The sequence below is a fragment of the Lytechinus pictus genome, chromosome 2 (assembly GCF_037042905.1).
Source record: "Lytechinus pictus isolate F3 Inbred chromosome 2, Lp3.0, whole genome shotgun sequence".
NCBI lineage: Eukaryota > Metazoa > Echinodermata > Echinoidea > Temnopleuroida > Toxopneustidae > Lytechinus > Lytechinus pictus.
The window spans coordinates 51289858-51434036 of record NC_087246.1 but is presented as its reverse complement, the minus strand read 5'-3'; the positions used below and the strand labels follow the sequence as shown (position 1 = coordinate 51434036).

General features: G+C 34.9%; 6 protein-coding genes across 9 annotated transcripts in view; 4 read left to right on the top strand and 2 right to left on the bottom strand.

Annotated features, from left to right (window-relative positions):
* Window positions 1–1901: 1901 nt before the first annotated feature.
* LOC129254028 (rho family-interacting cell polarization regulator 2-like) lies at window positions 1902–35779 on the top strand. Of its 2 annotated transcripts, none has more exons than XM_064095099.1 (19): window positions 1902–2164; window positions 11503–11666; window positions 14394–14502; window positions 16272–16300; window positions 17824–17897; window positions 18617–18778; window positions 19216–19259; window positions 19917–20042; window positions 20433–20681; window positions 21210–21431; window positions 22861–22991; window positions 23593–23956; window positions 25057–25189; window positions 26856–27014; window positions 27948–28097; window positions 28619–28815; window positions 29181–29264; window positions 30197–30287; window positions 30822–35779. In XM_064095099.1, the coding sequence occupies exons 2-19, from the start codon at window positions 11572–11574 to the stop codon at window positions 30926–30928; spliced, it is 2526 nt and encodes an 841-aa protein (XP_063951169.1). In that variant the 5' UTR covers window positions 1902–2164; window positions 11503–11571; the 3' UTR covers window positions 30929–35779. The 2 variants fall into 2 exon arrangements, with proteins under 2 accessions (XP_063951169.1, XP_063951168.1); XM_064095098.1 differs by having other exon boundaries at window positions 1906–2164; window positions 25057–25225.
* A 23667-nt stretch (window positions 35780–59446) lies between these two features.
* LOC129254035 (alpha-(1,3)-fucosyltransferase 7-like) lies at window positions 59447–65447 on the top strand. The gene has a single exon (XM_064095097.1). It carries the CDS (start codon window positions 63292–63294, stop codon window positions 64546–64548), a length of 1257 nt encoding a protein of 418 aa, XP_063951167.1. The 5' UTR covers window positions 59447–63291; the 3' UTR covers window positions 64549–65447.
* Window positions 65448–82445: 16998 nt separating this feature from the next.
* On the bottom strand, window positions 82446–91751 carry LOC129254034 (sialate O-acetylesterase-like). The gene is made up of 10 exons (XM_054892481.2): window positions 91292–91751; window positions 89174–89323; window positions 88049–88233; window positions 87537–87675; window positions 86523–86706; window positions 85700–85842; window positions 85178–85308; window positions 84670–84830; window positions 83615–83810; window positions 82446–83273 (listed from the first exon to the last, which is right to left on the bottom strand). The coding sequence occupies exons 1-10, from the start codon at window positions 91359–91361 to the stop codon at window positions 82983–82985; spliced, it is 1650 nt and encodes a 549-aa protein (XP_054748456.2). The 5' UTR covers window positions 91362–91751; the 3' UTR covers window positions 82446–82982.
* Window positions 91462–103553, top strand: LOC129254033 (sialate O-acetylesterase-like). 2 transcript variants are annotated; one of them, XM_064095094.1, is made up of 11 exons: window positions 91462–91573; window positions 91637–92131; window positions 92885–93031; window positions 94856–95040; window positions 95442–95580; window positions 96025–96232; window positions 96898–97073; window positions 98490–98623; window positions 99212–99363; window positions 100844–101039; window positions 102066–103553. In XM_064095094.1, exons 2-11 carry the CDS (start codon window positions 92029–92031, stop codon window positions 102339–102341), a joined length of 1716 nt encoding a protein of 571 aa, XP_063951164.1. In that variant the 5' UTR covers window positions 91462–91573; window positions 91637–92028; the 3' UTR covers window positions 102342–103553. The 2 variants fall into 2 exon arrangements, with proteins under 2 accessions (XP_063951164.1, XP_063951165.1); XM_064095095.1 differs by lacking the exon at window positions 96025–96232 and adding an exon at window positions 96363–96570 and having other exon boundaries at window positions 91475–92131.
* Window positions 103554–108502: 4949 nt separating this feature from the next.
* On the top strand, window positions 108503–127102 carry LOC129270872 (type 1 phosphatidylinositol 4,5-bisphosphate 4-phosphatase-like). The gene is made up of 8 exons (XM_064095093.1): window positions 108503–108673; window positions 114869–115071; window positions 115790–115896; window positions 122247–122364; window positions 122943–122989; window positions 123134–123224; window positions 123543–123597; window positions 126410–127102. The coding sequence occupies exons 1-8, from the start codon at window positions 108547–108549 to the stop codon at window positions 126490–126492; spliced, it is 831 nt and encodes a 276-aa protein (XP_063951163.1). The 5' UTR covers window positions 108503–108546; the 3' UTR covers window positions 126493–127102.
* A 6422-nt stretch (window positions 127103–133524) lies between these two features.
* Window positions 133525–144179, bottom strand: part of LOC129254038 (glucose-6-phosphate isomerase-like) — a 20718-nt gene continuing 10063 nt past the window's right edge. The window contains exons 9-14 of one of the 2 annotated variants that reach the window (XM_064095092.1): window positions 141339–141501; window positions 139346–139422; window positions 138219–138347; window positions 137538–137680; window positions 136490–136618; window positions 133525–135592 (exon numbers count right to left, since the gene is read on the bottom strand). In XM_064095092.1, the coding sequence (XP_063951162.1) occupies window positions 136495–136618; window positions 137538–137680; window positions 138219–138347; window positions 139346–139422; window positions 141339–141501 (636 nt within the window). In that variant the 3' untranslated portion in view covers window positions 133525–135592; window positions 136490–136494. The remainder of the gene's footprint in view (window positions 135593–136489; window positions 136619–137537; window positions 137681–138218; window positions 138348–139345; window positions 139423–141338; window positions 141502–144179) is intronic. The other variant, XM_064095091.1, reaches the window with a different exon arrangement.

The following is a 144179-nucleotide window of genomic DNA, read 5'->3' as shown; positions in this document are numbered from 1 at the left end:
CAATAAATTCTGTATCAGTCCATCTGTCAATCAATGTGGGGATTTGCTTACACTTTGAATGGATCTAAATGTTCTTGTCGATTTGGAAAGAGTTGAACTGGTTTGATAATATTAATAAGGCAAGATAAGATGTTTATAAAGCTCCTAGTAATTGAGAATAAGAAATGGCTCCTTCTCTTTGACGTCTAGATGTCTGAACTTTGAAAATGTATTAAAAAGAAGAATGAAATAAAACTTTATATAAAGTAAACATCAATCAATAGAAAAGTAAACAGAGATGTACGTGTTGTAGAATTTTATTTCATATCTTCCAATTTGCATGTGAAATTGCAAGGAGAGTTTGAAGATAGTGATCACCATCTTTTGTGCATACTCAGTCACCGAAACCTGCTCTGTATTGATTTGGGATGGGCGTAGATTATCTATAATGGAATTATTTGACAAATGGATGTCACACAAACTGTTACAAATCCCCTTCTTTCTGAAGTTTTCAGCTACTTCATGTTGTTAGAAAATTGAAGCGATGTCTAAAGCTGGGAATCCTATTTTGTTAAATATTGTCGTGCGTGGAGGTTACGTGTTAGTAAGATTCGTATTGCATTCACACACTAGAAAAGGAGAGAAGGGTACCTTTTCAGAATGTAACCATAATCATTCATGAGGGGGATTAAAAAAGAGCAAAGATTTCAATAAAGGGTCTATAGTCAATTCATGGAACAAAATCCCTCAGAAATTAATGTGATAAAAATAAGTTTCTTGTCCTGAACCTCCCCTCGCTGTGCAGAAAATGAGCAATGCACAATTCCTATTTGGGGTGATTTTATAATGGATCCTATTTGTGTATCATTGGTTTCACTGCCCCTGCCAAGCATCATCATACAAGTTATTATTTCATTTCAGTCGAAAGTAGAAAGGGGGAGGGGTAGTGAACTTGCATTTTACAGTATGTAATTTGTGATTATGTGCTATTGATTGCAAACTTTGAAGATTCATAATTTCATTTTGTATCAAAAATTTGCTCAAATATTTACACTTTATTCAATCCATTGTCTACTGTTGCTAAAAGAAAAAAAAAAAAATTTCATTAATAGATGAACTATGAAGGGTTTATCTCTATGCATGTAGTTAAGCAATGTGAAATAAGAGGGAAATATAATTTACAGATGCCACTCACTGGGAGCAGTTTGCCTTGTTACAAATGAACTGTTGAGAAGTTCAAGTCCAAATTTGCATTGAAACAACTTTTTTTTTCAAGAAATCATTGAAACCATGGTCTTGCATTGTGACATTTTTCATTGGACATCAGAGATTGTTAATGTCAAATCTACAAGTCTTGTTATAGTAACAAATGCACAATTTTTTCTTAACAAGTTTCCATCAGCCAATCAAATCACCTGATTTCAGTAGCTTTAAACTGTTATTGCAAATTTATTATTATAACAAGTTTTATGAAACAGGGGATCCATATCTTATCTCAAAATTACTCAGAAGGACTTCTGGAGAGGAAGGTGTGAGGATCATTTCTCATATATTAAAAATTCATTTGGTTAAAAAATCTGAAAGTGATTTTCACCATAGTCTGTGAACGCCCCAAGCCCAGCCAAAAGAAAAACCTTACCATTTGCCGACATTCGGGTTTTTCATTATCATTTGTGTTCCTGTGCTGTCTAGGTTCAGACTTATTCATCCCTTGCACAGACCTAATATGATTGGGGATCTTTTCAATAAAATGAAGTGTATATAAGGATTTAGAGGTCTGATACATAGACTATAACAGTCCTATTGTAAACAGGATCTTCTGTAGAAAGAAAAGAATAGAAAGTGTCTGTAAGGGTAGACTAATGTTGACCAGTCTTTGTATTGGTGGTATTGAGCGCACACAAGAGTGCTCAGCGTGTTGTATGCATAGATGGCTGTGCTATAGGACTGATCAGAGTGGGAGGAAGGAACAGTAGGACATTTCTACATGGCTACACATAGATTAGAGATCGAATAATACTAATAGTACTCCTCGTTACCGAGTATTCATCGTTTATAACAACTGAATAGGGCCAGGGGGAGAGAACCACATCATACCAGGCCAGCATCAGACTCTAGGACCATACTGGATATAATGGAATTATCGTAATGTAATGTTAATCAAGCAGTGGTGTACTGAAATAGAGTAAGTGAAAACACAGTCTGTAGGTTTATATGGTCATGATGATGATGATGGTGGTGAAAGTGTGTTATGAATAAGAGTGCACGCATGTCTGTGTCCAGTGCAGTGACCTAGGGCTACAGGTTGTTTTTATACATATTGGGCCTACATGTCTTTCAAGATATTAATGAATATAATATAAGTCACTAGCTGTCATCACAGTGATTGATGCAAGTTTATATATTGTATTCTAATATGTTTCATCAACGATGTCATTTATTGTTTACCTTGTTTTTTTTCAAAATAATACATGCGCAAAGGCTTATATTAGCATAAGCTATATTCAATGCACTGGCCTACCCAGTTGCACACCATAGATCTGTATGTGTATTTAAAATAATATTACTTCGATTTACGTATTATTGGTAGGCCTTCATAGATATCTTGATTCTTGATTTGCATGACAGTGTAAAATATTTGGCCTACATTTGCAAGAAAGAAAGTTGAGGATTATTAGAAATTAGATAAGAAATTAGATGTGATTAAAATTAAAAAGCAATGTTATTATAGCACACATTCCTGTATCTGCATACATGTATGTTTCAGACTCCAATTTGTTAAATTTCACCCCTAGCTTGGAAAGAAAGTGGGGTTATTATTACAAAGATTTAAATTCATTCATCAATTGACCATCAATTTTAATTGATTCTTCCTTTTTTAAACCAATATTATAATTCAAAGTAAGTGGGAGATCTGCTTGCATAATAAACTTGCAATATTACACCAGTGGCATTGACCACAGGATGAATCATACTAATAAGGACCATAGAATGGTATTTTTAAGAATTCATCATTCCTCATTAGTGGAATAGTTGCCAATTAAACCAACAAAAAGAGGAAGGGACTATATAGATTCGTTTACAATATGCCTTTGATATCATACTTTTGATATAAATGCATATAACATTACAGCTGAATACGACACGATGGAAAAAGAAAAGAACTAAGTATGAAATGTTGAACATAATTCACTCTTAAGAGAAAATTCTCATGATTTACAAAGGGGAATTATTTAATGCGTGTGGAAATCCTTTTGTTTTTGTGTTTTACTGTACTCGGTTGTTTACAAGCCATAGCACAGGGAAGCATACCAGTAGTAGGCCTTTCTCAATATTGACTTATTTTAGGTCAAAGTTACTAGCAAGGGCAAGGTGATATTGATATAATACTACAGCTTGAGATATCGATATCAAATGTGCATTCAAGGCTAGGGTTCTGCAACCCTTCTGTGTCTGGTGCCGTAACCTTTAAGTAAATTATACCAAGTGATAAGTTCATAGATCGGTCTACTTGTATAAGTCAATAATGAATATATAGCCAGTTTTTATAAAAAAAGACATCTAATAAGCATACAATAATAAATCAGTTGTAATTTAGGTGCTGGTAGCATCACAGCATGTGTCCTGATACTGATACTTTGGATGTTTATCTCTCTGCTAATATCTGAAAAGGAATTCTTTAGCATGGCTGGTTTTGTATACATTATTTTGTGACATATCATCACACATTATGTGCAAGTGTTGCCTAATGTACTTAATTGCTTTGCCATGAGTGGACTCTTTCTATGAATTTTTCAGGATAGTTTCCTACAAATTGATTTGTTACAATTTTCTTGTTTAAAAGTCCTTGTGCCATATTTACAAAGTGACATCATTCACTGGATGATCATCTTTCTGCTGTTCCTTGTAACTGTATAATCCTGTGGACTTCTGAAGAGGTGTGTATCAATTCTGTGACGTAGGCCATACATATATTCAGGTTTCATAATTACAAAGGGAAATCCATGAAGTACATAATCACAGTTTAGCGACCCCCCCTCTCAAATAGATGCAAACTCTTATTATTTTCTTAGATCAGACCTTCTTCAATACATAAACCCTTAGAAGTGTTGAAGTGGATTATGGCATCTGCATGGTCAACAGGCATGGGTCTGAAGTAATAGTCTCCCAGCTCTACATGTAGCGGACATGGGTGGAATGATATCGCAAGACACCATAGAACGGTGTACGTTGGTCAGGGTATATTACAAGGCATGTAAAGAACTCTCATCAGGGCTGGACTGTAAGGGGAGACAGGAAACCTGGCTACCACGCTGACAGCTTTATTAGTTCAGTGTGTCACCTACACCCCTCAATCTATCACCATCTCATTAAGACCCCCTCCCCACCCCCATCCTGGATTTGACATTCATTCCATTTGTGTAGATTATAATAAATGAATTTAAAAAATTGTAACAACGCTTAATTATATCAAATCAATACTCCACAGGCCCACCCCATCCTGGAATTGATATCAATCCTATTAGTTTTGATGACAGTTGATAAAGTTTTAACGAAACTTGATTAGATCAAATAAAGACCCCCCCCCCTTGTTCCAGAAATCAAGATCAATCCTATTTAATAAGATCAATATTACCACCTTTTACTTTTCACCTCAGTAACAGCCCACCCTTCCCCCATAAAATTCTATTCGCACTCTGCAGTGTCTCTCAACCTGGTCGAATGCACCTGTCCGTCTACATCTATTTTACCCTTTCCCCTTCTCCACCCTGAAATTTAATACCCAGTCATTGTAGTTACTGAAGACTCAAGTCAAGATCCTATCCCATTAATAGTTCAACTTGTTTCAGACATTCACCTGATATCATGCATAACAGCCCCACCCCCCCTTCAATAAATGATACTGTTTCAAAAATATACTCCCCCCAAAAAAATATACATGTATACAGATCCAGGGATGGAGCTATCTCAGATACAGAACATGTTTTTTACCCAAACTTGTATACACATACTGTATATTAGTCTCCTGTGGTATGTGTGCCACCTCCCCCCTCCCCATTTTCAAAATTATACATACATATAGGTCTTTTCTTTATAGCTGAGATTTATTTCTTTTCTTTTACTTTGCTTGTTAACTTTTATACACCTGCTGATACCCTACATGACCTCTCACAATTTCTTCTCAGGTTTTTCTATAAGTAGTCCTGTTTATTGTAATAAACATATATTTTCCATTGAGCTATAGATAAACATACATTTTTTTCTGTATTACCAAGCACAATATCAAATGCCTCAATAGAGTATGAAGTCTGTCATGGGATAATGACTTTGAATAACAAACCGTGAGTCATGCTTGCTAGCTCTATAAATCAATATTGATTATTTGATTTGCCACTTTGAAAAGGGAACTTCCGTTTGATGCAAACCAACTGTTTCTCTTCTGTTCCTTTTCATAAAAACACATTAGATCATGAATGTTTATGATTTTCTTAAACTGACTTCTGTCAAGAATTGAAAAGGAAGCTTTCCTAACCACTTCATTGATTATGCATTGAGACTTGAGGGAATCTTTTGATTTTTACCTTTGAAATATACTTGAAACTCTTATTTTTACTCATTGTTTTTCAATAGAATAAGTAGCCAATTGGGGAAGGAAACTTCTTCCTCATTAAATCCCCATATTAATGTAAGGATTTGTACTTATAGGAGTAGCCTACCAAGTATCTTTCATTAAAAATCTTGAATGAGTTCATGAAGCCCTACACTGGAAAAAAGCTGTTTAAAATTGTAAGCATGTTGTTTAAGCCAGTCACTCCAACAACTTTTTAAAAAACTTTTAAAACAATTGTTTAAGCTTTTTAAACAACTGTTTAAACTTTTCATACAAGTTGTTTAAAAAGTTTAAACAATTACAAAAAAGTTTAATCAACTTGTAGTTGAGTGACAGGCTTAAACAATGTGCTATTTTTTTTAAACTGAAGATATAATCAATATCATATTCTGCTCTATATTGAATGGAATGCATCTGTTATGTCTCCAATTGGCAAACATGAATGTAATTCGAGAAAAAGATAATCAATCATGAAGCAATGCAGTCTTGAAGAAAATAATTTTCAAGCTTGATACCCCGAACAACAAAAAAAGAATAGATTGCTGGAGTTGGGGAAAAAATAAGAAAGTTAACCACATTCAAGATCTAAAATTTTCATTTTTTCTGGAGAGAAATCATCCCTATCATTCTTGCAAGTTTGTTGGCAATGCCAAATTGGCAATGAAAATCTGTTACAATTGTTTTTGAGATTGTCTGACTCCTGTTTGGGACAAGGCTGTTCTATCACCTGAACTACTAATACATTCATGATAATGTCCAGTTATGCAATTTTCACAGAAACATGCATACTATGATCAGCATGGACTATCATGGCAGAAGTTGTGTTTGTATTTAAGCTTTTATCAATTCAAGGATTTTCATATTCAGGACTATCTATTTGATTGTTTCTAGTATAAGTTGTGATGTGATTGTCTTTCTCACATTGAAATGCCCAAATATATCATCGCTGTCACCACTAACTGGCATATGCTTTAGCATAAAGAAGTCGATTTCGAATAAGTGGCATGAAAAGTTTCATATTTTTCAACTTTATATTTGGATGTGTTAGTAAACAGAAATTACACTGAATTTGATAAGTAATGAAACTACATGACTCTGGCTTTTTATCTGAGTGTCTTTTTTTTTTCTTCAGAATTAGCTTCCAAAGCCAAGGGAAAGATCACCCAGACAGCATCTTGGTTTAATTTAGGGTAGAAAAATGATGGCAAAGATCTATTAAAAGAATTATAGACATTTATTTGCGATTCCAAAAATGTCATTTTCTTTGACAAATGGGACAGCTGTTCACATGTGACATCACAAACTGAAAAATTGAAAAAAAAATCATAACTGAGAAGTTCTTTGATGGATTTTTGTCAAACATTCTTTGATGTTTCTTCCATCATCCTGTACTTATACAAATCAACTTGGGTGATCTTACCCTTTAAGTTCATGGCGAAACATCTTCATTTCACTCAACAGTAAGGAAGATCCCTGATCTGGACATTGAATGGAGGTTGGTCACTCAGATCTAATCAAACATTGAGATGGTATGCTTGGTAAACATGACCATGTTTGATGTGCCCTTCTTTAATGCCTAGCGATAGGGTCAGTCTGCTTTACAGCTTTATTTTCAGCTTGCGATTATCATTTATCGGTATAGAAAGGTGGTGAAAATGAAAGAATGATTGCAATACCTGAAAGGTATCAAATTGTTCATCATATTTACACTTTACATGATAATTTTTAGTCGGGTATCTTACAGGATGCGTATAGGTTTTAGCGTAAGTGAGGACACAACCGTTCTTGGGGAAGCGATCTTCGCACATTTAGAGCGCGCTACTCCACACACTGTGTGTAGAATGTCTACACTGCGGTTTCCAATGGGAACGCTAGCAAAGCGATCTTCCAAACTGGTTTCTTGAACCAGTTTCCAGTAAACTACATGTAGTTTTAGAAAGTGTAATGAGAACAGTGTCATATGGAACATAGATGCTATAAGTGGACTACAAACAATCTCACTAAATTCAAATTCAAATTTATTTATTTCACTTCCATCAATTGTACATACATGAATTGTATACCATATATAATAATGTATACCATATACTAATAATCCCCCCCAAAAAAAAAAAAAAACTGAACGAGTAAATTTCACTACTTTTAATGAGACTTATGATCCTAAAGCATCGTATGCTTCCTATGATTAGAAGTGGGATAACTTCTGCTAAAGTACCAAATGCTGTGATCATGTTTATTGTGAAATGGTGATGCGATTGGCTCTTTTTTGTATTGTAGTGTAATCATATACTATTCTTGTACATGTATTTTGATAAATAAATATGTGATCAAATACAAAATACACCATTTTGTATCTCTTGATGATTCATCAAAATATATCATGGAAAAAAGTCAAAGGCCATGAAATGATTTCTCAATGGTGGTGAAATGATACAACTGAATGGTATTTCTATTCCCAATGAGAATTTTTTTTCCAACTTGGTTGATTTAATTAAAGAAGCATGAAAACCAATCATGCTTGTAACCTGACTAAAAATATTGATATTGATACGGCTGACGGATTTTGGTTTCTTGTTTTGCACCTGTATTCTAATATTCAGACATATTTGCATTTGTTATTACAAAAAAATTATGTATAATACATGTGCATTAAATGCACGGTACTCGTGTTGTTACATGGTTCTCGACTTCAATGCTCAGGACTATTAATTTATGAATGTTTCATTAATCTCCAAGGATGCAATCGCTTACAACTTGTCAAGATGAAGATCTTATTTTAGGGCCATTCTGAAAAAAGTAAAAATTCATGAAAAATCTACAGTTTTGATTAGGTTTGATCTACAGCCTCACACCCATTTATAAATGAACACAGACATACAACGTACATGGTACACTTGTAAGTTTCATCTTCGCCCAATGGTCGGGAACTACCTGATCTGAATAAAAGCGGAATGCAATTTCAAATGATTATGTTACAGATGTAATTTGGTTGTGGATGATGCTACAGTAAAATATTTGAGGATAGAATATATTTGTTGTTTTGTATAGTCTAGGAATTTGAGAGTTTAATATGATTAGGTTCTCATCATCAACATACAGTAGATGGATAATACATCAGTGATCATGTAGGCCTACTGTGCAACAGTTAAAAACATAAACAGGCTTCCCGGTCAAGTTTGTTAAAGGGGAAATTCACCCAGACAAAAAGTTCATTGTAAAAAATAGCAGAATAGATAATGATAAATATTGGCAAAGGTTTGAGGAAAATCCATCAAAGAATAAAAAAGTTATTAGAATTTTCATTATTTGATTTGTGACATCATACAGTATATGCGAGCAGCTCTCCTACATGTACATATTGTATAGTAAAAAAATCAATGAAATGTCATTTTCTCACAAAATTGAAAATGTTTTTTATTGTACCTTCAGTATATCAATTAACAAATTATTTCAAACCTGCGCCTAAAATGAAAATAAGAAATAAGTCATCATGAACCATTCAAAAATGAAATTTATGTATTTTTATTACATAACATATGGGGCTGCTCATTTATGTTTCAAATCCAAAACTTAAAATTCTGATAACTTTTTTATCTTTAAGGGATTTTCCTCAAACTTTCACCCTTTTTAAAATTATTTTTCCAAGTATTTTAAAACAAACTTTTTTTAGGGTGAACTTGACCTTTAAGCCATCCAAACCAAAATACATCATGATGGTAGCTTTATATCAGAAAAAATGACCTGATGATATACTGTAAAAAGAAACCCTGACTGAGCATTGACCTGCTTTTTGGCCATCGTGTTTTAGTGGTCATAATTTATATTCCCTGGTAGGCCAGCGGAAGAACAAGGACAAATGGAGTTCATCGACTTGTAGGCTTTGCATGATTTTGTCGATCTATTCGATAATTATCTGAAGTTCATTCTGGATCATGTCTGCTCATATGGATGGAGGACTCTTTATGTAAATTGTAATGTCTAGCTTTTTCTGAAAGTGATATGAATGGTGGTAAAAATTTTAAGATGAAAATACTTGATAACCTTGATAGAATTTCACATTTTTACGGAAATAAATTTTTGATACAAAAACTCTCACAATAGTCAAATGGAGTTGTTGATGTCGAATTAATGGCAATAGATTTCTTTTTCATTTCCATAGAAGAATAGTGTGCTTATAAGCATCATTGGGTATCTGTTTATTAATTTCTTTTACCAGTGAATATATAAACTTGTATCACAAATATGGCTGAACACAAGGCATGTACATGTAGGTTGCACACAAAATATTGCCTTTTAAACTCTATTCCCTTGTCATTTACAACATCTTGCCCATTTTACTGGATCAAAATCAGTAGCTGTCAAGCCAAACCTCAGAAAGATTGTTTCTAAAGAGATGAATTATATATTTCTCTTCAGAGGAAATTCCAGACATGAAACATATCTTACCGTTGCCATGGTAACTGTCCCATGATACTCCCATGGCTCTCTATGATTCATAATCCCATTTTTAGAGCCCTGTTGATATGCAGCAGTGATTCCCCACGTCTCAAAGTGCAAACAGTCCAGACACATTATGTACTTCCTAGTTTGTTGGAATGTCACTAGCATTTCAACAGAAAATATATTTTTCTTATTTTATGTTTTTTTTCTTCTCATCCTCTTGATTGATTCATGTATTTTCCATCCTTTTATTCACTCATTTGTTTATTTATTCATTCAGTGTTATTCTAATTACATTTCATCAATTCTTATAATTGAATGAATGAATTATGAACTTGCTATAAAGCATTATAAAATAAAGTTGTTGCAATATTCAGGTACAACAAATCAAAACACAAACTTGATCAACTTAAGACAGAATAATATTTCATAGCAATTCAAGGCCTTCAAAACCCCATTTTAATTATGAAAATTAGCCAGGCCCACGTGTAGCAATATCACTCATAGATTAAAAGAGAATTAAGAGAGCATGAATCCTTGCTATAGCCCATAACATGGAATGGCTTCAGTGGATTTTATATTGATATATGTATTGATATTATGCAGACATATACATGTATTCATGGCGCTAATAGCTCCATGATGTATAACCATCATATCTTAACAAAGTTCTGCCAATCATGCAGACATGCATCATGCTCAATATTGGTTTTCATTTTTACATTTTTTACATTTTCTGAAGTTATTTGTAGAATACCAGTAATTTTATTGTCCATTACTTGGTTAGAAGTATATATTTTTGTCGTTAATGTCTATGTGTAGTGCATGTAGCCGTTCAATATACCAGTAGTCATGTTGGCCTCCGAAGCACGTCTGAATTTTCCCTGCAATATCAAGCCATGCTAGATGATAAATGATCACCACTGACTTGATAATAAATTAACAGCACAGGCTCAGGTGGCTTTTGCACCAGGAGAAAGCCAGTCTACCCCATCTCGAGTCTAAGCTCATACCCATTCCCTTATGAATTCTATTGATTAGCAGTTGGTATCTTCAGCATCACCAGATGATATAATAATCGGGTTTCTTCTTCCAATCATCAGGGGTTTCGTCTCAGTTTGAAAAAAAAAATCTTCTGTCGGTGATAGACCCTACTAGTTGGTAACCCCAGAGTATTATTATCATCCCCCTTTCCAATGATGTGATAGAATGTGAGCCCTTTTGTTTTTAGGCCTCTTTGGCCAAATTATGGGCAAAATATGGAGAAATTATTTCTTTGCAGGCGAGATTTTTTCTCCTTCAGAAGGAAAAATCACCTGCCGTTTACCTGGAAAGCTCTTGAAATGACTTTCACTCAATGAGATTCACTATTCATACTATGATTGCATTCACAACATTATAAACAAGAATCTAAAATGTGTATTTCATACAAAATACTCAATTGACGTATACATATTTATTATATTTTTCAGGGCCTTCGAGGGTTCACCAGCCCGGTGACGCAGCGTAAGCTGCGCGATCGTCGTCGTACTCAGCAAAGGATGCTACCGCCCCCTAGCAACACTTTGAGAATGCCTCGACAACCAAGACCAGGCCGTATGGCCGTCATTGTTGAATCGTTGAAGAATGGACTCCTGTAAGTATTCAAAGTTATTGAAGGGTTTTTTTAAAAGTGAAATCTTGGATCTGTGTCATTTGCAATAATGTGATCAATTTTAATCAAACTTAACTATGGAAAGCGAGTAAACTGTAACATCAATTCTTTATAGATCTCAAACATTTAGTCTGATCAATGTGGTCATAATGATTAAAATTTAACCTATCATCCCAGGCCGGGAGCTTGAATTTTTTTATGGGGGGGGGGGGCGTTCTGAATCATAAAAAGTGATCTTTTGTAGTTTTAGATCCGGTTTTCGCCGATATTGCTATAGGAGGGCCGGAAAAATATTTTCATCCATATTTTCCCTGATTCGCTGGTAAAACCGAACCAAAGACTGAAGGTGAAGTACATAACTCCCCCAGGCTACCTGCTTATAGACTGCCAAAAATCATCCAATGACCAGTACTACATGTAGGGCCCTACCTTATCACTGGCTTTCAATAGTTGATTTTGATTTGTTTCTTTGTTTTTAATCAGTACCTTTTTTTATAGATGAGGCCCGAGGGAGGATGATATGAAGATTGTTGTTGGTGTGATTTTTACAGACAAACTGGGTATCAACTGGTCAGATGCAAGGATTTTAGTAGGGTGTAGCAGTTATCGGTAGAAGTCACCGTCAAGAAGTTTCATGAATAGCTCCTGTGGCCATGTAAACTCTGTTTTGAGTTGGTTATCAATCCTAACCATTTGATAAACTACTTTGAAATTTGAAAGTACTTTAACTACCTTAATGTTCATCCCTTTTCCCCTCTTCCACAGGTTAAAGTCTTTAAGGGACATGAGGGAAACATTAATACCCATTTCATGAATTCTTGAATACGCTATTTCAATTCATGATAAGTCGAGGACTAGAATATAAAGCCATATTATTTAAGTCGTCATTTTAGGAGGACTGGAGCTGCGCTCGATCCGGATCCAGTCGTCTTTCTTGAAAGTCATGAACAGGAATCTCAAATGCTGTAATGGGGCTTACTCTGCAGTCTTGTTTCCCATGTGCATACAGTGCACTGACTTTTCATGTTGATAAAGTACACTTTTTCCTCACTGCACTTGTAAAAAATAATACGGACTCCTTTTCAATTCATGAACGCAATTTTTATTGCCAAGCTGCATCCAGTAGTCCGGATTATTTGAGGGTGAATTAATCAAACATTGGTATAAGTTACTAATAGACAGCTCAATACTGAAGGAAGAACAACTTACGTCCCTTCTAGTGTTGATTAAGATTAAAATTAGGCGGTTTCAAACCGCCTCGATCACAAGAATCCCTGTTAAATTACGAGAACATTTTTAGGCTAAAAAATACCCATTAATTATTCCTGCATTCACACCGCCCCGAAACATAACCTTCGGGATAAATTCCTGAAGTTAGGAGCATGCGCAGTATGGTCTGTTAAGCAGGCAAGGCGCGAGATTCAAAACCACTAGCCCAGCAGCCACCAACGGCACCCGCACCCAACAACACGCTGGGCTAAAAGTTCCCGTAAATTGCTTTCATATTGCCAAAATACCTGCAACCTTGGAAAAATCCCCGCGAAAGTTCTCGTAATTTCGCCAAGTACCTACTATTTAGCGGGTATTTTCTTTCGGGGAAATTTCGCGTTGTTTGCTTTCACATTACCAAAATACCTGGTATTTTCTGATCGGGGTAAATTTCCCGATCAGAGAATACCTGGAACTGACGAACTTCGAGGCGGTCTGAAACCACCTATTGAAATACACCTGTTTCACTTTCCATACAATTTAGGGTCATCAGGGATCAAATGGCAGGATTCATAACAAATGGGCAGAGATTAATTGACCAAGTTCTAGACAAGATGATAAGCCATGATTAATTGATATACTCTTATTGTTAATTGATAGGTAATAGTTATACATGTACAGTATATACAATGGTGCTGAAATGTTGGTGAACCCCACCAGAAAATCAACTCTTTCATGCCAAGTGTTGAACATAGACGACAACGCTACAATGTCCAGTATCCCAGAGAAATCAACCATATTACATGTAATATTTTATCACCTGACTTCACAATTAAATATTTAAAAGGTGGCAGAATTTGAACACTTTTGAATAATTATGCTCATTTTCTGGTGGGTTCACTTATTTAGCACCACTGCATACTCCATGGTATAATGCCATCATGTCTTAGTTTTAGGTCAACAATTTTTTTAAATTTCATGCTTAGATTCCAAAGACAATATTTCTGATAGACTAATGAACTTAAGTCTGATTGCACCACCAATCTGCATTGTATAATTACTTTCACTTCTGTTCACAATGATAATGAATACTTTGTTGCTCCTTTATGTTGACCAGGAGCCCGTAACGCAAAACTTGGCAATGATCGTAGAACATTTTTCTGCAATTGATTGCATTGACTACAATGTACAATCAATCGTGAAAATCAAGCACACGATCAATCGCTAACCTTTGTGTTACAGAACTCAGTATTCATTTTAACCAGGACTAAACATTCATTTTTTTCTAATAAATTTTATTTTACATTTATTGAAATTCAAATGTATTGAAATCAAACTTAACTTCATGTGTGTTAACACTGATTACCTGTCTTTCTTTCTTTCTTCAACAGAGATCTGTTATATACATGTAATTATGCAGCTTTCTGGTTTATAATTGATTGTCTTCTTTGTTATTTATGACATTAACTATTATCTATTTGATTTTCTTTGGATTAACAGTGACTCGATACGGACCAGCAATGAGAAGCTAGAGATGATGAAAGAACATCAAGAAGAGACAAAGACTACAGATAAATCAAGACAGGGATTCCATTACAATTTGGACAAGGTAGGTTCTATATCCACTCCAAGAGCTCCCCCTTTTTAAGATATATTTATTTTTTATTTTACAGAGCTACATGAAAAAAAAATGCATGAAAAACCAGTAGCCTCGATTCTAGCATTCAGTAGGTCAAGAGGGGAATCCATTTCCCGGTTGGAGCTGTCTGTGAGCATGGGTATCTTTTTTTTTTACTACTACACATGGAAACAGGAATTCCTGTTCCCTTTCCTCTGCAAATTTATATTGTGGGACTTTTTTCCTTTTAACAGAATGCCTTTCCAGGTATGAATACATGTAGTTGTAACCAAAAAGACCCAACATATTTGAAATTGATTACCAAAGAATAAAACCTCATAAAAATGTCATCCACAGAAAAGTAACAATGGAAAAAGTTTGCTTTATTGAATATGTAATTCAACCTTGATAGATGTGCAAACTCGCAGTGTAAACAAATGAATTGTGTTTACACTCTACATGTGTGTCATCCCATTGTTGCCATAGACTTTGCACCACGTCTGCGTATTGATTAATTGTTATGGTTCCACCGTAATGTTTCTGTTTCCAAAGATAGGTTTGTTATCTTGTGTAATGATAAAGTGTGTGTTATTTTACTTTTTTCATTGCGAGGGGGTATTGCCAGAATAATCTGCTTCAATATTGCTGCATAATGTGTCTATTGAACATATGAAATTATCAGTACCTGGTGTCCTCTTTGTTGACCTTTTTTTAACACAAAGTTTACCTTTTAGTATGGGACTGTCACTTATATGTTTATAAATAATACAAATGATAATTGTGATTATTTAATATTTGATATGAATCTTTAACTGAATTTCGTGTAGTATTATCATACTCTTCAGTCAGATATGTATTGTGATATCAAAGGCTCCTTGGAGGCTTGCAAAGACACAGTGCAACACGGCTTTGCAATTCATAGCTCAGTATGGTTTTGTGTACAAAGGCAATGGTGTATGATGTCAGACCATGTGACCAGACATTATTGTAGAGGCAGAAGATATTAAGATGATTTTATTGCCTACATACATCAAGCTATGGACCAATCAAATTCTTAATGAGATTGCGGATTTGTCAGTTTATCCGGGCAATGACCTATGACATTGATTTACAGATGAATAGGGCCCTTTAATTTATTCACCATGTGTGAAGTATGAACACTTTCGATGATTTGCCTGAGATTTTGCTGTGTCATATGTCTGACCAAGTACCTGTAGGTCCATGGTCTGACTGACAGTCCTCTATCATGGCTACATTTCTGAAGCTGATAGGCCCCGTCTTACAAAGAGTTACAATTGATCCAATCAATCGTAACTCTATGAATATCCATCAGTGTCATAATTTTTCTACTGGAAATTTGCAAAATGTCCTTTGTAAACAAAGGAGAACACACCAAATTGTCAAGAAATCAATAAATTATGGATATACATTCATATCTATAAATTTTTTTTGGAACAAACATGCATTTTATATGTTGACTTTGCTGGCTTTCCATAGTTGCGATTGATCAGATCAATCGCAACTCTTTGTAAGACGGGCCCCAGATCATTCATAGCTGTCATACACTCTTCTGCTTACTCATAATCGGTGAAAAATTATTTCAGCCAAGATAGGTTGACCTACAGATGATGCATACATTCCAACTTTGTTTTTTATTTTCATTTGTATGTAAATAATTTAGTGATGGTTCTATATGGTGATTTTTCAAGGATTTTGTTTGATGCCAGTGTTTTGTTTGTCTTTTGTCCTCCACAATACAGCAAACTAAAGCAGCTGAACGGTTTATAAGGTAAACTCAATTCTTAATTTTCCTTTTATTCTGATTTCATTTTGATTTTAAGTGCTTATTCCAGGAAGTGACCTTTGTCCAGTTGATCTGCGTATGTTATATCTTATTATTGTTATATAGTCTTGTCGATCTTACTTCAAGATAAATTGCCCTTTCACTTTCAGTAGCTCCCGTGATATGGAGTTACATTTGAAGAAAAGAGGAAATGAGTAGATTGATCAGGGGACATTTTATTAGCAAAATTAGTTACTAAATCATGGTGTGGTCATGGTCTTGAAAGGAGTTTCAGGCAAGATTTGAAATTACTTTTCCGAAATTTTAGTTACAATCGCATGATTTGATCATGGTCTTTAAAGGTGTTTCAGTCAAGATTTGAAATTACTCTTCCCACATTTTAGTTAAAATGGTTTGATCATGGTCTTAAAAGGAGTTTCAGGCAAGATTTGAAATTACTTTTCCCAAATGTTCATGAATCGTTCTTGCTGTGTGCACGAAGAAGAGAAAGTGCTGCAGTCATTTTCAAAATCCTTATCCCTCATTGTTCTTTTACCTTATAACTATAGAATACCGTGCAGATAATACTGTAATATCAATTATATTAAGAAAAGGATGTTTAATCTTCTCGGTGATAAAATTAATGTAGTACATGTATGTTAAATCTAGATGAACTCTTATTTAAAGATTTAAAGGGATGGTCTGGGCTGAAAATATTTATATCTTAATACATAGAGTAGAATTCACTGAGCAAAATGCCGAAAATTTCATCAAAATCGGATAACAAATAATAAAGTTATTGAAGTCTAAAGTTAAGCAATATTTTGTGAAAACAGTTGTCTTGAATATTCATTAGGTGGGCTGATGATGTCACATCCCCACTTTCCGTTTTCTTATGTTATTACATAAATCATAATTTTTTCATTATTTCATACTTGTGTGAATAATATGTCTCCCTTATAATGAAATAAGTTGCAGCAATAATATCTAATGCACTAAATCAGTTGTCAATCCAATTTTTCTAGTTCTTGGAGGAAAACAATTGAATAAACCTAATTTCATATAATAAAATACAAAAGAACAAGTGGGTATGTGATATCATCAGCCCACCTTATGAATATTCATGACGATTTTTTTTCACAAAATATTGCTAAACTTTAAAATTCAATAACTTTGTTATTTGTTATCCAATTTTGATGAAATTTTCGGCATTTTGCTCAGTGAATTCTACTCTATTTATTAAGCTATAAATACTTTCAGCCCGGACCATCCCTTTAACTAAGAATGTGTGAAATATGAAATGGTGTTCAGTCACATTCTGTGGTGGCATTATTATTATGAGTTAGTTATAGATGCGTGATATTGATTTTATTTGAGTGTATTTATGTCTTTTTCCTCAATTGATTGCATATTTATTACATTCCTGGTAATAATTAATAATCAGAAAATTGAGCGCTTAAGAACATCTGTATTAAGCGCCTTATAAACCAATTATCATTGTTATTTTTTTTTTCTGTTCATTTTTTAAGGAAACTCCAATTTCATCTTGCCAAAGTAGAAGAGCTTCAGGAGTTGTATGAGAAGGAGCTTAAAGTCAGAGAAGGTAAAGCAATGAATAAAGGAAATTACGTGATTATTTGTTTTATTTGGGCAATTCCAGAAAGTATGTACATCAGACTCCCGATATATGTGGAACCTTCGTGAAATGGTTTGTCTTAGTTTTCAAGTTCATGTGAAATGTTGTAATGCTCTCAAATTATCAGGATTCCAGCAGTTCATGAAGTAAAAAAAGAATGCATGGATGAACACTGGAATCAGAAAGACAGTACAGTTATTATTCAATTGAATTGCCAATTTGAACCCCCCCCCCAAAAAAAAAAATGATTAGTTCCAGCATGTATGAAAAAGGGAATAAGAAACATTGATAGAAATGAGCATAACTGGATTAATTTTCAGTTAATTTGATAGTTGATACCAAGCTAGGATTAGGGGAGAAATAGGGGTAAATGTGATTATGAATGCATTCTGTACTATTTATCTAAGAATAAATAACTTCTGTTTTGCATCATCAGAGCTCCCCTCCACAATGCTTTACAGTAATGCATATAATTGGGAGATCATTTATATAATTGAGTGATTAAAATTCAGTAACCAAATATCATTGTGGTATCAGTTGAGTTGCCTAGTAATATATTTGAGCCAAGAATCACATTATAATATCAGTTTGCTGAAAATTTTGCATTTATTCTATATTCATTGTCTAGCCTAATATGAATTTGTAAACATTAATTGCTTTTTTTTACATCCCATGTTGTGTTATAGGTGCGGTCAACATGGTTAAAGCATATCACGATGCCCATTCACCTAAAGCCAAGGAGCCTGTGAGTGAGGCTAAGGTTGGGGTTCGAGACTGCACGCAAGCATTGTGCCATATGGAGGCTGAATTGGAGGCTAATCTTGGTGCCTTTGTATTAAAGATTGAGGGTGAGGTTTGGTTTTATCAGTATTGGATGATTGAAGTTCTTTTTCATTTCATTGAGACTTATATTTTTATATAGAACATTCAAGATCATTGAAAAAAAAAGTGTGATATAAAGGAGCAGATATGAACAAAAAAATGAACAAAATAATTTTGGCATACTAAACTAAGAGTTTAAAAGTGAAGGTTTCATTTAAAGGCATATATGTGCAGTGCCCCTTCAATACAGAAACTTTGTAATGCGATTTATTTCACAGACTGAAGTAGAAGTAAAGTGTTTCAAAATAAACACAGTCCATTCTCTAATCATATTAGAAGTTCACCATTAACAATGTCAATTTTATTTGCTGTTCATTATGTAACATGTAACCTCTAAGATCTTTGCTAAAATATTATCTTACCTTTATGAGTGTTCTATGATTTATATATTTTTCAATTGTAGGTATTGCTGGGTTTGCACGAGTGACAAGAGGCGATGTCTTTGAAGTAAGTATCTTATCCTAACTTCAGGGACCCATTTCATAAAACTTGTTACAATGAAAATTGTAATAACAGATAAAAGCTACTGAAATCCTTCAATCTGATTGGCTGATAGTAAATTTGTTATATAAATCGTGCCTTTGTTATTATAACAAGTCTTTATGAAACGGGACCTTGATCCTAACTTCAGGGGTCCATTTCATAAAACGTGTTAGAATAAAAATTTGAAATAATGGATAAAAGCTACTGAAATCCTTTAATCTGATTGGCTAATAGTAAATTTGGTATTGAAACTGTGCATGCAAGTCTTTATGAAACAGGACACTGAACCGAACAGAACTTTGCAGACTTGACATAACAGATTTGGCCATTCATCATTGATACGTTGAGTGACATTTAGTTTAGTTGTTATTCCCAGAAATTGTATTGTCTCTAGATCAAGGAATGTTTTATTTTCCTTGTCAGTGGGTATTTTTAATATACCTTTAAATGCTTCAGTCAGACAATGTCATAGCTACTCCTAATGAAGAAGGGTGGAATCATATAAATTCATTTTCAGTTCATAGAATTAAGTCAGTGTAAAAACAATGATTTTTTCCAATTCTCATAGCATTTTTGTAACTTTCTTTTCATCCTTTCTGATACTTTGTCTTTAATCCGCAGATCACTTTCAAGTATGGCTTTCAGAAGTGGAAGACGAAATGTAAGGTAGAGAAGGATCTAAGTCAGACGTGGGAAGGTGATGAGATTGTGCTTTATCCTATGGTTGGAGACTTCCTCACGATAAAGGTATGAAAGTTCCATACCTCCCAACATCAATTAGCATGATTTGGCACATCATTATTCATCATCTACTTCCTCTCCTATAATTCATATTTGGAGTGCTTTACAGATTAAAAGTAATACATAAAGTATATACATACGAAATAGGTGTGCATTCCATTCATAGAATCATTGCAATTCAGTTCATATAGCTGTGGAAAGTAAGCAACAAATGTATAATTTTACCTTTATGTAATATGATGCAACTGGGAGGGTCTCAATATGAGTTCATGTGTATGAAATTTCTGGCCACTCCTGTTTATCTAATAAGGCATTATATCATCATTTTGTATGACATTTAACCCATCGGTCACAGAGATAATTATAGCATTGTCTTTTATGACCTTTGACCTATAGGTCACAGAGATCAGGGGTATTGCAAGAGCCAACGTCACCATTGGAAACCTGGAGTTTGATACGTCAGATTTCTATGGAGCAGAACCGCAAAACTTGACTATAGATGTGAATGAAACTGGAACAATTAAACTGAACATTATTGTTACATGGAGCCCCTTCCATGTGGATGAAGAAGATCTCAAACAGCTCAACAAGAACTCGTATCACCGGAGAGAAAGGACACTAACAGATTCTATGATCAATGTTCATGTAAGCTAGGCTCATTTACTCTGCGCCTTTAATATAAACACAACCTTGTTGCATATCGAAGTAGAACATTTCAGCCTCAATTCCGATCCCCATTTTCTTTGCTAGATTTTTTTCAAAGATAAGAAGTGCAGTAGCTTTGTAGCATTACAACACAGCTCATGTGTTCCAATTTTGGTATAGGTACTTTTGGGTAAGTATTGGAGCACCGTTGAGCTTGACAACCTTGATAAATGAAAGTTGCCCAATATCAATTCCCAAGCAAAAGATCAAATGTCATTTTCTTAGTGTGAATTAGTAAAATTCAGTGGGTTATACCTGTGTATATGATAGTGGTGAAAAGCTATTCTCTATTTTACTCTATAGGATTATTTCATGCAAACAGCGGATGAGGGAAAACCTTTTTTTTAGCATAGAATATTAAATAGGGAACATGTACGACTGAAAGCTTCGTCTGTTTTGTTTATCATATCTGCAATAAGAGATGTAAATGGAGATATATTGTAATTTTTGTCTCCAATTTTCTTGCAGCAAAAGAGATTAAGTACAGCATCAACATCCTCTTCCTCCGACACTCCACACTCACCGATGCGTCCAAAACAAAATAAGCCAGTAGAGATCTCATCGTCACCAACCTTAACATTAGAGGAAGCATTACACAACGTTGTTCGCTTATTGGAGATCTTAACGGGACAGTATAGTGAACTGAGACCATTAGAACAACAGATAACTCATCTAGACTCATTCCTCAAGGTAAATTACTACTAAAACTACTACTACTACTACTACTACAAGTACCATCTACCATCAACCACTACATAGGGAAGAACAATGCTCTAGGGAGTCGTCAGTGCCTTCTAGGTCACCATGAACTTCCCCCTCCAAACCAATCTATCCAGTGGATATTGGAAACTTTTTTTTTCTTCCACATATTGAGTAAAAAACATACAATGTCAGTACAATCGAATACATACATAAATAATAACAATACAAGTATAAATAGTTGCTTTCAATCACTATTAGACTCATGTCATTTTTTCTCATATTGGATCACCACTCACTACATATTCAGGTACATTATTATATTCCCATTCTGCTGTGAGATGGCTTCAATATAATATGATGGCTAGCAGGAAATCCATGATATGCCCAATAATGATCAAGCCTCTATTGAAGCAAACATTAGTCACTAAATGATCAGAGACCATTTTGGTTTCACCCAAAATCACTTGAATGGTGCCTGCTGATATCCCACTGCGGCCACCATAAAATGAACAGACTGTTCTGGTTTCGTCCAAAGTCACTTGAATGGTGCAGGCTTATATCTCACCACTGCCACATAAATGAACAGACACTAGTTTGGTTTCACCCAAAGTCATTTGAATGGTACCAGCTTATATCCCCCACTGCCATCATACCATTAAATGAACCAAGACCAGTATGGTTTCACCCAAAATCACTTGAATGGTGCCGGCTTATATCCCACCGCTGCCACCATAAATGAACAGACACTAGTCTGGTTTCACCTAAAGTCATTTGAAGGGTGAGGGCTGCCTTATATCCCACTGCTGCCATCATGTCATTCAATGAACAGAGACCAGTATGGTTTCATCCAAAGTCAATTGAATGATGCCTGCATATATCCCACTGCTGCCACCATTTCATTAAATGAACAGAGAGCTGTTGGGTTTCACTCAAAGTCACTTGAATGGTGCAGGCTTACATCCCACCACTGCCACCATAAAATGAATAGACTGATCATTTTGTAGCCAGAGTAATTCATTTAGATTACCTTGGTATTTTTCTTACCCAATAGATAACAATTACAATTGTCTGAGGCTTCACTTTTCGATTTATATTACATTGTAATCCAGACTATAGCTGACTTAGGGGGTGTTGCTAGAAAATATTTGCGATCAATTGCAAATTTCAGTTGCAAATTTATGAGTGATGGGTCAATTTTAACTAAAGCAAATCCATTTATACTTGTTGATACAAGAAGGAGACCACCAATCAATTGCAAATTTGCAATGAAATGCATGACTCTCAATCGATTTTGAGAGCTAAAATTGATTTGCGATCAATTGCATGTTCTTGCAACGCCCCATTAGACAATCTCATGTCTAGTGTAATTAGTGCTTTTTCACAGATCTACCCTTGTTCTTCTCTTTTTTTTTTGTAGAAGAATCTTGATAAGAAGCGTCGTGAGTCAACCATCAGTCTTTCAGTCAAGAACGCTTTAGATAGTTTTGACTTCCTGAATGAGATAGATGAAGGTCTGAGTGAAACAGTTGATTCGTCTAGCATGGAAGAGTGAGTAGATGTGTAGTGATACCCTGTTCATCATACTTGTCATCAGTAATGAAAGCTGAGCATTCTTTGCGGATATTCAAATGCCTCAATTTCAGTAGCCTATAACAAGAGCTCTTACTGTTCTTTGATTTATGAAATAGCGCACACAGATGTTTTTTCTTTTATCGAGTGTTCTATAGACTAGGGATACCACTTTGTAGACTTTTAAAACTTGTTTTCAGCAATAGAAAACACACTTTTTGTGTAGGAAATGGCTAATTCTAGATGATTTTCAGATCTTTTTTATGAATTCTAAGTGGTATCCCTGCACATAACAAGTCTAATTGCAATATTTCTGTGCACATTTATGAAAACCGAATTTTGTTGACATATATTATAAAGTTCTGGGTAATTCATTAGTCCAAAATAATGGCGGAATGAGAAAATCGATTTACACAAAAATAATAAATGCATGTATCAATAAATATATTTTAGGTGTTGGAATAATCTTTGACTGATGTCATCTTCTGACCAAAACAATTTATACCTTCCTTACCTTGGATGATATTGTGTATATTACTCTTATATATGCAAATGTTTTCAACATTTCTGTAACTTTCAGAACAAATCGCAAGAATGCCTTTGATAATGTTGACGGTGTAGCCGTGTCGTCAGACCGTCTTAGTGACTCGACATGTATAGAAGAGGACCTCCCATCACAGGTGGAGCTTCGTGGCATCAGGTCACCATCCAGCAACTCATCTGTCAAGAGAAGCAGCAGGTTTCTGGACCTTAGTGAGAAGAGGGAGAGTCGTATGCTGGAGCTGAACGAGCAGCGGGGGAACCGTCTCCTAGAGTCTCCAGCAGATAGTTCGTTCGGGAGCATGAAGCGTCTTCCTGGTTCAGAAGAGAACTTGACGACAGGAAGTGAATCCATTGATGTGACTCTTACTCATCATCTCATGTTTACGGAATACCTGTTGAGTGTAAGTAGTTCACAAAGATACTAATCATATGTTAGAACAGTTAAACTTTACAGCATGACATCTAGTCTTAAGATTAAATTTAGCATCATTTAATCCTTTGTGGTATTGTTCAACCTACATTGCAGTCAAAACTGTCTGTGTTGATCACGGACCAGTAGCAGTTATTGTGAATCTTTTTGCTATTTGATGTTTCAATGTATATGACCAAGTTCGGATGTATTTTGAATATTCATTGAGTCAGATTCCTCAAATCGGTTGCAGTTTCGTACCAAGCATCATTTACATGATCCTAAATTCAGTTTAAACGTAAATTGGTACACTTTTTCTCTGTTTTTTTTATTTTTTCATTTCACTTATTGTAAAGTAGTCAGTGTTTGGTCATTCATGGTCACTTATTAACAAGTATCCTACTAAATTTAGAGCTCACTTGATTTCTATGGCTCATGTTGGGATGTCTGGTTTGTCATAAAACTCAATCTAAGACCGCACATGGTGATATTATGGGAAACAAAAATCGATGTGCTCTGGACTTTGTTCCCTTGCTTTAATAGCAAAAATTTTGTTTTGAATATTTTTTTTGATATAAAAAAAACTTAAGAAAAAATTAATACTTACAGAACAAAATGTGCTCATAGTTTGGACCTATACAATTGGGAGATACATGTCACATCTGGCTCCCCATAGTTAAACTGCAAATTAAGCCCCAGTTTAAGATAAACTGTTTATGTTTATGTCTATGTTTTTGGTTTGTTCTTTATTTTTGTTGTTGTTTATTCAAATGTTTTATGTTTCTTGCAATCTAAACAAGTTGATTGCATGATTTTCAGTAATGAATGTTAGCCAGGGAGTTGCCTAGATAGGCCTACTGGCTTTTTGATACTCCCTCACGTCTCATTCATTACCTTATGTATTTTGTTATTTAGTCCAAATTGTGCAATTTTCATTGTTATTTTACTCTATCATCATTTGACTTTTTTTCCCCAATGTACTGTATCTTGTTTTTTATTGAAGTGAAGAAAAGAAAATTTGAATTTGAATTTGAAAATATGGGCCTATGACTTTACATATCTATATAATAATCATTCTTGTCTTCTCTGCAGCATCTTGGTGCATTTGGTCCCCTCAAACTGAAGGAGACGATAGCATTGAACAAGCTCCAGCAGCAAGCGGCAATCATCGAGCAGCTGATTGTGCTAGCAGTCAGCGGCGTCCATGTCAGCTCGGCGGACGAAGGTATTAGCAGTCGTACCCATCGTATACTAGGGCTGGGTGAGCAAGGATACTACATGGTCATTCACATATAACCACATCTATTTATCTTTCAACCCCATATTTAAAGCCATCAAAATAATTATTGCAATGATTACTAAGAAACGTATATTCCATTTGCCATTCCTAACTACTGGGTTCCCTATGGACATTCACATAATATCATATTCTCATCTATAAACCTTTTCACCCATTGCTTAAAACAAATTTGAACAAAAATATTTGCAGCAAAATTTGATAATGAATCACATTGTACAGTTTTCAATAAAAAAAAACCCCTCAGATTTTTCAGAGGTCTTACACTTTGAAATATTACATCCATAATCATGCTTATGACCAAATATGTATATAATAACAGCACTGAAATTCCTTTGCATGTAGATTTTACAATTAATTTTTATTAACATGCAAAGGTTGATGTGCAATAATACTTTGTCCACCCCCCCCCCCCCCCCCCGGCCTGACCTACTCTTCTTCTTTCTATTTCATTCTATATCTCTTCCTTTGCTTTCTTAAAAAGTGAGTGACCTTGTAATGCCTAGCTTGCCCAGCTTATTGACCTACCTTTAACTTTTAAGTTGAATTGTCCATTTTGCAAACTCCATTATACTTGGCAAGTGACAAGGATTTGAAGTAAATCCTTGAATTTTCAGAGTGTGTGAATGTCTCTAAGACCGCATCACATGTATATCTTAGCGATCGGTCTGTCAGTTGATGTATACATCTAAATAAACATAATCAACAATTTAAATAACTGTCAAAATCAGCCTTATGATCTATTGCTACTTGTTTGTTACAGACTCCAGACATGAGTTTCATACCCCCTTTTATTGTAAAGAATGAATCTGCCACACTGTAATTCTCATGTGGCTTTTCTCAAATTGACACCTCTTTAATCAAGTGATCAGGGCCATGTTTCATATAAAAAGTGGCAAGTTACGGATAATTTTTATAAGCCACTGAAACAATGCAGTTTTATTGGCTGAAAGCTAAATTGTCACAGATTTCTAAAATTAGTTAGTGAAAATAGTTTCATGAAATGAAGCCAATGTTTTTACACCTGCAAAATGGGACATCCCTCTTTAATGAACTTAATTTTCATAGGTGGTAACAGTGTAGAGGATTGTATCTTATTTCTCAAAGTTTTTCTATGAGGATTACAGCCTGAAAGAAATCATATGCTTATTGCTCTACTTATTTCATAATAACACATTATAATCATTCAGTTTGGTCGCAATCATCTGCTTAAAGAGTATGTTGCATAATCACTTGGTTCATGGTTTCTACAAGTCTTACTTGTCCTAATTTTAAAATTTCCACATCATTTTAGAAGTATCATTGAATTCAAAAGTAACTTTTAAAAACTTGCATTGTGACCTATTTGATAAGATGTGATTATGCAGCAATTAAACCAATAGCCAAATAATTTAATACTGTAATGGTACATGAACAATATGAGAAATATGATAGGTCTTTAATATAAATTTATGTTTGACAGATTCATACTGCCATTCACAATTACTAAGATGCTATGTGTCTAGACAGTTTGACATTCAAATTTCAACAACAATCAAGTTAACAAGCAAATGAGAAATAGCATTCTGAGTCTTTTCTTGTAATCCTTTTATAGTTCTTCCGGAATTGAAGCTGAATCTACCACTCTTGGAATTCTGGGAACAATGCAGAGAGAAGGAGGCCCTCTATGTGAATGCCGACTCGTTTCTTCTTCAGCTGGATGTGAAGTTTGGAGCTAAACTCCGAACGAATCACCCTGAGATTGCAGATGATGGTAAGCATCAAGAAAAAATAGTTTATCTTTGCTTAACACGGTATTCAGGGAAGCGAACCAAGAGAATCATCAAATGACCAGATGCAATCCCCCGATTGTATAAGGCTTTCATCCATTATGATTATTTTGATTGTGGTTGATTTTAGCCTCTGTTTTATTCATAAGGATAATATTAAGGATTTCATTTACATGTGTATTAAACAGATAAGGTTCAATGAGCAATTAGTAAAGAAAATTGTTAAAATGTAGCAATGACATTATCAATATACGAAGCAATAGTAAAAATGATTTTGTAAACCATAGATCGCTGATCATACATTTGTTTGTCTGTGAAAAGATTTGGATTGTTTGCTGTATATTATGTGTGTCACTCTGCCCAGTGGCTACATGCCTAACTGAAGTTTATATTTACCCTGACATAGCAACACACATGATTCATTGACTAAAATCCATTAAACTCCCTATTTTTTACTTTAAAATCCATTATTTAAGACCAAAATAGTTACAGTGATAGATATTAATCCAATACATATAGGGTTGATTTAATATTCCACAGTGTGTGTAATCTGGGCCCCATCTTACAAAGAGTTATGATTGATCCAATCAGTCGTAACTCTTTGGAAATCCATCAGTGTCATAATTTTTTCTACAGAAATTTGAAAAATGTCCTTTATAGACTAAGGGGAACACACCAAATTGTCAAGAAAACAACGGAATTAATGGATATACATCATACCTAGAAAACATCTTGAACTAAAATGCATTTTAGATGTTGACGTTGCTGGCTTTCCATAGTTGAGGTTGATCAGATCAATCGCAACTCTTTGTAAGATGAGGCCCAGATCATACACCTTCTGCCAAATTGGGCCTACCATTGTAGGAAAACTAGTGAATCTGTGATGATGACGACATCTTTCTTTTTCCTTGTTTCAGTATTCCATAGTGTGTGCAATAGGATCATAGAGAGACCCGCAGACTTGATGAGCCCTAAGACTATTATCACATTATTCCAATACGTCTCCTACTTCACACAAGAGAACAGACGGCATCCGGAGAAATGTCTTAATGACATCACCAATGAATGTAAGCACACACCACCTTTGATATTACTTTGTAGTCCTCACTTTCTGGAGTATGTTTTGATACAGTAATTTGTCAATCAAACCTCAAAACAATGAAAATCTATCTGAAATTTGTGAGTTTTGCCCGTCATCATCGTCAGTGTTTTGTCTTTATACTTCAAGCAAACCCTTGATTTATACTGAGACAGCTTTCGGATGCCCCAAGACCTCCCAAGTAACTTCTTAATGATGCATTTCTTTAACAAAAATAAGTAAATAAAGATATAAATAAATGAATTGAAATAGCTGTTATTCACTATGACTTTTCCCAAGTCTTTACCATTTGCCTTTCCGTTGTTTTTTCTTTCCCCTCTCATTCTTTATTTCTTCATTGTACCTAACAAATATTTACAAGTGCAATTCTCCATCATAGGTACTCAACCCAAATTTGATTTCAAAGCTAATAACTGGAAGTAGCACTCTTCTGAAAGAATTAGATGAAATAATTTTTTATTAATTTCTATTGCATTTTTTATTTCACAGTTGAATTAACAGCAAGTTTAGAACCCGGTAGACCCGAGCTCCTGCGAACCATCAAGAGGATTCCCAAAGGCTTTCTCCTACCAGCGGGTAACCTGAGGGCGCTAGGTTTATTGCTCCTAGAGGACAGCGCCACCGTGCAGGCAGCGGTCAGAATGTATCTAGAATCCATTGCTAAAGAAGACGACATCAGACAGAAGGTAGCCATTTTGTTCAGTCTCATAGAGCAGAATTCGCAATATCCCTAGTATCGAAAAGCAGTTTACTAAGGGTAGCTAAAGGTGGTAGAGAGGATTTGAAGTTTGAAAATTTTAAAAGATTAATAGTTCTTAAAGATCTGAATTTGTGAGGTTGCTGACAAATCTTGGTTTTCGAAAATGCATTGAAAGTGAAATTGGATAAGATGATAACTTGAGTCAAGAGAATTCTTGGTGTGATTATAAAGAATTCAGGACAAAGAGGATAATCCGCAGGAAATTCAAATGGTTTGTACTATGTATGAAAGAAAATGGTGTCCAAGTTTTGTTTTTGTTTATATTGATATTAATAATTTTTTTCCTTACAGGCTGTGACAGTGTACCTGGAATGCCTTGAGGAAAGAGATCTGTCGCTACGTCAGGCTGGTTGTGCAGCTCTAGCTGCTATGCAGGTTAGCTATCTTTCATTCTTTCTCTTTCCTATCTCTCTTTGTATGTCTCAATATCTGTCTATCCATCTACCCTCCCCATTTTCCTGCCCCCTTCAAGACTCTTCTGTCTCTCTTATGCTTTGCCACCCCACTCCATTTTTTTTTCAGTCCACCTCTATTTTCTGTGATATTTTTGAGGTAGAAGTTAGTAATACATCTATTACTAGTAAATGTGGGGGCGTTGTGGTCTAGTGGTTACGGCTCTCGTCTTTCAATCCGAGGGATGTGGGTTCGAATCCCAGCCACGGCGTGTTTTCCTTCAGCAAGAAATTTACCCACATTGTGCTGCACTCGACCCAGGTGAGGTGAATAGGTACCCAGTAGGATTTATTCCCTGAATGCTTTAGCGCCTATACGGCGGCTCAGCTACAGCCGGGGTAATAATGTATCAAGTGCAGTAGAGTATATGCAATTGTAGTAGCTGCGCTATAAAATGGAACATATTATTATCAGTAGGAGTAGTAAATCCAAGGTATAAATCCAATTTTGACCTGATGAACGAGAGAGAATGTCTGGATTTACCACACACCTGCAGTAATCCCCTTCCATTTTACCCCAATCAGTACATATGTTATCAATCATTGATCCTTGAATATCAATCATCAATCAATCATCATTCATTATTATTACTATGAACACATCTATGAAATATATTCATATGATTGGCTGATCAATATATACCAAGGCAAATAATTTTAGTTCTGTGCGTTACATTGCATGAAACTTTCCCACTTTCAGGTAATCATATAGAAGTTTCTGTGGATTATTTGATATGCCACTATCTTTTAAAATCTGTTAAATTGTGCCTTCAATTATGATTTTGTACTCTTCATGTTGTTGTGGGAAGTTTTGAATTCACTAATTTCTGAAGCAATGGTTTTCTGTTTTCATAGGCATCAGAGTCATTTGAACAGTTGGTGTATTTAGTACGCTGTGATATTGACGATGTGAAGACCACAGCCAAGGAAGCTCTTATGGCATTTGGTAAGAATTTTGATTTTCGAAGTACATGTATATCCATTGTAATAATGATATTGGTGATGATGACGATGATGAAAATGATGATGATCATCATCATCATCATCATCATCATCATCATCATCATCATCATCATCATCATCATCATCATCATCATCATCATCATCATCATCATCATCATCATCATCATCATCATCATCATCATCATCATCATCATCATCATCATCATCATCATCATCATCATCATCATCATCATCATCATCATCATCATCATCATCATCATCATCATCATCATCTTTGGGGAATAATGCTAGAATTGAAAGTTCACCTCAATGGTATCAATTAAAATAATTGATGATGAATTGAATGATGGAAGTTATGAATAAATGACTGCAATACCTTCATGATTGAATTGATTGATATATTGAGTAATAGAAATTTGGAAAACAGTAAATACAATATATTATTGAACATATAAAATTAAATCAATTAAAATGTTGGTTAATAACTCCTCAGCTTCTTTACTTATTTCTACTACAGGTGAGGAAGGAAGGCTAGCTTATGAACAAGTATCCTACTCTCCATATGTGGCCTATGAACACCAGTATACACCGAATGGTGCTCCGTTGATGACAACTGAGTTATAGCATCGGTACGCACTCAACAGTGCTCTGATTTTTACTGAAGCTTAATACACTAGCACTAGTATACGCTCAAGGAGTGTTCTGCTAAAGACTACTGCAATATAGCACCAGTAAACACCCAACAGTGTTCTTGCTAAAGTGTTTGGTGTTATGGTTCCATCATGCACCAAGCATGTTCTGCTACAGATTAGTGCATCATAGCACCTGAATACACTCAACAGTGTGTGTTTTGCAACTAATTACACCTTTATGGCACCAATGGACACTTGCCATGTTCTGATGATGAATATGGCACCGTAAAACTATTATACGCTCAACCAGTGCTCTCCTACAGACTACAGCATTTTAGCACAAGTATACACCTGGCAGTTTTGGGGCTTAGGGTAACGGCATTAAAGCACCAGTATAGACTCAATTGTGTTCTGGATAACACTACAACATTGACTCACCAGTATGACACCACCAGCTTACACCTGACATTGAACCAGAATAAACAGTATTATATTAACACTTAAATGGTTACTTAATGATGACTTCATGTTTAGTATGTGCCAGATTTCTTTACATAAGAGAGTGAATAAGGTTTTAATTCCCAGTTAAAGTAATCAGTCATTAAATTAAGAAGTTTTCATTAACCGAAAATGATTAATAAAACACCACTGATTATTAAAAAAATCTACTCTTTCTTGTGATATAAATCTAAAAATATCCTTAATGATAATATCTATTATCAGAGTTCATCTAAATCTGTATTTTACTTCTGCCGATATTGTGGCATGTGACCTCAATTCCGTCACGATTTATTCCATTTGTTCCTATTTCACTTATCTATTCATAGCAAACATGCTTGATAAAATTAATCACATCTTTCCATGACGTTTTTTTCCTTCCTCTTTCATCTATACCACCCTCTTTCTGATCCAATATGCTTTTGGCTTGTGTACATATGTTCGGAAACACTCGGTCTAATTTCATGAAGTGTTGTCTTTAAACCCTTAAAGTCCACATTTCATTTGTTTGGCTGGAACCTGGGCCATTTTCCTGAAGTTGTAATATCTACTTTGAGTTTCACTTGATGGAAATCCTTTCCAGACTGATTACCATTTTGTCTTTGCCAGATTAAAGAAGAGCCCGAGTACCGTATAGACTGATAGAGCCAACAAAATTGGATGTTAGACAAACTTGGTTTTAGAACAAGTGGAATACAAATAGTAAAGATTAATTTTTGTAGATCGATTAATTATTGTAGACACAAAGGGCGGTATTCTGATAGCATGGTTTAGTTAAACCTGGCTTAACTTAGACCACACTTTTATGGAATGCCAGTTGTCAACTCAATCACCAATTAAAAAATTTTCTTATCCTGCTGCAAAAATTGTTTTAAAAAAATGAGTTAGTCATGAAATGGAAATAATAGGACAATACAAAGATATGAACTTTAATGAATTAATTGATACATTATAATTGCCATGAATATGGGAGAAATACATGTATTATGAAGCCCAGCATTCCATAAAAGTGTGGTTTAAAATCCTGGTTTCGACAAGGTTTAAACCTAGGTTGATCAGAATACCAGCCAATGAAGTTAGACCATGTTTAGTTCACTTAGTTGTTAATTAGACCGAGTGGAGACAGAAGAATTGAGTGTGCACCCTGAACACATAAACCGTTCATTTCAATTTCCTTCTCTTCATTACTTTCACAAAGGGTTTCTTTCATACCTCATCTTTCCATGAACTCATGTGGTAATATGAAGAAAAAAGGCCCAGTTACAAATATGTGATACCAAATGTAATACTGAGCACAATGTCAGATATGTAGTATATCCAAATCATGTATATTGATGAGAACGTCTGTACACCAGTATTGGTTATATGCCTCTGCCTAAAGGATGTCAGATGCATGTGTTTATTCCTAAATATTGGTTATGTATTGTTTGTTTTTCTTCATGAAACTGTGGTGCTAGCAATCAACTATCCAAATAATCTCTTGATACATAACACTTGTCATATCTCTGTGACAGTATGATGTTAAAGGGTACTTTGCAAGAGCTTAGATTTTATGTGTGAAACGGGTATCAAAAAGATTCGTATTTGCTTTTTCTGTATTATGTAAGGTGTATAAGCCTGCTTGATTTATTGTATGGCAATCATCACAATGTGCATTTTCCAGCAGGGATGCCAGGAGGGATGTGCGGAGTTTGATTTAATCTGGGATATTTACATTTTCTCTCTGAGAGAGAAAAAAATGTATTTAACAATCGTTCTTTAGTTGATAACCTGAGAATCATGGTATTACCACTAAAACATTTCAATATGTGAAACAATTTAAGGAGAAGTGTGTAGCTTCCTTCTTTCAATCATGGTCAGTGAATAGAATCATATTCTTCCGGTTCCATGTAGGAAGGAATGCCAGAGGTAACCATTTCACTTCATGATAATAATAATAATAATAATAGGCATTTATGTTGCGCAATCTATCTAGAAATAATCTATTCCGAGGCACGTTATTATTATTTTACCCAAGCTTTAGCTAGAGCTGCCTTCCAGCGCTCAGTGCATTTCAAGGAATTAATCCTGCTGGGTACCCATTCACCTCACCTGGGTTGAGTGCAGCACAATTTGTGTAAATTTCTTGCTGAAGGAAAACACGCCATGGCTGGGATTCGAACCCACGTCCCTCTGATTGAGAGAAGAGAGTCGTAACCACTAGACCTCGATGCCCCCACATGCCTCAGTAAATCAATCAAACAGGAAGAATATATCATCCCATTTATTACTAATCACTCACATTAAATTCAAATTATTGGTAAAATTTGAGATGTCAAGGAGTCAATTTCGGTTTGGTGTCAATCTTACGTAATCACACTGTAATATTGGTTTAATAGCGAAAAACCACAAGGCCACCTTCTAAACCATGCTTTGATAAAAGGCATCTTCAGAATCATTAATTAGCAAATGCTATGTAATTGATTAATAAGACGATATGAATTGTAAATATGAAAGTTGAAGCTCTTAGAGCTTAATTTGGAGATATCCTTGCCAACTAGTTTATTTCTATTCCCTATTTGGCAAAGTGCACATGGCATACATTATATGTTTATTTATTGAGTCGTATCATTGTGGACCTACGTAGTCTTAATACTATGTACTGATGCATATAATGCATCTTTGGACAAGATGAACTATTTTTTATGAAAGAAAATGATTTGTGAATATTGATCAGTAATTCAGAAAATTTAAGAAATATAAGATAAATAATGTATGTAATTTGTATATATGCAATTGAAAGTGGATTTTAATGTTCACCTATGGTCGTTCACTATTCCTATGCATTATATAGAAATATGAAAATACCAACTTACCCTTTTGAATGAGTTAAAGTCGAATCCAATCTTGTGTATTGGTTCTGGAGTACCCTTTATATTGCCAAGCTACTGTAGAAAATTGTAAGTATGTAGGTTGTTGTCTCGAACACAGAATGCATAGTAATCACAATGTTTTCAATAAATATTGTCACTATTTTCGTATTAGAATGAAGATTGGGCATAATTGAAGATTTCTAGTGATCACATGAGTTTTGTATACTTACCATACAATTCATTTCGGGCATTGATATTTCATTAATGATGCATTTTGTAAGTCATATACACCATTTGTTGCCATAGCTATTTCACTTAGGCCACACAAACTTTAATAGATGACCAGATTATGATAAGAAAAGAAACACTGTATATTTCTTATTTCTCCATAAGCTGCATAAATTCTTTCTACTATTTAAAGCCCAGTCTTCTTTGAACTGAATCATGACGATTCAAACCATGTGATTTCATTGTTTCATCTTTGAAACCCAGAACTTTCCGACAAATGTGACTTTCTCCTTTACTTACATAGTCATGGATACCAATTTCTTTTGTTTCATTTGGAAATGGAATCAGTGGAGCTATGATTAATACATTCCCTCTTTGTTTTCTGTGTCTTCAATTAAGTAAAGACAACATGGTACATTCATCGATATCATCATCATCATAATCACCACCACCACCGCTGCCACCAACTACTATCGTCGCTATTGTCAGCATCACTACCACCAACATCATCATCATCATCATAATCATCGTCTTCATCACCACCATCATAATCATCGTCTTCATCACCACCACTTCCAATGCCCCCAGCACCAGCACCACCATTATCCTCTTGATATTTTCCCCATTGATTAAATATGCATGAGAGACAAGAAGCATGCATCATCATCTTATCATCATTATCACCTCCACCAATGCCCCCAACACTCGCAACACCAGCATTATCCACTTGATATCATCATTGATCAAGTGTGCTTGAGAGACAAGAAGCACACAGAATTGTTGTAAGATCTAAGTTGTCCTATTGGTATGGATAAGTGCCGGGATGTTTAGCTCCATGATTGGACCTTGTATACCAGTGTACTGGTTCCTACTTTCCTTATTGACAGGTGGTCTTCGGCACAATGACTCGATTCCCCATCATCATCATCATCTTCCACCTATATCATTTTAAATGCCTCCTTTCGGGTTCCATATCCCAGAACCCTCAAGTAAATTTCAGTTGTGGTTACTGTGTCTTTTTTTAAACTTCCTTTATGCAGGTGTCACATCTCTGAAAAATGTTGAGAAAAAAAAAATCTTAAATGTAACTATAAATGCTTTGAAGCAAAGCTGAGGAAGGATAGCTTATAGGCCAATGTTCAGATTCTGAGAAAGTGAAGTGGCGTCTAACCCACTGAATACTTTCTTTATATTCCAATTCTGAAATTTCATGTATTTGCATGAAAGAAGGAAATATGCATGTACCTGTCTCTGAAAAAATAAATCATGAAAGACTTTAGTCCTAGATTATCCCCCAGAAAGAGTAAATGCATTGCTAAAAGCCTCCAAATCTGATGTGCAATACACTTATTAAGCCTCGAGAACTTGTAACCACAAAGATCACATTTCCACTATTTGGTTTAGGTGACGAACAGTCTTTTGGACGCACTGTAATGTAAGATGAGAAAATGTACCGTATATGGACTAACGAGATCTGTATAACCAGGCATTTGTTAATTCTGTGGTATAAACTCTGTGTCAGTAGAGATATCAAACTTCTTTAGGGTGATTGATGGAGTTAAATATATTTGATCATGTGATTTCCTTTTAACCAATCATATTTCAAAATTCTTGGTATGTATGATATAACTATTCCCCTCCCATTTAATACAGAAGGTTTTATTTCATTTCTTATGACATTTCTTCTTAAATAGTGAAGGTGAGAAATGTTTAATTAAGCAATTTTTAAGTGTAAATGTACTACATTATTGCATTGACATGTAAGGATGGTTCAATATATTGTAATCGTGAAAACTCACAAAGGAGAGACTGTCTTTACATAGATGAGATATGTGACTCGGGCATACTGTCAACTTTGTGAATTTCCTTTTTACTTGCTTATAAACCTTAATCCAGATCATACATGCTTGTCTTTTAATATCACATAATTAATGAAAGAGAAAATATGGTTACATTGTAGCCATGACAATAATCTATTGTGTATAAAGTTGTTACTTGTCAAGGTAGATGTAGATCTTGTACATTTTGTAAGAAAACGAATATAAATTATATTTCAGAATAAAGTAAGTTGCCATTTTGAATGCAAATTGTTTACATTTTAACCACAATGGTTAAAGATGAGTTATGTAGCCCTTGTGACATGCACTCTTTATTTTTTTCTTTGAGATGATATAATGCAGATAAAAGAAGGAATAAAGTCATATGTGAGAGGAAGAAATGTTCTAAAGATGTGTTTTGTCATTTCTTTGAATGATGATTCCAGTGAAAAATAAGGCTAATGACGAATATTTAGCACGTGTGAAACCAAACTACAATCCTGAAGGCTAATCACAATCACGAATTCAAATTCTACTCCGGAGGTGAATTCCAGTTAAGTTTCACTCAAATTAATTTTATGTGTGAAAGGCTTGACCTCCAAAACATCTTTTGGGGGGCGGAGCTTACGTGTCCTTTCAAGGACTTCCGTGTATATATTAAAATATATTTTGATTTGAATGATAAAGCATACTGTATTCATCATAATATTGAATAATCCATATCCATTGCATCTATAGTGTTGTCATTACGATTGTTGGCACTGGTTGAAAACTCCAAATTTCCATCCAACACTTCATTAACACCCATCTAACCAGCACTAATTTCCCCATTGACCCCTCCCCCAAAATAAAAAATATATGTGAATATGTTATTCATAATGTTTAAGCCCTGAAAAGCTGACTAGATTTTGTCCCTTTGAACCCCTTGATAAGGTTTCGGGTATTGTAGTATCAACTATTTTCATCATGTTGTATATAATATCTGTATTCGGTGTTGTTTAACACTTCTCTGGTGTGGACATATATAGATTCTGGGCTGGTGTTAAATCAACACCGGAGTTTTTGCAGTGTAGCAAGGACTGGAAGTGTTATATATTCAGACCTTAAAAGGATGCAATTACTTTAAGTAGTCCTGAAAAAGAGGCATATGTCACCACATGAAACAATAATAACTCAAAGTGCGAGGAAATATATTTTGTGTATTATTGACTCGAAAACGGAATGTTTTGGCACAACAGAATTATATATCTCCTTTAACAGATAATGCGAGCACCAGGAATGATGAACACATAGGCCCTAAGCAAATTACGTTTCATAAAGTTATAGAAAATATTTCTTATGTCATATAATATATATAATATACCATAATAATAATATACAATAATGTATTCTCCCCCCTCCACGTTTCTCTTTCTTTTTCTATTTTTTCCCCGTTTTTTTTGCCACCGGCCGATGGGGGGGGGGGGGGGTGGGCACGTGCCCCCCGTAGTTACGCCACTGTATGGAGGACAAAAACAAATAATCAGTAAACTGATGTTAATCTTTAATTTAAAGTATCAAGATATTTCAAGGTTTTCTATCAAGTTTTCAAGATACTATTTCCTTCTTCCTCTTTATTGTATCACTATTTCCTCATTTTTTCCAACTTATCTTTCCTGTCTGGCTGTCTCATTCAGATTTATTTTTTTCACCATCATGTACATCCTGACGTGATGGAAAAGTCTGCTGGTTGCAACTATTTATTCCAGGATATACTTCCTCGTTAGTTACTTTTTATTAGAAAATGGTATACTTTCTGAGTCGCTGGCGTAAATCTGTGGGAGATGGGGGATACACCTTCTTTCTGAGAGGGAGAGAGAGAGGGGGGGGGGGAGAGAGTTGGTCTGTACAATCATCTCCCACAATTTTCAAGGCAGAAACTATATTTTGTCAATCATCAAAATTATCAATACTGTACTGTTAATGTGTACATTCATCTTTTAATGCCGTTAGATTTCTAAAATAAGCCTAATTTTTCATGCATTCTATAAAAAACACGCAAAATTTATCGCGCTTAATTTTACAAGAATTTGGTCATGATCGACTAATACTTACGTTAGCTTTTATAAATGTTACATCGACTGTATCAGGAGAGTATGGCTATGGATTGTAAGGATTCCAGTAACTTTTACACATTATTACAAGTTTGATTATAAATCAATCCAAACATCATTTAAATTAAATTACACTGGCGTATTTTTTTCTTTGTTTTGTTTATAAACAACCAAACGCAAAACTATAAAGATATGAAAGTATAATAATCTTCAAGGATACGTTATTCGAGATAATTGAGCTTCCTGCACCGAACAGTACAATAATTTTTTATGTTTCCTAAAACTGATGAGAATATACTCCTTGAGTATTGAGGGGGGGGGGTAGATAGCTGAAATCTGGTTTGTTTAATAATCGAATGACAAACTTCATGCAACCCTGGGTGTAACACTAGACCCTGCACTAAACTTCCTCGAAACCGAAAATAAAACCCTATTGTAACCCTAACCCTATCCCTACATCTTAGACGAAATTAAGCCCGGAGCCATTGTCGCAGGAGCAATTTTCGTGTCACCTGAAGCCCGTAACACAAAACTTAGCAATGATCGTAGAACATTTTTCTACGATCGATTCCATTGACTACACTGTACAATCAATCGTAAAAATCAAGTGTATACGATTAATTGCTAACCTTTGTCTTACGGGACCCAGATTACTACTATTGTTAGATACAGATATTTATTTTTACTTTAAAAAAAAAAATACTTTTCCCAGATAAAAACAACTGGGCATTATACTGAGAGCCTTAATTTTTGGTTCAGTTAAAATTATATTAATCCTCAGATTTAACTCGGCAAATACTTGCCAACCTATACTTAGTTATTTGATTTGAATTGATTTAAATTGATTAACATATTTCACGAACACATAACATGAACAAAATGTTCAACAATATAACAGTAAATAAATGAAATACGACATGAACATTCGTTTATTTATTAATGTGAACTACTAAGCGTGTTGAAATTTAGGAAGACGTATAATGGGCATACATTTTGATATTTGATAATTTTATACTACTTGTACGTTATTTCTCTAATGATCTCTAATTTGGTTACAATTATCTTTAGACTGGGCGTATTTCTGTCACTATAGACCTACAGAAGAACTCGAGCACATTATTTCCTTCTTCTATACTTATCTTCTTACAATTCTCACTGCGGCTGTTGCATGTACAAAGAGTCACAATAAAACGTAAATCCCAAAATGAAACTTATTTAGATATCCAACCAATCAGAAGTCCGTATTTGGGAATTGTGTATAATTTCTTTATAGTTGCGTTCAATTGCAACTCTTCATTCAAAGGGACCCGGGAAGGAAATCCTTGATAGAAGGTTGAGGTCACTGGCGGATCCAGGGGGGGGGGGGGGCACAGCCATATCACCCCCTTTGAGAGGCACAATTAATATTTGTAATGTAAATATGCTGTTAAAACAGAAGTGTGCCCCCCCCCTTTCGAAAGTTAAGACCTTTTTTTTGCTTGTCAAATTTTTTCTCGAAAAATCCTGGATCCTTCCCTGGTTAAGGTTATAAGTGTTTTCATTTGATTTTAAAAGCAAGTCTGCTTCCCGGATATAAGATACGCCAGCGCAATATATCATTTCATGATTTATATCCTATTGTACTATACACACAAAAATTACTCAACATTTAAAAGAAATTGTAGGCAAATTAGCCTGAACACCGAAAGAGAAAAAAAAGTTACTTTTGAAGATCAAGATTGCACAAAGAGATATTAAAAGGGAATATCTCAAATTGGCTATATGCATTAGGGTGTTTCAACGAGCTGCATAGTCGTTTATTGAATGGTTAAGTCAAAGTTCTGATTCCAATTTTATTCGTAAGTATGCATGAATAATATTAAAAAAAATACACAGCTTCATCTTAGAAGCTTACAGGGGCCGCAGAAGCGGGGGGATGGGGCAGCCCCCACTTTTTTCCAAAACCGTGTACAAAAACGTAAAAATGACCATATGATTGTGATTTTTTGCATGGTCAGCCCCCTACCCACTTTTGGCTCAGCCCCCCCTCCCCCACTTTGAAAACCGTTCCGCGGCCCCTGATTTATCTATTCTTTTTTACAAATAATGATTTTATAACTTCCGATATGGTATAGAAATAAATGTATTCCGAATATGTAAGACGAAATTCCCTGTAAAATACCATCAAGTCTGCTGCAATTTCATTTCAAGTATCTCGGATATTTCACACTGAGCAACTAATGTATATTACCAAGTTCTGGACATTCTAAATAGGGCCTACATTTTTGGTTAAATATTTCATTTTATTTATTGATTTCCGTTACACAATTTTGTAAATGATAAGCATAACAAAGTAAAGAATATTACAAGACACAATATCATAAATAACATAATTAGGCCTATAAATTTGATTAACACAATTAAAAAAATTAAGCTGCCTCTGATGATTTTTTTATATTTTATTTTAGAGTTAAACGGAGGGAGGGGCTTGCCGAAAAAAAGCTTGCATGAAAGGCATGCCCCGTAAATTAGTTTCATTACCTAATTTGCACACACAAAAAATAAGTTCTTAATAATAATATCTATGTTCACTTTGCAAAGCAATCATTAACTGAAAAAGCGTAGAATATAAAACCGTCAAAATCAACAATGCGAGTTCGAAGCGCGAGCTGAAAATACTTGATATAGATCTAACAAATTATCAATTTAAGGACTATTTCAAGCACTGTGTATAAAAATTGTGAAGTGGATGTGGATCACACGAAGAGCGAGCTGATTTTTTTTAATAATTATTTTGAGCTAGGACCAGGACGTTCCAAAGACATTTTGTCATCATATGAAAATGATGACTATCTTCCTATTCCTCTTCCTAAGCGCGCGAGATGAAACTTGTCGATATTCCATTCTGAAGGAGATGGGGCAATTTAGTTATTGTGAATTCATGAAAACGTTATCTCATTAATTAATCTATACAATGTGCCTAATGACACCGTGGAATTTGTTGATATTAAGGCCTGTAAAATCGACATTTTAAGCACTTTTGTAATTATGAATAGGATGCATGTGTTAATACATTTTAAACAATTAAAGCGAGCGCGAAGCGCGATCTAATATATTATATAGTGACATGAAAGAATTTTTGTTTTTCAAATCTTCCCCTCACCTTATTGTATTCACTTGTCCTCCTCCACTTATTTTTCCTCTTCTTTTTCCTCCTCCCTTTCCCCCTTTTTTCTTTCTTCCTCCCTTTTTTCCAGCGCCAATAGGGGGGGGGGGGGTGAGACTGACTGCGACATTAGCAAGAAGCACAAACAAAATTGTATATACCAGTACTGAATCGTTAGACCAAAGACAAGGAGACTTGTTTCAAGTAAATATTGAGATTTTCGAATTGTCTTTGACATCAATTAACGAGATCATCTGTATATAAAAAAAATCAATTTAAATGAGAGTGCATGGTGAAGATGTGCTGATTGTTACCTTCTGTCATAACATTAATTTTGGCAAGATAGCAACTAGTTTAATTGATTAGCGCAAAAACAAGAAAGGACGAGCTGTTAAACTGTGGCATAGGACTTGCAGACAAGATGATTTAATAGTCTGCAGGCACAGACCCTGATTGAAACTTCAATCATCACGAGGTGGGTCTCCATGCACGTAAAGACCAGCACATATAAAACTTGCTGTTCAGTCCTTGAGCGAGAGGGCTTTCAGTACACAAGGCATTACAGGGTTCACATTCAGACCCTTAACTCGAGTGAAGGGTTTGCACAAGAGACTAGATGATTATTGGGAATAAAACGAATACTAACGAGAAGTTCAAACTTGGCCATTTGACTCGTTCGGAGGTCGAATTGTTAAAAATGCAAGTTTTCTAATATCTTCGTTCTTTCTTAAAATCTAAATCTATTAATGCCGATAAGTAATAACGTCGTCATCTCATTATTTTTGTCCTTACAAACTTCAAGTTTCCATTTTTTTAATTTTTTTTGGGGGGAGGGGGTCACTTTTTCAAACGTGTATAGTTTCGTTGAAAGAAAAACATCCAATCACAAAGTTACATGCATAATTAGTGAATATCAGCCTCCTCGAAAATCAACTCCAAAATTGGAGACATTTGTCGCGACCTCAAACAAAATTGACGAAAGGGGAAAACAAAAAAGAAGAAAGGTTATCAACAGTCGATATATATATTCATGGAATTTACTTTGTCAGTCCTAACAGTACTTATGCATTTCTTTTAATACTATAGATGACAACGAGACATGATATGATGATAATTATCCTTTTTACCAGAGGGGAGTCCATTGACGGAGAGAAGCAGCAGTTCGAAGGCATTCACGGTGTAATCACCATAAGTGTCGATGGTTTATCATCAACTTATCAGCCTATATTCGTCATCCTCCTCTTTATCCTAGTCATGGAAGAACAACAAGATCAAGACAGCTCGACAAGAACCACTCAAGTCTTCTCTGACTACGCTGAAATTACCAGTAACGTCCGTCTCTCTCTTGACCTAGAAGCTATTTCTCACGATCATCGAGTTGGACCTACTGCAAGAAGTAGATTGTCCTTCGGTGATCGGAACCATTGGACCACTGGATGATCTAGTTCCAAGGCGGAGAATCTCGCAGGAAACTAGTGCTTACCGTGTCGATATGTATGTCATGGCAGCTACAGGACTCATCGTCATGTACGACCCGTTCCTACCCCGGAAACATTCTGCAAAGATCGACATTCTTCGCTATGCTTTACGTTCTTCGAAATATATTTATGAATTTATTAGTAGTATCTGCACTCGTAGGTATGATATGGTTGACTCTGAGGGTAAGGAAACTGCATGAATGGGGATTGGTGCTGTGGCCCCGACGTGTAAGCACTGTTTAAACATAATATGTACGCAATGTTCAGCGTTACATTGCTCTTCTAATGTTCTCAAGTAGTTCTTGCCGTCGAGATTGGTTCCCTTTTTGAAAAAAAAATGATGCCAGGTTCACTGAGTGAAGAACTACTTGACAACATTAGAAGAGTAAGCAATGTAACGCTGAACATTGCGTACATATTTTCGGGTCTGGCTCTCCTATCCATTCCACCCATTATGATGTCAGATATGATGTGTTTTATCATGGACCTATAGGTCCATGGTTTTATAAATCAAAACTCACCACATAACCTGACAGCCCACACTAACAAGGAGCTGATCACGAAGTTCTTGGTTGATTTTACCCCGCCTTATTCTCTGTATCTTTAACTTCATCCCTACATTTAAGGATGCTCACTTTGTTTCAGTGCCCAAGATATTGTGGTCTTTTGTCCTGCTTATCCAAGTCGCTATTTGGACATCCATCCAGAAGCTTTTGCGACCATTTGTAATGCTTGCCAATAATATGTTCTCTTGTCCCATGAATAACACTTTAGGTGATGTGCTTCATGGTATTACTGATATTTCGCAAGCAGTTTATTTCGAACTTCCGGTTATGCTGGCACTTTTTCTAATTGAAATGTGGTTCCAGTTTCTCCCAGAACAAGTCAAATTCCTTGATGAAAGACACAAACACACGTTCTCTACCATGTGTCTAAAAACCATCACTCGACGTTCAAATTGGATCCCTTTAAGGAATTTTGAACAGAATAAAACTTTCCAAAAACCTACCTGAATTATTATCATTATTCAGTAATAATATTGGGATGGAGCCCGTACAAAGCGAAGATTTTGGCAACATAAAAAGGGCCATAATTTGACTTCAAGTTACCATCGCCATCATGGCAAGACGCCAGAAGACGAAGCAGAGAGAGTTTTATCAATAACATTGCTGTTATGTGTCATATACTTTGGAATAAGCAATCACCTGCTATAGCTGGAAACAATGACCTTTAATGCATGTGGCATCAACACCCAATGGTTGATAAAAATTGCGTTTTTCGTGCCATCGTTGTTGGCGATTCTAAAACAGGCAAACGTATTTAAACAGGGCAGTAGAATTTCGATAAGACATGATGAAGGCCCTGTCCACAACCCACCAGAGATAAATAACATAATGCTTTTAATTTCGCTCTCTGGAGCATGTCTGTTTGATATGTTTTGTTTCGTGTCGTCTTTAGGGAACCTCGTGTCAGGTTCTGGAATATCATCCCCCCGGGATCATCCCATGATGAGATGGTTCTTAACCTGGTAAGCGTCTTCAGCTGTGTCTTTGGTCTTCTTTGTAAATGCATCCAAAGTACCTTTATCTTAAAGGTAGAGCATCAGCAACCCAAAGACTGGCCAGGAAATGAGATGGACATCCCTATGCTTACTGGCTGTAGGAATGGTCAATGCTACTCAGTGGTTATTGGATAGTTTGACTCATGAAGAAGAGTGAGAGTGGCCTGTCTTGAGTATGTTCTTTGAAGGAAATGTAGGACTGGTCATCGGGATGATATTTGTACCATTCCTTCATTTGTACGAACTCAATATTGCCATCATGGCATATGAAATCCATCAACACAAACGATGATAAAAATCATGTATCCAATTTTCATAGTAATCATGGTGCATTGTCCAGTGATATTTTGTGTTTAGGTGTATTATAGTAGGGGTCATGTAACATATTTATTCATATAGGGCCTAATATACTCTAGGTTGTTCTTGAAAATCTAAAACTTCCTAGAGGCTTGCTATAGTTGCTCTTATAACACTTTTTTTCCCTCTAGATTTTGTTTTACTTATGGAAAAAATATATATTGTACCTACATATATATCTGGGCCATAACAGAGCACGGCTTTACTCCTTCATTCTACCTCTCATGTTGATCATCTCAATCCTTGTCTGAAAATCGTTATTATATTTAGCAGATTTGAATATATATTGGAGAAACCAAATCAGCATAACATCTGAACATTGTAAATTCATCAAAATCGGGGAAAACAAAACAAAATATTGTGACTTTTTGCTTTATTTCACAAAACTGCAAATTGAAGAGTTGATTTCATCACAGATTAGATACATACATACGGCTCGGTGTAAAAATGGCAGAGGTAAAAATGGCAAAGGTAAAAATGATAGAGGTATAAATGGTCAGTTTTAAACCCCCATGCCAAAAAACCCAAAAGCCCCTCCATGTACAGTAGATTAAATATGAAAGGTTCTGAGAAGAAATTTGGAATTACAGTGCGTCCCAGAAAAAACGAAACCGAGATTTAGCGATGATTTATCATAACTTAATCATAAATAAAATAGACAAATGACCTATACCAATGTAAAGCTTAGAATCTCCTCTTTCATCTGGTATTACTTAGATTATACCTCATTCACGCATGATTGAGCAAAAACAATTCGAAGAAAGGATGCCAAAAACTCATTTGGCGGGGGGTATCTGAATTTCATAAAGAAAATCACATGTCTTAAAAGTTCAATATCTTCTCTTTTCTTTGATACCTAAATCACAGAAAATGGTCAAGAAGTAAAAAAGTTATGATCCCTCGAAACAATGCTTGTATTTCCATAATTTCATTAAATAAACGTGTTTTCACCGGTTTCCCACTGAATCTATCGCACGGTAACAAAAGACTTAATGCATGGCTGATCGTCAACAAAACGGAGTGTCGAGTGAGTTTGAACGCTAGCCTGTAAAACCTCTTCATTTTATGAAATTATTGAAATTCAAGCCTTATTTCAAATAACCAGAACTTTGTTATTTCTTGACCATTTTCCTGGACTTACATGCACGGTCTTCTCATGTCAAATCGCTCTTCTAATATTCAAATTTGAAGCACACTTTGGATCCCAAGTATTATACTTCATTCATTACAGGGGAAATTCACACTGACATAAAGATTATTGTAGAAATAGCAGAAAATAATTAAAATGATACTGGTGGGGGTTTTAGGGAATCCATCAAAGATTTAAAAAGCTGTTAGAATTTTACATTTTAACGGTGACGTCATTTGCGAGCAGTTTTTCCCGCATATGGTGTAATAAAAAATATCAATGAAATGTCAATTTAAAAAAAAAAATGAAAATGGCTTTTATTGTAACATACAAATCATTTCACATCCGCACCTGAAAGATTTTTTTTAGCAATCATGAACCACTGATTAAAATATTGAAAAGTATACATTTTGGTGCATTAAATACGGGGCAGCTGCTAGTATATGACGTCACAGATCATAAAAACTCAAACTTCTAATAACTATCTTAATCTTTGATGGGCTTGCCGCAAACTTTCACCAATATATTTTTCTGCTAATTTTACAGTAAACCATTTGTCAGGGTGAATTTCCCCTTCAAAACAGGTCGATAGAATGGTACCTAAGAAACACCTAAAAATTCAAATCCCTAAATTCGCTACACATTTCAAAATTAATGCGGTAACCGTTACCATAGAAACTAGGTTAGGAACCTGACATCCACTTGGACTAGGTGCAATGAGGTATTGCTCTGAAAAACTGAACACTAGTTGCTATCATTATATCATTTACATTAAACTATATACGTATCATATCAATATCTATTCGGATCCATTATGATGTTGAAATATGAAAAATTGCTTTTATTACAGAACGTTTTGTTATCCAAGTTATGCCAGTGGTTCAAAGAAATCCCGAACTTGTCTATTTCAGTGTGTTAATGGTAGCGCACATTGGTCTTTACATTAAAATTTGTTGGTTATTTATGGGATGAAGTGCTGTTCTACTATACGAACTGGCCAAGATAAATACTTTCATCAATCACTAATTGAAATTATTTTCGCATGAAATAGTTTGAGTTTGATCATATCAACGATAAAGTATAGACCTAAAATGATGACAGAAAAATCCATATAATATCTAATCAGTTCATAATGAGTCCTTTCGTCGAGAGGAGTCCATTCAAGTTCAATAACTATGATTGATATTAACCGAAAAGGTTCTGTTTTTTCCTTGTTGATGTAGCATATCATGATCTTTACCTCTGCCATTTTTACCTCTGCCATTTTTACCTCTGCCATTATTACCTCTGCCATTTTTACCTCTGCCATTTTTACCTCTGCCATTATTACCTCTGCCATTATTACCTCTGCCATTTTTACCCGGCACCGATACATACACCCACACCCTTGTCAAGTCGATCTCGACGAATAAAATGATTGAAGTTATAACAATACATTCGATCTCTGATAGAATCAGGGACAACTCTGGAATAGTCACCGAGCTCAAATTCATTGTTCTTTTTGAAGCATGAAAACTTTGGGATGTAATCACCCCAGTCAGGACTACATTTCATCTGCTTATATCAAAGACCTACAGGACAAGAGTCCAAAATTTACAGAACAATTATGATATAATTTGACATGTGAAAAAAATCTAATCACTGCTCAATGAGACTAATATCTTTCATTTTATGAGAGCAGAACCAGTGAGTCATTATTTATTTGGGTAAAGATTTCCATAAACTTCCCCTTTTGCTTTTACAGAACAAAGAAAAGGGGAATTTCTGTTGGAATTGAGCAAGTCTGTATACAAATCTTTTGTTTGGATGTTTTAGTGAATCACGGACCTCACGAAACCCACATTACTTTGTGATGCCGTTGACGTCATTACGTCTAAACAGAGAAGAGGTCCAGTTCAATGTTACACGGTTGTTATTTTTAATACGCAAAGACAGTCGCGATTCCATCCCAGGATTTCCATAAAACATTTTCAAAATGCCTGCATTTCAGCATGTAGGAGGTCCATGGTTTCAGCAAAGAATAGCTCGAGATAATAAAACCAGTTGTATAGTGTTAATTTTGATATAACATCGAGTTCATCAATATGGCTGCAGCCTTGAAAAGAAGTGACATCCTGAAAGAACATCGTGATTATCTTTCTGTTGGCTATTCCAGACGCAAAAACGTGAATGACACAGAAATCTATTTCATTTCCAGGAGCAGAAATGAACAAGACCGTGACCATTTACTCGACCATGAAGAACAGGAGAGCGACCAAGTTGGGTTTAGACGCAGGACGAACATGCATACTTCTATGGTCATGTTATGTTTATGTGTGTCAATGGGTATTCTTGTTATCTGCGTCCCATTTCTACCGAGGAGAAACACTAATGGATCATTCGACCCAACGCCGTTCATCTGTCGTTCAGTTATCTTGGGAGTAATCGCTATACTATCCTTGATCGTTATAGTAGTAATGGTGGTGAGAAGAGAAAGGCTACATGAAAATGGATTCGTTATTTGGCCTCGCCATTGTGAACACTGTGCATTTGCTATGTCAATGATAGGAGGCAACGACAGGTCACAATCTTCTGCAAAAGGTGTTCCGATGCATAAAGAAACATACAAAGCGCCCAAATTCAAATCGACCTTGTACATTACTTACATCTTTTCCGGTATGTCCATCTGTTTTATTATCTTGACATCCGCCATTCCATTAATTTGTTTCAGGAACGATTCACCAAGCACTTCTTCTCAGACCATCCCTGAGCTCATTGCAGGAGCTCTTCTCGTCATCTGTTTGGGTTTGGCCGTGTACTTTGTCGGTTTTAGATTCATTCCCGTCTATTCGGACGCATATCTTGTAGCTGTCCCAAAGCTTCGTTGGGCCATAGTTCTCCCCGTTGGAGGTGCAGTTTGGATGGCGATATTGAAACTCGTGAGACCATTCGCTATTTTCGCAAACGGTGACAGCCGGATGGCCTATCCGTGTGCTTTGAATACGACTCTGGGTGAATTCTTGAAAGGTGTACATGATATATCCCAACCATTTTACGTGGAGCTAGCTTTTATGATTGCATGGCAGCTGGTGGCAATGTGGTTCAGTTTTCTACCAGCGCATTGTCTGGATGTTTTTAAACAGATCAAAAGAGATCACTTTAACAATACATCAAAGGGAATGTTGAAAGTTCATCCAGGTATTATTAACTTCTCACGTATCTTCCAGTGTATAACCAAAAGGACCAACGATTCCAGGAACATTACTCCTCTCAATCAAATATATTCTACAAGGTTCGACATTTTATATAGCCATATAGATGATAGGTCTACCCTTTATAATGAGGAGAATGCATTCGATACAGTTTTGTCACATAGAATCTTTCAAACAGACCCCGATGCCCGTGTTAGATCCAATCAAAATACAATCAGTGATATATCCGAAACTTCCAACCTATCACAACAAGATACTTGTCTTAAAAATACTCGTCAAAGAAATGGCTACAAACATTTTGAAATATCTCTAGCCATTTCTTTGGTTATTAGCGGAGTTTACTTCGGGGTTAGTAATTTCCTTACCACCCGAAATGATGAATACTTGGAAAGCTTTTTTACGTGGACTGTCTGCTCATTACTTCTTAAAAATCCTGTATTTTCTACCTATCTTGATCGTACTAACAATAAATAAAAAAGTTTCACTCGAAGTTGATCACCAGCACGAAACCAAAACACAATCGTCTTTCAGCCCCTCACATGATGGTAACTACATGATCATTCTTACATTGACGGGAGCTTGTTTGTTTGATATGACTTTCCTTGTAGCATCAATTGGCAATCTTTCCACATTTTCATCACTTTCTGGTGATGATATTATCATCAATATTGCCAGCTTAGTCTCCAGTCTGACCGAAATACTACGAAAAAGCTCTGAAACAATCTTTCTTCTAGGTGCCCAGCATCAGTACGATGTGACAACGCATGATACAGTCTGGACCTTACTGTGTCTGTCCTATATTGGGGTTGCAAATGCAACGCAGTGGCTATGGGACAGCCTCATCCATGAAACAGGTTCCGAACTGGCATGGCCAGTCCTGTTAATGTTTTTCAATGGAAATATTGGCCAGGTTATCGGGATGTTTTTAGTGCCTTTCGTTCATCTTTACGGGCTCCACACAGCCACGTTGGCCTTCGAAATCATTAGGAGAATTCTATAACGTTAAAGTCATTCTTTCCAAAGGGTTCCATAGACATTTTTAATCGCCTTCAGTCTGTACATTTTTTTTTCTTTTCTAAAAATAACTATATAGTTTGTTTGAATTAGTATTGAAAATGGTCGTATACGAAATCTGATATTTTCCAATTTATGTGTGGTGTTTGACCTGATTCTGCGAATGTTTTGATTTGCAATTTATACACAGTAAAACAAAATAGCACGTTGTTCAATTCTGTCACTCTAACAATAAGTTGTTTACATTTTTTTGTTATTGTTTGAACTTTTTAAACAACTTTTTATAAAAGTTTAAACAGTAGTTGTTAGAGTGACGGGCTTAAACAACGTGCTTAAAATTTTAAACAGCGTTTTAACAGTGTATAGATAACAATGTTAGGTGAGTGCGTGGTGTGTAAAACGCAAAACGGGTGTGCTCGCGTGGGTGAGTGGATGTGCGTAATTGAGTTTTTTTTTTTTTTTTTTTTTTACAGACGCTGTATTTCAATAATAAATTAGATAATAGTAGTTCATAAATTTAGATATTTGCTGGGTCACATGGACATTGCTATACATAATTCAATCGTATGAGACAGATAAGGTCTAGTTTATTTCTATGTATAATAGGAATTAAAAGCTCTGTTTATCGTGTATGTATTATTGTGAGTTGTAAATGAAAATATTACATAGAACTTATAGGCCTATTGAATTTTTCCTGTAACGCTCTCATACAATACTTTTCAATTCATGTGCCAAAATGAATTATCAGTTTGTTTATTTTGGGGGGCTTTGCATGCTCAAACAGTATGAAAACGTTATGTCATTAAATATTAAATGTGTGATCGACATCAGGATTTTGTAAGGGAGCAACGACTAGAGGAGGCCGAGGAGCGTTTCATGATCGGACGCATTATCCGACAAGTCCTGTTTTATCCGACAATTACCATAGTGCTTCTCTGCCAATCAAAATCAAGGAAAGTTTTATGATCTGACAACTTGTTGGACAATACAATGTTGATGAAACATTGATGATCTGGGGAGTGTTTCAGCAACATTTTGTTGTCGGACAAATCGTCAGATTGTTAGTGCTGCACACAATCAAAGTGTTTGAATGTGATCGTTTATCGCACAATATTGGATCAGGTGGTATGGTCATTAGATTAATGAAATTGTTGTACTCCCAATGATAATTCATAATAATAATATGCAACACTTTATACAGCGCTTATTACAAAATCTTTCTAAGCGCTGCAAATGGGAGGCTCCCCAATGACAATCGGGAATTCCCCGTGGATTTTTTTTTCGATCGTGACTGTATTACCGTATTTTGAGAAGTTATTTATAGTGATGACTGTAAATTCAACTGAGGGATACATTCAAGAATGACTGTACAATAATTACCCTCACATCGCATTAGACTTTATAATCTCTAACGCTTTTTATGTGTAAATAGAATTATGTGGTAAATAAATAAAACAGAAATGACGGTAATGTATTTTATTGAGCAATCGATATCATGCAGACTCCGGCTCCTTGAATTATTATTACACGTTTCGTACCAAAAGTCCTATAAGCTGTCAAAACATGTTATTGAGGTCCTATAAACACCATAGTTTAGCTTTTTAGCTTGGGTTAGCAAAGCATTAAGATATTCAAGCTCTTAGTAGCTTCTTGTTCTTCCGGAACGAGGTCAGAAGGGGTTCACAGAAAATTTCCGTTGTGGTAGAATATATATATAACACAAAATATATACAAGGTGAATAAAACAACCGTAGATAGACAAATTTTGATCAAATTTTCGCCCAAAGGGCTTCAATTATTTATTTATTTATTCGTTTCTGCATGTCATGACAATGTACACACGGTGTGACCATCACAAAAGTAAATACATTTAATTTTAAATTAAAAAAAATGTACAATAATGATCATTTACATAACTGACATGCAGTGGCATGACAATATAAGCAGATACTTGAGCCGTTAATTGTCACAACCTTGGAAATATAAAATACATACATGTATATATATTATATAAAAAAATACTAGGAAAGTCAAACGAAACTAATTAATGATTACACACAGGAAAAATAAATCATTATGTTCCACAACTATAAATACAAATATTTACAAAGAGTGTGTGAAGCGTAATAATGCTTGGAATTATAATAATCTTTAAGTTAGAAATATAACAGATGTTTGTCTTGCGAGAGAATTACATCTTTAAGACAAGTATGAGTTTAACCGCACTTTTGAAGGAATGCACTGATACTGATAATACATTCCTAGGGAATTCCACAAACATCGGGACCATAATGTCTGATAGATTTGTGAGCCAACAGCGAGCTAGTGATATACAAATGCATATTAACTGTGTGGTAGGTATGGATAACATTATTTTGTTGAAAAAGCGGGTGGGTAACATTTTGGCATTAAATCGATACATAAAAAGGGAAGTTTGAAGGAAATGGACGTCATCAACAGAAAGACATTGCAGCTTTTTAAAGAGAGGGCGTGTATGGTATTGGTATTGGTATTGGTATTTATTTTCCATATCACAATGTTAAAAACAATACAAGGTAAATGTATGTACATAATAAACTCAAAAGTATAGTGAGATGGCTGGATAAACCCACTCAGCTTTGTTAATATAACAAAACAGTTCTTCCCTGGGGTCAAGAGAATACGTAACAACAGTTACTATACATAACATGACATAACAACAGTTACTGTACATGATATAAAATAGAATTATACATTATAAATAATTGAGCTAAACAATAATGAAAAACAACAAAAAGAATGCAAGAGAATACATCTATACCCTAACGCGACCCCCTCCCCCACCCACCCACTTGTCGCTAGTATTTCTTTTAAAGGTCAGGGCAAGGCTGAATTATCTGATTTAAATTTTTATAAAAAGTAAATAGGGTATTTGATAATTTTATTGTAGATGGTAGATCATTATATCCTCGTGATCCTCTATATAAGAACGTTCTTCGACAGCATTCACTCTTGGGTTTGGGAATTTGAATATTTCCTTGCGATCGGCGAGAATACGAATAATTACAATATTGGAAAGACTCTTCTAAATAAGGTGGGGCTAAGTTATGAAGGGATTTGTATACCATTATGTTTAAATGTGATTTACGCCTTGATTTGAGAGACTGCCATCCTAATTTGATATGAATATCATTGTTTGAAACGTGATTAAACGGATTTATTTTCAAAATGAGACGTCCGGCCCTATTTTGTAATTTTTGCAAACGGTCAGTGTATTTTTTGCTTGCCGAATCATAAACAATATCTGCATAATCAAAAAGTGGAAGGATAATAGAATTGTAAACTATCTTAAGATTGGATTCTGATATAAAATGTCTAAGACGGACCAGAAAGCTGACTACCTTACTAATTTCAGTGCACATTTCGTCAATATGTATATTCCATTTCAACTTTGGATCAAGGTACATTCCCAGATATTTAACAGTATTTCGTTGATCAATACGTTTATCAGATATAGTTACATTTAAAGTATCACATTTAGATAGCATTGTCCCAGTCCCAAATAACATGCAAATGGTTTATTAACATTAAGACTTAGTTTATTACAACATAACCAGTTATGAATTTTACGGAGATCAAAATTTATCTTTTTTCAATAATATCAATATTTCTATGAAAATAATATAACACTGTATCATCTGCATATAAATGCAATTTGCAGTTTTTTATTTGTATTATGAGATCATTTATGTAAATTGTAAATAAAATTGGTCCAAGTGTGGAGCCCTGAGGAATTCCATAGTTTATATATGATATATTTGATATTACAGTATCTATGAAAGTACACATCTTCCTATTATACAAGTAACTTTCGAACCAGTGTAAGGCATCCGCCGAAACACCAATTATTGAGAGTTTTCTAATAAGTATTGTAGTATCTACGGTGTCAAAGGCTTTTTTTCAGGTCGATGAACACAGCACCAGTATAAAGACCATTATCCATTGCTTTCAACCATTCATCAGTAACTTTCAATAAAGATGCTTTTCTCTGAAGCCCGACTGTTCGGTACAAAGTATATTGTTTTCTTTCATGTAAGATTTCAATTGATTACTAACAAGTTTCTCAAGAATTTTCGAAACTGTTGGTAAAATTGATATGGGTCTTAAATTAGAAGGGTCATCCTTGTTACCAGATTTAAATAATGGTATTACTTTAGCAGTTTTAAACTGATTAGGAAAAACACAATCTAGCAGTGACTTATTAAAAAGATAAGTTAAAGAAGGAACTATAACAGCAGAAGATAACTTTAAAAACTGTGCAGTGATTCCATCAATTCCATATGTAGGTTTATTTTTCAAGAGATTAATTTCTTTAAAAACAGCTGCCTCTGATAATACTCTAAAATTGAAAGAAGATACGGCTTGATACTCTTGATCAGATATGGATTCATGTGTAATAGGAATTGTGGATGCTAAATGATTACCAACGTTTGCAAAATACTCGTTAAATTTTTCACTTTTTTTCGAACAAACTTTCACTATCTGTTTGAAATGTATTTGTATTACTATTGGTACGTGGTAATAAAGATGTCAACTTTCCAGGTGTTACCAGAGTTTTCTTTTATTTTCAATATCTTTTCCGAATAATATTTTTTCTTTCTTTTCCTTATCTCAAAAGTAACATTATTTCTCAGTTTTCTATATTCTTTCATTATTGTTTCATCTTTATTTCTCCAAGCTTTTCGCTTTAATTTATCTCTTTTTCTTATCAATTCAAAAATATATAAATTCATCCATGGAGACTTCTTATTTCTAATTTTCTTGCTCTTGATAGGCATATGCTGGTTAACAACATTCATAAGTATAAAACCCTCCCATTTACTGACTGCTTCACTGATACACGTACAATCAATAATTTCATGCCAAGGTTGATTACTTAAATCATCTAAATAAGATTCTAAATCAAAACCAGAAAAATTTCTATAATTAATAACTCGAGAAGAATTTTCAGTCTTTGACTTCCATATTAAATAACTTAAAGAGTGATCACTCATTCCAACATGCAAAACACCATGTGATTTTATTTTCTCAATTGAGTTAGTTAACATATGGTCAATGAGTGTCATTGTTTTTGCTGTAATCCTGGTATAATCTGTTGTATTAATTTGCTGTAGTGAAAATAAGTTATGTATATCACTTAAACGTTTTAAATCGGACGATCCAGATATTTTCAGTAAATCACAGTTTCTGTCTCCCATGACAATAATTGAATAATTAAAACTATCCAAGAAAATTCAATGATAACAAATTTTCATATTGAAGATATAAATGAACATTGCTATTTGGTGGTCTATACCAAGTAAGAAAAATGATTAGATTAGAGAATTTTGGTCGAATAATTAATGGATGATTTCTAAGGAATTTACAACATCATATTTGATAAGTTCAAAAGACAAAGAGTTACGTATATACACAGCCACTCCGCCACCATTCCTATTTCTGTCCTTTCGAACAAGGTTAAAATTATCAATATTTAGTTCACTGTCATAAATAGAATCATCATGGTCACGGTAACTCCAGCAAAAATACGAACTACTTTCTTTTGCAATAGAAGAATTGTGTTTGTGACACTCGTTGATGTTGCCCAAAGAATATTGCAATATGACACATAAGGTAGAATAAGAGTATTGTACAAAATGCATATAGTATTTCATCAGGTACAAGGTATTTAACTTTATACAGTATACCTATATTTCGAGAAATTGGTTTACTGATGTGTTCAAGTGAGCATTCCAGTTAAGTTGACCATTAATGTAGACCCAAATGAACCTAGTAGACGTCTTTCTTTCCAAAAAAGCATTGTCAAGTTTCAATCTTAAATCATGGTCAGCACATGACTTCCTACCATTAAAATGTATATAATTTGCTTTTTTACATTCAGTGATTACCTCGAAACTAATTAGATAGTTTCGAAAGTTCAAAATTAATGGTGTTTTTTAAGATATCAATATCATGGTGTGATAGGAAAACACTTGTGTCATCTGCAAACAATATGTAATTCAATGGGTTTTACACCAAACAAATATTATTGATATAAATCAGAAATAACAATGGACCCAATATAGAACCTTGTGGTACACCGCTGATATACCAGAATGAGAAATATTATAGCATGCGCATGTGTATTGTCTTCTATTTGAAAGCTAACTTCTAGTAAACCAATTTATGGCAATACCCATTACTCCACAATGATGAAGCTTATAAAGCAGTATTGAATGGTCAAGGGTGTCAAATGCCTTGGTCAGGGCCATGAATACACCAATAATGTGCTCACGATTAGCCAGAAAACTAGATACATAGTCATAAAATTTCAACAACGCAAGGTCCGTTGAGTGAGACCTGTGAAATCCAAATTTGTTGGGATTAAGAAGGTGGTTTTTGTCAAGAAAAGAAATCAATCTGTTATAAACAATTTTTTTCTAATATTTTGAACAACTACTAGGCTAACTTAAGATTGGTCTATAGATACTTATGGTGGTGGTGTTATCCCTTTTATGAACAGGAATAACCTTGGCTAGTTTGAAAAAAAGCTAGGGAACACACCAGTTGAAATGGAATGATTACAGATATGTAGTAAAGGATCGAGTTAGGATTGAGCCAATTATTTGCTTTAACAATGCTGAACTTATTTCATCATGCCCAGATGACCTCCTGTTTTTGAGAGACTTAACAAATGTTTAATCGGGAAATGGTGAATTTTATTAAGTAAACAATCAACCAACCAACACTGTAAAAAAAAATTAGTTGAAATTACTCAATAAAATTGTGGCAAAAAATTGCCTTAATTTTTTAAAGTATTTATGACTTTGGCAGTTTTAAGTAAAATTTACTTTCTTTCTTTGCATCCATTTTACTCAAGAAAATTAAGTTACAATAACTTAATTAAATTAAGCAAAACATTCACTAAAATATTTGAAAAATCAAATGGGGAAGTAGACGTCCGTTCCCCCGTCGTCCCACTTTTGGTGGCATCATTTTCATCTTAGACATGTTTTATCCAAATATTACACTTTGTGCATTGTCACTTACCTGTACATGTTGTTGTTGTTGTTATTTTGAATAGGCAAACTAGTCAGTTTTGACTATTGTTGCCTTGTAAAAATGCTTTCCTTTTTTTTTCCCAAAAACAGAATAATTTCTTTGTTGAATCTATATCAGTTAGAAAAAATAAAGGAAAAGAGAGGAAAGAAAATTTCGTAGGAAATCGTGCAAGACCACCTCTCCTGCCCTGTACAGCACGTTATCCTGACAAGCCAGCTCGAGGTGCATTTCGAGGGCGTCTCAGAAGTACAACAAAATTGTATTCCCTATGACATGTCTCTCAAACGTGAGCAGGGGGCGCTCTATCCGATACCTCGTAGAACTTCAATTGAATTTCCGCAAGTGAAATTTATGTCAAATCAGATCAATATGAAACATTTTTTAAAAACTATTCATAGTAGAGTAAATACTGACATTCAAGGGCCATATGATAAAGTGAAAGTGACAAGAAACTGGGTGCACATAGACTAATTAAGTGAAAACATCATCGATTACATCATAAACAATTACCCCCAAAATTATGCCAATTATACACCTTGATCAAAAAGTATCATCACGAAAAATAATGATTTGCTACAATTTATTTAATATCTTTAGTCTTGATTACACCCTGTTGTAATGGTTGCCATCCTGGCAACCAATTTGAAATCTATGAGTCCTTTTGAAATATCTGATAAGTGCACTTTGGGTCCTTTACTGCGAGATTCTCCACTTTACGTTCCGCATCAGAGATATTGTTAACATTTAATTCAGCAAGTAATAGTGCTCGTTGAATAATAAATCTAGGGCAAACATATAAGAAGTGGTATATCGTTTCTCTTTCATTACAGAAATCACACTTTCCAGTTGTGTGTCTTCCCGTCTTAAAAAGGAAGTCGTTTAAACCCAAACCTCTCAAACGTAATCAGTGAATCATTTTTTCACCACTTTTGTCTGTGCATAGATAATCAAAGGGTGTTTTTTCGAAGACAACTTTCTGGTATTTTCTTAATTCTGAAGTTGACTTGTCCCATCTCTTCTGCCATTCATTTCTTGCAAGGACTCTTACAATATTTTTTTGTTTCTTGGATATTCAAATCATTATTAATCTCTATTTCTTGTTTTAAGGCTGCCTTTGCATAGAAGTCAGCCGTTTCGTTTCCATTAACCCCACAGTGAGATGGAATCCACTCTAAGCAAATCAATGTACCTTTGTATTTTAGACAAGTAGCGGTAATTATGATTTCTCTAACGAAATTATCATCGTTGTTTTCCTTCACCGCTTCAATAGCATTCAGAGAGTCAGTAAAAATTACCACTTTATTATATACATTCAAATTTTCCAACTACTGTAGTGCCAAGACAATGGCGACCAATTCCGATCTATATGATGATGTAAAATTTTGCATTCTTTTACATCGATTACCCGCATAGCAGGCACGTAAAAACAAGCAGAGGCGTTGCCGTGTGCCGGTTTCTAGAAACATCAGTGTAAATATGGAGATTCTCTTTCCACATTGTATTAATATACTCCACAGTTGTATTGTATTGATAAAAAACGTTATCACTTTTGGACACAAGCTCATGCAGCTTCAATGACACTTCTGGTGGAGAGAGATGCCAAGGGGGCATGGGTGTATAAGACTGAAAGGATTCAGTTGTGTAGTATATCTCATCTTCCAAAACTCTTAAACCAAAAGGTTTTCGTGCTTTCTTATTTTTTCATATTCAAATTGCCAACAGTTTTTCAATGAAGATTGGAGTGGGTGTTTGGCGTTTTGTCTTATTTTTGCTTTGTAAACCTTGCTAAGCATATATCTTCTCAGATCGAGTGGTAATTCACCAGTATCTACCTGTAAGGATACAAGGGAGGTACCCGTCAACGCCCCCGTGCACAATTTTAAAGCCTGGTATTGAATAGTCAACAAGAAGTTCTTCACATGATCATGAGCTGAATCATGTGCTTCTGCTGCATAATCCAACAATGGCCTGATGACCACTTTATAAAAATTCAAAAGGCTTTTATAGCTACATCCCCACTTAGTTCCCACTAGTCTTTTCATTATATTTATTTTCTTTTTTGCTCTTGTTACAATCATATCTATATGTTGTCTCCATGTTAGCTTTCTATCCAGTACTACTCCTAAAAATAGATGTTCGTCCTTTTGTCATGTTTGTGATAAGGGGACCTCATCTAATTCAATCTGTACACATTTGTTAGTGTTACTAAAAAGCAAAGTAACAGATTTTTCTTTAGAAAGGGTAAAACCCCATCTGTCGAACCACTCATTCAGGATATTCACATAGGATTATACTTTTCTTTTTAGAAAATCAATGTTTTTTCCACTTTTCCATATTACACAGTCGTCTGCGTATACAGAAATATTGACAGATTCGTCCATTGGTATGTCCGACAACATTAAATTGAAAAGGACTGGACTTAGGGAACTACTCTGGGGTAGCCCTTCCTCTATGTCCTGTATAACTGAGAGGTACTTATTTGCCCGGACCTGGAAAGAGCGCCCACTTAAATAGTTCCATATGAACTGAACTATGTTGCCTTGGAAACCAAGTTTATTCAGTTTATAAATCAAGCCTTCCTTCCATAGTCTATCATAAGCCTTCTCCATGTCAAAGAAAACGGCCAGGGTATGTTCTTTATTCCCAATACGTTTTTTAATGTCATTTTCAAGTTGGGTTATATTGTCTTTTGTGCTTCTTGCCTTTCTAAAAGCACTGTGGCAAGTTGGTAATAAATTATGTTTTTCCGTAAACCATACCATTCTTTCTTTGATGATTTTCTCAACTGTTAAGAGCGATAGGCCTGTAGGAAGAAACGTCTGTAGCTTCCTTGTGTGGTTTCAATATTGGGACTATGACGCAATGCTTACATTGGTGGGAACAATTCCTGTTTCCCATATGTTATTAATTATAGTTAACATTATCACTCTCCCTTTGTGTGAGAGATTTTTATATACTTCATACCCAACGCCATCTTTGCCTGGAGAAGACTTTTTACATTTTTTAAATGATATTCTCAATTCATACATCGTAAAGGGTTCATTAATGACACTACTACCCTTAGCATCACCAACTAATGATATGATGTCCTCACATTTTTTAACAATATCTTTTTGTTCATGGGTAAAATCCTTGCCCTTAAAACTATCGTTTATGTTTTTAAAATGACTGGCAAAAGTATCCGCAACGTCATTGCCAGTAATATCAGAACTATATTCTCTCATGAGAACAAAGCTTTTCCTGGGCGAAATACCATCATTATTGATCCTTTTAATCATATTCCAGATCTCGGATAAAGGGGTAAAACGATCAATGTCTTGACAGTACTTTTCCCAGTAAACTCTCTTGGCTTGCCTTAAAGTTTTCTGGGCAATAGATCTTTTCTTCTTAAAATCCTCCAATAAATCTGGAGAGGGTATTCGTAACTTTTCAATTTGCCCCTTGCTCTATTTCTCTCCTTTATTCTAGAGGAACATTCTTTATTCCACCATGGTACAGGGTTTTTCTTAATGTTCTTGGTAGCTCGATGTCCTTTCAAATTTTCCAGGGTAATCTTAATTGATTCCATGAAAGTATCGAACTCTATGACCTTGCCTCCATTCTGTAAGGTATTCCATTGCTCATCTGTTTGCCGCCTAAATTCATCCCAATGTACATTCTTTGTGGATAACATTGAACTGATAGACTGGGAGTGATCGATCTTTGCTTGCGTACCATTCCCTTTCAGTATGTTCAACTGGCTTAACAATGGATAATGGTCACTTCCAAAACTGTTGTTCAGGACTTGCCACGTTGTTTTGTTCGATGTACATGGAGGGGCTAGTGTTAGATCCAAACAAGAACAGTTACCCGTGTGGTAGTCTACTCTAGTGGCACTTCCATCATTTAAGACAACAAGATTTCTCTCGTTTGCAAATTCTTCCACTACTTTACCATTTGCATCTGTTTTTTTACTGCCCCATAATGTGTTATGGGCATTAAAGTCTCCCAATATTATAAGTTTTTCCCCCTCACCTTTCTAAAGAGTTCATTCAGCGAATCTGTGCTAAGTTTGCTGCACGGGTTGTAGAAATTAACTACATTTAAAACCTCATCATCCAATAAAATTTATAATGATATGATCTCCAGATCATCGTGTTTAAAAACACTTTTGTAGTTTAGTGAGGAATGGACGTATATAGCGCAGCCCCCCCCCCCCCGGACCATCCTTTTCTATTCCTATATTCACATACGTAATCTGGTATCTGCATGACCCTCCCCTCTTCTAACCAAGTTTCTTGTACACAAATAATTTCTAAGGGTCTTTTTTGTTGATTCAAAAATCTAATTAACTCATCCCTGTGACATTCAAGACCCTGTGCATTCCACTGGAGAATGCTGAATGCCACGAGGGTGATCAGGCTAGTAGAATAGGTTGCGAATTGACTGTAAATCAACGTCTGTGGGATGTAAACCCAGAGTATCTTTCAAAATATGCGTTATTTCATCAAATGGATTACAGTCAGGCTTTGTTACTATTCTGATTAGTCTAATAAAGAAAAAAAAAGTGTGATGTCTGAAGCACCTTTCAGTATAGGTACTGACATTGATATTTATACGCGATCGTTTCATTCTTACAAATAAAACAGTGAGAATAATATAAGCATTTTCTGAAAACCTAAAAAGAAATCTAAAATTTTCTGCTAAATGACTATTTAATGTTGCTCTTTCTTTGATTCAACAAAAGAATAAAATAGTTAGAACACCCTTATCCAAAACAATTTCAAACACTAATAGATATGACAGTTATTAAAAAAAACCAGCATTTACTTGCTCTAATGAATATTCATGCATTATTTAAATATAAGTTAATTGAAAAATATAAGTACATTCAACATGATTTTATAAGTAATAATCATCTTTGCCTAATTGAGTTAGATTTACTCAATCAAAGCAAGCTATCAATACGTGAATTTTCTTAAATGTATATTGAACCCAAATAAATCAAGTTAATCAAGTAAATTAAAAGACAAGTTAAAACTACTTAAAAAAATACGAAAAATAATTACAAATTGTAAATTCTACCTAAATACATTAAGTGTTAACTACTGATTCAGAATTTTTTTTTACAGTGAAGCATGTAACAAAAACATATCCAAATGAACACAGAAATATAACATAATGCAAACGTATATGGGAGGGAACATTGTTGAGTATATTCACATCATAATATGCTAAAAAAATGTTTTCTACTATGAATATATGTAGATATAGATTGGGTATACCGAGATCACGACCAACATCATCAAAACTGCTCGATGCAATGGAATTAGAGAAGAGCGACATGGATCCCCCCCCCCCCCCCGCTATGAACACTAATACAACTCCACAGAGTATATCAAATATTCACACGAATAATATGATGGGAATGGTTGCATCGCAATATGCTCCATACAGTGCTGCTATTGATCATTGTCACTCATGGGTTTGTGAAATGGCCCCTATACCACTTTGATATCATAGAGAAGGATACAGTATTTCATAACTGTGATACAATCAACATGACATCACGTACGTCTGCGGCGTGTATAACGATATTTCTCTCCGTTGCGGATCAGTCTGTGGCGGTGAGCGTCGAGACGCCATGCAATGTTGGTTGTGTGGTAAACGAATATACTGCCGTGAAACCCACTTTGGTTAACTAGCGGATTGTAAGTGAAAACACAATGGCTTCCGGATGTGCTCTTCATATCTACAGTTGATGCCATCATTCAGTGTGATGTACGAACTTGATTTGTCTATACATATCCCGGATACATAATCTATATGCAGAATGGTGAATAACATAGTCGGCTACTCGAATGTGTGAACGTGAATGGGTTCATGTTTAGAATAATCTATGGTGATTGTACCTTCTTCATTAGCACCGAGTCATGGGGATAAAGAAGGCACTGATCGTTGGATTATCATTAACTCTTATATTGGTTATATGCCTTTGTATTGCTTTCGCCGAGAATCGTCAGTATATCCGACAAGTTTCATCAATTATTCCAAACATCAACATTGTGAGGAAAGCCTTCCGCATAGAAAGCAAGCCACTTAAAAATGGAGGCGAGGGTTCTTTACCAATGAAAGAGGCAACAAGGAATTTGAGCCACAGTGAGACTGCTTGTTACCGTCAAGTACAGGTGTGGGACGGCAGCAAACTAGCCCAAACACCGAGAAAATCTCAATGTCCTGGCCTCAAATGTGGAATAAGCTTTGTCAAGGATAGAAGTTACGTGACTATGATGAAGAGCGATGCCGTAGTTTTCTTTCATTTATCTCGGTGGAGTTGGGCAGAGATGCTCAACAGACGGCCATTGAATCAAGCCTGGGTTTTCTATTCCTTGGAGACTCCTCCATTGACTGGTAGAAATGCATTGCCACCAAGAATACTAGACCATATTTTCAACTATACGATGTCATACAGGCCGTCTTCAACGATTCACTGTCCTTATGGTATGTATGACGACACCCTGCCACAAATACCTCAGGACCAAAATAAAAATTGGGCCGAAGGGAAAACTAGATTAGTGGCATGGGCTTCATCCAAATGCTTTCTACACGGTGGGGTTCAATCTTGGAGGCGCAGAAACTTTGTAAAAACACTTGCAAAGCACGTAAGTGTCGATATGTATGGCGAATGTGGGGACCAAGTTTGCCCTAGATATTCACAGGGTTGCTGGACCCAAATCAAAGCTCACAAGTTTTACCTGGCATTGGAGAACAACGAATGCCGAGAATACATCACGGAGAAGTTCTGGGTAAACGCCCTCAGTAATGACATCGTACCCATCGTCTATGGACCCCCGAGGGAAGATTACGAGCGAGTTGCGCCACCAAATTCGTTTATACATCTCCAGGACTTCAGGAATATGAGTGAACTTGTGGATTATATTAATCTCCTTGATGCTAATGATACCTTGTACAATCAGTATTTTGAATGGAAGAAACGGGGCTCAGTAAAGTTTGTTGGAGAACACAAAATCCTGCAAGCGCAGTTCATGTGTAAAGTAGTCTCTAAATTGTTGGATGGCGAAAATATGTTAAATGGTGATTACCATGCACCAAGAGAAGTGAATCCTTCAATACATGACTATTGGTCAACTTCATGTCTCAAACCAAAAGGATTTCCTCATGATATATAGAAAGATGTCAATACTAAAGTGAGTTTTTTTTCTTCTACAACTGGCAATTACTACAAAATTGGTAATAGAAATACAAAAGAAATTTAATTTTGTCCTGAGTACCCTTTACGTAGTATACAACACTGAAATTGATTTTAAATCAATTGAATTTGACAACAATCAGGTGGATCAATGTTTTTGTCGTTTATTATTCAATAAGCAAACATTGATAATGGAGGCTGCATATATGAATCAGTGGGGTATCCAAAACCGGAGTATGAGAAAAAAAAGTGTAGGAGATGGGAAAATCTACATAATCGACTTTCAAAGAAACCTCGCATACAACTGACCGAAGTCTTTCTTTTTACAGGGCTTTATTTGTTAACACCCTCTTCACAGATTTATCTAATTGTATACTTTTTATGTTTAAAATGTTTTTGTGTTTGTTTGTTTTATTTCCGTATATAAAATAACAAATACAAAGTACATATAATACATAAAAATACATATAACATGAAATGATAAGGTCAAGGTTAAAATACAGTAATAAATGGTAAGGAAGAAAGTAAATTATACGGCTGGTAGCGCCAATTTTCTTGCAAAAAGGCTATAATGTATAGGTATTTGACCATCAAGCATAAAAGTAAAAATCCCATAACCTACACCTACCCCCCTCCCCCGGTACAAATAGGTGATTTAATTTTAATTAGCAGAAATATATCTAAAAATGTATTTTTCAAAGAATTGAAAGTGGTGACATTACACACGTACTAAGGGATTCTGTTAAATTCAGAGACTGCTCGGTAGGAGAACGATCTTTTACAACTATTGGTTCTAGGTCTGGGCAAACATATATTATTTTCATTTCTAAGAGGGTAATGAGTACTAGAGTAGCTTTTAAATAAAACATATTTTTCATATATTCAGTTGCCATGTTGTTATTAATCTTATACATGAATAATATCAAGTGAGTATACTGTCTCTTTTGAATAGTGTCCCCCGGGAGTGTCCCAACCCAGAATAGAATGAATTTAAGAGGTAGAAGTGTTTGAATAGGGGTCAATTTTCAAGATTATTCTTCCAGCTCTATTTTGAATTTTTTTAATTTGGTCAAGCAGAGATTTGTTTGCAGATTGATAGATAATGTCACCATAATCAAAATGAGGTAAAATTATTGAGTTATATTAACTTTAATTCTGACAAATTTACAAAATGCTTCAGCCGTGCAATATAACCATCGTTCTCCCCAGTTTTTGACATAAATAATTTATGGGATACTCCTACTTCATGTTTTCAATGTCAAGTTCTATATTCGTAATTCAATTGGTCGCTACGCACCTCGACATATCTTTCAGTCACCTTTCACCTCACCTATACAGAATCATAAGTTTTCATTTTCGATCCCAAGTTTCGCAGCGGAAATACCAAACATTCTTGCCTATTTGCTAATATTACTCGCATAAAAATAAATGAGATCTATTTTAGGAGATTTTTTTTTGTTTTAAATTGTTCTTTTATTTGCTTCTTCCAGTGAATACAAACATAAACTAATTTCATAACTTCATAAATGATACATCAAAATCAATCAAGTAAAATAATCAATAATCAAACAATCAATTCCAGTAAAATAAGTAATTCATAAACATATACATAAATTTATAAGTTAATCCATTCATTTTCCAATTCACTGAAAGAAATTATTAGATGACTAGTAATCCGTCATCCTGGTATCCATTACCCCCTCTCCCCGACCCCCTTCCCATTTAAAGTATAGCTCAGGGGCATAAATCAATTGGACGAGCTTGATTTAATATATTGTAGTTAACTTATTGTATAGTTAATCAAGACAACCCCAATTTTAAGAGCAAGGTGGACCTCAAGTACGCCACGGCTTCTCATGCTATTACTACTACTATTAATGGAACTACCTACTACTACTACTACTACTACTACTACTACTGCTACTACTACTACTACTACTACTACAGCTACTACTATTACTAATACTACTACTACCAGTAGCGTACCGTGACTCGGAGGAGACAAAGCATTGGGGGGGGGCAAAGCATTGTTCACAGACAATGCACTGCCCCCCAATGCTTTGTCTCCTGCGGTTCACGGTACGCTACTGACTACTACCTTTTCTAGGGGGATCCAAACTTCATAAACAATGCATTTTAGTAGATCCTTCCAGTGGTACCATCAGTCAAACATTTTGAGGGAGCACCCAGTATGGCGTGAAGGATGAACGTTCTTACAAGTTGCGAGTGAGAGAAGGGACCAAGCATACATTTTGACCTTTAAAAAATGAATTTTTGTGATAGGTTTTGAAGTATTGATATCATAATATAATATTTCACACTTTTCTTACAATTTCTCATTATTTCTTCCTCTTTCCTTGGTCCTGGAAGTCTTGCCGGCCAGAGTACCCCCTCCCCACAAAACATCTAGTTATACCTGGAATGTACTTCCACAATTGTCATTTTGTTTTATTACTATTCACTGTACCTATTTTGAATTTATTTGTTATATAATTTATGTTTTCTTTTGTATCGCATGGAGGACCAGTTTTGTCGTACTGCTGAATTAATGCTTTTTTTGTACATTTATGTCTTATTCTAACATGAACTCTCTCAAAGAGGATTGGTCAAATGTTGGTGAAATTGTGTCCGACAAATATCGTCAAAATCAACCAATTTATTGGTTATGATCTTCCAGCATAATTATGGTTGATATTGACACTTTTTATCGGTCAGACAAAATCCAACGGATTGGTCACTTTGACCAATTCATTTTCAGTGTGTGTCTGTGTATATATTGTCTTGATTTTATACCTTGAAACTGAAAATAAATACTACTTCCATGACTTCTTCTTATTCTGCATACTTCTGTTATTACCATGACTTTAATACTGGTTTCATTCTAGTATAAATCATGACCAGTATGGCATGTTCCATCAATGCCTTGAAGTAAAATGTAATACAAAAGCAAACAAAGTATAGCATAAAAGATTTAAAAAATACATTCAAACGTGGGTGTAAAACAAACATTAATCTCTCCGGTGGAATTATTATTCAAGTGTCAAAATACACTTCAAATGTTATACATATATATGAAGAGCTCACTTGCAAAAGGGGTTAGGTCCATTTTTCATCAAATTTGATTTTTATGTCTTAATGTATAGATTTTTAGTAGCTCTATAAGCATGATAAGATGATACCAAAGAAAAGTTGAAATTCCTATTAAAAAGTGAACTAAAATGGCAAAGAAAAAACACTTTTTTTCAAAAGGGGTTAGGTCCATTTCAGTTTAGTTGCAAAAGGGGTTAGGTCCACACAGATTTTTTTGGAAAAGAATATCTTTAAAAATATGAAGACTGGTAGATTTCTCTTATACCCAATTTTATGTTCTCATGGTAGGGTATCATGAAAATTTAGTTTCGCATACGAATATTGCAATATGGGAGAATAACAAAATGATTTCTTGGAGTGGACCTAACCCCTTTTGCAACTAAACTCTTTTGAAGAACTCATTTGTCAAAAGGGGTTAGGTCCAGTTTTCATAAATTTTATTGTTTTTTGTTTCTAAACCTCTAAAGTTTTAGTCACTCTGATGATACGAAAGACAATTTAAGATTCAAATGAAAACTTGAATGAAAAGGGCAAAAAACAATCACTTTTTTAATCAAAAGAGATTGGATTCATTTCAGTTTATTTGCAAAAGGGGTTAGGTCCACAATGATAATTTTTCAAAAAATATATAGAAAAAAATTGAAGACATGTAGATTTCTTTTATACCCAATTTTATGTTCACATGATGGGGTAGTACATCATGACAATTTAGTTTCTCATAAGAATATTGCAATAAGTGAACATAAAAAACATGGTTTTTCTCGGAATGGTCCAAAGTGGACCTAACCCCTTTTGCAACTAAACTCGTCATATATATATATATATATATATATATATATATATATATATGTATATATATATAATATGATTCTATCTTATTTCATCTATTTTTAGGAGAGTGGGAAGGTGGCATGGATTCCTAAATTTTGTGTTGCACGTTGCACCTCTTTCCCTCCGAAAACAACCCAAATATATCAATCCAGGGGTATTTACCAAAGTTTAAGAGGTTGTTTGAAATAAATATCATCCCAACCACTCACTCAGACAAGAGGCCAAAAAGGAATGAATCTGAACTCTAGGCCTCTATTCTCTTTCGCTTCGTGTGTATTTATGAATTTCAGATGCCATGATGGCAATATGGAGTTCGTACAAATGAAGGAATGGTACAAATATCATCCCGATGACCAGTCCTACATTTCCTTCAAAGAACATACTCAAGACAGGCCACTCTTCTTTATAAGTCAAACTATCCAGTAACCACTGTGTAGCATTGAACATTCCTACAGCCAGTAAGCATAGGGATGTCCATCTCATTTCCTGGTAGTCTTTGGGTTGCTGATGCTCTACCCTCAAGATAAAGGTAGATTGGATGCATTTACAAAGAAGACCGAAGACACAGCTGAAGACGCTTACCAGGTTAAGAACCATCTCATCATGGGATGATATTCCAGGACCTGACACGAGGTTCCCTAAAGATGACACGAGACAAAACATTTCAAACAGACATGCTCCAGAGAGAGAAATTAAAAGCATTATGTTATTTATCTCTGATGGGTTGTGGACATATCTACACAATGTCTTTCCTCGATTCGATTGTCTTTTTTAGTCACTTTGGCGTGTTTAATAATCACTAGCAACAGGGGTGTAAAGAAGGCAATTTTCAGCAACCATTGGGTGTACATGCTATGATCGATGCGTATCGTTTTGAGCTGAGAGGTAATGGCTTATGCCAAAGTACATGGTACATATCAACAACGTCATTGACAGAACCTTCTCAGTTTCCCTTCTCAGAGTTTTGTCGCTACCACGATAACTCCTAGTCAAACAACTGTTTGTACGTGAATCATCACTCCGAGCATTCATGGAAGTGACAGGCTCCATCTCAATATCGTTTTCGAGTAGTAAAGAACGCTCCGATTCACATTGGGAAAGATATCTTCTATTCAAAGTTTTGTCGGTGAAGTCTCTCAAAGTGATCCAATTTGACTGAGGAGTAATGCATTTGAAATATCCAGCGGAACGACCGATATCATTCATCATCGATTCGAAACGCTTTGGAATATTCTGGGACAAGATCTCGATCATCAAAAGTGTTACCATTACCGGAAGCTCAGCTGTAAATGGTCTAAGATGTCGGAGATACCATGAAGCACCTCACCTAAAGTGGAATTCATCGGACAAGGGTAGGGTGTGCGGTTCTCACCATTAGCAAGAATTGTAAATGGTCGCAAAAGCTTCTGGATGGATGTCCAAAGAGCAACTTGTGTTAGGAGGACAAATGGCCACCAGATCTTAGGAACCGAAACGAAGTGGACATCCTTAAAAGTGGGGATGAAATAAAATGTAAAAGTATAGACGGACGCGTTAAATGTCAATATATTAAGTAATCGCATGATCAATTCCTCGTTTGTCTGTGCTGTAGGGTTAAGTGGTGAGTGTTCGTTGAAACATAACATGGTGACAGTCACTTCAGGTATAAAGGATATGAGAGTCAAACCACAAAATATGTAAGTTATGTTTAGTGTCACATTGCTGACCATAGAATTGTTGTCAATCATTTCTTTCATCGAGGAAATTTGAATCATATTTCGTGGAGCAGCATCAATTACACCCCCAACTGTCGGATAGGGAACTTGATCTGACGAAAGACGTCCGAACAGTGCTTACATCGTCGAGGCCAGATCATCATTCCCAATTCATGCAATTTCCCTACTCTCATAGTCAACCAAATCACGCCTATAAGTGAAGATATCATTAGTAAAGTCATGATGACGTTCCGAACTATGTAAAGTATGGCGGCGAAGGTCTTTGCAGAATCTTTCTTAGGTAGGAATGGGACGTACATTACGATTAATCCTGTAGCTGCCATGACATACATAACGACACGGTAAGCACTTCCCAGGGAGACTCTCCGTACTGGTACTAGATCAGTGCTTCAATTGTTCCGATCACCACAGGACGTTCTAGTTCCTGCATCAGGTCCAACTTGATGATCCTGAAGATCAATTACCTCTGGATCGAGAGAAAGACGGTCATGACTGATAATTTCAGCATCTTCAGAGACGTATTCGGTGGTTCGTGATGAGCTGTTTTGATCTAATTGTCCTTCGATCTCTGTGAGCATGGTGATCTTAATTTGACGAAGACGATGGAGACGTCGACTCAGATTGACTTAATTGATGTTCCTTTCTTGAATACATGCATCGTTCCATAGAAATAACCGATGGCAACCTGTTGTATGAAAAGGAAATGAAATAATGTATCCGAACCATTTTGGCACATTTGTTAAATAATGTTTCACGCGTAATTTTAGGAAAAGAACATATGCGACTCTCATCAGATTCGTCAAACATTTTTCGTAATCTATACAGACAGACATATATATATATATGTTATCTTCCGAATTCGAACTTCTACCCCCTCCCTCTTGCTACGACCTTGATGGAAATTTTCTGTCTGGAATTATTCTCAATTTTACGCAGCTCATAGCAGTAATGTCTACGCAATATCTCCTAAAAAAGGGTGGGATCGAGTTGGAACAGAGGAATACTGTGGTGTAAGATTATGTTCCATGTACATGAAAACGCTTTCTAATAAAACCCAAAAAAATCCTCGTAGACTCTTCACTCGTTTTTTAAATGTTAGTCTACAAAAAAAAAAAACCAAAAATAAACGATGTTTAGAAGATGTTAGATTACTTACCATGCTTATCTTGTGAATTGTGATTGAAAGAACCTCACCTCACAGTCTTCATGAGGATCAAATGTAGACTATCTTACGTAATTTGATCTATCCACAGAAGCAGGAAGTAAGTACTCGAAATTCATTCATTCAATTCAATTTTTTAAATGGTCAAACCGAATTTGGATCGAGTGTTCATGTATAATGTTTAAAAGCACAACATATATTTCAATACATGTACTTTAAATGCAGATAGAGACTCGCTATTGCGATAGGCTGAGATCACTAGACGTTAATGGTTTAACCTTTATCTACAGTGCTCTGTAATCTTTTAATGATAAACATGTTTATAATGAGTGACCCAGGGAATTTCCCATCTGATTGAAAGACAGGAATATAGATTTTTTTTCTAATTTTCAGTTCTGGCAAAGTAAATGAACCAAATTGATTTTGTGTTGTGAAGTTAAATAATCTTGCCAAATCATGGCAGTATTGGTAGAGTCCCCCGTTAGTGCGATTTATCTCAAGTTAGTTCTATATTAGGACAGGTTTTACCTGCATATATTATTTCGTAATATTTGAATTAAAGAGATAAAGTGCCGGAAATCACTTCTGTCAATGTCCATCACATAAAGCTATGTAACATGTAATTTTGTGTTCTTGCTTTCAAAATACAAAACGATTTAGCCCCAGCCTATCTGGGACCACTTATCTGCAAACGTAATGTAACTTATAAAACTGTAAAATATTCTGAACAATATCCCCTTCAAATACCCTGCCCAAGGACGGATTATAAAAGAAAATCATTTGAATATGTTGCTGCCATCGTATTTAATTCTCTCCCTTGTGATATACAAAAATGCATTAAAAAACACTGTAAATCATTAAAATTCTGACTGTCATACATGTAATTACACTGAATAACTTGATGTTAATGTAATGATTCCATGATAATTGTTGATTTCACTCTATATGTATATAATGTATTCTGTTTTTACTTTTTATATGTTACATACTAAATTGCTATGATGTTGAATTATTTGTTAAACTGCAGGGCGCCTTTGGAAAGCAGTTTTGCATAACTGAACAGGCCTACCCAGCAGTATAAAATAAGAAAATAAATGAATAAATACAAATTAATAAGTAAAAAACTAAAGAAACCCGATAGGAGTGCATTATACCGAATCTTGACAAAATTACGGTGATATCATGAAATTGAATAAAATGTCGATGTGTAAAAAATTGGGAAGAACATCAGAGGGATAGTATTAGTGAACTACGATTTATGTTTCTACCTTAATATTTCATACCACAGTATACACTGCAATACCAAACGGTGAATAAGTGGAAATACTTTTACACGAGATTTAATTATCCAATAACTAGAAATGATGACATTTTGATTAATGCCTCACGGTGACTAAACATCTGTTGAAAAATAATGATTAATTGCTAAGTATGTACTTGAAAGTGTGAGTCATGGGGTCATATGATTCGGGCGTATCTTAATCGCTATATCTTTTATCTTCATCTCAAAATAAGTTCATGAATGTACAAGTTCAGTATGCCTATATACAACTACCGGCTCTGATCCAAATCTAAATAATTTGAATAAAATGATCATAATAATTTATTACTTATTACACCTAGGGGCGAGGCAATACTCAGGAGGGATGAGATGCCCAACATGCTGTGGAGTAGTCCACCTCCTGGACTGTTGTTATTTGGTACGATACGACTACCAAACACATAACACACTACATCCCCATAACACGCATACACATACTTCCTTCGGGGAAAGTGAATCAGTGGGTTAGGCAAATCAGTGGGTTAGAGTGATATCTCCTTGGTTAGGCGAATCACTGGGGGTGAGTGAATCAGTGGAGGGCGTGTGTGTGTAACAACGGTTGGTTATGTGTGCGCGCGGGGGGTATCGGTACGGTCCGATAGGGTTTGCCCCTTTGGATTGCCCAATCAATAAATATCGTCCAGGACGTGGACTAGCTGTGGAGGGGCGTCAGGGAAAAACTAGATACATTTAGGGTATATAAAGGCGATGGGCCAGGCAAGCATGGAAACTAGGTTTTGTTCAGCTTTTTTTTATTAATGAGGTTTTCACGATCCAATTATTTTTTCAAGGTGTTTTTTTTTTTATGGTAACAATAATTTAAAAAATCCCCATTAAGCTTAAATGATCTGGGAGAAATTGAAGCAAAGGATTAAGCATGGTATTTGCACTTTTTATGGTAAATATTCTACAAAATCATGTTTAGGAGGTGGGATTTCCTTTTAGTTTAATTTTCATTCATTATATAGATTGGTATTTTTTGTTCTTTTCATACCTTTTAATGGATCTATATCAGCCAATAACATTCACATTCGCAAAGGATTAAGGAAATTGTTTTTTTTAAATGCAATCGGGAGAATGTTGGTATTTTTTTGTTCTTTTCATACCTTTTAATGGATCTATATCAGCCAATAACATTCACAATCGCAAAGGATTTTGCAAATTGTTTTATAAATGCTATCGGGGGAATGTATTTTCAATTGGATTTCGGTTTATGCCGTCTATCACAGATAACTTATGTGTAAACATGTGAAGAAATCGAGTAAATATGTTTGAAGTTTTCTTAATAAGTAACAAATAGAAACTAGAATTAATATTGAGGATAATGTTTCTGGTGACTTAGTTTAAATTATTTATTGATGATAATGACACTACTTGTTTGGCTAGCATCGATAAGCATCTTCCTATTTTGTCATTAAAGGAGAATGAAACCCTTGAAACCAGCTGAATCCATATCAAAGAGAAAAATCAAAGAAATATATTGTTGAAAGTTTGAGGAAGATTGAATGAATAATAAGAAAGTTATGAGCATTTGAAAATTGAGATCACTAATGCCATGTAGATCCTCCCATTGGCAATGCAACCAAGATCTGTGATGTCACACACGTACAACTCCCTCATTACTTTAGTACTTATTTCACTTATATTCTCACTTTTATAGAGTCTATCACAAGGTGAGGTGTTCTCTTTATAAGAGGACAAGTACAGATGTTTCACAACATTATATCAATGATGAATCGTTTGTCATATGATTAGAATGAGCAAAAAGAGATGTTTTGGGGTACATTTTCAGTGTCCAAAAGGGGGGAGAGTTGTCCAGTTTTGGACACTGAAAATATACCCCAAAACATCTCTTTTTGCTCATTCTAATCATATGACAAACGATTCATCAATGATATAATGTTGTGAAACATCTGTACTTGTCCTCTCATAAAGAGAACACCTCACCTTGTGATAGACTCTATAAAAGTGAGAATGTATATGAAATAAGTACTAAAGTAATGAGGGAGTTGTACGTGTGTGACATCACAGATCTTGGTCGCATTGCCAATGGGAGGATCTACATGGCATTAGTGATCTCAATATTCAAATGCTCATAACTTTCTTATTATTCATTCAATCTTCCTCAAACTTTCAACAATATGTTTCTTTGATTTTTCTCTTTGATATGGATTCAGCTGGTTTCAAGGGTTTCATTCTCCTTTAATAATGATAATAATAATAATAATAGCCAATTTTTATAGAGCGCTTTTCCCAGAATGGCTCAAAGCGCGTAAAGCATATTATTACCCCGGTCATTGGATTCATTTTAATCCCGCACGAAAAGTGCGCAATTTCCACTCCCTGGGGAGCATTCCTTGCATTCATCGCAGCCTCATTATGGCGCTGGCAAAATCAAACATACAATATCTTTCGCATCCTACCGGGTGGACATTAGGTCTAATTGCCCAATGTTGTGTTCATGTGATGACGGTTTTACCGTAAATACATTTGAAAATGATATTTGGTAATATTTTCAATTCAATCCAATTCAATTCTAACACTAAATCAATATTTCAACGTATATTATGCGATTAGATTGCCGGTTGAAAATAAAGTTGCTTTAAATTATTTCCTTTTATTAACTGATGTATTTAGGCCTACATCTATTGTATGCAACAAGCTTATCCTGGTAATTATCTTATCCTGGTAATAATCTGTTGTGCTAATTTAATTTGATCAAGTAAATGTGTATCAAAAGAGGAAGAGCAACCCGAATAATAATTAATTGCAAACGACTGATGCATGACAAGCAGTGGCGTAACAGGGGGGGGGCAGGGGGCAAGCTGCCCCCTGGCGGATTTCACCGGGAAAATAAAAGAAAAACGGGAAAAAGAAAAAAAAAGGAGGGAGAAAGAAAGGGAAAGGGGAAGGAAAGGGGAAAAGAAACCGGAGGAAAAGGAAAGGGAAAAGTGAAAAGAAAACGAATAATTTTTTTTTTAATGGAAAAGGAAAGAGAGTGGGAAATGTACGAAAGAAGAACATTTGAGAAAGAATAAATCATTCCGGAGTAGGCCTATGTAATGCAATAGGATGATGGGAAATAAATTAAAAGATGACAAAATTGCAAACAATAGCGGGAAACGAAAGTAGAATGTAATTAATCAAAAGCTAAGTTGGAAAACAAAGAAAAGGGACAAGAAAAAAATAATAACACGACCGGGCTGCCGATGAGTGAAATTAAAGAGCGGGAAGAAAGATGGACTGCATACAACATTGTGCTATAAGCTTGCAAATTTTTATGCAAATAAGCTACCGGGGCTTTGCCCCAGACCCCACGCAGTAGGGGCTCTTCATTTATAACCTTCGAATGGCTCTATTACGCCCCCCCCCCCCCGTTCAATCACGTTCACTCACTGGTATACAGACGCGGGGGGTCTTGTTCCACACCCAAGAGGAAATAAAAGAAATTATAGGAGACAACGTATAATGAAATGAACGGAAACAATGAAGTGTGTTATTTGCTGAATTTAATGGAATAATCTATCACATAATTAGAATTTAATTTCAATAGGCAATTTTTATTTTCAACTCGCTTTGCACGCTGGCGACTTTTTACAAATTTTTCCCACATTGCTATGTTTTGCCCTCAAAATATTTGGTTCATTACGCAACGGGGTTGAATAAATGTGTTGTGTAAAAGCTATAGTTTGTATATGAACGCGGGCAATCTGCGAGGTTTAAATGGCTTTGATAATTATCAAGAAGTTCCGGGGGCTCCGCCCCGGACCCCCAACTGCACAGCACATGCGTATGGAAGGGTTGGGCCATGGCCACGGCCATTAAGTTCTACAAACAAGAACAAAACATAAGGAGGAAAGAAAAGCAAAGGAAAAGTGTAGGATATGATTTTATTTACTGAATATAATGTAAAAAAATAGCTCAAAGTTAGATTCTCATGAAAAGGTGAGTTTTCTGGCTCGCTTCGCTCGCTCGTGACTTAAATAAAGCAACTTTTTAGCACATAGGCTATACTGCACCCCTCGTTTTTTTTTTTTTTTTTTTACTCTTCACGCAACTGCCGCAAAGAATCCTGTTCACAGTGGCGCACAGACCACAAAAAGGGAATCTTAAGAGAGAAGAGTGAAATATATTATTATCTGGATATCATGTCAAAATCTATCACAAAATTTGATTTTTTTATTATTAAAAGGTCAAAAATTTTGCTCGCTCGCTTCGCTCGATCTCTCGCAACTTTTTTTTAAAGATAAATTCTGCCCGATACGCAATATCTGGCCTTCTCAAAATAATCGCCTCATTACACCATTACGCCAGTTCATACCCCCTTTCATACCTTGATATGACCGGGAAAATTTTGGCTCTTGCCCCCCCCCCCCCCCCCCCCCCTGGCCACCGACCCCTGTTACGCCGCTAATGTCAAGGGGTAATGGGACGGTGACACGTGCCGGGCTGTTTGGGGGCAAAGGGTTTCGAGTTTAAGGATATAAAATGGAAAAAAATAATGGAGGAATCTCGATCTAGTTTAATCTGACGAATGACCAAAGAAACTACGAGAGCCTCAGTAGCTTCCATCGTTCATGCCGTCGTGACGCCATTGGAAGGTTTCAGGTTTCCATGCCCATGCGCCGGCGGCGCGTTTCCGTTTTACACCCTGGCGAAGGCATTTTCCGGAAAAATTGCCACAAAGCGACTAGTGAAGAGTCTACGTCTAGGTTTGTTTACATAATCAGCTGGGCGCGCGATCCAAAAGTCCGCACCGAAGATATCCGCAGAACATACGTGCAAATGCAGCTGAGCTTATAGACCAAAAGCTTCAGTCTCTGTATTTTGGTTGTTCCGCTGAACTATATACGTTGGCTTCATGATTTTTTTTTACTTTATCGCACATGATCGTTTATATGAATGAAAACGAATAATAGCTAAAATATTGAAAAATAAAACACATAATTACTTTTTTTCATATAATAGATAGACAAATTAACAGATATATATATCATGTAGTACAATAGATTGATTTATAACATAGATAGTGGATAGACAGATATGATAGATATAAGGATATATTATATATATCCTTATATCTATCATATCTGTCTATCCACTATCTATGTTATAAATCAATCTATTGTACTACATGATATATATATCTGTTAATTTGTCTATCTACTCTGTCTATCTCATTCTCTATCTACCTATCTATCTGTCTATCTATCTATCCATCTAACATCTATCTCTCAAATTCTCTATCTATCCATCTGTCTCTCTTTTATTTCTCTCTATCGATCTGTTAATCTACTCATGTGCAATATCAACACTGCTTCGACTTCCTTCGGGAGTCTATTTCCTCAGCTCTACTTTTCCCTTTTTTGTGCTTGATTCGATTCAATTACTACTTTATTTACTTGTTACATTTGTTAAATGTCTTGTATTGCATAATGAGTTTTTTTTTCTTCTGAAGGTTGCCTCCTATTCTCTTTCAAATTCCACCTCTTGCTTTCCCTTCTCTTTGTCTTATCCCAATTTCTTTCCCTTCTCTCACCTCTTTCTTCTTAATCTTTCATTCCGCTTTTTTCTTCTTTGGTGACACTTTACTTTTGGCCTTTTGTATTTATTTATGAAACATTTATTTTTTATCTGTATGAATTTGTATTGTATTTGATAATGTTTACTTTATATTTTGTTATGATTCTATTTGTATGTAAACATTCACTTATTTCAGTCTTTGACTGCTTGTGATTGTATTTTGATAGTTTTTATTGCAATAAAATCCAATATATATATATATATATATATATCTCAAATTCTCTCTATCTATCCATCTGTCTGTCTTTTTCTCTCTCTCTGTTTCTCTCTATCCATCTATCTATCTCTCGAATTCTCTCTATCCATCTGTCTGTCTGTCTCTCAAATTCTCTCTCTCTATCTATCTATCCATCTGTCTGTCTTTTTCTCTCTATCCGTCTATGTATCTATCTCTCAAATTATCTATCTATATATCTATCTTCTATCTATTTATCTATCTATATATGTAACTATATCTATCTGTTAATTTGTATATCTTCTCTGTCTCTCTCATTCTTTATCTATCTATCCATCTAACATCTACCTATCTCTCAAATTTTCTATCTCTCTCTCTCTCTCTCTCTCCCTCTCTCTATCTATCTATCCATTTGTCTGTCTTTCTCTATTTCTCTCTATCTATCTTCTATCTATCTATCTATCTATCTATCTATCTATATGTAACTGCAGTATCTATCGATCTGTTAATTTGTCGTTCTTCTCTGTCTCTCTCATTCTTTATCTATCTAACATCTACCTATCTCTCAAATTTTCTATCTCTCTCTCTCTCCCTCTCTCTATCTATCTATCCATTTGTCTGTCTTTCTCTATTTCTCTCTATCTATCTATTTATCTATTTATCTATGTAACTACAGTATCTATCTATCTGTTAATTTGTCTATCTTCTCTGTCTCTCTCATTCTTTATCTATCTATCTATCTATCTATCTATCTATTTATCTATCTATCTATATATCTATCTAACATCTATCTATCTTTCAAATTCTCTATCTCTCTCTCCCTCTATCTATCTATCCATCTGTCTGTCTTTTTTTCTCTCTCTTTCTCTATTTCTCTTTTTCCGTCCATATATATATATCTATCTATCTATAACATCTCTCAATCTCTCAAGTTCTCTCCCCCATCTATCTATCTATCTATCTATCTATCTATCTATCTATCTATCTATCTATCTATCTATCTATCTATCTATCTATCTATCTATCTATCTTTTATCTATTTATCTATCTATGTAACTACAGTATCTATCTATCTGTTCATTTATCTATCTTCTCTGTCTCTCTCATTCTTTATCTATCTATCTATCTATCTCTCAAATTCTCTATCTCTCTCTCCCCCCTCTATCTATCTATCCATCTGTCTGTCTTTCTCTATTTCTCTCTATCTATTTATCTAGCTATCTATGTAACTACAGTTTCTATTTATCTATCTATATATGTAACTATATCTATCTGTTAATTTGTCTATCTTCTCTGTCTCTCTCATTCTATATCTATCTATCTAACATCTATCTATCTCTCAGATTCTCTATCTCTCTCTCTCTCTTTCTCTCTCTATCTATCCGTCTGTCTGTCTTTTTTTTTCTCTCTCTCTATTTCTCTTTATCCGTCCATATATCTATCTATCTATAACATCTCTCCATCTCTCAAGTTCTCTCCCCCCCCCATTTATCTATCTATCTATCTATCTATCCATCTCTCTGTCTTTCTCTCTCTCTCTCTACTTCTATCTATCTGTTTATCTATCTATCTATCTATCTATCTATCTATCTATCTATCTATCTATCTATCTATCTATCTATCTATCTATCTATGTCTCTATCTATTTATCAGTCTTCTATATCTATCTTTCGGCATCTAAGTGTATCAATCCATCAAACTTCAATTTTCTTTATATTATATGTATCTGTTTATTTTTATTTTGTCTGTCATTCTATTCATTTGGTTAATGATTTATATTTAGAAAAAAAAGCATGTTCGGATTTCACTCATATGACTGCTCTCTGTACATGAAGTGCCGAGGAACTCCATGCTCTGATCAGTAACTGTGCAGATTGCATGCGGTGGTGTGGGGCTCGCCTGTGTCGCACGCTGCTGCAACCAGCGACGTGTGTAGACTCTTTACTAGTCGCTTTGTGGCTATTCTTGCGGAAAATGCCTTCGCCAGGGTGTAAAACGGAAACGCGCGTCCCCGGCGTCATACTGAAAGGGACTCGATTAACTTCTCCGATATCAGGGGCCCAATTTATAAAGACTTGTAACGATAGTAAATTTGTCATTATGGCAAAGGAAAACTTTCCTTACATCGCTCACCCTATCTCTCACACACGCACTTCATCACACACCCTCTTTCACCCACACTCTCTTTATCGTTTGTTTTTCTTTCAGGAACACAAAAACATATACTTTTTCCATATCGCCCCTCTTTATTTCTCTCTCTATGATCTCTCTTTCACTCACTCACTTTTTCCTCGGCACTCCCTCCGTCTTTTACTCATACAAAACACACATATATTCCACTTATCGCCTCTCCCTGTCCTTTTCAATTACACACTCACGCCTCTCCCTTTCACCCACACACAAACATACCCACTCCCATTCTCCTTGTCACATCTCACTCTTTCTTTCACACACACACACACACACACCCCCTCTCTCTTTCATTCAAACACAAACACACACTCTCCCTTTCTCAATCACACTCTCTTTGTTGCCTTATCCCTCTTCCACTCACACACACACACACACACCCTTATGCACCCTCACTTCATTCTTATCATCCCTACTCACACACACTTTCTTTATCTCTCCCTCTCTTGTTCACTCACACACAAACACACACTTCTCATTGACCCCCCTCTCTCCCTATTCAATAATCAACACTTTCACACATGAATTAATAAACAAGGTCAAGATAAATATGAAAGTGTAAAATCTTCAATTGGCCTTTAATTATAAAGATGATAAAAGCAGGAAATATATCAATGGCCTTTTAAAGCCAAGTATATATGCAGAGTTCTAAAAAATTGCTTATTATTATTAGGATTTGACAGGAAAATAGTTAAAAATTTCATTCAATTTAAATGTATATCTTTTCTGATCGTCAAGTGATAAAAAAGGCATGGAATTGAATGCCGTATCGATTGGCCTGACCCCTCACATTTGCCTTTGATATTGTATGCCCTTTTAAAGATTTCCCATTTATACTGTAATATCAAACTGTATAGTTTTTAAAAGATGCCTTGCCCTAAAAATATTAAGGCCTGTTACACAAAGATGTAGATCTACGATTGCACTGCTTTCTACTTATACAAATGTCATACTGCAGTACTCGGGACATAAAGATGGAAATTACACATGAATGTAGTATTAATTGGACATGACTTAAAAATTTAAAAAGAATAATCAAGAGACTAGAATGAGATCTATAAAAAAAAGAGGTAAAATTATTGCATAATATAGAAAATCTGAATATTAAAAATTTAAATTCCACAATAAAGAATAAGCCTATATGTCATCTAAACTAACCTAATATTGCAATCAATGAAAAGTGGGATTTCAGAATAGTTTTGAGGTGTCTTGTGAGTAAAATTCTACAAGTTGGCAGCAAAATCTTAAATGTGAGATATGTCTTGTTTTCTGAGAAGATGAGATTATTCAATAACAATAAAATAACATTTATTTAGGAGTTGCAGTCTGTATTTGGTGGTTTCATTAGCTGGTTCTTTAAAGTATCGATCTAAGTTTAGATCATATATTAATGTTGATAAAAAGATTATACATAATGATTTCACAGGTAAGCATTTTGTGAAGTGATAGGTAAATTATTTTTCACTGAGAACTGTTAAAAGATACTGAAAAACCCTTGCATACCATACAGTTGGCTGATAGCAATTTTTTGGCATAAATTTCTTTGTTGAATACTTTCCTGATTAACCAAAATGACTGTGTATGCAGTCAACCATATATATATATATATATATATATATATATATATAGTTGAGGCCAAAAGTTTAAATACATCCATGGAATTAAGTGAAATTTGTTCGCTTGCCAAACATCGTAAATTTACTATATCTTCAGAAATACAGATACTACTATGACGAATTTGGTATCAAAATGAAAGAACGTATTAAGCTCTTTCACATGATTGGGATACCGTTGGGATCAAAGTTTATTTCAGGTGGAATTTACTTTGAAGAAAAAAAGTTATATTCGTGTCAAATGTATTCTATTGTTTGTTATTATATTTTCAAACATTGTTTCATAGAAATATATAAATGTCAAATTTATGATTTATATTACATTTTCTATCATATGTCACCACTGAACAAAAAAGTGTAATCTGAAACGCTTGTGTTGAGAAGTAACTAGCACAAATATGAAATGTTTTTGGAAGTTTTTATTTTTAATTTGTCTAAAATATGAAGATTTTTTGGGAAGAAATGACACCTAATCATTTTTCAGCTCCTGATGACAAAGCAATGTGATGAAGGGGCATGACATTTGTTTGATATCAAATTCGTCATGATAGCACAAATATTTTATAAGATACCGTGAATTTTATGATGTTTGGCAAATATCAACTTTTGCTTGAATTTCCTGGGTGTATGTAAATAATAATAATAATACATAAATGACTTAAGAACAAAAAAAATGATGTTGAAATGGTTTTAGACATCTGTGGCAATTCCCACATAAATTATATATAAATACCTCAAGGAATGAATTGAATTTTAGGTTTGCGAAGGTGATTATCTTCAACAACCATTCTGAAGGGTGGGACAGGTAGATTTGAGCTGGCATCATAGAGCTGACATTTCTTGTAGCCAGCACATGGCATGTCGCGCCAGCTATAACGAACTACCGAAGCTCTTTCTCCTATGGCGGCACAAGGATCTTGAAAAGAGATGTGTGCTCTACCGAGCTCGTACCCTGATGTGACTGGTTTCCATGGTGATGAAAGTCCTGCTAGAGGGCAGTCTTCAACAGATGAATTGCAACATGCCTGAAAATTCAAAGAGACAGTGCTCAAGCTGTTAAATGTTATTGGTTATCTTGTTACTTCCTTACTGCCATGATAAACGCCAAGAAGCCTCCCTCTTTCCGTGGGATCAGCAGGAGTACTTTTTTTTCCTAAATTTTTTAAAGAGAGATGGGGGAATTTTCGAAAACATTTCTAGAAAGTGATTATCGTATAACTTCCAAAATATCTAGTAAAAGCTTAAACATTTTCTGCTTTCTTTTTTTCAATAGTAGTGAAAATCTGTAACATACTTTAATATCTATGCTTGGTCATTTGATCCTTGATAAGGGGAATGACAGTGAGAAAACAAAAAGACTACTTACATCAAAAGAACTTGCATTGTTCATCCTAAGAACATCTTTGCCATCGTCAAACTCAATAAGAAGGTCTGACGAAGCGATGCGTATGACGGCAGTAGGAAACGGACCTTGGTACACCACACCCTTTTCTCCGTATGCAACAGCTCGTGCCCCTAAGGTCAATCTGTTGGCTACATCCTGCTTATAACGTGGATGGACCCTAGAATTACAAAAAAGGGCACTTCAATTCCTATGTACCTTACATTGTTGAAGATGTTTTTACAATACAGCAACTGCCTAGTGCTAAGCCATGCTGCATGAAATATACCATTATGGTAACTTTGCTATAAAATGGCAAAAGAAAAAATATATAAAAGTTTAGCATTTATTCTGTCCAATAATAGTGAAATAAGGTTTTATTTGACTTGAGAATAAAGTGGCTCAATCTTCATAGAAAGAACAGTTTTGCCATTCACGAGCACTTTGCTTGATTTTGATAGGATGAAAGCACAGGCAGGTGTCTGACTATAACAACTGTCGGATTAAACAGATTTTGTCTGATTACACAGCCAAGAAGTCCTTTCATGGATCACTTCCCAGGAGAGCGTTTCATAAACTTTTGTTGTCTGCAAATTTTCCTTGATTTCGATTGGCTGAGAAGCACACAAGTCTGACTATTACTACGTCACATAAAAAAGACTTGTTGGATAAAACGGTTCCATGACACTTGATCTGGTGAAATTGCTTCGCAGTAAATTCCACACACTAATGGAAGGGCCAACTTCAACCCTGGATTTAACATTATACCCTATCCTAAACCTAACATAAAACCCTATTACAACCCTAACCCATCTATTACACGAAATAGAGCCCAGAGCAATTCGCAGGAGCAAATGTAATGTCACCGGATAAAACAGACAAAAAGCTCTTTCATAAAATACTTCCCACTGTGACATCAAGTAATTATATTTCATTTCTTGGTATTAAACAGACACTGTTCAACTCAAATGAATGATAAAATCCCTATACCCTTCTGAGTGATGCTTCCTCTGAAGAGGCTCAATAGGATGTCTACTTACGCTCCATACGGCGAGCTGGTATCTGGCAAATCAATAGTAACAGCCATGAAAACATTGTCCTGTTGAGGATTAGGAACGAATCCATTATCCGCAGTCTGGTGCCACCTCAGGACAGGATAGTTCTGTGATGGTTTGGTAAGTGGAAACTCTGATGTACATATCTTTAAAAAAAGAGATATATGTTTCCAGTTAATGACAAGCTCCTGCTGCATAATACTTTGTTAATGGATTTTTACATTATCATCATCATCATATCATCATCATAACTATCATCATCATCATCATCATCATCATCATCATCATCATCATTACTATCATCATCATCATCATCATCATTACTATCATCATCATCATCATATCATCATCATCATCACCATCATTATTATCATCATCATCATCATCATTATCATCACTATCATCATCATCATCATCACTATCATCATCATCATTATCATCATCATCATCATCATCATCATCACCATCATCCTTATTACAGATATTGATTCACCTGAACGAATCCAAATGGGAAAGATGGGTTTGTCTGGCCACCTGTACCCTCAGACCATTTAGCTCGCCAATCTTCTATCATGGCGGGGAAGAGGCACTTATAACTCGCTGGAGATGGAGTGTTGGCTTCACCTGAAAAAATGATGAAAATGGAGGCTTTTGTCAGAAAAACACACCACTGCTAACAGTTCTACATTTCTTCTGTCACTTCTTCCTACTACTACTTCTGCTGCTGCTGCCGCTGCCGCTACTGCTACTACTACTACTACTACTACTACTACTACCACTACTACAACAATGACGACTACTACTAGTGCTACTGCTGCTGCTACTTCTACTATTACTACTACTACTACTGTTTTTGTTTCTATCACCAATACTACTACTACTGTGACTGCTACTTATACCAACACTTCTACTACTAGTACTACCATATATGTTTTATTTCTATCTGTGCATGCTGCACAGACCTATTAGGTCCATGATCTCAGAGAAATTAAAACTTTATAAATGAGAAGCTTACCCTGATACCAAATTGCTCCCTTGATGGTCATATTAATCATTGGGTGTATCATGGCATTCCATAGCCAACTGTGATCATGGGGACCTCTAAGTGTTTCTTTATTAAGGTCAGTCTTGATAGCTGTTTCCTGCTTCATAACACTGCTATAGAATGAAAGAAGGACATTGACAATTATACAATCATTTTGATTTCCAAATATTTTTAGCAAGAATAAGTCATTTATAGACCCAGAATTGCCAATAAGTTACATGTATATAATAATAGTCATGCTTACACTAAAATACAATTTTCTCAACTTTTTTTTTCATTTTATACATTTATTCTGCTTCTGATTATTTCTATCTTATAAACAAGTTGCCTCATATGACTTGAAGGTGAGTCACAGAAAGTATCATAGTTTCCTTTTTACAAAGAAATGTAATAATGTCTCTCCTTCAAACATCTTGTACTCTACATATATAGCTTGCTTCTTTTATACCTTAATACCTCCTCCTTTACATGAGAAAATGTTCTTCCATCCACAATCATGAAAATTTACTCGTTGCTTGGTAAGCTTTTGCTTGCAAGACTGCAAGCTTCAGCAGGCCTCCTTTACAATTCACCTTGCACCGTCTTATTTTAAAAAATAGGCTTTTCCCTATTTTGTCATCCAAGTTCCCATTATATCACTGAAGAATACACAATACCAGGCATCTTTCCTTGAGCACGATCTGACCATGCATGGTGATGCATTATATACCATATCCCACTTGAAATTTTAGAGCAAGTTTAAGTCACTCTTAGCTCTCTGTGAAACCGCCCCCAGGCCATTGCATCTTCTCACCTGTGTGGGTCTACATGGCACTTTGCAAGAACATCCGGGGATGACCATGCTTCTACTGGGGTCCCGCCCCAGTTTGACGAGATCAGGCCTATCGGGTACCTGAGATGGTTGTATAGATTGACGCCATAGAACCAACAGAGGGCTGAGAAATACAGAAATCCTTGTGCTCCCTTCCCCAGCACATCTACAAAAGAAAAATACAATATAATGCAAAATTAACATGAAAAATGTCAGTAGTAATATATTGAAAATGTCAATATGTAGCCCACAGGTTCTAGGCACTTATAAAGTAACAATAATAATAATGATGATAAAAATAACAATAATGATAATAGTAATGATAATTAATAAAAAAATAATAATGATAATATTATTATTAATAATAATAATAATAATGATAATAATAATCCTCATCATAATAATAATAATAACAATAATAATAATAGTAGTAGTAACAATAACAACAATAATAATTATAATAATAATAAGCATGAGTAGCTTTACAAACAGTTTTACCAAACACCCCCTTTGACTGCCAGGCTATTATGTAGCTATGAGAGGAAATGAGTCACCATACAGACTTGCTATTAGGTCAACTTTACAGGGGTACTTGTTGACAAAATTACAATGAGATTCAGTGTAATACAGGGCATATTATTTTCTTACAACTGCACTCTGGAAATATGTACACAGGCAGCTTTCAATAAAAAAAAAGTAATATGGAAATAATTTGAACTGTAGTGTAAAGGTCATACAAAACGATTGCCCATATGTGTTCTATGTAACTAATATAATACTTAGTTATGTACTAGCTACTCTGTATGATTTCTATGTATAAACAGCGCTTAGAGACTATTGTTAAAAGCCCTTCATAAATTTCAGCATCATTATTCATCATAATGTGTTCGAGTTTAAACCTACTTCTCTTGAATTAATTTAGACAAAGTCTAGATATCCTTGTATTGCAAATAACGGGGAGTAATAGAAACTCATCTTCTCACAACATAGACTTACCAGGATCCGGTCTTGACCAAGGTTTATATAGTGCTGGGATATCATAGTACGGTACAGCTGAATCATTTTGATAGATTGAAAGAACCCTAATATCAGTGTATTGGTAAGACTGATCTATGGATGCTGAGCCATTAAAAGCCTGTAAGGGGGGGGGGGGGAAGGAAAATTCATTTAAAACATCAAAGAAACAGTAATGAAAAAAATAAAACAATAACAAATATTCATGGGGAATGCTTATTATGCTTTACCTTGAATTATGAAGGCATAAATTTAAAATTCTTTTTTAAAAAGATAGAAATAAAAAATGAACTTTGCCCATTAGAGTAACTATATAGGTTTTTTTTTTTGCATCTGGGGGCAATTTTCCAGTGTCATTTTCAACCTTTCTCCAAATACAACACCTTCTAAATACTATAATAAAAATCACATCAATCATATCCAGAAGCTAATATACGTTTTAAGTAAATTTATGAAATTCACTATGATAAAAAATAAATGAAATCTAACATTACCTGCTTGACATCAAACGCCATGTTACTTTGTCCACTGCAAACCCAAACATCTCCAAAGAGAACATCTTCCAGTGCAGTAACTTCTTGAACTCCTTGATTGTCTGACGTTATCTGGATGGTGAAAGGACCACTTGGAGGTTGGGGGTCAAGGGTCACTTTCCACACCCCTTCGCTGGTAAAAGTAGCTGTGAATTGTACAGAACCAGTAGTTAGCATTCTTTGACTCACTGGATGCATCAAACAAATGGTAGGCCTACTAATGTATTGATCTGGGTTTTAGTGATAGAATGCCAATTTGTACCATATGTAAATGATAAATATATAGAAACCATATTATGTTCCATCTGAGATACATATTGGTGGCAAAAATAAAAGTAAGGAAAAGCTTCAGAATAGGTACAGTGAATACCTACTCCAAGGAAACATACTATAGGTACACAATAACGTTATAGAATTTGAAGAATGTGTATTTGCATTCTAAATATATAAATATTAGAGCAAACAATGAAACCATTCACATCAATAGACTTTGAACAAAAATGTGCATAAAAGACAAGACATTTTCAACCTGACTGACATTGCCAACCTCAGTATAAAGAGAGTGATTTCCTGGTCTTTCGCTGAGGAATTGAGAAACGTTCTATCAGCACAATGTAATCAATATGTTGGTGAAAGTGATCAAACAGATAGCACTTATAGCAGATGAGAGAGTATATATCATTATAAAATTTAAATCATGGGCAATTCTAATTAGGCAAAATTCTATTAACTCAATTGATATGTATTTCTGAAAGTGTGTCGGAAGGATGTTCTGCCTTTAAATCTTATTTCATAACAAAAACTATCCATATAAAAGGAGTAAACAAGTAGAGTCAATTCTAACACTTAGTAGGATCGATCCACATGTTATCTGTCTGACAGGCTTAACAAATCTATCAATTTGCAATAAAATTTACATGTAGGCTAATGCTTCACAAATGCTTTTAGAATTATGTTTGATGACACCAAAATACAATGCACATTTATGTTTCATGCCGTTTTATGATTTTTATTTTAGGGGGAGGGGGGGGGGAGGGGTTCAATCCAGAGATAAGTATTTCTGGTCACTGGAAAGAAAATACTGACCACTTCCTGCTACTGTCTGATATAGTTTTCCTTTGAGTTCAAGGGTGATGTTGGCTCCAAGACCAGAATAGCCCCAGATGACAGCACTGTGTGGTTCCATCTGCAGTACCATATGACTGGCATAGTAGGAGGCCAATCGCAATGAGCCCGCTATGATTCAAAATAACAAAATACTAATTAGTTCAGAAATTAAAACTGCAGGAATGAAATCGCGGGAGGATAAAGATTTACTCCTTTACAATTTATGAATCTGTAAATGTAACAGAATGAACAATATATGGTAGTGGATCGTATTACCGAACACTTTTCATGAATTCAATCATATCAAACACATTGTTCTCATGAAATTCATCAAACTTTCACCATAAATACACAATTACCTACAAAATATATAAACCGTTATGTAAAAATTTTGCTGATTTTTTTTTTCTTTTTTATGATATTAGCTTCCAATCGGACCCCTCTTCGCATGTGAAATATTTTGGTCATTTGAAAAAGGTATCGTATTACCGAACGTGTGTTTCCTGTGGGAAAAATTGAGAAACCAACAAAATCACAGATGAGCTATTTTGACCATATTTTATTATTAGAATATTAAGACTTTTAAAATGTGTTTTTGACCACTTTCATCATCTTTCTATTCAAGTTTCCCTTGGAAGGATGTTGCAAAGTTTTGAGCGTATGAAATTATTTTCTGACGCGTACGATGCGCGCGTTCGGTAATACAAGGCCGGTCGGTAATACAATCACTCACTATACTTCTTGGGATATGATAAATGTACTACCATACTACAAATTTGATATCATTGGTGGATTTGAGAGCAATGATCAAAATTTGTAATGTAAAAATGCAATTTTTACCCAAATGTGCATGTGTGCCCCCCTGTATGATATTATCATATTATCATCAATATCACCATTATTAGAGATTAATAATACTTACAAATTAATAATAATAATAGCAAATATAATACATTTCTGTAAAGCTACCATGGGAGGAATCAAGGGAGAACACTGGGAGAACAATACAGGTTTACTAGTATTCTGTTAACAGTAGGGCAAGTGAATATCTTGACTTTGGGGTTGTTTCTACAATCAGGTTATATACAAGCCGTCTCAGTTGAGGCAGTGCATGGCGTAATGAGCAATACGTTTTGAGGGCACCATACATGGTGAATGGGGCAACATTGATAAAATCTGTGAATTTTTACATAATATTCAGAAATTAGTAGGATGGGGGTGGGGACCAAACACTTTGAAATTTTGAAGCCTTCTTTTTGGGTTTGGATTCTAATACAAAAAAATATTAATTCAATAGTTGTTACCTTCTCTGGTTTTTTTCTCTATAATCATTGATAATAATGCTTAAAAACAGTTTAGATCTAGATCTAAACTAAATATGGATGGAATTTTTTGTGTTAACTTTTCCAAATGGCTGTTTAAAATCGATGGTCCAGACACACAATACAACTGGGACTCGACTCTGGGGATATTTCCCCCCTTTTCTTTCTTGTTCTCCCTTTTTTCTTACTCATCAATAATAGTAATAAATTTGATGAATATATAGGTCTAATAATATCAAATTCTCATTCATAAATATCAGCATAATATATGAGCACATTAATCATTATAATTAAAAAATAATTAATATCATTGTGTTACTATTATCAATTATCATTAGTTTAGTTTAGTTTACTCCAACGATGTTGTAGGACTAAGCCTGTTCATCGATCAAAGTAGAATGTCTATTGCTGCTCTCCTTCGGACAAAATTAGATGCGCTACTTATGTTGGCTGGGGTATCGTAGCCAGCAAAAAATTCTATGAAAACACACGAGAATCACTCATAATCATAGGCAATCTTCTCTGATCATTACATTATCATGTATGTATTGTTAGTTAATTTACTAATGTACTGTCATCAAAAGACGAAAAGACATAAAATCAATGCAATTAGAATCCGTCATGTATTCATTTTTCCATCACTGCGAGGTTAGTTAGGACGTCTGTTTAGTGTGGGAGTGTTGGATTTATCATCATGTTTATCATGTTTATAGCTATAGTATTGATTGGAACTCGAAGGATAATTTTAAACAAATTACGTGCCAAATAAACTCACCAGAACTATAGATTGTCCCGCAGGCTAACAGCCAAAAAAGCTGTAAAATATGGACTTCCGAAAGCAACATTTCTGTTGTTGAAGCCTTGCCTGACTTATTAAGTTGAAGGATCGAATGATGAGAAGTTTATGTTGACTTGGCATTTATACCGGTACGGTGTAGGTCACCTGACTCGCTTCCTCAAAGTCATGTGATCAAGATGCAAACAACATCGCTGCGATATCGACGAGATCGAGAGTGAATGGCCTTCCTTGCACGACGTGGATGGGCCTTGGCTTGGGGTGGATAGGAAATAGATGCCTCTCAATATCATCTCATGAATGCCCGATTGTCTCAGAAAGCAGACTTTGTCTTTGAACAACTCGTCAATGATTATTTGGTGTCAATTCCATGGCTAGCCGTAGACTGTAATATGTGAAGCTCAACTTCTTCTGACATGTCTGAAGACCAGTGAAGACTGAATATTGCATTGACATTGTCAATTATTAGAAAATAGGCGTTAACAGTTAACACGCTCTCTAAATTCTAATTTCTAAATCTAACAGATTGTGGAAGTGTGCACCAAGACCAAGGCAAACAAAGACAGGTCCAAGCTAGTCAATGATTGAGCACCGACTTTGACTTAAGTGATATTAAGTCTTACTGCGGCACGGCAGCGGCGACGTCTCCAGAGCTTTAAAAAAAAATACTTTTTTTAGAAGTCTGACTCTGAGTCTGACTGAGCTGAGCAGTCATCATGATGAGAACATTCAATAACATCCACTGGCACTGGATTTGTTTGTTCGTCATCGCCACTTGCCAAATTTCATATTCTGCAACTGATGGTGCTACTGTTCAAGGTAAATTCCACTTATCTCTATTCTCTACTAAGTCTACTTATGTCTAGATGTTGTAGTTTAACTCTATCACCATGGCCTTCCTCACACACAACGCAACGAGGTTTGAAAACATTTGGGAGGGGACAAACGTTAGAAAGACTACTTTTATTCTGATTTCATGAATGTTGATCAGTTGATTGAAAATTTATTTAGCTTTAGACCCTATTTAAATGGATGCGAAAATGGGAAAAGTGTTTTTCCTTCCAGTTTATTCATTTAAATCTTTTTTTAGATCATAGACTTTTTTTCTTTTTTTTATACCGGTAACCTATCCAACATTCTAACATGATACTGCTTTATGATATTTAAAAAAAAAGAAAACAAAACAAAAGTTTGAGAGTCACCATTTTATTGACTGTATTGTGGATTTTTTTTGTGTGTGTGTGTGAAAAACTCCATGATTGGATTATTTTAAGTTTTCACTTTCTAATTCATGGTTAATATATCATAACCTTGTTCATTGAATCGAGTGGGTTAATCATCTGATTTGATGAAGTGTACTATATGAAAGAAATTGAGTTTTCATACCCTGTATCAAATTTAGCTCATTTTCAAAAGAAATTTTGTTGAAAAAGGGGGTATTATATTTATATCTCTTCCCCTGACCCTATTAATGTATTCACTGATGAATTTAGGAATTACACCCTTATCTCTTATGTAGAATTCATAATATTGTTATTTGTATTGTTTTTTTTCCTCTTGATTGTTTATCAGATTCATTCAGGCTAGCAGCATACTATTCGGACCATATGGTCTTGCAGAGAGGTCCTGATCATGCAGTGATATGGGGGTATGCCGTCAAAGGTGCTCAGATAACACTACTATTCAAGGGTGTGAAATACACCACAACAGCTACCACAGGTAATTGTATTCATTCATTCATTCATGTATTTATTCCACTTTTAAAACAAATAATATAATATACAAAAGTACAAAACAAATGTATTCGTAAACATAGTGTATCAATGATCAAATTAACTATCTAACATAAGTATTTAACATAAGGTACACTAAGACTACAAAATGTAAAAAAAAGTGAGGAGCCTAAATAAAGAGCAGAGCTTGTAGAAAATTAGGCTCCCATTGGGAGAAAATGTAAGTTATTACTTTGAGCGAAAAAATGTGGAAACGGAATACATATTTATTACATAGATTGTTATACACAAAATATATCAAAAGGCATCAAGTTACCAGAAAATGATGGAGTAGAAAGAGAATAAATATGAAAATAGTAAGATAAAATGAAAATGGAAAACGACCCAAAAGACGGAGGGGGGAGGGGGTCAAGGGATAAATAGTAGAGAGTATAAGAAAGAAAGAATAGAAAAACATAATTATAATTATTTGCAGTCATCAGTACGATCCAGCATACTACCTCTCTAAGAGGTATAACTTAAGCTTATGTTTGAAGAATTGAGAGAGGGCCTATCAACCAGTTCGTTATTTAGGCTATTCCAGAATTTGGGTCCTGTTGTAGTAAAAGTGGTATTAGCAAAAAAGGTTCAGGTTTGTGGGAGGTGGTAATGGTTAGCTTGTCTAGTTGAATGGGAGTGTAAAATGAAATTGCGTTGAAATAATGGCGCAAAGGCATCTGGTAAATTATCATTCTTAAGTTTGAACATAAATATACCAAGGTTGTACAAATATAAATCAGATATTTTCAAGATTTTGCAATTATAAAAAGGTCATTTGTTTGAGCACAAAATCCAGCGTTATTGATTATTCTTATAACACGCTTTTGGACAATGTTAATTTAATCCAAGAGGGTTTTGGAGCTATTACCCCAGGTTAGAATACAGTAATTGAAATAGGGCAAGCTTAGAGCAAAATAAAGTGTATGCAACACTTGAAAGGGTACAAAATGTTTCAGTTTTTTTATCACACCAGTGTTACGGGATAATATTTTACATAAGGAATCAATCTGTACCTGCCATGTTAGTTTACTGTCGATAAATATACCTAAAAATTTGGTAGAATCAACCTGGGAGATGATTTTATTATTTATAAGTATACAACTGGGTAAAACTTAGTTTTATCAACGTTATGGGACAATTTATTGGCCTGTATCCAATCAAAAACAGCTGTTAGTTCAGTTTTAATATTTGAAAGGGTATTGGGGTTATGATGGGAGCAAAAAATATTGGAGTAATCAGCAAATAGAATAAAAGACAATACTGAAGAGGAATTCTGTAAATAATTGATATATAAAATAGAGAGGAGCGGGCCTAATAATGAACCTTGTGGGACTCCACATCTAATGGGTTGAGGGGTTGATTCAACACCATTAATATCATAAAATGAATTAATTACCCCCAACCTTACCAGGATCTTTTTTATTTTTCTTTTCCCTTCTCTTCCTCCCCTCCCCCCATTTTGCTTACCTCTCCCTCACCATTCCCTTTTTTATTTTCTCTTTGCCAGCCCCTTGGTTTCTTGCTTTCTACTTTTCCATTGCCTTACTTTTGTTTCCCCTAAATATCCTATTGTAATAGCATAGCCAATATGGTAAATACCATGCCCTACCAAGGTTTCCATGGTAGCTACCAGAATTATAAATTTACCATGCTACTTGGAAGTTGGTTATTTTTTCACTTTTTTTCATTTTAACCAAATAACTAACAGGTCTATTTAGTTCAGAATTGTAAATAATTTTCAAATTTTTAATTCCACTTTCATTCATCACAGCTTCTTTTACCAGCGAAGGTGTGTGGAAAGTGACCCTTGACCCCCAACCTCCAAGTGGCCCTTTCACCATCCAGATAACGTCAGACAATCAAGGAGTTCAAGAAGTTATTGCACTGGAAGATGTCCTCTTTGGAGATGTTTGGGTTTGCAGTGGACAAAGTAACATGGCGTTTGATGTCAAGTCTGTAAGTGTGATTTCAATCAAAGCACAGGTCTTCTCATTAAATGCTCTCTGGTATCCCTTCTCATATTTTCCGACAGATGACCTGATTGAATGAGGGATGCTGCATTGATATGGATTATTACTATTTTTTATTGTAAGATGTTAGCTTTAAAAATGTATTGATGGTGATGATGATTTTATAATAAGCAAAATGCTGAAAACACACAGCTATAATTAGATGATTTCACATTGAAAATAGAAAACTTATCAAAAATTCCTTGAAAAATTTGAGATCAGCTGAAAGCAGAAAAGATATAATTATTGTGAACAGTTAGACTTCTCATTTTTTAAATATTTTTTGCCAAGACTAACCTTGACTCATCTCTGGTGTTAATGCCTTTTTTGTTCATTCATTACTTCCAGGCATTCAATGGGACCGAGGCTCTTCTTGAGTCATACCAGTATTCTCTTATTCGAGTTCTTTCAGTGTTCGAGGTGGAGTCAACTGTACCTTTGTATGATCTTCAAAGTGTTTATAAACCATGGTCTTTGCCCAATCCAGGTAAGATTTTTCTCTATTATTGGTATTAATTATTTAAGTAGTACCTTAATATCTATCTAGGTGTTGATCGAGTTGGGTGGAGGCACAGAGAGCATTTGCACCTATTAATTTTTCGACTCTCCTTTTCGCCAAAGAAGTTGTAAAATAAATTAGAAGTTTTCCCGCTGGTGGCAAGTGTCCTCCTTTTATAACTTGTCAGAAAATAGGAAATATTGTGCCAGAAAATCTTTTTGTGTTAGTTATAATAATCACTGTTTTTTATAAGCATGTTTGGTCCAATATCAATAATCACTCCTTTTTGTTGTTCATAAGTATTTACTAGCTTAGTAATTACTTATCATTCTTATTTAGTCTGGGGGACTTGATAAAAAAAAATATCTGTGGTTCACCTTTTTTAATATTTAACCAATATTCTGATAATCTGTATTGTAATTTATCTTGTAGTTTCTTTGGGAGGTCAGAATATCAACTTTGAGTTCTATTTCTCTGCTGTATGTTGGTTCTTTGGACGAGACCTTCATGATCACCTTAAGTATCCTATTGGTTTAATTTCAACAAACTGGGGTGGTACTCCTGCAGAGGCGTGGTCACCTCCTGAGGTGCTAAGCAGCTGTAATATATCAACACCTGAGAGACACGAAGACAGTTTAAGGTAATCTGACTAAAAACAACAAAGGGGCCAATACATAGCCTTGAGGAACCATCAGTGTATATGCATTCAGTAGAGAACCAATACAGATACAAACGGGTAATATTATTCTGTGTTACAATCTTTCTTGTAGTTTCTTTGGGAGGTCTGAATACCAAGAGTGCATTGTATTTCTCTGCTGTCTGTTGGTTCTTTGGACGAGACCTTCATGATCACCTTAAGTATCCTATTGGTTTAATTTCAACAAACTGGGGTGGTACCCCTGCAGAGGCGTGGTCACCTCCTGAGGTGCTAAGCAGCTGTAATATATCAGCATCAGAGAGACAGGAAGACAGTGTAAGGTAATCTGACTAAACAACAAAGGGGCAAATACATATCCTTGAGGAACCATCATTGTATATGCATTCAGTAGAGAACCAATAAAGATACGAACGGGCAACATTATTCTGTGTTTCAATATATCTTGTAGTTTCTTTGGGAGGTCTGAATACCAAGACTGCATTTATCCATGAAAGCGATCGATAAGTATAGCACTAACGCTTTCAGTGTTGATTCTGAAGGCCATGTGGCATTTATCTTAATATTTTAGTTCTTTATATCCTTGGTTACTTAGACAGGATAGTGTTTTTCAGAAAAAGTGTGACACTGGTCTTCTGCTGTTCTTTCAGGATTGATAATCAAGTCAAGTTGAATAAGTCTTCATCCAGACCAGAAAAGACATTCAATGGTACTGAGTCTGTAGTCTCCCAACGTGTTGGTGGACCACAAGGTCATAGTGTCCTTTGGAACGCAATGATTCATCCTCTCCTTAATATGAGCATTAAAGGTGCTATCTGGTACCAAGGTAAGAATCACTTGGATCATGATCTATCTTCAGGTTTTCATGCACACTTATCACCTAAATAGATCTTTGTCATCTGATTAGTTGTTTTATATTGATCATTCAGCCCATCTTACAATGACTTCATTATTCATGCAATATTGGATCCATTCATTGTGCAATTTCGGATCCATATGATTTTGTCCATTGCATGCTCGCCATGATTACCTGCACTCTAGTTTGCAGCGTGTATTACTGTTAAATGTATGTGACAGTCAACAGGCTGCTTTCGCACTCACTGCAGGCACTTATGCATCCTAATTCATAAATTCTATTAAAATGACAAGGATCTAACTTTAGGTGTCATATAAAACAAATAATGTTTAGGAGTGCAATGGACAGAATACTTAATTTGGTGAAAGGTGATGATCCTTTGCACTCCTAAACATGAGTTATTTGTATACTATGCTGTCACTGGTAAAGGACAAATGAAGTTTGATTCATCACAAGTACAAGCTTTTTGAAATAGTATATTCTTGATTGTAAGAAAATTATTTTTTCTCATATTAAGTTCATAATCATGGAATACCATGATCCATTTAGTGAGATGTAACTTCTAAGGTGCTTTCTGATACCGAATTAGGAATCACTGGTCGATGGTCATACAACAAAGGCATGGGATTGGTGGATTACAGTAAAATATCTACTTTTCAAACCATCAATGGTATAACCTAGGCTGATAGGCTCCATCTTACAAAGACTTGCGATTGATCTACACATTCTCAACCATGGAAAGCCACCAAGGCAGCAACAACATGATCCAGAATTATGAATATGTTCAAAAAAATGTCTAAAGTCTGAATATGATCATAGTTCATTCATTTATCATTGTTTTGATGGATGAGCTTGCTCAACCTCCGAGGTGAAAACTTTACATCAATAACTTTTTAGTTTTTATTGATGGAATAAATTAGTTATGACTGATTAAAACAATCCCAACTCTTAGCATGATGAGTACCTGGTATTGGGATAAGAAAGTAGCTCATAATATCTTGATATAATGATGAATAGTTGGATCATAAGGTAAAGATCTCCTTTATGAATAAAACTACCCTGAAACAATGATATTTCTCTTGTTACTATATGTAAGCACTAGTATACTATTTCAATTTTATGCAACAAAATTAAGATATTATGAAAACTGAATTAATTAAGCCTTCATACTTTCAGTAGTATTGATATAATTCCAAAGAAATAATGCAATATAAACATCAAGTCATGATTTCTATGTTATTAGACTGTGTGAAATAAATCAAAGCTTCTAGAAAAGTGGTTGGGTCTGTGTAAAGCTACAAAATAGCATTATACGAATCTATGATAATAATAATAACAATATATTGATTTACCATGAATTCTTTGTATGTTTTGGTTAATTCTTAGGAGAAGATAATGCAGTTCATGACCCATCAACGTACAACTGTCTGTTCCCTCATATGATTAACAGCTGGAGAAAGGAGTGGTATACTAGTACTGGGGGAGTCATGAATCCACAATTTCCTTTTGGTTTTGTCCAGGTAAGCCACCTTAGATTAATGTTTTAACGTGTGAACATTTGCACTTCTGTATCAGTAGCTTTTATCCAGATGTCTTGTACATTAAATTTGTAGAAAATTAACCATTTTTTAATATGAGACCAAATATTGCTGTATATATTACATGGATGAATGATATTGCAATAAAGGATTGAGCATCCATTATAAGATTTACAATTTCGCTACTCATTGACTATCATTTTTTACCAAAGTCGCAATAAATCCTTCGCAAAATTTGAAGTTTTGTTTAAAAAAAAAAAACATTGTATGGTTGTATACAATGATTGGTAGATATTTGGAAAGTAGGTTCATGCTCATAACTTTGATATATTTTCATCACCACATTCATCTTTCTTCGTTGGACTAATTGTCGATTATCAAAAACTAAATGTTATCTTTGTCACATGTACATTTCATACGAGCAGCATTCATTAAAGTATGAAGGAGATTTTTTAAAAGGGAATTCTAAATAGGATATTAATGCTTTCACTAGTTTGATATCCAGCTAATTTGGCTGGTGAATAAACCTTCATTTTTAATTATCATCTGACTGATTTTTTTTTCATGAAGCTCTGTAATTCAGAATATCCTGGGAATGCTAATTTCACTGCTTTACGTTGGCACCAGACAGCAGACTACGGCTACGTTCCTAATCCACTCATGCCTGATGTCTTCATGGCAGTTGCCATTGACTTACCTGATCTCAAATCACCCCATGGACCGTAAGTTCTGGGTACCGTCTTACAAAGAGTTACGATTGATCCGATCAACCACAGCTATGGAAAGCCAGCAACGTCAGCAGCTAAAATGCATGTTTGTTCACAATATTTTCTAGGTATCGTGTATAATCATACATTCATTGTTTTTTGTTTGTTTTTTGAAAATTCAGTGTGCTTCTCTTTGTTTACAAAGGACATGCAAATTTCCTGGAAAAAATTATGAAATTGTTGGATTTCCATATAGTTTAAGATGATCGGATCAATCGATACTCTTTGTAAGACGGGGTCCTTGTCTTCTGTCATTATGTTCATTGTCATCATTATCGTCATCATGACAACCTCTATCATCATCATCATTATTTATTCAGCTGTGTTGGAATAACAAGTGAAAAATAAATTAATTGAAGAGCGAGTGCATTTCAAGACTGAAAGTTATACTGTAAAATTTGTGAGAGATTTTCTTTTTACATACAATATATTTTTTTCTGGTTGGGCTTGTTGGATCATATGATCACACAAAAGGGGAAAAAATAGCAAATAGAGCAGAAATATTCCATTGTTGATAACTTGAATACAAATAGTGACCCATGTGTGCATTCCCAGTGAAGTCAAACATTCCACCTCAAACTTGTATTTTGTGAGCAAAGGGATTTATATTTCTGTCTACACAGAATACACACACCTAATTTATCTTTCTCTCATGCACACATGAAAAAAATAACACACCCACATGTGCTTGCATATATCATTGTTTATGACTTTTTAGTCATACAACCATGATATATATCATTCCTTTTTTTGAGACCAAGTAAGATCTGACTGCTATCATTATTCTCATTAGTAGTTAATTTGTAGAACTTACCCTGAGGGATCAACTTTACACTTTGCTCCTGTGTGCATATGGAGAGTGACAATTATCTTATAATTTTTAGTCACAAGTCAAATGTTATGGGTCAAAAGGGTTATTAATTTGAAATTGCACATAGAAGATAGGTGTGGAAATGGCAATTGGGGGCATAGTTTTGAGTAAATACAGTTGATGATCCATCTAGGTTGTTCATATCTTGTCTATTAAAGCATCTGAAGAGTAATTTTTTGTAGTAAACCGTTTTACTACAGATATATTCAGTTATTGAGATACAATTACCCTCTAATTTCTGTTGTAGTTTCCAAGAAAGTAAAAATAAAAAGGTGAGACAATTTACAGAATACCTCTTTATCTCAAGATATTTCTCTCAGTGCACATACATTGTATGCACTATTTTGCAATTTTTTGGCTCTGACATCATGCTTGTTCAGTGTATGAGAGGAACGAAAAGATTAGAGGAAAGTTAAGGTTATTTGCAGAGTTCTGATTTTATTTTAATCCGAAGGTACAACAAAATTAGAGATATTTCAGTACTTAAATTAACGCCTCAGGAGTTCCCTTTTCAGTTTTTAATTCTGTGACGTTCCACACTGTTTTCTCATTTCCTTAATATAGTGTTCATCCGCGTGACAAAGAGGATGTGTCGGCTAGGCTACTGCTAGGTGCTAGAGCAGTTGCTTATGGGGAGAATTATACAACATTCCAAGGCCCTTTCCCAAGCAACATCTCCTATACTGCTCCATCTTCCCTTTCCATTCAGTTCAACGATGGAAAAGCAAAGCTCAAGATGAACAACAAGGCTGGGTTTGATGTAAGACATAATGTTATATTAGAAACCTTTCAATTTGCATGTTGGCTGCAGTATACTGCTGTGTGACGTGTTTCGTGCATACAAAGTTGGTGGAGTGGAGTACCTTGGTCATGTGGTGTAGTGGTTATAGCATTGGACTCATGATTTTAAGGTTGTAAGTTCAAATCCCTCTCTGCCGGCCATTGTCTCCACTTTGATAAAAAGAGCCAAAGGTAATTTCTGTCATCTATATGGTCAGCCACTATGCCTGATTAACTTAGACGTAAAATGTTCCCTATGTAATTGGTTATATACCAGCTTGGCATTATACCAGCCAAAAGCTGCCCTGTTACCATATTAGAAATTGTGATACACAAAGCGAGCGCCTCTATTGCCTTTCACATCCTGACTTAAGATGTTATTTGGAGAAAATTAATGTGATTGTCAAGAATATAGTTGAGATGACAGGCAATGTTAGTTGAGTTGGGGCATGCTCAGTGTCTTGCGTTGTTCACTCCTCAAAATTGTATGCCATGGTGCAGGTGATTATGACTTTCTTATTTAGCAGTCTACTAATAAACTTGCAAATCAAAAAGTCCCTATTATCTAGTTTACTTTACCCCATTAAGGCTTGGACATTTTTTTTCCTGTGGTAAATAAACCCAGATATATGAAATTCATAAGAACAGTAGCTTTTAGATATCTTCTGACAAATAATTATTTGACGGCAGAATATGTTACAATAGTAGCTCCAAACAGAAAATATATATACTATAGAAAAATTCAGTTTTTATCAAGTAGTCTTGTACAAAGATATTGTAAAAATTTTAGGAGCAGTCATCTCTTCAGAGTTTATTAGTTGTCCCTACTAAGTCATTTGTAATGCTCTGCATAACCTTAAAAACATTTTTATGACCCAGTTTCACTCAGGCCCCCTTTCAAGTGGTTTTGAACACTTTGCTTTTTAATTCTCAGCCAGATGCCCTGTCTACTCCACCATAGCACCTCTATCATTGTAATTTTATATCTTTTTAAAATCATCTTCAGGTTTGCTGTGCGTCATCCTTCGCCGACTGTCCTCTTCAGGGTAACTCTTCCTGGGTAACCACTAACATCATGAGCCTCTATCAGAATGCTACCGTTGTGATCGAAGTCCCCTGTTCTGGTCTCCCGCTGGCCGTCAGGTACATCTGGGCTGATCTCCCCTGCGAGTTTAAAGACTGCCCTCTATATGATGCTGTGAGCCAGCTGCCTGTTCCTCCGTTTTTCTTGCCTGTCAAGCAGCAATCTGTGAAGAGGACACCAAAGATTGTTTTCGATTGATGGGATGTAAAGTAACACAAAGCTAGCAACGGATCATACGATTGATTTTTGAGTGATTAGTTTGATCACTAAGTTTTGTGTTACAGGGCCTAAATGAATATTTCGAGTTTTTATAGCACATGATCAAAACAAAGCATTAGAAGTTTTGGTATAATATTAATCCTCATTATTTCACACCATATTGTTACACCAGCTATTTTTTTGCTGTTAGTTTAGTATCATTGCCATTTGGTTAAGTCATCACTTGAAACTAAATTACCACTTGCTTGTCATTTTGTCTTCTGATGATTGAACAAATGGTCTTATTACCTCTTCATAGGTTTATCCACTTGGTCTATTATGAGTTTGTCTGAAAGGGGACTTTCACTTTGATGATAAGTTTGTTTTAATAAAATAAGAAAAATCAGAGAAAAAATATTGGTGACTGTCTGATGAAGAATAACAAAGTTGTGAACTTTTAAAGTTTTAATTTTGTAATATCTCAGACATGCAGCATTTTCATAATATATGGTGTGATATAAATTTCCCAAATTGTCATTTAGAAAAAAAAAATTGAATATATTGTGAGATGAATGTATCTTCAGACACCTCATTTCATACCATGTTCTTCCAGAAAAATATTTGTATTCATCACGTTCCTTTAAAACTTTAAATTTATGTAATGTATACTACATGATATATGGAGGAGCTGCTTTTGCATATTTTGCAAATTAAAAATATAGAATATTCTTAACTCTCTAATTCTCTGATGGATTGTCATAAAAACTTCACCTCTATTTTTTCTGCTATTATTAAAACCAACTTATCAGAGTATACTTCCCCTTAACAGATAGACTGACTAGTGTGGGACTAAATAGGAATTGAACATTAAGGGCAAAGTTTGATTTTAAAAACAAATTATATTTTTGGGCTTGTTTGTGGTAAATATTACAATATCAATTTTAACAGAATCAAACCAAATGTCCACCAATTGTTTGTAAGTTCGAATATAATATGTCGAATGATTCTGATAAAAATTACTAATTGTTCAGTAATTTGCAAAAATAAATAAATTCACAATATTTGCCGAAAATCTGATTATATTATCCATGCGAAATGAAATATTTAACAAATAAAATGTGACATCTCAAATGCAATGTGTCATTGCACAATATATTCTTTTTATGATCTGTGTGCGTACATGTTTGTATTGTTCTTCAAATTAAAGCAAGATTGCACAATCATCTTTTAGAAACTAACAAGTGTGTTGTATGTAAAAAATGATTTTAGTTTATTTTAAATCTGATGGTCTTTCATGCTGGTGTATTAAAAAAAAAACTATCTCTTGATAATAGGCCTACTAACTTCAAACCTGCTCCTGTGGCTTCTCTGTCTGTAAGGTTCACCAGTCCATGTATAGCAATTTTTGTCTTGAAATTAAGGGAGCTTGTACAATTTTAGGAACCTATCCTTAAGGACCATCTGCCTGGAGAACACCACTTTATGTATCTTTGTTGAAACTGTTACCCACAGACCAACTCCAGGCTTGGCTTCATTTTGGAAGAAATATTGGTTTTCAATTGAAGAAAAAAATGTATATTATTTCATTGCATTGTAAATGCCATCTTTTGTCACTTTTGTAGTAGAATTATAATCAATTGAAATGCGGTAACACTGCATCAATAATAGAGTTCTTTTGATAGTTGACATGAAGTGAACAGTTCAGTACTAGCTAGGGATATTTGACTTCACAAGATTAAATAATAGGATCGATGAATCAAATTGATTGGTCTTATATTATGGAGTTAAGGAATGAAGGAACACATTCAGCTAACTTCTGTATATTGATCGTAATTTCTATTTTCATTAGAGATTTATTAAAATATAAGAAATGATTTGATCAGTACATTACCAGCAAGGAAGCCTTGACTTTAAAATTTACATAATAATAGGATCAGTAAATCAAGCCAATATTTTGTGATAATAAAAAGTAAGAATGCCAGCAGGAAACGTGAATATTGATTATAATTTTCATTTTCATTTACTGAAATAGGAAAATTTAAAGGTAAATGTATACCTGAAATATATGTTCCATTTCCTTTCCTACATCCTTACATGTTTAGATTATATATGGTTTAGTTCAATTTAGCTGAAATACAAGTATTTTATCACTCATTAACAGTAGGAATACAGTGGACAGTGTCGTTAACCCCAGTAGAAAGGGAATATTTATTAGGAAATAGGTTCATATTGAAGTGTATTTTAGTATAAATATATTAATAACTAAGCATCTTTCCTTACATATCTTTTAAGAAGCATATAAAAAGTAGCAAAAAAAAGAGGAGAGAATACTTTATCTTATCATAAACATGTTTATTGGAAATATGTAAAGATGAAGAGTAAAATGTAATCTATTTCCATTTTGTTTCTCCATTTGTAGAAGATATCTTCATCCACTTTATTTTCTAATTTTAATGAAATTGATTTGTGCAATTGATGGATACTTGCCAATCATGACACAACAATGCTAAATTGTTATATTAACTTCAATGAAATATAATTCTATACATGATTGAAATATGTATTTTAAGTTTGGTAATTTATGCACTTGAAACAAGAATGCTGGGTCCCACTGCATGCTTTGAAAAGGGAACAAGGAGGATGTTTAATTCAAAACATGTATTCAGTAGCTTACATGGGGGGGGGGGGGAGGGGGGGTTACAGGTGTCAACCCACCCCCACTTCTCAAGTTTTTTTTAAACCCTTTTTTTTTTTCCTTTTCAAATTCGTCTGGTACGAAAAGACCCAGTCTTTTTGGTGACGACCTTTCTTTTTGTTTTTGTTTTTGCTTCTCAACGTTTCATTCAGCTCGAACCCCCCCCTTTAAAAAATCCTGTATACGCTACTGCATGTATTAATGTGTAGGTGGAGAGCTTAGATCCTCTTTTTAATACATTCATAAAGGAGAATGAGGAAAAAGTTATTTATATTTAATGAACTGCTATTCCACATAACCCCTTCATTGTGTCAAAAAGGGACAGAGATGACAGAGATAAAAATATAGAAGGTGAGAAAAAACGTAGAGTCATGTCGAGCCCTGGCATACAGATGAGGGGCTTGAGGATATCACGCATCATTTTCTACCATCAGAGATTTGATCAATTATATCCATCATTGCCCAGATAGAGGTGTCATGTACAAAGACTGGAATCAAACTATATTGAAATGTGATTATCTTGTTAAAGCTCTCATCAAATCACACTTTTGTTTCACTCATTATTCTATCTGTATTTCCTCATGCATGATTAAAAAGAATTTAAGCATTTGAAACATGTGTTGTTTATTTCTTAAGCTATCATTTTTAAGATAAGAAATAATTCTCATTTTCATTTTTATGGGACATTCTGACTTGCGAAAAGTTATATATGTCAAAATGTTTTGTCATCAATATTATCTCATATTATGCCATCTTGTCTTGTTGACCTATGTATTTTGCCCTAGTATTTTATTGTCAAAACTAATGTAATTTGGCTACATGCTGCAAACAAAGATATGTACGTCAATAATATATTTTCAATTGAATTGAATTACCAAACAAACACATATAGTCGCCATTATGTAGCTTGTATCATAATTCAATCTAAAGATTTATGATGAAATCTACAATTTGAAATAAATTAAATAAATGATCTCATGCATATATGTTGTAAAAAAGCAATGTCTGTTTGTGTTGTAATTAAATTCTTATTTGAATATCACCCCTATTGACCATATTTGGAGATAATAAGTAGTGTGAATTAAGTACATGTAGTTTCAGTGACCAATTTGTGCTCTGTCAATTTCAGTCATAATTTCATTTATTTGCTTCATGCATAACTGATCTCTAAAAGGTTTTGGTTTTCTTTTTTCAAGTACAATCATGGCGGATGGAGTAGTCCCCCCCCCCTCCCCCCCCCCAAAAAAAAAAAGAATAAAGAATGAAAAAAAAAATAGATCAATAGATGAATAAAAATAAATAAAGAAAATGAAATAAAGAAATTATACTATTAATTGCAAGTTCCATAAAAATCCATGCACCTAAAGTGTTTATCAGATCTTTAAATTCCAATTTGAACATGTAAGAAAAAAACATATACACACACACAAAACAATTAATAAAGGGGGAGGGTGCGTGAATGAGGCACATCATATCTAGACAGTTTGAAGTAATTTTTTTCTGCTCAAAGTGCCCCATCTTGATGAGAAGCAAGAATTTAGGGTGCTTGCCATGAAATTTAGGAAAAAAGAAACCCCACTCTGCTCCCGCACCCCCCACCCCTGGGTTCCCCCACCCCCCCCCCCCCTACAAAAATCCAATACCAGTATATTGAATAAGAGGGTTTTGCATTCAGGTTGACTGGACAGTCAATGATTGCTCAACTATAAACTAAGATTTTAAAAAAGCCTACAAGTTTAAAATAAATCTTATTGCTTTTCAAAATAACTTCTTCATTCTTATTTTTGTTGTGGGGTATAAAGGGAAAGACCATAAAACGTCACGAGTATTACTGTAGTCTTAGATTGTATACTTATGTACAAATTCGATTATGCGTTTAAAATATGATTTTATTAGAACGAAGCTTAGGCACCGAAAGAGGAAATTCTTAATAGCTTTATGTTGTTTTTTTCTCATTCGAATAAGTTATTCAAGATGTGAAAGTGGCTGAAATAAGTCGGAAGAAAATCTGTTTGGAAAATTGTTAATTCACAAGTGTCTGAATTCGCAAACTATCGACGAGGCTGAAGCAAACGGTGTACAGTCGAGGATGAACTACCTATACTCGTAGATATGCGTAGAACTGTAATATGTGAGTAACTGCAATGCAAAACGATTAGGAGTCTCGTACATCTGCGAGGCCTGGGGCCTTGGGGTCCATAGAGAATATATAATTGAATCATTGCTGGGGTCACTTCCATTTAAGATTTGAAGCATCCGAAAGAAAAAAATAATAAAACATGGAAAGGGGTGTTTTTCAGGCGCTGAATGCGAATAGTGTGAAATAAAAACCGTCCCAAAATGAGAAAAATGCCAATTATGTTAAAACTTTAAAAAGGGGGAAGTTTGAACTGCATGATTACTGCAGGGCCTACAGGAAAGACTGTGGCAAGACTTTTGAATGGAAAATTATTGTAACTTTGTAAGCTACCATGATAAAAAGTCCAAATACGAAGTACATAAGAGCAAATATCCTGTTTCTCGGCGGTGTCCTTATTCCAAAAATTAATCCCTGAGTGCATGTGTAAATCTAGGACGTAATAGGCCTATCTGTATAAAATTGGCGTTTAAAGTTTCTCCCTCTCTTCAAATAATCACGATCACGTGTATATATATTTTAATTTTTATTGATCTGTTTTATTCCCAAACCTTGGAGATTTGTTTATATATTGTGTATATATTTATGCATTTAGTGACTTTTGATTAATACACAAATAAAAATGTTTAAAGTGTATTAGCGGCAGTGCCCTTGAACCTCATTAAAGGGATGGTCCGGGCTGAAAATATTTATATCTAAATAAATGATAGAGGAAACTTGGCAGAGCAAAATGCTGAAAATTTCATTGAATCGGATAAAAAATTTGCATTATTCCGGTGAAACAGTTCTAGGCATGTCTTTTTTAATATTCAGGTGGGCTGATGATGTCATATCCCCACTTATTATTTTTTTTACGAAGTTGGGTGTTTTAATGATCACTAAAACTATATATGGATAATAATGCTAAAAGATGGTACATACAAATATAGTACTAATGATTGCAGATGCTATTATATTCTTTTCATTCTGTTTATGCTTTTATCTTTTTTTTGGCGGGGGGGAGGCTATCTTTGTGGTTTTTTTCCTTGGTTTTTTCTGCATCATCTTAAGGCAATATCACTTGCCCGGGGGGGGGGGGGGCCTGAATCAAATAAAGTCCCCGGTAGGCTCTGTTTATCTTTTTTCCCCGTTATACAGTCCCTTACTTCATTTATTTTATTTATGATTTATCCCTCCCATTTCAAGTTAAGAATTTTTAAAGCATATCATCCCCGGCCCGTTTGCCAATTAATTAATTGCCTTCAAGCTATAATCACAAGATGTGCAATGTATACTCTCTTTCGAATACACATGCTTCGCTTTTCACGTAGAGTTGTTTATCTTTGTAAGGCACTGCTTTAGCTTCGATCGTGTAATAACAATATCACACCAACATGGCGAGCAGACAGGAAGAAAACGAACCATTATTGAACAATCATTGTCAAGATGAATATCATGAGGAAGAAGAAATTATACCAACTGCCCCTCCTGTACACGCTGTAGCAAATATCCAACATGCAGGTGAGTTTGAATTTAATGTATGCTGTCATTTTATTAAACATGATGATGTTTGTTATGAAAGTGCCAGTGCGTGCTGGGACTGGGTGTGTGTTGACTGTTGAATTGAAATGCCATTCGTTTTTCTGTGCACAAAGTCAATTCATTTGTTTGGAACGCTGACTTCTCATGCATGCATACCGGCCGAAAAGAAAGAAAAAACCTAAGATGAAGAAGTAACGTTAGTTTCCCAAATTTTTGTGTTTGTTCATTATCATGATTTATGGCATGATGGGCATAAATCTAAGTAGTTAGACATGATGTAACATTACTAACAACAGTAATTATCATGATGGTTCCCAGTTAAATTGGGGAAGAAGTCCAGAAAAGTATGGAACTTTGGAAGTGGATAGACAGCTGGCAGCCGTCTGTTTCGAGGAGTTTTTTAACATTTTTTTATTTTTTAAATTTCTCCTCATACACAGACGGCTCGCTATGGTGCAGCCACCATTAGGGGACTTACAATGCAAAATCCCCCCGTCGGGGCTCTTCAATTTTTGTCTTTAATGAATCAAACTTTTGAAAATTAACGCGACCGAAATGCAAATTAATATTCCCTCTTGGCATTAATTGCCAAAATACGTGGAAAATCAAGTTTAAAGGAACAAAAACAGTGACTTACCTCGGCTGTCGCCCTGTTTTATCCGAACTTAATACACATAAACATATGGCCTTTGAGTCCCCTGTACAGATCGCGCTAGAACTTCGGTCTCTGTATTTGGTGAGTGAAGCCAACGGAGTTCAGCTGAACAACCAACATAACAGAGACCGAAGCTTTTGGTCTAGGAAGTGGATTGCCATACCAAAGTCCAAACACTTTTCATGAATTCAAATCAAACACATTATTCTCATAAAATTTACCAAACTTTCACCATAAATACACAGATACCTACAAAATATGTAAATAAATTGCCGAAATCGTTTTTCTTTTTTTGAATTATTTTTTTTACGATATCAGCATCCAATCGGACCCCTCTTCGCAGATTGCATGATGTGAAATATTTTGGTCACTTGAAAATGGTATCGTATTACCGAATGTGTGTTTTCTATGGGAAAAGTTGAGAAAACAAAAACACTGATGAGCTATCATAAAGAGTAAGACTTTGAAAATGGGTTTTTGACCATTTTTCATCATCTATTTAAGTTCCCTTTGGAAGGATGATGCAAAGTTTTCAGCGTATGAAATTATTTTCTGATGTGTATGATACACGCGTTTGGTAATAAAACTACAACAAGGCCGGTCGGTAATAAAACCACTTATATACATAGATCAGGGAGAATGGAAAAAGAATTAAGAAGAAAGACACCAGCCGGCAGCCCGTGGAACTCACTAACGAGCAATGGGCTGTTACTCTCCCAGGTTAGGTCTATTTAGAATCTAAGTCTAACTCTTGAGCTCTCCAAGCAAGGTGTCTGCCTGTCTGGCACTTGTTTGTCAGACATCAGTCGCACAGTGCAAGGCCTTAGATTTAATTGCAAATAAACAACAGTCAACAGCTGTTAAAAAAATATTTCTTGATAGTAGATGGTAAAATTAAACTCATGGTTGTAAAAATATGAATCGTTCTGCATAGCCATGAGGCATGACTAGAATAGATGATCTAATTATTGAAATCCGATTTTTTTTCGCAAAATGATTGCTACATGTACATGTAGATCTAGACCAAATGTTATTTCTGGAACTGCAAGAAATTAATTGCTGATGTTTATGCCACCATCTAAGCTTTGCCATGAAAAGCAGTTGTACAATGAATCATGTTAAATGTATCTGGTATTCTTCACGAGAAGTCATTGAGACTCGGCAAATAAGTTATTAACTTTAAATGCCTACATCCAAGGTATTATCTAAGGCAGCGCTTCTCAAACGGTGGGCCGCGAAGCTCTCCCAGGTGGGCCGCGAGAAGCTCCGGAGGAAGAAAAAAAAATGGGGGAAAAATATAGTATGTTTCACAGACCTGGACCTGTCCGACAGCCCAAATATGTTATGTTTTATCGGTCTTTACGTGGGTCAAACGAAGGTAAAGCATGCTTTATGCATCTTGCAATATGCATACAGATTATGATGGTTTCGATCTAACCTTGTATGCATATTGTGTAGAATTTAGTTAATTGTCTCCCATTTACCGGACCTTTGCGAATGCAGTTAGTTCTTGAACTGTTTGTTTCGAACGTGCTCTAGGGCTTTGTGTTCAAATTTCATGAAAACATACAGTACTTTCATCAAAATGGACCTTTTTTTAAAGTGATTTAAAAAGGGCGAGGGAGCTAGAAACAAAACAAATTGAGAAGTCTCTGAATGTAACTGTAAGAAAATATGACCCTGAATGCATTAAATGTGGATTCATCATGACTGGCAGTGATGCAAAATCATAAGCAATGTGTGTCGAATGTTGAAGGTATTCAGCATTCTTGTTATAAGTTGTTATGTTGTCATGGTTGTATGTACGTTTGGAGGAGGGGGTCAAAGGCCAGGCAACTGAAAGTTATAATATGCCCATTATAATCATTGTCTATCTTTGAGTCGAGACAAGTAGTCATACCGCTTTCTTAAAAATTTGGGAGGTGGGCCTCGAAAAAAATTTGAGAGACAAAGTGGTCCTCGAGTAAAAAAAGGTTGAGAAGCGCTGATCTAAGGTATTAAGTTAGATCTAATTATGCCGATCACTTTGACCCAGTTCTCATTATACTTTATACTTTATAAAACTAGTTTACTGGAAACCAGTTTTGGAAGATCGCTTTGCTAGCATTCCATTTGCTCAGCCAAAAGTGGTGTTCAAAACCACTTCACTCAAATGGGAACAGAACGCTCTTAGTGGGGATAACATGTTTGATGTTTCGCGTGCAATTTGAAACTACAGAGTAAGCATTCTACAGTAGCTCGCTCAAAATGTGCGAAGATCGCTTCCCTAAGAACGGTTGTGTCCTCACTTGGCTAAAACCAGTTTAACAAGGCAAAGCAATCTAGAAAAAAACACATCTTGAAGTGGTTTTCCAAACTGGTTTGGAAGATTGCTTCCAAGACCGCTTCTAGCATTCTCATCGCACATGCTAGGTTCCTATTAAACTAGTTTTAGAATGGTAATAAGAATGGGGTCTAAGTTTAATTTTACCATCTGCAAATACAGGGGGGAAAATGGTTTTCTAGCCCTTGTTTACCTTAGATATTATGTTATTCCGTGCTTTGTGCACTTGATACCAACAAGTGCCAGATGCTTTGAGAGTATCCTTGCATTATCAAATTATTTTACTCTCCATGGTCATGCGTTAAACCAGGGCTCCACACTAACCCATTTTTTCTACTGGTCCAACCTATTCATGTCGGACCAGTAGATACCCAGTTTTTCAAATTTTTACTGGTCCGAACCGAAAATCTACTGGTCCCAAAAAATAAAGAAAACATTAAAAAAGGGCGCAAGTTTATTTTTCTAGCCTTTCGTTCCCCCCCCCCCAAATAAAATGAAGGAATGAAGGACAAAAAGAAAGCAAGACAGAAACGAAGAAAGAAAGAAAGAAAGAAAAGAATAAAAGAAAGGAAGGAAGGAAGAAAAAAAGAAAAGGTAAAGAAAGGATAGATGTGAAGGAAGGAAAAAAAGAAAGAACTAAAGAAGGAAAGGAAGGAAGGAATAAAGAAGGAACAAAAAGAAAGAAAGAAAGAAAGAAAGAAAGAAAGAAAGAAAGAAAGAAAGAAAGAAAGAAAGAAAGAAAGAAAGAAAGAAAGAAAGAAAGAAAGAAAGAAAGAAAGAAAGAAAGAAAGAAAGAAAGAAAGAAAGAAAGAAAGAAAGAAAGAAAGAAAGAAAGAAAGAAAGAAAGAAAGAAAGAAAAGAAAAAAAGAAATGAAGGAAAGAAATGAAGCAAGCAATACAGAAAGAAAGAACAAATCCAGTAAGTAGGATAGGAAAGAAAGAAGAAGCAATAAAAAAGAAAGGGTAAAAGGAGAGATGGAAAGAAGGTCAAAATAAAGAAAGAGAGGAAGGAAGGATTGAAAGAAGGAAGAAAGGAATTAAGGAAGAAATAAAGGAAAGGTAAAATGATAGATAGAAGGAAAGAAATAAAGGAAGGGAAGGAAAGAAGCAAGCAATATATAAAAAAAGAGAAAAGAATAGATGAAAGGAAGAAAAAAAGAAAGACTGAGAGACAAAGAAAGGAAGGAATGAAAGAATAAAGGAGAGAAAGGAAGCAAGCAGTCAAAAAAAAGAAAGGAAAGGTAAAAGGATAGATTTAACAAAGGGAAAAAGGAAAGAACAAGACATATATAAGAAATGAAGGAATGAATGTAAGAAAGAGAGAAAGGGTTGGAAGAAGGAAGAAATAAAAAACAACAAGAAAGGGTAAATAAATGATGGATGGAAGGAAGAAAGAAACAAAGAAAGTAACAAAGAATGAAGGAAAGAAAAGGGTAAAAAGAAGGAAAGAAAGGAATGAGAGAAGAGATGAATATAGGATGGATGGACTCGAGAATTAAAGAAAGAAAAATATCAAAAAGAAAGAAAGGAAGGAAGGAAGAAAGGAAGAAAGAAAGAAAGGAAGAAAGAAAGAAAGAAAGAAAGAAAGAGAAAAAAGAAATAGAGAAAAATATTTTTAAAAGGAAAGAAAGAACAAAAAAAATGAAAGAAAAGAGGGAAGAAACAAAGAAAGATTGAAAAGAAAGAAGGAAAGAAAGATAGGAAGAAAACAGAGGAAGAAAGCTAAAACTATCATCAAATCATTTATCAGTTTTTTTTTGGCTCAATTAAAATAACTACGAAAGAAAGTCAGAAACCAAGTGTATCAACAAACACATAAATGCATATGTGGGGCTATTATGTATTCAGAAGATATCACCCGAAACCCGATCTGTTTGAACCAAAACAGAAGTGAAAATTTCTCCTTTTACTGCTTACAAATGACAGAGTTACTCCAATTTTTAGGAAATATGGACATTATAAGAGCCTTTCATGAGTATGAACCGTGAATTTTTACAGTTCTGTGAGAGATTTCTGCCAGAGTTTAGCCAAGCTTCGTTCGCGCAGCCAGTAGAGAATTTACCACGTGGGTTGTGTGGCTGGCTACATGTACACTGTATGCTACTCTAGTGTGTGTATTCTGTGTGTGAATGACAGAATTTAACGGGGGAAATAGTTTGCAGTGAATTTGACAATTTCTGGAAAAGTTATTGGCCCAACAGTGGATTTTATTAGTGGTCATGTCGGACCTTAAATCTTGCTATTTTTGGAAAAATTACTGGCCCGAAAATGATATTTTTTACTGGTCATGTTGGACCAGTAAATCTTCCTATTTCTGAAAATCTACTGGCCCGACAGCGATTTTTACCGGTCTGGGACCGTCGGACCGCCGCTAGTGTCGAGCCCTGGTTAAACTGACTTGGCTTAGGCAGCAGTGGTCAACATTTGCCTTATGTTTTTGGATTAACTCAAAATGATCAAGCCTTAAAAAATCTAGGACCCTGTTCACTGGGGGTATTCAAATTATTCAAGGTACATCATGACATTGCCCCTAATTTTTCACCTAATAATTTGAAATATAAGTTTGCACGTAATTCAGATCTCCTTTGATTATTTTACTCCTTCATGTAGAAAATGGATTCGTCAAATTGCTAATTCAAGTTTCTCTTCATGAAAATAAAAGAAGAAATCTGCATCTGTAAATTTTATTTATTTATTTATTTTGCTTCAGATTTTATGTTTTATTTCCTTCCAGTTCCATGGCTATTTTTTTTCATTGGCTTCTAAATTCTCTGCTTGTAAGTCAGTGGTCTGTGGTCAATGTAAAGTTTGATGAGTGTCAGTTTTGGGTGTTTAGGCATTGAAACAAACACCAGCCACAACAATCTGCATGCCATGAAGTGTGACTTTGAATGGTGATATGAACATCCCTTGATATTCAGCTATTATTTTTCAACTTAAATTCAGTTTTTGTGCTCAGTTTTATAGCTACCTTATGTTCTCAATGCCCAAACCAACACCCAACAACTTCATTGATTTTTTTTTTTTAAACAAATTCAAGTAAAAGTTGGGTGTATTAAATATTCATTACCCCGACTTTAAATTTACCACAGCATGTTCGCAAGGAAATTTCCTTGATAAATTGTTAGTGTGACTTGGTTTCTTAGATGCATGAAGCCTTGACCCAAGACCACTGTTATATTTTCATCTTTTCTAGATCTTGGTCCACCTTCAGAACCTCCCCCATTTGATGCGACACCTCCCCCGCCTGTCATGCCGGGAGAGGACCCTCCGCCATACACCCCCGGACCACCAGGAGCTATGCCCATGATCAACTGCAGAGTTTGTCAAGCTATGATCAGCTTGGAAGGAAAGCTGCATCAACATGTTGTCAAGTGCAGTGTGTGTCTAGAGGCAACGGTAAGGGAAATTTATTTACTTGATTTCAAGTCGGGAGAATGTATTGTATTTTTTATTCAAAAAACTAATCAGAACTTTATTAAAGTGGATAACCACCTAAGTTTCTTTTTTAGATTTCACATTGCTTAAAATTATGAAATAAATAAGGTGTCAAAATGTATTTTAGAAAGATTTTGAGCATAAAAAAAAAAGACCAAGAGTATTTTAATATTTTCAGTACATTTATAGCATGTAATAATAAATATTGTTCGTATAAAAGAAACTCTGTTCTAGGGTATAGTATTTAAATCTATGGATTGATCGGCCATCTGCTTGATTCAACGCGCGTAGTCTTGGTTTTGGGGATTTTGGGGGTATGAAATTTGACCTCTGACGTCATTGAAGTGGAGAAGTTCTCTGCTAAAACTGTTCATTGGGGAAGTTCTCCTGTATACCTTTATACTAGACGCTTTCCCCTTCGCTGACGAACTTTACTGGGGAAAAAATGCAGTGTGAAAGAGGTACTAGCCTCACACTTGTCCTACACTTGCAAGTAATTTTAAAACCATAATTTGAACCTAGAGTAATGGTATGAAATCTCTAGTGAACTTATTTTTCATTCATATGATTTGAAGCCAATTAATGAATTAAATTTCGCGAACATTGTTGATAAACATCCATGTTCTTGCAAAATCAAACAAGCACATAATTTTTTAAACTGATTTCCCCTTCAAAACAGCCAATAAAGGAAGCACCACAAGGAAAGAAATATGTCAGGTGTCCATGTAATTGCCTTCTCATCTGCAAGGCATCATCAAAGAGGATTGCGTGCCCGAGGTCGAACTGGTAAGTTTTGTAAGAAAAAAAAACATTTAAAGGGGTACTCCAGGCAGAAAATATAGAGTAAAATTCACAGCAGCAAAATGCTGAAAATTTCACCAAAATCTGATAATAAATAACAAAGTTATTGAATTTTTAAGTTTAGCAATATCTTATGAAAACAGTTTTATGCATATTGGCATGAGTATTCATGAGGTGGGCTGATGATGTCACACCCCCACTTTCCTTTTTCTAATATGTGATTACATGAAATCATAATTGTTTCAGTTTTTCATACATGTGTGAATGATATGGTGAATGATAGTCTCCCTTATAATAAAATAAGTTTCAGCAATGAATATCTACATATAATGCATTAAATCAGTTGTCAATCCAACTTTTTTAGTTCTTGGGGGGAAAAATTGATAAACATAATTTCATATAATAAAATACAAAAGAAAAGTTGGGGATATGACATCATCAGTTTGCTTATTGTATATTCATGAAGGCATGCACAGAACTGTTTTGCTGAAATATTGCAAATCTTTGACATGTCATAACTTTGTTATTCCTTGTCCGATTTTGATCAAATTTTCAATGTTTTGTTTGTCTTTTTTTTTATCTGTTCAAAATTATTGTTAACCGGGAGGAACCTATATAAAGGCTTATTGCTTAACCGGGAGGACCCTATATAAAGGCTTATTGCTTTAATATCTGTTGCCTATACATGTACATGTATTTCAGGAAATATGCTAGTTTAAATTATGACTGAGAATGCCATGGTTTCTGTAGGTACTAATTACTGTTTCAGCATACCAGGGGAATGTAAATATGTTAACCATATTATGTTTTCAGAGAAAATAATTATTTTCTATCTGTTCAAAATTATTGTTAATCGGGAGTACCCTATACAGTGCGTCCCAGAAAAAACGAAACCGAGATTTAGCGATCATTTATCATAACTTAATCATAAATAAAATAGACAAATGACCTACCAATGTAAAGCTAGAATCTCCTCTTTCATTAGATTATTCCTCATTCACGCATGATTGAGCAAAAACAATTCGAAGAAAGGATGCCAAAAACTCATTTGGCGGGGGGTATCTGAATTTCAAAAAGAAAATCACATGACTAAAACGTTCAATATCTTCTCTTTTCTTTGATACCTAAATCACAGAAAATGGTCAAGTAGTAAAAAAGTTATGATCCCTCGAAAAAATGCTTGTATTTCCATAATTTCATTAAATAAACGTGTTTTCACCGGTTTCCCACTGAATCTATCGCACGGTAACAAAAGACTTAATGCATGGCTGAGCGTCAACAAAACAGAGTGTCGAATGAGTTTGAACGCTAGCCTGTAAAACCTCTTCATTTTATGAAATTATTGAAATTCAAGCCTTATTTCAAATAACCAGAACTTTGTTATTTCTTGACCATTTTCTGTAATTGAGGTATCAAATTAAAGAGCAGATATTGAACTTTTTTAAAATGTGGTTTTCTTTTTAAAACCCAGATACGGCCCGCCAAGTGACTTTTTGGTATCCCCTTTTCAAATTGTTTTTGCTCACTCATGCGTGAATGAGAAATAATCTAAGTAATTTCAGATGAAAGAGGAGATTCTAGGCTTTAAAATGGTAGGTCATTTGTTTATTGTATTTGCGATTAAGTTATGATAAATCATCGATAAATCTCGGTTTCGTTTTTTGTGGGACGCACTGTATAAAGGCTTATTGTTTTAATATCTGTTGCCTATCCATGTACATGTATTTCAGGAAATATGCTAGTTTAAATTATGACTGAGAATGCCTTGGTTTCTGTAGGTACTAATTACTGTTTCAGCATACCAGGGGCCCGTTGCATAAAACTTTTTACTTGAGAAAACTCAGGTTGTTTTTACTGGAGTTTTTGCCCTGTGTCAAAGTCAATGGCAGAAATCAGACTAACCTTAGTTTTCAGTTTTTACCAGAGTTTTCTCAGGTAAAAAGTTTTGTGCAACAGGCCCCAGGGCAATGTACATATATTAACCATTATGTTTTCAGGGAAATTATTTGTAACAATGTTGTCTTCCAAATGACTAATCGTCACAAAAATATCCTGGAACCATGGCAATCATGTGATATTGAAGTTCAATAATAGCCAAGGGAAAGGATTCAAAGGAGACAATGGAGACTCGATAATAGTGCAGTGCAGTCTCCTGTATGTCATGCAGATCCTTTTATCCTATTTGAAATCAGTACCCTCTATTATATTTTGTAAATGAAGATATGGTTTCTTAATTTATATATTATATCAGAGCATACATGCATACAAATAACAAATAATGTAGTCTTCATGTATCTTGTGTGCATATGTACATGTAATCGTAAATTAAGATAAACTCTTACATGTATGTCCTTTATTTTAAGAATGTTATATTGACTGGCCTAGAGGCGTTTTTTGAAAATTGGGTACTGCACCAAAAATAAGAAAGTTCTGCAGAAAAACCACTAATTACATGTAGATTTTGTTTATTTTTGGACAAATTTAACTGATAGTGTGGTGTGTACAATGTATGATTTACAATTACATACATATGGAATGTACTGCCTCAACTAAAATGCATTCACTTTGGGTGAAAAAAAACAACTGACTGTTACTAATAATAAGAAGAACAAGAAACAGTATGAATATACAGAAATTGAAAGCACTGGAAGTAGAAGGATCATAATCATGAGAAAGTTGAAAGGGATTTTCTCTTCTCTGCTTTTATAGTCTTTTAAATGTTTGACCTTGAACCCTTTCACCTTGCATAAGAATGAAAAATCAAATGTATGCAAAAACTCAAGTTTCAAATGATGTGTACAGTACATGTATAGCATATGGCATTACAGTTTATGAATAGCTTCATAGCTGTAAGTGCATGTAAATGCTAAGTGTCCCTTCTGTGATTTAGAATTTAACAATGTTTAAAGGGAGGGTACTGTCAGCAAAACGAAAAATCATTACGATAATTGGTTCAAGTGTTTAGAAGTCGGCATGGATATCCAGGACTTTCCCACATCTGCCAATCAGGTCTCAACTGACAAAGTATTGCTTGGACGTGTACATATGTATACGTACGGTTGTTGATTGTTTTAACCAGTGCTACTGTGACGTATGTATGTTTGCGCCGACCTATAACACAACTTACCATGGTTTTTTTAATTCATGACAGTAGCATATTTTCTTACAATAAGACAGTGGAAAAGAGGAAGAATTTGTAGATCATGAATGTGAGAGTGAAATCTTAATAGGAGGGCTTAAATCAATCTAACGCCATCAAAGGTCATGGCCGACATGTAGGATGCCCTGTTCACTGACTTTCATGCCCTTTTCATTGGACTTCAACATTTTTATGCCCTTTTTCCCCTTTCATATCCTTATTGAAAAGTGGAGAAAAAAAATAATGATGATAAAGGTAGAAAAGTGTCCTTCCTTAACCTTAAGTTAAGGTCTGACTTAGTGACAGAAAACAAATGAATGAATGTATTAAATTTTTTATCAAGTATGCTTTAAGCATTTTCATTCAGTTTTATTTGATCGCCATATTTATGATATTGCAAAAGATCGTTTATGAACAAAATGGTATTTTTTAATGGTTCTAGTACATAGTTCATGGTACACATACATGTACGTGTACATACATCTATGTACACATATGATAAAATTCGAATCTTTTTGAAAACTTTTTTTACCTCAAATATTTCTTTAAAAATCTAAGATAAGTGTAAGTGATGAAAAATGAAACTTTACCTGATCAATGCAAACTAGAAAGTTGAATGAATACACCATCGTTAAGTTCAGTATCTCCTTTAAAATGTAAAAGCTGTTCACTTGTTTTTATACCCCACCAAACAGAGTTTGAAGGGGGTACATGTATATAGGAATCAGTGTGTGGACGGGTGGGTAGTTGATCCATTGCAAATATTGTGCATCAAACTACTTCCTCAGTTTTTAACCAATTCTCATGAAACTTGGAAGACATATTGGTGTTGGGGTAAAGATGTGCAAAACAGATTTTTCGCATGTGTCATAAATTGTGTTGCCATGATAACGGTATATTATGGCAAAAATGTAAAAATCTTGCAGTTCAAATTACTTCTTCAGTTCTTAACCAATCCTCATGAATTATTTGGCACACACATTGGTCTTCAGGTAAAGATGTACTATCATTTTCATGTGTTGGAAATCATGTTGCCATGGTAACAACATATTAAAATGATGAAAATCAGGTAAAAAAATCTTGCTGTTTGAATTTCTTCATTAATTTTCAAATAGTTCTCATGAAATTTGGCCCACACATTGGATTCGAGGTAAAGATGTGCGAGACATATATTTTTTGTGTGTCAGACATTATGTTGCCATGGTATCAACTTATTATATGCCCAAAATTAGTTAAAAATCTTGCGATTCATACTACATCATCAGTTTTTAACCAATTCTCATGATATTTGCCCACAAATTGGTCTTGGGGTAAAAATAGGCAAGACATATTTTTTCATTTGTTGTCATGGTAACTGCGTATGGCGGGATATTAATCACCTAAATAGTGCTAGCTGTAGTTGCATGTACTACTTATTGTATGTATCTCCATTCTCATTATACTTTTTTACCATAACATAACCCACCCCCCCCCCCCAAAAAAAAAAAAAAAAAAAAAAAATGCTCAGATACACTTATAGAAGTAATGATAATGTATAATAGAATACAAGTAGGGCAGAAAAGAAGAGGGGAGTAAATAATATAAGGTCCAAAGTAGACAGGACTCAAACTTTCTAAATTTACTGTTACCACAGGTGCAACTTTGCAACAAATAACAGCTCACTTAAATCTGATACTTGTAGCTGGTTCAACACACTCTTTGAATGATATCAGGGACCCGTTTCATAAAGGACTTGCAACTGTTGTAACTTTGCCATTATGGCAACTACCATGGCAACCTTGATTCTGATTGGCTGCTGAGCCCTGTTACCATGGTAGTTACCATAATGTCAAAGTTACAACAGTTGCAAGTCCTTTATGAAACGGGCCCCAGATCAGATGATAATAAAAAGTTGCAAAACATTTCAAGTTTAAAGTTCAAGGAGCTTGATAAGAATAAATCTGACAGGCAATTGAATAATGTACATATAACAGTGCATTGAATTATGTTTATATTGAAGAAGAGGAAGAGAAGGAAGAAGAAGAGGAAGAGGAGAAGAAGAAGAAGAAGAAGAAGAAGAAGAAGAGGAGGAGGGAGGGAGGAGAAGAAGAAGAGGAGGAGAAGGGAGGAGAAGAAGAAGAAGAGGAGGAGGGAGGAGAAGAAGAAGAAGAGGAGGAGGGAGGAGAAGAAGAAGAAGAGGAGAAGGAGGAAGAGGAGGAGGGAGGGAGGAGAAGAAGAAGGAGGAGGAGGAGGGGGGAGGAGGAGCTTATTATTATTATTTCAACTTCATGTTGAAAATATCTGACTAGTCATAACTCACTGCTTAAGAAACAATCCATGTACAACAACTGATGCACAGTACACTATGAATTGCAATGATAATAGAGTTCAAAGTACAAACATTTATACTCGGTAGTACCTACGTGTATCAGTTTACTACTGAAATGAACACAATGCCTTGGGCTTAGACACAATAATGGCCTTGGTTGTCATTTCTGATATATGCACAAAGACTTCATGTATAGTGACATTATTAAAAAGGTCGGCAATATTATGAACAGTTTTATTGACTGTAAAATGAAAATAGGATGATAGGGAGTTGAATATTGTTTTGTGAACTATACTCCCCTTTGCAAGTTTTGCATACAGACACTGTATTATGACTCAAATTCAAAGAAAGATTCACACTGAAATGAACATTTGTGACTGGTACATTTTGGAATTTGGAACAAGTGGATTATGACTGAAATTTTGTGAGTGGTGCGTGCTTGGAATGAGACAGATTTTAAAAAAAATTGTGAGTGCTAATGAGCGCAGCCTCTTTTGCAGTAAGCAGTGCTGTAACTTCCTGTTTATTATCATCATTAAAAAAAGCCAAGTTATCATTACATGATAAAAATGTATATCAATCAACCATTTTCCCACTGAATATCTATACAATGTGCATGGATATGTAAATGAGATGCGCATGTAAGTTCTGCCACGATGCCACAATGATTATTTGTTTTATCATGAACATCACAATTGAATGAATGGATTGTTTTTCCTACCAGACTTGCATGTTCAGTCTGCCATGCAGGTTTCATATTGCTATGATAGGGTGGGGGGGGGGGGGGGAATTACATATTCAGCGATGATAAATGGAATTCAAATTGCTAGTTCAGTTCGGTTATCATATCTTCATTTTGTCTTTTCTATTTCTATTATGTTGATACAGCAAACGCATCATCAACCTCCAGTCTACGGTGTTCCCTGCGAACGCCAGTGCTCCATCAACTCTTACTACCATATCTGGCTACAGAGTGGTATGTGCTCACTGCAACCAGTGGTTTAGGGTAAGTATCGAAGCAATGTTTTAAAAAAATACACAACTCAGTCAGTGGTACAAATATGCAAAAATGTTGAGGGTCGAGTGTCACTGAGATACTGTGCTCTTTCCACAAAACATTGTGAATGATTGCACCAAAGTCCCCTATACATGTACCTAACATTTGTTAATTCTGTCATAGATTTTGTTTTCCATGTAAACAATTATTTGGTCATACATTTGAGGAAATTTGATGAAAATAATGGTGTCGAAGTTATATAATCTAACAAAATGTATTATGTAAAGGGAGGGGGGCTTTTGCTCCAGTGCGTGATAAATTCTGTTATTGTTTCATTATGTAAAAACCTGACATTTTATACAAATCCTGTTTGAAAAGTTAAAGTGGGTTATCTGAGCTCTCAATAAGTTTCCTTATTATGTGATTTGTTTTAATTGGTCTTCTTGATATTCATTTTTTTTTTAAAGAACAAAATTAAGCTTTATTTATTAAATCTTTATTTCGAATGCTGCACAATTTGTATGTGCATGAACCAGAAATGATTTTAATAAATTAGCATTCACCTTTTATCCCTATTTTTAATGCAGTTTCCTCACCACTATGCCTTGGCCAGATGTCCGTACTGCCGGAAAGTGTAAGTATCATTGCCTATCAAGCTATCAACCTAAAAAGTCATATAAAAAGTATAGATCTCTAATTAATTGTGCACTGTTCGATTTAGTAGAAATCACAGATGCTGAATATTGTATTTTATATCATATTTATTTTCTGTTTGCAGTTCATCAGTTGGGCCAAGTTATGCCAAGAATCGTTGCATAGTTTACGCTGTGTTGGGAATCGTCTTTCTGGCTGCAGGCATTGGAGTCACTGTGAGTGCACTTTTCTATATTGTTCTTCATGATTATAATGTATATTTGATAATAAATGTTGATTTTCATTGAAACTCGGGAATGAGAAATTGTGGAATGAAAAATAATGAAATCCTTGCATTTAATGTTCTCCAAAATTTTATTTCCGACAGGGGTCCGGAAGTTTGTAATTGTTTTTTAAGTCAGGCAAAATATACATTGTATGATAGAATTGATATTGTGTTTCTTTGCTGTATCCTACAATTAAGAGATGGGACGTGCCCAGAATTGTGTATTAGAACCACCAATTTACCCATTCTATATTTCTGTACTTTACAGATTGGAACAGTTACATTGGCGCGAGAGCAAGGAGGAATTTACTTTATATGGATTGGTAAGTAAATAGAAAATTAACTTTTTTAGCATTACCTGTTTTCCCAATCTCTGAAAATGAACATTTCATCATTCTGTGACAGAGATAAAAGTCACCAACTCTTGTTTATATAATGATACTCTGTTAATTAAAAGGAATGCAGACAGATTTTTGCGGGAATTGCCATGGGTGGGCAATGACAAAACCAATTTTTCACTTTAAAATGCCTTTGTGTGAAGAAAAATTTCATAAAATAGTCATCTTGGTCATTCTGATTTCTTAAGTACTCTCAGTAAGAAATCCAAATTAATTTAAAAATTGGTATTGAACTAGAAGAAATTGGGCAAAGGTTGAATTTAAAATGGGCAACAACTGATGCCCCACATTTAACCAATACACAAGCAACCTTTTAATTATACCAGGACAGGGCTCGACACTAGCGCCAGTCCGACGGTCCCAGACCGGTAAAAATCACTGTCGGGCCGGTAGATTTTCAGAAATAGCAAGATTTACTGGTCCGACAAGACCAGTAAGAAAATATCATTGTCGGGCCGGTAATTTTTCCAAAAATAGCAAGATTTATGGGTCCGACATAAACAGTAATAAAAACCATTGTTGGGCCAGTAACTTTTCCAGAAATGGTCAAATTCACTAGTCCAACATAAACATAAAAAATATTCCATGACTCAAATTGCAAACCATTTTCCTCCCGTTAAATTTGGTCATTCACACACAGAATACACACAGAATGAATCGCATGCAATTTTTACTAGGGTAACATACAGTGTACATATGGCTAGCCAGCCACACAGCCCACATGGTGAATTTTCTACTGGCTGCACGAACGAAGCTTGGCGAAGCTTGGCTCTGGCAGAAATCTCTCACAGAACGGTCAAAATTCACATTTCACACTAATGAAAAGCTCTTATAATGTCCATATTTCCAAAAAATTGGGATAACTGTCATTTGTAAGCAGTAAAAGGAGAAATTTTCACTTCTGTTTTAGTTCAAAGAGATCGGGTTTCGAGTGATATCGTCTGAATACATGATAGCCCCACATATGCATTTGTGTGTGTGTTGATACACTTGGTTTCTTTCGTAGCTATATCTTAATTGAGCCAAAAAGAAACTGATAATTTATTTATGATAGTTTTAGCTTTCTTCCTCTGTTTTCTTTCTATCTTTCTTTCCTTCTTTCTTTTCAATCTTTCTTTGTTTCTTCCCTCTCTTCTTTAATTTTTTACTGTCTTTCTTTTTTAATTATTCTTTGTCTTTCGTTCTTTCATTCTTTCTGTCCTTTTAACATTTTTCTCTATTTCTTTTTCTCTTTCTTTTTTGATTTCTTTCTTTCTTTTATTCTTGAGTCCATCCATCCTATATTTATCTCTTCTTTCTTTCTTCCTTTCCTTCTTTTTACCCTTTCTTTCCTTCATTCTTTGTTTCTTTCTTCATTCCATCCATCCTTTCTTTACCATTTCTTGTTTTTTATTTCTTCCTTCTTTCAGCCCTTTCTCTCTTTCTTTCATTCATTCCTTCCTTTCTGTTCTTTCTTTTTTCCCTTCATTCCATCTATCCTTTTACCTTTTTTTTTTTTTTTTACTGCTTGCTTCCTTTCCTTTCTTCTTTCGTTCTTTTTTTCCCTCATTCCTTCCTTTCTTTGTCTTTCGGTCTTTTTTTTTTTTCTTACTTTCATCTATTTTACATTTTCTTTCTTTTTTCTATTGCTTGCTTGCTTCCTTCCTTCTTTCCTTCTATCTATCATTTTACCTTTCTTTATTTCTTCCTTCTTTCAATACTTTCTTTCTTTTTTCCTTCTTTCCATCTCTCCTTTTACCCTTTCTTTCTTTTTTTATTGCTTCTTTCCTTCTTTCTGTCTTTTGTTCTTTCTTTCTATATTGCTTGCTTCATTTCTTTCCTTCTTTCTTTCTTTCCTTCATTCCTTTATTTCTTCTTTTTCTTTTGTTCTTTCTTTCTTATTTTTGTTCTTTCTTTCCTTCCTTCCTTTCCCTCTTCAGTTCTTTCTTTTTTTCCTTCCTTCACATTTATCCTTTCTTTACCCTTTTTCTTCCTTTCTTTCTTTCTTTCTTTCTATCTTTTTTCCTTCTTTCCATCTTTCCTTATACCCTTTCTTTCTTATTTTATTGCTTCTTTCCTTTTTTCATTACTTTCTGTCTTTTGTTTTTTCTTTCTTTCCTTTTTTTCTTTTGTTCTTTCTTTCTTTCTTTCTTTTTTCCTTCCTTCACATCTATCCTTTCTTTACCTTTTATTTGTTCTTCCTTCCTTTCTTTTATTATTTCTTCCTTTGTTTCTTTTTGTCTTTCATTCCTTCATTTTTTTTTTGGGGGGGGGTAACAAGAAAGGACAGCAAAATAAACTCACGCCTTTTTTTAATGTTTTCTTTATTTTGGGGACCAGTAGATTTTAGGTTCGGACCAGTAAAAAATGGAAAAACTGGGTATCTACTGGTCCGACATGAATAGGTTGGACCAGTAGAAAAAAAGGGTTAGTGTGGAGCCCTGATTATACTAAATAGGTTCATTATTGCGGACTGAAATAATCGCTAGAGGGTATTCATTTGTCTCGCAATCTACTATGGTCAACAAGGAAATTCGTGATCACTCTCGCAAAAAGTGTTCACTAGCTTTCTAGGAAATTTGTGATCACTCTCGCAAAAAGTGTTCACTAGCTTATAAGTTCATGAGCTTTCGAGTGCCGCTGCAACTCGAACCTTTTAATTCTTGCATTTTTCATTACCAAATCCTTTAATAAGAAGAATTATTTGTTTTTATTTTTGTTAAGCATGAATGTTAATGTCTAAATTGTTGGGTTTCAGGTGCCTTTATTGTGGCCATCTTGAATTTCATGAGGTCTTGCTACTATGGCAGCATGAAAGTGAGCAACATAGAGACCGAATGAAGGCACTTGATCATCAACGGCAGCAAGAATATGAATCTAAAGGTCATTCTCACCATGATTTACACTCCTACGTCGCTCTTAAAAATGTTGAAGCATCACATGAAGCTTTATGGGAGTTCATCGTGTAAACGAATCCAACCATTTAGTGACATCAAAGAATGCTCTTTGTAATGATTACAAGCTTTGAATCACTGGCTTTTTAAAAACCAACACAAGTGATTTTACATCAGGTGAATGCCATGTAGGATTATAAAAAGACATTTTGACTAACTTCTACCAATTTATCGATCAAATTACTGATGAAAGCAGTTGTTATTTGTCAATGAGTGATATTGTCTTGCTGGTCATATGGGATATTATGAAATGCCCCACATGAACTCAAATGTTTTATGTATGATAGTATCTGTTTCCTATAAATAATTCCTTGTTGAGTGGATGGGGAATGGAGTGTTACTCAGACTTTTGTATTGTATGACACTGTATCAACTGTGCAAAGGAATATATATGTATGATATTGTCTTATTAGTACATTTAGGCATAAAACTACTTCAAAATATCCCTTTTTTATCCTTTATAAATACATAATCTGCTGATTTCAACTGTCTCTTATGCATTTAAAAAATGCATATACTTAATATGAATTGATATTGTAAGGACAACAAAGTTGATATGGTATATTAAATGGCTTAGATGAGCTTTGTCTAGTATATCATGTTTACTGACCTACTTTTTTTAATAAGGTCAATAAGGAAGAAAATGTATCAATTGATGAACTGAAAGTGTACAAAAATAAAGAGTGTATGGTAGAATATTAAACTACATTTAATCACACTTCAATTCAAACATTTTTATATACCAGTATATATATGCTAGTGTTGCTACTCATATACTTAATTTTTCACGTTACAATGTACAGTATATAACTATTGCTCATCGCAATTTTAACATGAAAGTGCAAAGTTGTGATTGAAGAATTTTTATGTGATCAATATTTTATACTTCTGAATCTTTTGTTGCAATGGGTTGTCCATGTGTTCATAATGCTTTGTGTTATGAAGCCAATCACCAAGTCCTCTAATGAGAACAAAACAATATATATAATTTATAGACTATACATGTCATTCATGCTATGACAGCAATGCATCAGACCTACCGGTATTTAATATTATCTTGAAGCCCCTCCCCCAATCCTGTATTTTACTGTCAACAGTTACATGTACCAGCTGAAATATTCCATACATGTAGCTAAAGTTGCCCATTAATACACAAAACAACTACAAAAAATTGCATCTGTATTATTTTGTTACGTAAGAAAAACAAACTAAATGACATATTGACATTTATTGAAATTGTTGGGAGCTATTTGCTTTAATATCCAAATCCTGTGATATTGCTAGTGTCAAAACCAATTTGATGAACATTTAGGTTTAATTTTTCCTTCAATGTAGAGTAACAACATAAGAAGTAAGTAAACGCACAACTCCCCAAAACAAATAAGTTTGTCTGTCATAATTGATTTTGTCCATGCTATGCTTGATTGGGGTCGGTTAATCATTGTGATACTATTGATTTTCAAGACCATGGAATTCGCCTCAAAAGCTCATGATCATTCCATTGGATGGTTCAATATATTTTCAACATCTTCCAACTTATTCATTCTTATTGACTTACATACTACATGGAGGTAGTAAATGACAGAATATCAGAGTATCTGAGTAACAAATAGAAAAAAATTATGTGAAATTTACGATGCTGAGTGTTAAAGTCTCTTTATACATATGCCATAAACTACATGTCATTATTTAGATAGTCCCTCATTATCTATGTGAAAACAGTCATTGAAATCCTACATTACACAAATAATGAATTTTTATGAGTGCAATGGACAGAATACTTCATGAGCTGAAAGATGAAATGATCCATCATTCATTTCATCTGTCACCGAATGAAGTATTCTGTCCATTGCACGAATGAAAAGAATATTCATTATTTGGTTTACCTAAAAATAGATTCTTTTTCATATGAAATTTGTGAATTTCGAGGCAAAATATGCTCATGCAGTGCGAGCTCGGTCTGTTGATTATCGCGTACATACAACATGCGCTCTGCAAACACGAGTGGTGCCTGCAGTCTGGGTGCGTGCATGCAATGGACAAATTCGTATGGATCCAAAATTGCATGATGAATGGATCTAAAACTGCACGGTTGATTATGTCATTGTAAGATGGGCTAAATGATATCGACCAACCAATCAAATGACAAGGATCTATCTAGGTGTCATATAAAGAGTCACAGTGCATAGTTTTGCCTGTAGACATGTAATGAAATCCCACAGAAGGTGCTTTGCAGAAGTATGTTGTTCTATCCTTTACCGAGTTATAATTATTTTGAGAGGTTGCATGAATCTTGCAATAAATTGCAAGTCCCAAGTTCTTGGCCTTGAAATCAATTTCATACCAGTAACAAAGATTTGTTACTGACTAAAGATTACCGGATGAATTATGATATTCATAGATTTAATCAATTTCATATTTGCTATTGATTATTGGTGTGATTCCTTGATATAAGGAATCTTTCATTGATTGCAGTTGTAAAATTGTCAATTGTAGATTGCAATTGATTGCGGATAACACACTATTGTGAACCTGCCCATTTTTTCAATAATTTCAGTCTCGTTTCATGAAGTGTCAATTGCAATATTATTTTCCAAAAAAAAATTGACATTATTACTCCTGTTTTTCTTTCTAGTTGAAATACTGTACATGTATTATCGGTAAAAATGTCCTCTTTACCCACTCTTTAAGTCTTTTTTCCCCCAAAGCATTTACTGCAAATCTTTTTATGCAAATTAGTATAGAATCCACACAGTGCTTATTAAGAGCATAATATTAGAGTAGCGTATTCTGATAATGATGATCTGTATGCTTCTTTTTCTATTTGTACATATGTAATGAATTTAAAAACAAGTTTTTTAAATACTGACAGAGCTCTATATTGTGTTAAATGCATTTAAAGTAATGTTTTATTGCTTCTCATTGTAACCCAAGCCCTGTGTCATAAAACTTGTCCTTGATATTTTCTGTGACAAATTTGATCTCAGCCTATCATGTGCCATGATTTCAGTAGCTTGTAACAAGTATTGGAACTTCTTGGTATTGACAGGTTTTATGAAACAGGGTCCTGATGTAATTCAAATTATGTGCTCCTTTACTGTAATTGTGTGTAACATTTGGATATTGTAGCTGTCGACATGTCAGGCATATGTATATTCTTTAACTGGCAGCATTGGAATAAATGATAAATGGTATCACATAAAACTCATTTAATCTTTAATATATATTTACTTGTATAAATAAATATTTTATTATCTTTCCCTTGTATATGTTATGGGGAGTTTAAGGTCTAAACATCGGTTACTCTTGATTGAAATATTTCATTTTAATTTAATTTGCAAATTTCTGTTAAGGCATGTTATCTTATGGTTTGTTATACTTATTTAGTATTCTAGGTACGTACTATCATTATAGAATTGATGTCACTTGTAGACCCTTTTTTCTAAAGTATTCTGCGTGTTTAGTTTTATAAAGAGCACTTTTTGATTGGAAATTGTATTCCTACAAACTTCTGTGAATTTACATCCGTGTGGCACTGATTGCATTGTTGTAAATGGTACATATAAATCAACCCTGATATACTATTGTCAAGAAACACATAAACATGCAAATTTAATGTTTAAGCAGTGTCCAGGTTAAAATTAGAAGCCAATTGAATTTTGAAGGAGTTTCCCTCTTCAATGCAGCAACAGTTTAAACTCAAATGTTACAGATATTCTATTCGTGTATTTATAAATCCCAGTGCACACTAAGCGATGCGATTGCAACAAAATCACAGAGTGCGCACGAACCTGCAACGTGCTGCAACTGCGACCCGCTTTGTTGCAGTAGGATCGCAGATCAAATCTCAGACATTTGACAAGTCATATCTTTTTGCGATTTTGCTAATTTCAGCCAATCAGATTTGTCCTAGACGATGACGTCATGGCCAATTTGCTGCGCGTATGCAGCACGAACAACATACATGTACGCGCAAAAAAGAGGCGTCGTGAAATACAGAGCGATGTGCACGCTGGCCTGCGATGCGATTGCACCGGGATGGGATTGGCAACTTGATGCAATGGCATAGTGTGCGCTGGACTTAACCTCTACATCAAAAATCTCTTTGGAGTGACACAGAGGGTTCTATCATACCCAACACAAAGGCCTGGTTCAATGGGGGCGGTGGTAGGGGCAGTGGGAGGGGGGCTAACTTTATTCTATGGGTCAAATTAGGTCATTTGATGTCACAGGATAATTGTGGCCCATGAAATATGACCATGAATCAAAGTTAACGCACCAATTTGGTTGTGTGATGTGGCGCTGTGCTGGAATCTCATCAGATGAAACCGCCCAGGTGTAGTTCAAATCGCTTGCACAGTGCCTGAAGTGGGCACGTAAAATACAGGCGAAATCGCTGTGCACCTTCATTCGGCCAGTTTGTGTCTTGTTCTCCGAGTTTGCAATTATATGTAAATGTGTTATACAGGATAATTTTCGTCATTGATAGTATGCTGCAATTGGTTTTTATCAGACTTTTTTCGTGTTGAACTAATCAGAATATATTTCAGGTGTAACATATTACATGATTGGCAGAGATCACAGAGTTGGTAGTGTTAGGTAGTGTTTTGATGTACCGGTATACTATAGAGTTATTTTTTTATAGCATAACACATTTTAGATGTTGAACTATATATATGTCCCGGTATTCTACTCTGCTGCATTATATGTAAGCACACATTCCACACTATTGCTATCATTTCATTTATATGATACATAAATGTATGTAGTGGATGAATAATAACTTGAAATCAGCATATGGGATAGTTTATTTTGCTAACTGTAGATATACACATATTTGTACCGTTGTAGAATTGCAGGCTTCGAGTCAAGTTGAAATACATTCTCTCCCTCATATGAACTGGTGCATCAAGTTTTGCATAATGGTAAAGTTCAAATAGAAAAAGTAAAGTAGATTTACTTGTATGTAAGCATAGAGACTAGCATATCCAATTATATAGGTTATCTCCTGACTCAAATCACATATTTTATGAATAAATCATATTCAGAATAGATTTACATCTTGTAGTATTTATACAATTGTAGTAGCTACAATATGATAATTTGTAGAGTGGAAAAAAAATTGTCAGGGCTTGTTACAATAATCGGGAAGATGAGCGTTGCAATGTATTGATATCGTATGTTACGAACAAAAATGTACAGAATGCCTGTAGTTATGCCATTCCATTTGTAAGACCTCCCTACCTTACTCTCACCATTGTATATTACGTTGACGTCAAGATTATAAGTATACAATTAACATTATAGCCTGTTTATATCATATTTAAGACAACAGCGTTGTCCCCTTTTGTCAGTCATCTGATTTTAGCTTGCACTTAGACATTCTCCACCCCCCCCCCGATCACTTCAGCTCCAAGTGCTTTGCACACTACAGCCAGGTAATTAATCATTTTCCACCAAGGTAGAGAGAAGCAGATTTAGTAAAAATGTCTCCACGGTTGACATAATGCAAACATTTTTCACTCCCTTGGGAATTTTTGTCTGACTCTAAAATGCCAGGTAAATTACAACGTTTGATGGTTGTCCATTCAACGCCTGGGGACTATTTCATAAAGCCGTTTGTCAATTATACACAACTGGTGACTCTGTTCTTGTGGTTACATAGTCCCCAAAATTTTTACCCGTTTTAATATTCTAGGATTCAATTTCCATAACCTAATCAGATTTTGATAAATGTTAAATATTGCATTCAGTTACATGTTAAGGACAAGAATATTGATATGAAAAGATCAAATTTCAACCAAGCAGTGGGTATCAATATTATGGAGTATTGGTCACAGGTTTGCGTAATTTAGCAAACAACCTTATGAAACACGACCCCGGAAACACAGGCCCGGTTGCATGAAAGTTACTATTATGGTAACTCTGCCATCCAATGAAAACTACCATGATAATGCTGATCAACAGCCAATAAAAATCAAGGATTTCATGCAAGTTACCATTGCATGGCAAAGTTACCATAATGGTAACTTTTATGGAACGGGACCCTGGGTTGAGAAGGGTGTATTATAGTAGCTGGGAGTACCCGGTGAGATTTGAACCCTTAACTTTGTAATCCATCCCCTAGATAGAGACCACTCTCCTTTATCATCTATGTGCAGATGAAATATGTTAACCTTTCCTCTTTCCTTACATGAATCATTGTGAAAATCTAGATTTTTGTACATTGGATGAGTTGGAATGAATTATTAATGTCATAATTTTATTCATTTCATTGTTTTTCTTTTGTCATTTTTATAATTGCAAGTAAGACTTCTTGTAACAAGAGTTTTCACTGTAGTGGTACTAAATGCATAACTACAATTAAAAGATCTTAAAATTAATTTATTTTTGTGTTTGATGTGTTTTTTTTCTACGATAGTGATGTATCAAACCTGACCAAATATATTAACTTGTATTTTTGCTGATTGTGGATGTATTGATTTTGATGTTTGAAATAAGGTGCACCTTTTCTTTTGGTTCATGTGGACATCTAAACAGCACAATGATATCCACGCAAGAGCAGCTGCCTCAATTCAGGCCCTTGGTTTTTTTTTTTTTGCCCCAACATTTTTGGGGGTAGGGACCTTTTGTGTACTCATATTAAATACTTCGAGATGATCTTCAGTCTTAAAGAGATTCTTTTTTGGAGGGGGAGCAAGCCCCCAAAATACACCTATGATACAAGAAAAAGTGATAATCATTTTATGCTAATAAATGGGATAAATAAGACATGCGAGACTAGGTTACAATCTTAAGACCAATGAACTTTCAATTTTAAAGCTGTGTTTTCCATGTTCCACTTTCATTTAGGATTTAAAAAAACAATTGATCATCATATGCATAGACAAAAAAATAACAAACAAGGACAAGATAACAATTCGAAATCTATCTCAAACTACATGTAGTTTTATTGAGGAGATTAAGGTGCACAAAATACATTATATAAAATGTTCTTCAAATATTAATCGATTGTAATCATACACATAATTTTTTATAATATAAAATCTATTTTCTTCATTGTGACTACAGTACCAAGGTGTAAACAGTAAACACAGTGAAATAATTCTAGCAAAATAGGACTGAGGCTTGTCTGAGACTACTACACAGTGTAGTAAAAGTCAACAAACAGATTTTGTGACGTTGGACAAATCAATGAAATAAAATTGTTATTTTTAAAATACATGTATGTTCTTCAACAAGTCAATGTAAAATAATGTTACATTTCTTAGTTTTATCAACAATTGAACATATACATTATTCTATTTCACTCTTTAAATTATTTCATCGATATGTTTTATTTCATTCAGAGAGCCGTCACAGGAAGCACAGCATGGAAATTCTACAGTAACTATAAAAGCACAACATTTCATCTTCACTATTTCAAAATGAAAATAAAGCCCATTGATCCTATTGGTTGAGCACGTTTTATTCATTAAATTGGAACAGGGATAGGATTATAATTCTTTTTCATTTAAAATAATAGATAAAGTTAAAGTTATCCTCAAACAAATTTGATGTTGAAAATAATATTGGGTGTTACTTTGAATAGAGAAACCTCTAAATTTGGGGTATAGAACAAAAAAAAATGATTATAAGGTAAGTTGATGTAAAAAGCAATGTAAACCCTTCATGATTTTACATACCTACATATCATAATTTCACAAACTGTAGATACCCAATTTCACCCTTCAAATACTGTATACTAATGTACTAATTTTCTTGGCTCAATAATACAAAGAAGAAAGATATATGTTAAAGTGGATGACTAATTATCCATTCTGTCAAACAGACTTTCAATACAAGAGATAAATATCACTCATGTGTAGTTAAAAACACTGTTAGATATTTAATCAATAGGATTTAAGTACTCTATAGCACCCATGTATTACATAAAATGATAAACTCATTTTATAAAAGATAAGACATCTATTAATTTATGAGACAGACCAACTGATCAGACAAGGGGCCTTTTCACACGTGAATCTTGATTCATTATAATAATGATTGCAATTCATCTTTAGAATAATCAGACCTTTCACACGCTCACTCGAACACTGATTTGAATTCGAATTCCCGAGCGAAGGCGTCATGTGTCCTTGGTGACTTTCAATCAAAGCGCTGCATCGCAAATACAAACTACGATGAGTGCATGACAATTGTATTATCTACGGAAGTGCTTGAAAAGTCACGTAAGCTTCGCCCCCCATCCCCAAAAGATGTTTTGGAGGTCAAGCCTTCCACACGCAAAATTTGTACCGTAATTTGAGTGAAACTTAAATGGAATTCCCCGCCGGAGTGAAATTTGAATTCGTGATTGTGATTAGCGTTTGTGATTCTAATCAATGTTCTAGTTTGATTTCACACAAGCTAAATATTCGTCATTAGCCTTATTTTTCACTGAAATCATCATTCAAATTACGATTTTTTTTAATCGTGTGAAAGGGCGGAAGATCACTATCTGAGTTAAATCAAAAGTTTAATTATTCTTATAAGTAACCATTTTACAATTGTATTGTGGTTACATAACACCATTATGCTTCATGAATAAATAAAAAATCTAAGAACCACAGAACATGCACCTGGAAATTATATCTTCAAACACAAATCATTTGTTAAACAACTAAAAAAAAATATCCTTATCTCTGTATACAATATTAGCATATATTCTACAAAACAAAACAAAATTATTCTCTTTTGAAAAGAGTAATACAAATGGTAGGAAGTACTGATATCTTTTGAGAATAGCTAGACAATATATCATGAAGTCATCTGATCTATGGGAAAGCACAAATCTTCCAATCTCTCAATACGTAACCATTCACAAACATGTACGATTTTAAATCTTTGTCTCGAGATTAGATTGCATAAATATTACCTTTGCTTTTATCTTCGGGGGTCAATCTAATTCACATCAAAGATGGGAGTTGAGATCGCTCGGCAGGTTTCTGAAACCAAGAAAATATTTGGCAGTTTTTTGTTTTGGTTTTTTCTAGTCTACCCTGTCATCTATAAATCTTCAGCCAATATCAACTTCATTCTTTAATATGCAATATTGTTTATAGAGTTTTATGATCTCTTCTAAATTTCCATATGATAAACAACCACATTATTTGCATATAATAATAGTATGGATTTATTTCAGAGTAACTTGGGTAAAACACCATCATATTTTGTCACACATGAACACATTGTCTATAATGTACTTCTAAAATTCATGACATTTTCTGACGATAAATTATGAAGAAGGCTCACCAAAAACAGAAAAATTAGCATTTAACAAATTTAAAATGAAATATATCTCAAGGTTGGACATGATATACTCAGGTAATGACATCTTGGCTGTAAATATGCTGTTAATGTAAACCTGATTAATTTCAATGATTTATGAACTAACAGTTGGAAAATAGTATACCTTGGCTTTTTGTAAGGATAGGAAATCTAGAATGAGAGCTAAATAAAGATGTAATTATATTCTTTGGATACTGATATTACAATTAATTAAGATGTGGCGGATAACTAATACATACAAAAAGCAACTGATTTTTTTTCATGTGTAAATCAATAGAAACAAAAGTGAGTTACATGTTAGTTAGAAAATACACCTAGACGTGAAGTGTGATGAATAATACATCATCAATTGAAAAAGAAGACAAAATCATGCCTGTTGGGAAGAGACTTAAAGTTTACTAACAATTCTACGTGTAGATGTAACCATACACACATGTTAAACCTTCACCAAGTAAATACTGTCTATTAACTTCAACTGTTTTAGTTTTTTATCAGAGCACATTGCACTCGGTATTAAATACTACTGACAGGTCAATGACCTCTGACCTTTGTACCTCTCTTACTTCCTGTGGATCTTGATGAAGTTGATAAGGCCATTGGTTGAGCAGTCATGCGTGGATACTGGGTTGGCGTCTTTGAGCTCGGGTTGTATGATCTTAGCAAGCTGCTTGCCGAGCTCCACCCTATCAAAAACAAAGTGAAAGAAAAGACACGATGGATGAATTGGGGATTGAACACTGTGGAGCTGTAAATGTCAGGCCATCTTACCAAGAATTGTGACAGATGAAGGAAAAATTAAAATTGCGTTTGAAAAGATTGGAATTGGGATCAATCTCAACTTGAGATTGATTTTAGTGTAGCACAACTATTTGTAAGACCGGCCCCAGAAATCCATTCAGAGTAATGAGCGCAGAAAATTCCTCATGATCAATATATAATCCTACTTTGGAATAAACTATCTTTGGTCACAAAGATGATTTGGTATTCCCACGAGACTTACTGACTTACCCCACTGGTCATGAGTTGATATTCCAATTAACTGACTTACCCCCACTGGTCATATGAGTTGATATTCCCATTAACTGACTTACCCCACTGGTCATATAAGAGAATATTCCAATTAACTGACTTACCCCCACTGGTTATATGAGAGAATATTCCAATTAACTGACTTACCCCCACTGGTCATATGAGAGAATATTCCAATTAACTGACTTACCCCCACTTGTCATATGAGAGAATATTCCAATTAACTGACTTACCCCACTGGTCATATGAGAGAATATTCCAATTAACCAACTTACCCCACTGGTCATATGAGTTGATATTCCAATTAACCAACTTACCCCCAATGGTCATATGACTTGATATTCCAATTAACCAACTTACCCCCACTGGTCATGAGTTGATATTCCAATTAACCTACTTACCCCCACTGGTCATATGAGAGGATATTCCAATTAACTGACTTACCCCCACTGGTCATATGAGAGAATATTCCAATTCACTTACTTACCCCCACTGGTCATATGAAAGGATATTCCAATAAAACGACTTACCCGCACTGGTCATATGAATTGATACTCCAATTAACCGACTTACCCCCACTGGTCATATGAGTTGATATTCCATATGATTCCCTGAGTGAAGATCTTGTGTTCATACATAGCAATCAGTACACCGAGTGTAAACGGTGTTAGTTTCTGGAACATGATGGAGTTGGTTGGACGGTTGCCTTCAAACACCTGACATAGTCAAGAAAATTACAAAAATGGTGTTTAAATGTCATTAGCACACACATAAGCTTGAATAGAAATACAGGTAGGTAAGTTGTTTATATACAGACCATGCTCAAGTACGTGAGGCTACCAAGAAATTTTAGAACAGGAGAACGTTTTATCTCTATTTGTTGTCTGACAACTTTCCTTTATTTTGACTGGCTGAGAAGCACTCGTGTCTGACTGTTACTATAGTAACTTTCAGACATAACAGACTCTGTAATATAAAACATTCAATAAGTCCTTTCATGAAATGCTTCCCAAAAGCCAGCATGTGTAGGAAAAGTTTGAGCTTGGAAATATAACACAAATTTGTATGCCAGCATTCCTAGTGCTTTATATAGCATTCTCACAAGTTGCTTTGTAATCTGGAAAATCTCTTGAAAGCAAAAAAAAACAAAAAAAACGAAGGATATTTTAAAATTTCAGGGTTGAACCGGTGCCTCTAACAATCCCCGGTACTAAAGTTATAATTTCACATTATTAGGAAACTAAATGTGCCTACCTTGTGTGGAAGAATGAGTTTGATATTTTCAGCGGACATCCCAGAAGCCTCTAGTTCTTTCTGTGCTTCTCCTTTTGTCTTGCCTTTCATCAGAGCTTCGGTCTGAGCTAAGAAGTTAGCCAAGAGGATCTAGGATGATGGAAATCATTTAATACGCAGTGATAAATCAATGCTGAATTATTGTAGAGTGACTATAGAATTATGATAAAGTGCTAAATTCTATATGATAATTTATCGATTTCTAAATCACCCTTTGCAATTTCACTAAATTGATATAAGTTTATAATTACAGAAACGTAGTAACCTTTAATGAAAATGCATACCTATAAATTTTTCCTTGTTTTCCTGTCAATTTCCAATACTGCTTCCTTTTTCAAGTACTCAAATCATTTCTCTCTAATCGTATTGCAGTGTAACAATGTCGACTTCATATGTGTTGTATATAATGTTTTCTTTTGATTGTTTTATGTATATATGTATTGTGCAGGGCCCTGGTTGACAACAGTGTCTAAACCACTGAACAGGCTACCCTGGGTAAAGAAGACAAATAAAATAAGTAAAGTTATCATTATTACAGAGTTGCCAACCTGAACAAGACCATTTCAGTATTTTCAAAGCTGAAAATCAGTATTTTGGTGAGGAAATCAGTATTTTCCAAGAAATACCATAGGAAAACACATAAAACTGAAACTTTAGAATTCAGTATTTTGTATGAAACCAGTATTCTTCTCAATTTTCAGTACTCAATATGGAAAATCTGTACTACTTGGCAGCTCTGTTATTAGTGATAATATCGAAAAATGCAAAAAAAAAATCAGATGGGTATATGTTTCAGTGGTGATAAGAATAAAATATAAACTATAACAGGTGGGAAATTCAATGATTAATTTGGATAGTGTCCTTGAATTGGGTCTGAAAAAAAAAATCTATAAATCCATGAGTTTAGAAGACAGTATACAGCCAAATGCCTTTCAAAATTCTAAAAAGCAAAAAAAAGCAAAAGTATGTCGCGTAAATAACAATTGTCCTTCCCCCTCCTTTACAGTAATATCAAAACAAGATTTCATGATGTGACACATATAACAACTGCTATGAAAAGAAGTGAACTTGAAACAAGTTTGAATTACCTCATGATGTAAGCCTGCTTGGATGGGATTATGGGTCTCCACAGGAGCAATAAAATCAGCTGGGATCAGACGAGTACCTGCCATAATGAAAAAAAAAAACATATATAAATAAAAGGTATCTTCAGCAAGATCTACGATGCTTCTCTACAGTCTGGGCCCTAGAACATGTCCATAAACTTTTCATAAAATAATATGCATCTTTAAAAATGTCTAGAAAATGTTCTTATGTTGTGTATAATAAAAAAATAAAAACTCCTGTGTGTTTGAACAAAGTAGGACTGAATTTCTGATGATCCTGATGAAATATGATACACAATACAATACACTTTGCATTCAAATGCTTTCAAGCTAAGTGTCTTGATTTATGAAGAGCATCGTTCAGCACAAGCTGATGATAATCAAAATGAGAGAGAATCTGCTGTAGCATCCAAGGATATGCTCCGAATCATTTTGTAAAGTGATGTGTAACTTGATGAGGCATAATTTTTATTTACCACAAAAACATAGCCCAGTTCCAGGAAACTAACTCTAGCTTAATCTCGCATGCACACCATGGAAGAGTATTCTTTAAAGATAAACACCAGTTGGGGTAATAATCTAAAAAAGAGTTCGAACAGAATCCAATGAAATTACTACCAAAGTGTTTGTATGTATAAATAAAAAATATGTGCCAATTTTCTCGGGAAGAAAATGCGTAATAGCTGAGAAATGAGCAAAATAAGCACGTAATTCCATAAACAAGTGGAATGCCTCTGGCCGTCTCACCTGCATCACACGATTCAATATAGCAGCAGTGCTGATTTTGAAAACTACTATAACTCGCACAAGATGTTCAGTGATACTTGGTTACTCTTATTTCCACGTTTTATGAACTAGACCAATACACTTATAGAGATATGATGGCAATTCAACAAAAAACCCCAACGTGGCCAAAGTTCTTTGACCTTACATGACCTTTGACCTGATCATGTGACCTGAAACTCGCACAGGATGTTCAGTGATACTTGATTACTATTATGTCCAAGTTTTATGAACTAGACCAACACACTTTCAAATTTATGGCTGTAATTCAACAAATACCCCAATTTGGCCAAAGTTCATTGACCCTAAATGACCTTTGACCTTGATCATGTGACCTGAAACTTGCACAGGATGTTCAGTAATACTTGATTACTATTATGTCCAAGTTTCATGAATCAAATCCATAAACATTCAAAGTTATGATGGTAATTCAACAGATACCCCCAATTCGGCCAAAGTTCATTGACCCTAAATGACCTTTGACCTTGGTCATGTGATGTGAAACTCACGCAGGATGTTCAGTGATACTTGATTAACCTTATGTATAAGTTTCATGAACTAGGTCCATATATTTTCTAAGTTATGATGACATTTCAAAAACTTAACCTTAGGTTAAGATTTTGATGTTGATTCCCCCAACATGGTCTAAGTTCATTGACCCTAAATGACCTTTGACCTTGGTCGTGTGACATGAAACTCAGGCAGGATGTTCAGTAATACTTGATTAACCTTATGGCCAAGTTTCATGAACTAGGTCCATATACTTTCTAAGTTATGCTGTCATTTCAAAAACTTAACCTCAGGTTAAGATTTGGTGTTGACGCCGCCGCCGCCGTCGCCGTCGGAAAAGCGGCGCCTATAGTCTCACTCTGCTATGCAGGTGAGACAAAAATCAGGCATTTTTTAAAGCAATATTAATACACTATCCCATATATGCATTTCTGCGTTAGTGAACAACAGAATTATTGAGTTTGAGCTAAGATTTCATGATTTTACAAAGATAACTTTCCATTACTGTACCAGATCTAGATGTATGATGATATTATGACCATTAACCTTGATTTAAAAGACTTTCTTATGAAATAATGGTTTGCTGCAACTACTGTCGTTTACCTTTAACATACATTTCAATTGCTCATCTGACGAGTTAGACTAAAAACAGTTTCATGACACATGCCCATAGATCACTCACCTTGATGAATGAGTTGATAGAAAGCATGCTGGCCATTAGTTCCCGGTTCTCCCCATACGATGGGACCGGTTTTATATTCCACACGTCGTCCATCACGGGTAACATACTTCCCATTGGATTCCATGTCACCTTGCTGGAAGTAGGCTGCGAAGCGATGCAAGTACTGGAGGAGAAAATATTAAAGATTAAATTTATTCAAATTTCAAAAAATCAAAACAAGTATGAAAAGATGATGTGCAATTAACAAGTGTGGTAATGCGATTGTTACGTAACATCGCTGGTTGCCTAGAGTTGCGCGCTGTCACAAAGTCAACAAGAATCTTAATCTTAGAAGCATTTTAAATAAGCACTTTAAACCATGGAGATGGGAATCTTAGTAATCTTAGCAATCCTAGCAATCCATACTAACCCAGATAAACAATAGGCTCTCATGCCAGAGTGGTCTGGTGGAATAAGAGAGGTATGTTAATGATGTGTGCAATGAGCCATGCATGAATGCTGCTGTATGTTGCATGTGCTTGCCACTGGGCAGAGCAATTTTGACACTGGTCAAGACAGGACCTATGTGCTGAGTGAGTGATTGGGGAGTGATTAGAGATGTACAGCACCTAAATACTTATTTTGGGTTGGCATCGACATGAAACCGCGCAAGACAGGCCAGGAAGAAGACTCCTCTTAGCTCCACATTGTGGCTCTGACAACACGGTCAGGCAGCTGGGTTCCGATAGAGATTCTGATGATTCAAATTCTGATTCTGGGACAAGTCCTCCAGGACGGATTGTGTTCAACCGCAAAGATGCGAGTCTCCGTCTACTAGACGCGAAGCATCGGTATATTTCTCGTTGATACTCACTACAACTACGACAAGTTTTCGTCGAGGATGGAACGCGACATGCGTTCATTGAAGGCATGATGTAAGAACAGTCCATAAGAGTTGAGAACATTCGCGGATACTTATTTTTTTGTTAATTGAATTAGCTGCAGAATCATACAGCGTAATTAGCATTTCTTTGAGATTTTATAGCGGTTAATCTCAATTATGAGCTCAAGTATAAGTTGGCCACTTAAATTATTGCAGTACACCAATTTTGTTCTATATACCAAAAAGAAGCATTTACATTTGAGCATGCAGGTATATTATTTATGTAAATGAAGACTGTATTGTTTAAATTGTCATGTGAAAATCAATGAGATAATATTCATTCTGAATAGGTTGGAGAAAACCAATTGAAGATATTTGATTAATAATCACAATTTCATGATTTGAATATATTTATCAATGCATTGAATTTGATTTATTATTGTTGTGTAAATTCTTAGTCAACTTATCTATATAACCAGAATAGCATCTATTGCCAGATAATGCAAAACAGTGCATGAATCTGACACGCGCCTTTTGCGTTAACCTGCAACGCGTTGTTAGATGCGTTGCGATGTCAGCATATTTTCTTTTTCAAGTTTGTTTTGTCAGAGAAATAGATTTCCTCTCGAAAGCAGGTGTAACTTATTTTCTTGTGCTGATCAACGACCATTTACCATCTGAATATTATTTAAATTGTTATGTTGGAAAAAGAAAGTTTTACAACGGCTTACTGGTGAGTAGAAGTAAATGTGCTATTGAATTGATGAAATTAATATTTTATATGAACCTGAAATTGTGTGGTTATTTTATAAATTTCTTTTAACTTACTAATAACTAAAAGAATGTGAACTATGGTTGAGGATAATTGTAGTTGCAAATAAGAGAGCTACATGAATGACGGTATATACTGTAGACTGCTATGATAATAAGAAATGACGATTATCTCTTATTTGTTTTATTAATGTTTAATATTGAATACTTGATTATGAATTGTATTTTTACACTGTTAACTTATTACAGACTGCTTGTTTGCCATAAGTATCGTCACCGATAGATTAGACTTAGTTCCAGATTGTTTCCTGTGTATACTAAATTCTCGGTGAGTTGGTTATTAATGGTTTACATGACGTTAGTATGATGATTATTATGTTAAATTAAATAATAATAAAAATGTATTTGTAAAGACTCTGTTGAAATGATATCTTACTATTTGACTTTACCATATATGGTTGTTTTAAACTTTGTTTTGATATATTTTATTGAAGGTATGTGACAAGATATTATTACATAATGCCAATTGATATTTCTTTAAATGATTGTATCATTTAGGAATAGTCAGCTAGTGTTATATTCTGTCCATATATATATTCAATTGATATGATATCGAATATTAATATTATGTTTATTTTGTATGGATATAGTATATCATTGTGTTCATGATTGATAATTTATATATTACCAAATGTGTTATTATATATGTTATAATATTGCTCTTATGTCTTGATTTACCTCTCTGTGCAGGCGCTGTTTTGATTTTGACAAATAAATGTTCCTTCAAACCTACAACAAGTAAACCTACAATTTCACGTTTCGTCTTTTTGATGGAGGAAGTTTCAATGACAAGGCCAGGATCTAGGAGCAGGGTGTTACAGCAATCGATGAGCTTGGGAGGTGGGTGAACGCCAGAGTGCTTGACCAAGGGACAGACGACGAAGGAGAGTATTTCGACGTGTCCTTCCCAGGATATCCTGATGATAGTCTTCGTGTTGGCGTGGACTGTGTAAGGTGCCCGGTTTTGCCGTTCGACCAACAAGAAAGAGTTGAACCTGTTCAGAACTTTTGAAGGAGAAAAAGGAGGAAACCTGACAGGGCCCACCTATCATGGCTGAAGAAATGCGAACAAGGAGACATAGTTTACACTGCTGCAGGAGAAGGAGTCATGTACACGATTGATCCGTTCAACAGACAAGTAATTTTGG

Excerpts from the sequence above, each read along its gene's own strand:
- LOC129254028 (XM_064095098.1), top strand. The coding sequence starts at position 11,572 with ATGCTACCGCCCCCTAGCAACACTTTGAGAATGCCTCGACAACCAAGA. Across the intron at positions 20,682-21,209 it reads ATTCTATGATCAATGTTCAT|CAAAAGAGATTAAGTACAGC; the intron begins GTAAGCTAGGCT and ends ATTTTCTTGCAG. Across the intron at positions 28,816-29,180 it reads AAGACGACATCAGACAGAAG|GCTGTGACAGTGTACCTGGA; the intron begins GTAGCCATTTTG and ends TTTTCCTTACAG.
- LOC129254035 (XM_064095097.1), top strand. The coding sequence starts at position 63,292 with ATGGGGATAAAGAAGGCACTGATCGTTGGATTATCATTAACTCTTATA.
- LOC129254034 (XM_054892481.2), bottom strand. The coding sequence starts at position 91,361 with ATGTTGCTTTCGGAAGTCCATATTTTACAGCTTTTTTGGCTGTTAGCC. Across the intron at positions 88,234-89,173 it reads TCAGACAGTAGCAGGAAGTG|CTACTTTTACCAGCGAAGGG; the intron begins GTCAGTATTTTC and ends TACAATTCACAG. Across the intron at positions 84,831-85,177 it reads TCCCATTTGGATTCGTTCAG|ATATGTACATCAGAGTTTCC; the intron begins GTGAATCAATAT and ends CTTTTTTTAAAG.
- LOC129254033 (XM_064095094.1), top strand. The coding sequence starts at position 92,029 with ATGATGAGAACATTCAATAACATCCACTGGCACTGGATTTGTTTGTTC. Across the intron at positions 92,132-92,884 it reads TGATGGTGCTACTGTTCAAG|ATTCATTCAGGCTAGCAGCA; the intron begins GTAAATTCCACT and ends ATTGTTTATCAG. Across the intron at positions 93,032-94,855 it reads CACCACAACAGCTACCACAG|CTTCTTTTACCAGCGAAGGT; the intron begins GTAATTGTATTC and ends CATTCATCACAG.
- LOC129270872 (XM_064095093.1), top strand. The coding sequence starts at position 108,547 with ATGGCGAGCAGACAGGAAGAAAACGAACCATTATTGAACAATCATTGT. Across the intron at positions 122,990-123,133 it reads TGTCCGTACTGCCGGAAAGT|TTCATCAGTTGGGCCAAGTT; the intron begins GTAAGTATCATT and ends TTCTGTTTGCAG. Across the intron at positions 123,598-126,409 it reads AATTTACTTTATATGGATTG|GTGCCTTTATTGTGGCCATC; the intron begins GTAAGTAAATAG and ends GTTGGGTTTCAG.